This window comes from Anastrepha obliqua, chromosome 2 (genome assembly GCF_027943255.1).
Source record: "Anastrepha obliqua isolate idAnaObli1 chromosome 2, idAnaObli1_1.0, whole genome shotgun sequence".
Classification (NCBI taxonomy): domain Eukaryota; kingdom Metazoa; phylum Arthropoda; class Insecta; order Diptera; family Tephritidae; genus Anastrepha; species Anastrepha obliqua.
Genome location: NC_072893.1, coordinates 30486863 through 30631041, shown reverse-complemented (window position 1 = coordinate 30631041; position 144179 = coordinate 30486863). Strand labels below are relative to the sequence as shown.

Here is a 144179-nt window from a genome sequence, read left to right as displayed (position 1 = left end):
GTGGCACTATTGCCATTTTACCTACCTAACTACCTAAAGCATAAAAATAATTTACAAATTCGGAGATGTTATTTGTTGTGTCTACAAAAGTAAATTGCGGCTCTTAGAGATGGACTATGAATAAATATCTGATAAACATCTTAACATAAGTAAGTCCCGATTTACGCACAGATACATCTGTTGGGAAGACACTGAAAATTCACTTTTGATGTTTCATTCGCGCTCACACAGGCAAAATTGTTTTTGGCAAAATTTGTTGCTTTTGACGTTTACTTCTTTGAGTTTGACAATACGATTAAGAAGCCCAAAGCGTGTCGCAAAAACTCCTCTCTCTTCCTCAAGGGTCCTTCTCCCCCAAGCAAAATGTGTCCCTGTGTAAATCGGGACTAATTGAAAGTGATGACATTTGAAGTAAGTCGATCGAATTTCCAATGATTACGTGCGTTTATATCATTCAGAGTTGTTGTTGTTGTTGTTGTTGTAGCAGCATAAGCAATACCCATACATATACTGGGAATACTGCTGAAGTGACAGTTCTTGGCCCAATATAAATCCGGGTCGTTCCGGTTACCTAGAACCAACTGTCGTGGGAACGTATCATTCCGAGTATTATTTCACGCCCAATTAAAACCAACAAACCGTCGATCCTCGGCATTTTTGGCCGAAAACCGAAGCCGGAGATAAAAAAGTCAGGCGAATACCGAACATAAGCCGAACCTTCGAGCGAACACTACAACGAATGCTCGCCTACGCTCACTCATAAAAAGTAATTTTAAACGCGAGGATATAGGAAAACATAGGAAAATGAAGGAAATACAATATTTAGAAATTCGGCAGAAATACTTCCCTACCTGCAATTGCCTTGGTTTTGTGTTACGAGCAGGTAGCGAACCTAATGGTTTTTAAAGGGCTGTTGGAACATCCTGATCGCTTACGGGGTTGGCTTGATTTCAAAGGAAAATCACGTGACACACAGAAATATACAATTTTGTTTAATTTATGATACTTTAGGGAAATTTGACAATGGAGTGGCGTCAGTACAGAAAATAAACAGACATTCGTGTACGGATGAATGCATGGTTAAATTTTAAAGGCCGATGTTGAATATGAACCACACTTAAACGTCAAGCTTTTTCTCCATTTCATTTGACATTTTTCAATTTCAGACTAACTCAATTTGAACCATGGAAAGATACACAATCGAGCAACGCGTTAAAGGTATTCAGGCTTATTATGAAAACGGGCGTTCAAATCAAAATGCTTATCGCGCACTTAATCTTCATCTTCTTTTCTTTATTTGTCTATTTTTTGTAGGAGTAGGAGTTCTTGAAGTGTCTCACTGCTGGAGAAAGGAGAGATATCGGGCGATAAGTCTTCCCTTGTTGGCTGGTTTGCCAGACTTCGCTAGTGGGACCACTGTTTCTATTTTCCACTTTTCACCAAATTAAAAGTGCTTTGGGATACTGCTGTGGGAAGTGACAATTCCTGGCCGTATATGAATTCGGGTCGTTGCAGTAACGTAGAACCGACTGGAGGCGTCGTTGTTTACTGTGCTGAATGCCGAATCGTCTATCGGCTCTGCACCTACGATCATTTGGCAGGTTTGAATATTAAATATCGTGATGTGCATTGAATCCACCAACTATCAAACGTTTCTCACCTCTGATAAGCGCATCCATCTTAGGGTGATATTGAGTCGGTCAGCTAGACATTGGCATTCAAAAGTGTTGTCCCTGCGGTCGATGTTTTCTTCGATAAGACGATATTGCACAGTCTGGTGAACTATAACCGTTAGACTACTATCGCCGTCACTGGTAGTCAGTTTCGTCAATATTCCGTGCCGGTTAATAAAATTTTGCTCGAGAGTCCATTACAATTGAATTGTCGTAATTAAGATTATTTAAAAGGAATTTCATTCACTGCAATGCTGTTGTGTGCTTTATTTCAACCAAAAACGTTTCCGAGTGGCCGTAGAGGACCCGATTGTGGTGCTTAACGGAGACACTGCCACATTGTGGGAAGTAGGAGCCGCAGAGACTGGAGACGCCTGATGATGGCGTTCCCACGACAGTCGGTTCTACGTAACCAGAATGCCCAGGATTTATATCCTGCCAAGGACTGTCACTTCAGCAGCATTCCTCGTATATGCACATGGAATGTTTATGCTGCTAAAACGACAAAAACGCCTGATGGCGAGAGCATCATGTGGCCCACTTCTTGTGAGTGTTAATGTTTGAACTTGTTGTCTTAAGATGGAGCAGGTTTCGATACATAGAGCAGGTTTCGCAATTTTTTTGCAAATTCCTTAGCTTAAGGGGGGCAGCTCCTTCAGCACTTTGAAATTTTCCATATTTGTTTTGCTGTAAAAATCCATTTAGAATCTAAAGAATATCTTTTGAATGTTTTAAGCTTAATAGAAAGTCTAAAAAGCCCCTATAAAGTCGATGAAGGGATGAGCGTCGAACGAAAGATGAGTAAGACCGAAAACTTTAATCGCGTTTTTCTTGAAGTACGTTTTTTTCCGCGCTGTCAAATATAACTCCAAAAAAAATCAAGCTATCAACTTAAAATTTCACAGGGATATTCTTTAATATGTTGTACCTCTTTGGGAACTCACAAAAATCGGCTTTAATCTTCAGGCCGGTTTATAACCAAGCGGCGCGAACGAGTATTTTTGCACTTCGCACAACTTCAATAAAAAACCGTTTAGCAGAGGCTGGCCTACCAACAATTGAAGAAAGAATACATCAGATGAAAGCGAGCCTCATCCCTAAACTTCTCTTCCATCCAGCACAATCATCGACAAAGACATCTCAAATATAAACCGATCTAAAAGCCCACAAAAAGTTACTTCTGTTATGCATCAATGAAAGGATTTCTATATTCCAGGAGCGCTAGACATACTAAATTTTGTGTTCACCCCCATGGTACTAGATCATTGTACACCCACGCTAGGTCCGAGCGGACCTTTTCCCTTTCATATCCCCTCAAGGGATGAGTGGGCAGGGTGTAACATTTGGCGGCAAGGCATGGCAAACATATTCACGGATGGCTCGAAGTTGGACGGAAGGGTTTGTGGGGGAGTATTCTGTAAGGAGCACCCCATTAAGCTCACATTCAGGCTTCTGGACCATTGTAGTATTTTCCAAGCGGAGGTAGCCGCAATTAAGAAAACAGTGGATTGGTTGCTTACTTTGCATCCGAATACTTCGATATCAGGCTCATTCGGGTTCCCGGTCACAGCGGCATAGAGGGAAACCTGCTGGGCTGATGAGCTGGCTAGACAGGGAACTTTGGAGACGGTTTCGTCGTGAAATGAGAGTTTTGGGATTCCCTTAAGAAACTGTGGTGCGCTGGGCTAGTGCGGAAATGTCAAGGTCGCGATATCCTTTTGGTCACGTGTAGATCGGGGACGCTCGAGGAAACTTCCAAGGCTAACAAAGCCCCAGCTCTCGAATTTGGTGGTATCCTTACCGGACATTGTCCGTTAGGTGTGCATGCGGTGAGACTTGGGATTGGCGTAGTCGTAAGTGCATGGTCATCATCCTCCAACCCCGAGGCTCTTTCTTCCTTCCCTTCTCCTTTTGAATATTGGTCCAAGTGGGCCCCAAGCTAGGGCAGCCATTTAACCTAACCTAAGACATACTATGAAGCTGACAATTGGACTTTGTGGTTCACAGATGGTTAAAAATCTGATAACGTACCAGCCAGCTTTTGTAGTGGTTGACACAAACGGAGACACTCTACGGGTGCAAACTTTGCCGGACTGTGTGTTTTTACTGCAGAAGCAGTCGCCGTTTGACATGCTATAAGCATAGCCTTGGAAAATGACAGTAAAACTCTCATATACACCGACAGCAAATCTGTTCTAAAAGCAGTTCTTAACCCTCTATCCAATTCATCCCCCATTAGCAGAATAAGAGATACGCTCATTGGCAAGGAGGCTACCTTACGCTTACTTTGGATACCGAGTCATATAGGAATTCACGGGAACGGGATGGCAGACAGATGGCAGAATGTAATATGTTTTGAGTTTTTGTTTTTAATTTTCGCTCTATGAATTGACTTACTGTTACTTTTCTGTTTACAAGAACAAAGTATAAAATATTTCCTTTAATTTGATGTAGACATTTTTGATGTATTAATTTTTAAATTTTTCAGTTATGATTGAATGGTTTAAAAAGTATCACTGCGTGTCTGATGCGTACACATGCTCGCCTATGCTCCCTCACACACACATGGGGGAGAAAAATTGTATAAAATGAAATTTTCAAATATAGCAGAAATACTGCCCTACCTGCCACTATCTTGCTTTTGTTGGCTGAAGACGTTTCTTAGGTCGCGCAACTAGTAAACCTCATGGACTTTAAGGGGTTGTTTTTCGATTATTGCGAGTCGACTGACCTTTGCATTTTATTATCAATACAAATTCAAATAGTGGCTGCGCATGCGAGCTAAGGAAAATTCGTGTTCACTATTCACTAAAACACGGGATTTCATGTTCGCTTTGCAAAAGGAATATTTAAAAAAAACTCCGTAGAAGCCATTGACCTCATTTCCTTTTGTAACAACCAACAAGGATATGCTTCTTTGTGTCTTCTTAATTATTATACATATACATTCTGTCAAAAAAGTACCGGGAATTGTTCAATAAAACGCAAACAAATTGTTTAATCATCAAAATTTATTTTGTCACCATCAAAATAGGCTCCATGCGAAGCAATACAGATATGCCAATGATTAGTCTAGTCATCAAAGCACCTTTTAAATGCGTTTGAAGAGATCTTCTCCAGTTCCTTCAGCGAATTATCCTTAATGGCCTCTATTTACCGGTTCATAAAGTCCCAAAGATTACGGTGGTATGAACAAGTTTTAAGAATGAGCAGCGAAAGAGCATCCAACAAAGTCAAAGAAGCCAACCCTCAAGGAGCAAGAAGGAGAGGCCGCCCGATGAGGCGATGGTTGCCAGACGTAGAAGACGACATACGTTAGATGAGAACCTCACAACATAGAGAGACAGCGGGCTGTCAAGAAGAATGGCGGCGTATTGCAGAAGAGGCAATGGTCCATCCCGGACTGTAACGCCAAGATGATGATGATGGTCTCTATCGACTCAAAGGGGCATGCGCAGAGTGGCAATTGAAATTTTGGGAAAAGGAAAAAGTCAGTGGGAGCTAAATCTGGGGGATATGGTGGTTACTCGATAATATGTGTCGAGTTTTTGGTCAAAAAAGTGTTCTCAGTATGAATCTTGTGGGACGGGGCGTTTCATGGTGCTAGATCCATGAGTTTTCTTCCCACAAATTGGGCCGCTTCCTACGCACATTCTCTCTCAAACGTCGCATAACTTCCAAATAATATTCTTTATTCACCGTAGAATCTTTTGGAATGAATGCCGAGTGCATAACTCCATGGAAATCAAAGAAAACGAGTAGCAGGACTATTACTTTTGACCAACTTTGACGTTGTTCTTTGGATATCGGTTCATGTGGATAGCGCCATTCAGCCGCCTGGTTGCCTGTTGACTGGTTTGCCTGTCAAACTCATATACCCACGTTTCATCACCTGTGATGATACGCTGGACAAAAGTTGTGTCCGAATTCACTTGTTAATTGCTCAAGCATGTCTTCAGCCACCTTCTTCCGATGAATTTTTTTGAAAGAAATTCAACTCTCTTGAAACGAGTCGTGTAGCCACGCGTCTCATGCCCGGTTGATGGTGTAAAATGTTGCAAATTGATTAGTGAGACACGCTAAGGTCCCTCAAACGTAAATGATGGGTTTCCAGCACCATTTCCTTGACTTTGTCTACGTTTTCATCCGTTGAAGACGTGGATGGGCGATCAGATCCGGACAATTCTTCCACGGCTTCTCGGCCCTCTGCCAAATCCTTATACCACTCGTAGACCCGTGTTTTTGATAAAGCACAATCGTCATACTCGGCTTTCTGCAACATTTTCAATGAATCGGTACACGAAATCCCGTTCAAAACACAAAATTTAAGAGGAAATCGCAGAGGATACCTGCGGTTGACTGCTATAACCAAATGCCAAAAACAAGCTAATTGACAGGTGATCTGTCGCTCAAACTCTGCGATACTATGGAGGACATTCCAGCAAAAAAATTTAGACATATGCGTTACGCGCACTTTTTAAATGAACAATTCCCGAAATTTTTTTGACAGAATGTAAATAATATTTTGCAAAAATCCTGCTTTTTCTTTACAAAAATTGTTTGCGTAAACAAAAAATTATAAATTTTCATCCAAGATGGTAACCATTTGCTTTTACACAAGCCTCCAAACGATTAGGCCATTCAGCTACACTGACGTCGCTGCTCGAACCAAAGATTATTTGAGGCTCTCCAAATTTCTGTGAAGTCTTCGACAGGCCATATTCTGCATTCTGACTATAAACTGTGGTCCAATGGATACATATCTGGTCTTTCAGTTGGCCAATCGTCTGCGGCTTTGAACCTAGGAACATTTTTTTTAGCCACTGCTGAGTGGTTTTAGTCTTATGGGCTGAAGATGAATCTTGCTGGAAGATCCAAAGCTCTCCATTGAAGAGAGTACTGCTCAACTGCTTCACCACGCCTTCTAAGACATCCTCCTGGTACATTTTTCCCAGTCTTAACCCTTTTAGGCAAAAATGAAGAAATTACTTTACATCATTACGGAGGCTGGATGGTGGCCGCGCTGAACCCTTGGAGCAATTTTTTTTTGGGGTTTTAGAAGTTGTAGCTAAGATTTTGTCGTTTTGCTTATTAGAAACTTCTTCAAGAGTGAAAAGAATATTTTCAAGGTCGTTGACCGCGTGTCATGTTGTTGTTGCTGCGGAGGAACCTGAGAGCATGCCATACATACCACCGATACGACGGCACATAGACATTCGAAGACGAGCCTATAGCATGAAGTTGGCTACACATATGGCCAGACGTGGGTGAATAGTATTGGTCCACTTAATGGACACCGTTCTGGGCCTTCCCGAAGTAATGTAAAGTAGTTCTGGGAAGAGAGTCTCCCCAGAAGAGGAGGATGGATTGTTTTAGTGGCTACATCATTCGACGCAGTTGACGACGGTCGCTGTAAGTGCGAAGGCATTTTGAACCTTACCTCACCCACAAAAAAAAAATAATAATAATAATGTTTTTGTTGTAGCAGTATACTTTGCCCTGTCAGTACAATGCGAATCACCGGCCGTCCTCGTCTAGGTCATCTAACTGTAGGCCCAGGAAGCTCGCTGTTTCGACAGGTTGGGTCCAGAGGGAGAGGGGTGTTAGATGAGTGGATTTTATGGGGCATATGAAAAGATGGTTAGTGTCGTGTGGGGTGCCTTCACATGCCGGACATATGTTTAGTACATATGTCGGAGTCAATTCAGGATAAGTGTCAGTTTAACCTGCTGCAGTATCCAGAATGTAATTGTGCCAAGGTTACGCGGGAATCTCGGGGAAGCTGGAGCTCTTCATCTGCCGTAGGTGGTGATTGGACTCCGATAACGGCATTCGGTGGTCGGGAGCTTAAGAAGGTGGTAAGTGTCTCCCGCTGAATGTCGTTCATTGTCTGTCTTTACACTGTCTGGTCCAGTAATTGTCGGTCTGTTTTGTGCTGGCGGCCTGGGAGGCGGCTCAGGCTCAAGCAGGTGTCTGCATGGGTGGAACCTACGTTAGCACCCTAACAGAAATTGCTTGCTGAGCAGTGTGTTGTGCTACCTTACAGGGAGCATCTGAGCCTCGCCGTGTAGTTGATGAAGTGGGTACATCAGTAGACATCCCGTCAGTCCTAATGGTAGTATTTCGAGAAGTCTGAAGCTTCGTCCACGGCGAATCACTAGTTCCAGGCGAGCAGAGAGACGCAGCATAGTTTAGCACCGGCCGGCCAATCGCCTTAAATGTCCATAGCAACAATTCTTTGTCTTTGCTCCAAGTGCAGCCGGCAAGCTATTTGAGGACCTTGTTGCGATTTTGGACTTTAATGGCAATAGCGGTTGTATGCGCAGAGAAGGAGAGCAAACTGTCGAAGGTTACCCCGCGTGCCATGTTATTGTTGTTGTAACAGCATAAACGATCCCCATACTTACATACGGAGATTGCTGCCGAAGAAGCTGCTTGCAGTTGTCGAGTCTAATTTTTTTCAAGCGCATTACCAAAAGATGACCCGTTGAGCGACGGAAGGCTTTCATGTGGAGATCATCTCTAATTAGTTTTGATATGGATCTCGTCGACGCATTCATTTGCCTAGACATGATTTTCTGCATTCTAAGGGGATTTCTGCGAATTCCTTCTCGAACGGCTTTTGTGGCTGTACTGGTTCGAACCACGCGAGGATGACCACTTCTTTCACTTCACGATTGATCAGAGAAACTCGGCCAAATACAGGCGAAAATTTAAACTAAACTAATGGAAGAGGAAAAGAAACAACTGCAAACTACCAAACACAAGAAAGAGGAAAAGTAAGCGAAGGCAATGAAAACTGCTAAACACAAGCGATTACACACACACACACACACGGTTTGAGATTTCTCTATTTATCCCAGTGTAGTGAATCGCTGAGTATTCTCACGAATTCGATACCTGGAACAGAATCCGAGTTATTTACATTTTTAACATCGGACAATTTAAATACTCAAACAATTAAATCTTTTCGCGCGTCGCAATCCAAAAAAGTCCACAAAAATAGCTGATAATCTGTGGGCTGTAGTTTTCGTTAAGTAAATTTTATGGTGGGCGTCATTGCTCGATGGTAGGTGTCTAAGCTACAAGAATCCGTGTTTCAGCTTAAAGCGCGACGCAGCGATGTCTGGCGGAAACAAAGTAGCGGGTGTTTCATGTGACATAAAAATCGAGCATACACTTCAAAAACTTGGAAGTGACTTTTTGAATGTATTGGCGAATTATCGATATCTGTTTGCGCAGGGCAAACCTTATGTTGGACGGAACCCGTAGATATGTCGTGGTTGCATCGGCTTACTTTTGACAGCAAAACCGTTCCCCTAGAAGTGGTACAGAGTCTGGTGAGCTACTACAGCATTCCTTGACTGCCAATCAGCAAAGTATTCTTTAGTAAATTTTGATCCTCAAAAATTAAAAACAGGTCGCTCTAATTCGTCTGCTATTTGGCCTGCTTGATTTAGTTTCTGATCTATTTCGAGATATTTTATAATAGTATTCCCTATGCGGTTTGCCGCCGTAGCCGAATGGGTTGGTGCGTGATTACCATTCGGAATTCACAGAGAGGTCGTTGGTTCGAATCTCGGTGAAAGCAAAATTTATAAAAACATTTTTCTAATAGCGGTCGCCCCTCGACAGGCAATGGCAAACCTCCGAGTGTATTTCTGCCATGAAAAAGCTCCTCATAAAAATATCTGCCGTTCGGAGTCGGCTTGAAACTGTAGGCCCCTCCATTTGTGGATCAACATCAAGACGCACACCACAAATAGGAGGAGGAGCTCGGCCAAACACCTAACAGAAGTGTATGCGCCAATTATTTATTTATTTTTTTTTTATGCGGTTTGAACAAGGCATGAAACCGATTAAGTTTTGTGGGCTCAACAACCTTTGTTAGGTGCTTGATTAAGTCTCTTCCATTTCGTAGTGTGTGGTTTTTTGTTGTTCATAGTTGTATGCAGCTGAGATTTGTGAAGTTTTTTCATAGTAGAAATGCACTTAACGATTTGTCATTGTCTGCCTTAGATTAGATTTGTGGGGGGTTGAAAAAGTCCAAGGAGACCATTGGACTATACCCGGATAGATTTCAGTAGAAATAATAGAGAGATAGGAAGGATACAATGTGGGTGGTAAGCCGGAAAAATTTGAGGTCACTCTTCCACAAATCTCTTGGATTCATTGATTAATCTTAAGAGGTCCGGAAGAGGAAGAGTATGAGCTTTATCCATACTCAGTATATCGCAACCCTAAGACTAATTACGGAAAATGCCGGACAGCTACAGAGAAAATGCTCTCACCAATACTTTCAGGTCCTTTCTACAGAGTTTTAGGAGAAAGGTCGCTATTTTCCTCTGTGGTTCTTTCACAAAGCGCTTGGCTGCTCTGCACGAGTTCACACCTGACCAATGTCCCCTATGGGTAGATCTAATGTAGTCGTCAATCCATAATTGACTCGATGCAGAATTGACACCTAGAAAGGGTTCAAGGCTTAGTGGCATACTTGCAGAACCTTCATTAGCCAGTTTATCAGCCAACTCGTTCCCTGTACTACCACAATATCCAGACACCCAAACAAGATAAACTTGGTTGTGTTTTGCGACACTGTTGAGTTTCGTTTTACATTCACCGACTAATTTCGAAGAGCAGCGTAAGTTAGCGAGGGCTTTCATTGCAGCTTGACTGTCTCTACAAATTTCAATACTACTACTCCGCCACTTTTTCTCAATTAGCCAGTATGCGACATTCAAGATGACATAGACTTCAGTTAGAATTCCGTAGCCATCTGTCTTGTGGCATAGGAGTACTCAGTGTCTTCGCCTAAGTACCATCTAGATCCGCTACCATCACTGGTTTTGGATCCGTCGGTGTAGAAAGTGTGCTGATATCCCATTAATAGGTTCTCTGGACTTAACTTTTGATCTCTATCTGGGATGAAAACATCGTACTTCCTACCGAAAGGCACCCGATTGTCCACTGGCATCGAGAACAGTGTGCATCGATGCGACAACTGGTGGCATATCTGACAGTGGCCAGTGTTTTCTTCATTTCCCCAGACTCCGTTAAACTTGAGCCTCTACGCCGCTTTCATTGTCTGCCTTACTTACAGCCGTATTAGTTTTGCGGGGATATCAAACTCACTCAGACATAGTGGCATAGAGGGGATTTCTATCTGCGCTTTCAAAGGCGGCTTTGAAATCGACGAAGAGGTGGTGTGTGCCGATTTGTTTTTCGTGGGTCTCCTTCAGGATTTGGCGTATTGGGAAGACCTGGTCGATGGTGGACTTAGCAAGTGTGAAATCGCACTGATAAGGCCCAATCAGGGTGTTGGCGAGGTGCTTCATTCTCCCACACAATTCGTTCGAGGGGTCTTACATGTGTTGTTAAGCAAACTTATCCCGCTGTAGATTTGTGTAGATTGTAGGATCCCCTTTCTTATGGATTGGGCAAAGCACACTCTGATTCCAGTCGCTCGGCATGTTTTCATCTGGCCATATCCTGTGAAAGAACTGCTGCATGCGATTTGTCAGCTCTTCGCGTACAGTTTTGAATTTCTATACGGGAAGTCTGTCGGTTCTAGCGGAAATTTGTCGAATTTTACTGTTGTCCTTCAGTCGCCGAATGGATACCACACAATTACTATACATGGGCGTGGGTGTGTGAATCTCCGTCGCGATAAGGCAATGGTCGGAGCCGATGTTGGCTCTTCAATGCACTTCGTCTATCACAATGTATTCAAACTGCGATTGCCTCGATTGCTTTGAATATAGCCTGGTAGCTTTGTGGATGTCGCGATGTTGGGATTTGGTTCTATTTACTAATATGTTACGCATCTCAGCGAAGTCGAGTAGCCTTATACCGTTATCGGAAGTTTCGTCATATAGGTTGAATTTTTCAACTGTTGAGCCAAAGACATCTTCTTGTCCAGCCTGGCCTTAAAGTCGCCAGGCCCGATTTTTACATAATAGCGGGAGCATTGATCGTAGGCTTCTTCCAGACTTTCGTAGAAGCATCCCTTGGTCTCAACGTCCTTCTCGTTCGTCGTTGTGTGCAAGCAAATCAAGCTCAGGTTGTAGAATCTAACTTTGACTTGGAGTTAGGCAATCTTTTCGTTCATTGGCTTGAGTTGGTAGACGAGGTGGCGAAGTCTCCGACCTGCCACACAGTAAACTAGGCCTGTCTAGTATACCGTATTCCACGTGTCCCACCTGCCGCACAAAGCCTACTCCGAATTCGTGCGGCGTTTTATGGCAGCTGTACCAGATGTCAAACGATGGCTTTTTAAAACATCTCTGCCAAGTTCATCGCATTTCCTGGAATGTGACTATGTCAGCCTTTTGTTCATTCAGGGCATCAACTAGCTGAATAGTGGCATCCGGTCTGTAAAGGGTTCTGACGCTCCAGGTGCAAAGCCTTAAATCGTTGTCCTTATAGCGTAAGAGGAGGGGGCTTATTTGGATTTGCCATTGGAGTGATTTTTCACATGGACGTAAAATCTTCAGAGCTTCATTCCCATGGCAGCCGATTCTACTTTACGGGAATGACTCGGGTTTTTCCCGACCAAGGGCTGCCACCCCAGTAATCTAGCCCTGTCAGTTAATCGTTTATCGCCCTCAAAGCTTGTAGGCTCACTGCACACCTTAATTCACCATGTCCGGTTGTCCGTAGCTTATTCAGGGGCGCCACGCGGAGGCAGTGTGCCAATTTAAAACGAGAAAGGAACTAAAATTGCTTGTGGCATTTGTCATGTTAAAAATATTTCTGTCATTAAATTTTTCATGAATTTTTTAATTGGTTATCGAACGTATAAAATCCCTTTAATATGTCCACCGTCGCCGTTTGCTGAACAAAATTGTGTAAAATATGGGCTTATCGACAGGCACAAAAAAAAAATCACCCGTTACATGCATTAGTAACACATACTCACCTCACTTGCCTCAAATGAAACTCGTCAACAACTTTACATACTTTAAATATTAATCTTGTATATTTATGTGGTTATATTTGGTTTGTTTGTGTGTTAATGCATAGGTGTATGTGTATGGCTGTGTGTGTGTGGGTGTGTGCCCATGTATTTGTGTACATATTTCCTTCAGCTTTTCACAAATGTATATCAGTAGATGCACGTAAGTTTACTTTGCATGTGTATGTATTTGTGTGTGTGTGTGTGTGTACGTGTATAGGTGTGTATGTATAATAGTAGCTTCGGTTATGAGAAATCTGCCCATAATCAATTTGCAAATTCAATACAATTTTAATAGATTCTAAATAAACGTTTTAATGATTATTACAATAATACGAATATTCTCATATACATTTACATAAAGTTTTATATATTCATATATATGTATGTGTGTATGTAAGTATGCATGTATGTGTATGTTCATATATTTAATGCTTGTTTCTTGCACATACCTACATACATTTGCCGCATCAACAACTTCGGTACTTAACAAATTTTCATAGTTGCCTGATAGCTTTGTTTTTTCTTGCTTTTTTTGTTTTTGTTTCGGTAGGGAGGGCGATGTTTATGCGCAACATTTTGTTGTTGCAAGCTGTGTCGCATTTTAGGAGCTTATGAAATTTTTTCTGTTGTTTTTTTTTTTTTTTAATTTTCCACTTATTTGTTTGCATTTGAAAATTAATTGTTGTTTTTTATTCGCTTTTATTCTTTTTCTTTTAATGCCTCCGCTTTTATTTCTTGTGTTTTGTGTTTTTAATTTTCAACATATATTCCCCCAACTCCAACTCCAAAAGTACGCATTTGCAAAATATACATTTAGGCGCTTATACAATTTGTATAGGGTGTGTGTGTGTATGAGTGTGTGTATATATGTGTGTGTTTATAGGTACAATTACAAATACAGAATTATAATGATGACGAGTAGTGAAAATGCGCGTAACGGTAGTTGTTGGAAAAGAAAATATTGCATCTTAAATACATACAAGTTTCTATGTATACAAATAATTATTGCCTTAAATGTACCTATAGTATGTAAGTATGTATATACAATAACTCATAGCTAAAAAGCGAGTGACGTTACAGGCAATCCCTTTTTGTTATTGTAGTTTATAGCATTTTTTGAACCAATTGGAATTTTAAATTATTTCCAACACCCTGTGGTCAATTTAACCAGAGAAAGTAAATACATTTACGTTCTCTGAATTTAACCATCAGATTTATAAGCACATATATGTATGGGTATGTGTGCACGTGTGTGTGTGCGTGCAAGCACTGCTAATAAAATGGTCTCTGTACTATCATCTATCAACTTACGAGTCTCTCTAGTACCCGTTAGAGTAGTAAGAGAGAGTAACACAAGCACACAAATACATCTGTATTTCAACTACTCTAAGACACACCAACAGAAGGCAGATAGTCTATGCATGGATGTATGTATGTTTATTTGTTGTATATTTCTTTATTTTTTGATTAATATTCAAAGAAAATTGTACATAAAAAAAAATTATTTTTACTATTTTGCTAATTTATCGCCGTTTTATAGTATGTTAATATTCAGATAGGAGTAAGAAAAAGTATAGAAATTATTGAGTCTGGCCTCCAAAATTTCTTCACCACTTTATTCCCTGCATGCATTTTCACCATTTTTCGTAATTATTAGTGAATAAACAAAGTTCCGCTGAAATTTGTAAGTTTGTAAAAACTGAGGTTTACACAAGCTGGCGCAAATTTAATCACCTTATCGGCACTAGAGCGCCGCTGTACACAAATAGACAAGCAAAGGAGCGCGTAAAGGACAAAATAAAGATTTCCATCCGTCAAAATACATTTTTTTGTTTTTATTCTGTAAAGAAGTTATTCAAGAACATAATTGGATGTTCAATTTTGCGCCTTCTTGTACTTTGCTCAGTTGCCTTCAGGATCATTGGATGTTGTAATCCGAAATATGAATTTTTCAGTGAAGAGTTGTACGTAGTGTTCTTGCGTTATACCGAAAAATGACAAAAATTTTAAGATTTATTAAATTTGAAAACTTGACTGAAGCATCCAATAGTAAAAGCTTTATCGATCACATCCGCTTCTGCTGCTAATAAAATCATTTATATTTATATTTAATGTAAAAAATTAAAGAAAATTATTTTTGTGTTAAAAATTTAGTATTCCATTCGCTGATAGCCCGCTACAGTCTCGTATGTACTGCCTTAAAAAGCTGTAGCACAGATACTTATTGACAAGTTTTCACAACTGACATATTTATTTCTCATTTAATTTTAATACTTTTTTTAATAAGAACCTATTGCATGCTCTCGATGAAAGACATATGAATCCAGGTGGAAAACTTTACGCAAATTAAAAAAAAAAATAAAAAAAATTTTCTTACTAATCTCAAACTTTTTAATCATAATTTTATATAAAATTTCGTGTATGCAGTTTTATAATATAGTTAATTGAATTTTGGTACAATAAAATGCAAACTTGAAGTGGCTAAAAATTCACTTTGATTTGTGACAATTTTTTTTCCTGAAGGTACACCCAACACCTTCAATACAAAGAAATGTCGTCCATTCATTATATGGGAAAAAGCACAATACCGTCAGATCACAAAAAAAAAAAATGTCAAAAATCAACATTTAAAACTTGCACTTTATTGGACTAAAATTTAATGGGCTATACTCAAAATATTTTTAAAAATTCTGACAAAAAAAAGTTTGAAAGTTTTATGAAAATATGTGGAATTTTTTTGTAAATTTTTGACCGGCATTTACCACGCGAGAACGACCACTTCGCTTTCTGTCTGTCCCTTCAGACGTTTAGGAAAAACGAATGATAGTGCGTTAAACAAATATTCTCGAAATAAAGGGTTTTCCAATAACAGGTGTTAATGGTGAATGGATTGCGGTGTCGAGAGATGATTAACGATTTTTTATGGCCGGAATTGGATGGTATTGATCTGGATAACGTTTATTTTCAACACGACGGCGATAAATGCCACACAAGCAACGAAACAATTGATCTTTTACGGGAAAAGGTGTTATCTCTTAAAGAGGTTGTTTTGTTGTTGTAACAGCATAAATATTCCCCATACATATATGGAGAATGCTGCTGAAGTGACAGTTCTTGGCCGGATATAAATCCGGGTCGTTCCGGTAGCGCAGAACCGACTATCGTTAGAACGAAGAGGTGATCACAATTGGCCACCGAGATCTTGTGATTTATTTCTTTAGGGCCACGTGAAAGAGAAGGAAAGAAGAATGCCAACAGCCCAGGGTCGATTCATGACCTCAAAGATGGAATTCGTGAGGCTATCGAGGACATAGGGCAGCCACTTTGCAATTCGGTTATGGAAAATTTCATGAACAGGACATTGTCCAGTAAGCGTGGTCGTGGTGTTCATTTGCCTGATGTTATCTTCCACTATTAACGGCATAACTTCCTCTTTATAATGAAATAAACATCGGATCATTAATATTAAAAAAATAGCATTTTTCTTTGAATATCAAAATAACACCTCTTATTGGAAAACCATTTATAATAAAGTAAAATTTAATGTGCTTTAAAACTGCGTACTTCAAATATTTCTGAAAATTCTGAAAAATGATTTAGAAATTAGTATGAACATTTTTTAATTTTTTTCTTTAGAGTTGTAAAAAAAAATTTTAGCTTATATGCATCTGGTAATAATATTTGAATTTAATTAATAATTGAAATTAAAAAATAAATTAGCAAACAGTCAAAATTTCTCAATAGGTGGTGACCTTATAACTTTGCAACGGATTATATTAACTCTTTTCAGGATATACAAAATAAAGTGGTTCCATTATATCTCTAAATTTTTGTTTTCTATTAACATTTCACATAAATCACAAGTTCTTATATTCTTTCATATTTTTAATTTACCTCTCAATACGTCACTGTTGCTAATTGAACCATTTCCACACATTACGTATATTTGTAAATGGCGTACGTGTGTAAGCTTCATATGGGCAAATTAATTACAAAGACAAATCTACAATGATTTCCAGACTTACATATAAAATTCTAAATATTCTATAATCTGTTGCAGAGCTACATTTGCCATTGCTAATACACCAAATTTATCATATTTCTATCAAAACTATACTCTTTTTTGTTTTTGCTATCGTACATTTGTGTGGGTGTGGGTGCATGCGCACGCACCTATATGAATTTCCATTAATTTGTAAGGACGAGTAAAGGTTGAAAAGAAATTGAAAATCACATAAAGCACATAAAAAAATTTACTTAAAAATGGGAAAAATCAAAGTTTTTAAGCAAAATAGTAACACCTTTTACGCCAGCAAATTTGACTTAAATACTTAACAGCAGCTGGGTGCGTTTATGGCTGGATGCTGTTTCCGAGGCGTTTCAATGTGGGGATGGTCGGGCGTTGGCTTTCATATAGAACACGAAAATTGCGAAATTGCATCAACATAAATCCCAATTTATATACACTAATGGGCAAGTAGTATTCGATGCGGCTCTGAAAATATTCGATGCGGTACCAGCTGGTGGTAGCAGAGGAAGACGAAGACCTCCCCTGCGTTGAAAGATCAGGTGGAGAAGGACTTGGCTTCACTTGGCGTGTCTAACTGGCGCCGGTTAGCACGAGAAAGAAACGACTGGCGCGATTTGTTAAACTCGGCAAAAATCGTGTAAGCGGTTAACGCGCCAATTAAGAAGAAGAAGAGAATGGGCAATAAAAGAGGTGTGCGGCATTTTAACTAGTTTTGGCAATTTTACTTTTGTTTATATTGCGTTTATTAGTTTCTTATAAAAGTCTAACTCATTTCACAACAAAAACCAAATAAATCGTTTTTTCAAATTTTGCGCAAAAATTATGAAAATTCTGTAAATTTCCACTAAAATTTCAAGCTTTTCAATCACCATTTTTAGAATAATATTTGGTATGTAGCCCTTAAGGCTAATCCCCTACTCATCTTAAACTTATGAATTACTTAGACCCAAAAAAATGAAGGCATTAATTTTCATTATTTCATCATATTTTTCCACAAAGTTTGAAAAAACCATTTACATATACAGGTATGATTTTTTTGTTAAGCATTTATAAAAAATTAATAGACATTAAATAAACAAACGTAAAATAGCCAAAATTGTTCAAAATATCGCACACCTGCTTTAATCTCCATGAGTGAACATTTATTTTCCCCACATCCGTGTTCGCATAGCATTACGCGATACGTTAATTGTATTATCTGATTGGGATGGTGACATAAGAATGCAAACTTATCGCAATGTTTTTTCTGAATTCACAACAGTTTTTAAGTTCCACCGTTGCACCTTTCGGATTGCATATTCGATTCACAATAAATGTCGAATTATCCAAATAATTTATAAAATTACTTGAATTAAGCAAAACCTAACATTTATTTTTCTATTTAAACTCCAGTGATAGGGAAGGATATGAAATAATAACAACGGAGCAAATAAGCGATCTAGTACCCATTTATAATTTATTTTAGAAAGTTTATTTATAAACCATTCATTACATATTTTGAGAATTGTTAAAACGTTTTTCATTTGACAAAAAAGCCTAAAGAGAATATATTCTAGACGAATTAAATTTGAAGTATGGAAATGCGAAAGCGAAAGCGAAAGCGGTGCCTCCGGTACTAAAATGAGCAGCCACTCAGCAGGAAGTGACCATCTCCTTGGAATGCGCCCGTGCAAAGTCTGTGAAATGTATCGGCTGTTCTAGAAAAAATTAAATTCTCGAATGCATATCAGTCGCATAAAAAATGTGTGCGTAAATTTTTGCCCAAATACAATTGCCAGAAAAAGTATCCGTACGCAAAGAAATGACAGCAACATATTAAGAAATTTATTGTAAAACAAACGAAAACATTTTAAATTTTTTTGAGAAATGTGTAGTCAGTAATTTTTCTACAATTTCTATACAGTTTTTCCTAAGTACATTTTTAAAAATTAAATTTCACAAAACAAAAAAGAAAAAACTTCACTTCAACTAAGCAGAAAATGTATTCGTACTTTGCAATATACGGTTAAAATATTCCTATTTAACATAAAAAAAGGTGTTAGTAACCTGTGGGATAACCTTTCCGCTTGAGGACCTCCGCAAGTCGATGTGACATGGAATGGGCCAATTTAGAAGTATCCTCTTGGGCAAATTTAAAACATTAATTATTACGTTTTATGCCCGCTTGCACCCTTTGCTGGATAGTTCGCGGAGCTCTTACTCCAATTCTTGGTGAGCTTCTTGAAATTTTTCCACAAATGGAGGGACTTACAGTCTTATGTCGTCTCCGTCGCCTAGTTTTTTAATCCGGATGTTTTTCTTGGCAGAAATATTTTACATTAAAAAATTCGCTTTTAGCAAAGAATGTTTCTCAAAAAGCAAACAAACAAAAAAAAAAAACAGGAAACAAAAAAACACTTTATTTTAAAAAATTTGTCTTTTCTTTGGCAAAATGTTTTAATTAAAAAAAAATTGGGGCTAATAAATTTATTATGATAGTTATATTTTATTATTCTTCCAACAAAAAAAAAATATTTTGAAATTCGAAAAAAATAATGAAAAACCAAAAAATTACACCTTACTTTACAAAGTGGGTTGGTTTATTTTTGCAAATAAAAAAGGTCCAAGTTCCAAAAAAAAAAATGTTTTTGTTATGCAAAGTGTTCTTAGCAGCCAAGTTCCAACAAACAAAATATAAAAAAAACTATACACTTCTCTTTAAAAAATAAATGTTTAAGATACAAACAATAATTAAAAAGTAAATAAACGCACATTATTTTAAAAATAAGTTTTAGCTGCGCAGTGTTCTTAAGTAAGTAAATGTCTAGAAGTAAAAATATAACAAAAAATATAACAAGTTAAACAAAAATGAACAAAGTGTTCTGCAAAAAATTCCAACTAAAAGAAATTTAAAAAACAAAAAAAAAACAATTTTCTGTAAAACATAAGTTCTTTTCTTTTCCAAAAAAAGGTTTAAGTTAAAAAAAAAAATAAAAAGTAAATATAACTCACATAATTATAGAAATAAATTTTTCGAAATTTTCCAAAAAAACTAAAACCAAGATCATACGGGGTTCCAAGTTCAAAAGACAAAATGTGCCGGGACTAAAAACTAACATAAATTGAAAAGTAAAGAAAGTTCACATTGGTATAAAAATAAGTTTTAGTTGGGCAAAGTGGTTAAGAAGGGAAGTTCCCCTAAAAAAAATAATAAAAAAATAAATAAAAAAAATAAAAAAAAATGCAGTTCTCTTTAAAAATTAAGATCTTTCCTTAGGCATAAAAATCTTTTTAGATTCAAAAATTAAAAAAAAAGCATAACTCACATTATTATAAAAACGAGCTTTATTTATCAAAGTGTTTTAGGAAATTAAATAATGAAAAAGATACTTTACTTTAAAAAATTAGTTCATTTATTTAGAAAAAAAAAATTTTTACAAGCTTGAAAAAAAATGAAAAAAACACACAAATTACACAATAAAATTACTTTGAAAAATGGGTTATGTTTGTTTTTTGTTAAAAAAATATGTTTTCAGATTAAAAAACACTATAAAAAATTAAAAAGATAATTAAGCCACATTATCATGAAAACATGAAAATAATGTTTAGTTATGCCAATGCGTTTTTAGGAAGGAAATTCTTAGAAATTAAAAACAAGTTTAAAAGTAAGTAAAATTATAAATTTATTTAAAAAATGAAGCTAACTAAAAATACAAAAAAAAAAAACAAAATGGAACAAAATTAAAAATTATTTTAAAAACTAAGTTTTGGTTAAAAAGTTTTGAAAGAAATAATTATTTAAAAATATTAAGCAAAAATTGTATGCATTAATTAAAAAATAGGTTTTAATTTTAGTTTAAGTTAGAGTTTTTTGGATAATAAATTTTAAAAACTAGAAAGAATTAAAAAACTTCGTTATGCATACTTTTGTTTTGAGCAAAAAAGATGTTTTGAAATATTCCAAAAATAAATAAAAAAATTTAAAAAAATAAAAGCAACAGTAGGCACAATTTTTATAAATAAATTTTAATTAGAGTTTTAGGGATAAAAAAAATATGAAAAAAAAAAATTTACTTTGTTATGCAATTTTTTGTTTTGAGCAGAAAAGATGTTTTGCATTTTCTCAAAAAATTACAAAAAAAAACAATAAAAAATAAATAAATAATTAGGTGCTTGGCCGAGCTCCTCCTCCTATTTGTGGTGTGCCGTGTTGGTGTTGTTCCCCAAAAACAATAGTAGGCATTAATTTAAGTTTTTTGGATAGGAAAATTTTAAAATATAAAAAGCTACTACTTAGTAATGCACAGTTACGTTTTGAGCAGAAAAGATGTTTTGAAATTTGAATTAGAGTTTTTTGGATAAGAAAATCTTAATATATAAAAAAATAATACTTAGTTTTTTCTCGAAAAAGTGCAAAAAAACAATAGTAGGCGTAATTTTTAAAAATAAATTTTAGTACGAAGCATTTTAAGTTAAAAATAAGTTTTCGTTTTAGTTTTAGTTAGAGTTTTTTGGATATGAAAATCTTAAAATATTATATAAGAAAATATTAGATATTATTAAAAAAAACTTAGGTATTGAAAATAATAATTTATTTATTTATTTATTTAAAAGTAAGTATGCAGAATAAAAAAAATGTTTTCAGCAAAAACAATGTTGTGAAATTCCTTCAAAATTAAAAAAAAAACCATATTTTTTTGTAAATAAATTTTAATTAGAGTTTTTTGGATAAGAAAGTTTTAAAATATTTAAAAAATATTGGTTAGTTATGCGGGATGGTTTTTTTGCAGATATTTCCCAAAAAATTAAAAAAAGCAATTTTAATTTTTATAAATAAATTTTAATTGGAGTTTTTTGGATAAGAAAATTTTAAAAATAGAAAATTATAAAAAAAATAATACTTAGTTATGCACAGTTATGAACAGTTATGAGCAGAAAAGATGTTTTGAAATTTAAAAAAAAATTTAAAAAAATTAAAAAAACAAATAAAAAACAATAATAGGCATAGTTTTTATAAATAAAGTTTAGTTCGATTTTTTTTTGGGGATAAGACAATTTATAAATTTAAAAAACATTAAAAGAATGAAATTTAGTATGTAAATAATGTTTTAGCAGAAAAAATATTGAAATTTCTCAAGAAATTAATTGAAAAAAATAACAATAGTACGCAAAATTTTTATAAATTAATTTTAGTTAGCGGTGATAAGAAAATCTTAAAATATAAGAAAATATTAAAAAGACAATGTTTAGTAATGCACAGCTTTGATTTGAGACGAAAAGGTGTTTTGAAATTTTTCAAAAACTTAAAAAAAGTAATAATAATAAGAAAATAGTACGCATAATTTTTATAAATAAATTTCAGTACGAAGCATTTCAATGCGCCTTGAAAATAAGTCAGCTACTCTTTCTACATTTTCTTACACTTTTCATTTGTATTATTTTAAACTAGAAAATATATATGCTTGTTTGTATGTATGCATCGATTTTTATATATGAATTTATTTAGTTTTTCTTCTCTTTATTTAAGTATATAATAGCAACTAAGCTAATGCTAGCACTGTAAGGACGAATTCTGCAAAAGGTCAACGTGTTCTCGATTGATTTTTTGTGTTTGCAATTTGTGGTTTTCGGTTTGCGGTTGTAGCTTAACTTTATTTTTGTATTTCTTCTATGATTTTTGCTATATATAATTTTCATGTATGTTTGTATGTATGCAAGTATTTTTGTATATATATCTCAACACTATTTATGTAAGTACTCTAACAATTAGTATAACTAAAGTCATTATTACTTTCATTTTCTTAATGATCTGCATTAATTATTATTATTTTTTTTATTTAATTTTTTTGCTATATATATGTGTATGTGTATGTAAAACGTGAGTTTATGTTTTTAATGGCGGTGTTTCTTAATTTTTCGCATAGTTATATGCATATATTTTATTTGTGTGTGTGTGAGTGTATGTGTATGTATGGGTGTGTATGCGTAATATTAGAGCAGAGAACGCTAGTTAGTTAGGCAGCTAACAGAGTAAATACATACATAGAAATATTTTGCCTGCAAGGCAGTTTAATTTTTAGTTCATTTTGGTTTTTGCGAACGCTTATGGCTTATCGTTATTTTTTCTGTTTTCTGTCTTTCTTTTCTTTATATGCATATGCGTGTATTTTTAAGTGTTTTTGAAGTGCTTCGAGTATTTTTCAAACTTCATTTCGCTTTGCGTATTTGCTTTGCTTTATGCATTTCAATTATATTTATAAATATTTGTATGCGTTTATGTGTGTGTGTATGTTTTATGATGCTCTAATGAATATTTTCATTTTCCATTTGCCAAAGTTATTGTTGTTATTGTTGTTTTAGAATAGTTAACAAACTGTAATTTACAATTGATTAATTTAATATTTGAATGCCTCATTTATTTGTTTTTGTATTTTTATATTTATTTTTAAATTAATTTTCATTTTCATTTTTATTTTATTTTTATTTCATTTTTATTTTCCTTTTTATTTTTATATTAATTTTCATTTTTATTTTTATTTTTACTTTTACTTTTTTTGTTTTTTTTTATTGTTTTTGGAAATACAGGTGTGAAGTTTCGCTTAAATTGCTAAAGGTGACTCGCAACTATTCATTTATTTATATGTATTTGTTAAGGTAAGTATAAGTTTTTGGTTTATTCATCAGCATAGTAAACATGTGTTATAGCCAGTTTAAAGTTTTGTTTATTTTTTAAATAGCTACTTTTTATTTTTATTCAAATACGCTTGCCTTAAATATAGATTGGATTCTCCTGGCCGGTAAGTAATCGGAACATTGATGTCGGCATAGTTTTCATTAGAATCTGGAAGAAAGTAATTGCAGAACTTGAGTAAAAGTACGTTCACATAAGGCATTTAGCTCCAAAAATGATGAGCTGTCAAGACTGGTCAAGGTTTTTCTTCATAGAAATTGATTCGGTGGAGTATTTTAGTGTTTTTGGTCTGAATTATTATTTCTAACGAAGGGAAGAAGAGGCAAATAGAAGCAATAGTTAATTTATAGGTTTGAGGCCTTTGGCACTGATGTGTTAAGAAGCAACCACCTTGGCTCCTTGGCACAACAAGATCTACTCAGATTTCTCAGATTTAAAGAAAATTAAAAGGGAATCCAAGTGTAGTACAATGGACTTAATTGTGTCTGAGTGCTGGACTTGCTAGTTGTCCCTACAAACAAAACAAAAAAAAAATAATAATAATTTACAGGATCCGTCACTCGAAGTGTAACCAACTTCAGACCGCTCGCGGAGCTGATGCCCGTTTCTGTTAGTTGGCTAAATCACAGTCCAGAGTATTGTTTACAAGCGCGCAGAAGCATTTTGCCGTGACAAAGAAAATCAGTAATGGATTTCAATCGTAATAGTGCGATTGCATTATATTTGGCTAGAATATCACAACCAGCGATCGTTCGTGAGCTTGAGCACCTTAATGTAAATCAAGTTTTTGTTTATCGCACCATTGCTCGTTACAATGATACTGGTAGCATCACGAAACGTCATGGAGACGGTCATCAAAAGACTGCAACGTCACGTAAAATGGTTCAAAAAGTGAAAAAGCGACTTGAAAATCCCCGAAATCCCCGACGAGGGGCCAATCAAATGGCGAACGAACTGAAAATATCTGACCGCAGTATCCGCCGCATATTGAAAAATAGTCTCAAAGTCAAGCCTTACAAGATCCAAAGGCGCATGATCTCACACCAAAGCAGCAAGTCAGACTTGAGAGAGCGAAGGAGTTGCTTCTGTCTGTTATTTTCTGACGAGAAAATCTTTGAAATTGAGAAAGAGATATTATCGGAAAAGTATTCTGGAGGTTACTTGGAAGACGTAGGCAGACAAACATTTCGGTGGCAGACCATGGACGTGTCAACAGGACTCGGCACCGTGACACAAGTCTTGAGTGAACCAAGAATGGCTGGAAAAAAACGTGCCGAACTTCATAACGTCCACACAATGGCTCTCAAATTCACCAGACGCAAATCCGATGGATTATTCTCTTTGGGCCATTTTGGAGAGCAAGGTCCGAGTCCAAACTAAAAGATTCATCAAACTCGGGGCGTTAAAAAAAGCGAGTGGGCCAAAATACCTGCAAATCACATTCGGGCAGCTTGCGCTTCGTTTCTGGACCATCTCGAGGCCATAGTGAAGGCAAAAGGTGGTCATATCGAGCAAACGTAAATTGATTCTTAATTTTGTATTATTTTCACACATTTTTTACTTTGAATGGAATAAAAGTAATTTTCCAAACTAAATTTATGGCCTTTTTAATTGGTTGCACTACGAGTGCCGGTCTCTGTAGTTGTGCGATTTGCTGCTTCTGTGTGTTTGGTGGGATTGGCAGGGAATCATCCACTATAAGCTGCTCCCCTATGGCCAAACGCTCAATTCGGACCTGTACTGCCAACAACTGGACCGCTTGAATGCAGCACTCATGCAGAAGAGACCATCTTTCATCAACAGAGGCCGAATTGTCTTCCACCAGGACAACGCCAGGCCACACACATCTTTGGTGATGCGCCAGAAGCTCCGGGAGCTCGGATGGGAGGTTCTTTTGCATCCACCGTATAGTCCGGATCTCGCACCAAGTGATTACTACCTATTTCTGTCGATGGCAAACGAGCTTGGTAGTCGGAAGTTGTCCACAAGAGAGTCCTGTGAAAATTGGCTCTGCGAGTTTTTTGACAATAGGGAAGCGAGCTTCTATAAGAGGGGCATTATGAAGTTGGCATCTCGTTGGGAACTCGTCATCGAACAAAACGGCGCATATTTGACTTAAATCGCATTATTATAACCAATTTTATGAACAATTGAAAATTCAATAAAAATACCGCAAGACTTTTTTGACAACCTTATATAAGTTCGATATCACATTTCATAATAAGCAACAACAGGCCAGTTTTTGCATTGATGTTGCCCCTTACATTCGTGAGGGTGGGACCGCAGTTGTTTGATAGAAGAAATGCTAAGTTCATATGAAAGATGTATACGAGGCGTGGCTATTAAATAAATATACTGACGAAAAAATTGAGACGGGCATGTAAAATATTTAATCATTATACCTGCTCAGGACGATGCGTTCGCTGTTGCCGCGAGAAATGCAATTCAATCCAAAAGCAACGACTCTCCATTGCGACTCTACAATCATCATCAATTGCATCAAGCTGATAAAAGGTTTCCGCAAAGATCTAAGATGATTTACTCACCAGGCCGATTTGCGTAAGTGCCACTATCCAGTTTTGGCTCTAGAGCTCGAATTAGTTGTTTAGATTTTGAGATTTAGATTTATTAAAGGTTTGTACTTCAACCCCATGGCCTTTTGTAGCCCCTACTCATTACAGTACCTAATCTAGATCCAGTTCATTTATTAAACTTAAGATAGAGTTGAGTTGGACTAAGCGTATGTGCCTTTCTTCCGCGTTATAGCGCTGAATTCAAGCAAAAGGTGCATTGGAGTCTCCTGGGATTGGTCGCAGAATACGCCAAACGTCCATAGACCAAACCCCGATAATGTGCAGATGACTGCGCAGTCTGTTTTTTAAACCTTTTTCGGTTGTACTCAAGAGTGAGGATTTCGCCTGGCGTAAGTCCATAGTTTGGTGCCAGTTAACCCCCATTAGCCCTTGCTCTTCACTTCTAATCTTATCCATGATGGTGTGTTGTCCCATAGCAAGGAAGAGCTCTTGTATTATTAGTCACGAGGCCACAGCCTCTCTAGCCAATACATGCTCTTCGTTTCCAGTTATACTCATGTGTTCCGGGACCCAAATTAGCCGGATGCGATTGTGCGTTTCTTACAAATTCAGTTTCTCGACAATTGATACTACAGGCGTAGGTGAACTTAGTCATGAAGCGAGTCCCAGATGAACAAAGCGCAAAAGTGACCCAAACGTTTTATGGTTTCAACGGCACGGTGTCACCTGCCGTACAGCGCATGAAACAATGACCTTATTGCGAACGGAGTTCCCAGGACGCATTTTTTCACGAGACAATATGGCCAAATGAATGCCGAGATAATGCGATTTTAAACTATTGGAATTCTATCTCTTGGGCTACGTTAAAAGTATGATCTGTGCGCGAACCGCTTCCAGAGCTAAAAATATTCTTCGGCCTTTTTGTCACTTAAAAAAAAAAAAGAAATTCCTCACTTGAAGAGCGAGAAAACTGCACGTGAGAACTAAAAAATCGTTGAATGCTTTAGTCAAAAATGCTGCTGAGATTATTTCAGATCGGATCAGAGTTGCAGAGCCATTATACATGGACGAATCCATTTTGCATGAATAAATCGATGGCTGATTTACACAGCCTATCAAATAACTTTGTTTGTGTATTAAATTCGACTTTCTTCACATTAGCACTTTTTGTGATGTGTTTTAGGCTTTTAGATAAAATTTTATGTAAAAATAAAAAGCTGAATTAAAGAACTACTTTTTACAAGTTCAATGTGTTATTTTTTTATTGAAAATAAAATCGAAACACAAGCTCACCTCGCCCACAGAAGTCGCCAGCAGATTGACGATCTTCTCGTGTGGCACTGCCACCACACTTTGATTATTTATTTCAATTATACGGTGACCCACACGCACTCCGCCACGCTCAGCAATGCCGCCACGCAATAAACTGCAGATCTGTAAAAGTTTTGGGAGGGGAAAAAAGTGTATCAATATTTCAAAGTGCTATTTGAAGTTCAAGTATTTTCAAGTTTCATTCGTCAATTTACTCACCACACCATTTTGCACACTGAAACCCAGCTGGTATTTGGTATTGGGTCTTTTAATCTTAACCTCGACCACGGGAGCACACGGCACTACCGTAAACTTCACCACAGTCTGATTTTTAGTATTCTTTATGTAGGTTTGACACGTGGATAACGGCAGTCCGACCAAGCTTAAGCCATTGATGGCTATCAACTGATCGCCAATATTCAATTGACCACAACGCGCCGCAGCCCCGGACGACATGAGATTCGCAATGACCACAGTTGGCAACATTGAACCCCAACCGCTCTCCACAATCACCACACCTAATATCTCGCCCTTGGCCTTTGGTACGACCACTTCCTTTTGCAGCTCCTTCTTGGCGAATATCTCCAGCTCATCACCGAAGATCTCCTGACTGTTGAGTACCTCTTGATAGTCCATTTCTTTGACAAAACTATGATCCTCAATTCCATTTGCTTTAAGGAATTCCATGTAAGCCACCTGGAATGCCTGTCCAATTGACTGTGCAATAAATTGCGCTTCATCACTTTCAAAGACGTGACAGATCATCTTTGGTGTGCGATTCGGTTTGGGCGCATCATCAATATCCTGCGGCACGAAACGGCGCCGAGCCATCAACACAACCAGATCGCCAATATCCGCAATATAGGAGATGGTGCGCAGCGCATGGTCCATCATGATTTCCTTGAGGTCTGTGTTGAGAACCATTATCTTTTCCGTTGATATGAAGAGGTCCACCTCGGTGCTGGGCTGTACATCGCCATCTGGTGCCTGAAAGATAAGACAGAGGAGAATTTCGTAAATCGATTGAAATGCAAGTGAAGTTAAGGTTAACCACCTAAGTGAAATAAAGAAATGCGAGCAAATTTACTTTTACAATTTTTTTAGAAGCAAATGAAAGCATGATAAATGAGTCGAATACTCACCAGAGCCTTAGGGTTGGTCCAGCACAGTTAAGAATGTTCATGAAAATACAAAGCATATTCAATGTTAAGAATTACACATACATGTTTTTATTGAAATGTATTCGTACATGATTATTAACTACCGACTGCAAATTCTTGGAGGTAATAATTGAATTCCGCCATTTTGTTTATTTATAAAATGTTTGGCTTTATTTGGGAAAGGTGAACATAGGCACATGCAAAAATATAATTTAATGTAGAAAAAAAATGTTATCGTATATTATATTATTTACACTTATATATACCACGGACTTTTCGAAAATTCACAAAAGCTTTATTTCCGATTAGACTGACCGAGCGCACTTAGGTTGGGTACATACGGAACCTTATTAACCCACATTCTCTCAAATGAAAAATAGGTGTCTCATAACAAATCCCAGTGAATTTGTTATGTACGATTCGAAGATGGATGGAAAATTTGGGGATGGAGTTTTATGTCATGAACTTTCGACTCAGCGCATATTCGGGCTTTCGGATCTTTGCAAGACTTTCCAAACAGAATTAGAGTTGTTATACTGTTCACTAGAGAAATATCCTTTAGCTGCAATCAAGTGCTTGGACTTGCTGATGATACCATCTAAATGAAGCGAGAAATGTCTGACTTTCCATCAAATACATCTAAATATTTCGCGATAAACCTTATTGGTACCGGATCATCCCGTCGTCATTGCACAAAAATGTGAAACTGATGAGTTGGGTTCATCGAGCAAAACGAGAGTAGGTATTTCTCTGGCTATCAGCGGTCTGTTCTTTAAAGGATGGATCTCCAGTTTGCTTCAAAAGCGAAACGCTGGGCGACCATCCTGAATTGCAGACTTGTAAAGTGTTTTTGTTCACGGGTAGATCGGAGGTTGCCGAACCATATTTCGGCATTAACAAGCCACATATCTCAATAGTGGTGGTGGTTTGGACTGATTATTATTCGATGAGAACTCATGCGATCAGGCTCAACATAACTTCGAATCTAAATTTTTAATTTAAGCACCTCTGGGCGCTTACAGCTTCGGATATCAGCCGCATACGGAATTATAAAGTCGGTCGCTAAGAGCTTTTGTTTTACATGCGTTCTACCTATTGCTGGAATTTTCTTATAATGCTCGGTATTCTTTATTTGTAATGTACAGAGAGCAAGTCTTCGGTTGTTGTTGAAAGCTTCACTTTCACCCATGAAAGGAGACTCGACTCGCACCATCTTTTTGCTGATTCTAAAGCTGTATTCGACAGCACCAAAAGGGATTGCCTACAGGCCGCGATGTCTGAATTTGGTATCCCCGAAAAACTAATACGGCTATGCAAATTGGCGTTGTTCCTTCCATCAGAATTGGGAAGGTTCTTTCCGAGCTGTTTGATACCAAACATAGTTTCAGACATCACGAGGTATTCTATGCGGTTCCAGCTGGTGGTAGCAGAGGAAGAGGAAGGCCTCCTCTGAGTTGGAAAGCTCAGGTGGAGTGGGACTGGCTTTACTTGGTGTGTCCAACTGGTGCCGGTTAGCACAAGAACGAAACGACTAGCGCGCTTTGTGAAACTCGCCCAAAATCGTTTAAGCCATTATCATGCCAATCAAGCAGAAGAAGGAGATTCGCAATCAACAAGAATTCCACCTTAGATACTTTTCACTTATTGAAAAGGCTATAATGTAATTAGCCAGCGAGAGAATAACATTGTATTTACTTTGAATAGTGGAGGAGGGACGTCACCAAAGATGGTTCTGTATTGGAAATAGTAGTTTGGGGACCAGCTGTATAAGTATTTGTTTTACCAAATTATCCGTTGTTTTAATTTTTTTTCATTTACGACACATCGAATGTCGAATCAAATATTTCGAATATATGATTTTTATAGATTCCTCAAATTTCTACGGGAGTTCAACTTTCGATTAGATAAAAGATTTATAAAATACAATATTTTTTTTCGGTATGTCGCAATATCATTTGATTGAAATCTTTCGGTTCGAAAATTTATAAGTTCGATTTTAATATTTATGGTAAATAATTTCTCGGTCACTCTGAAAAAAAGGTTCTCTAAATGTGTACTTATACTCGTATGTGAAAAATGTCCAAAAGTGTAAAGAAGTCTAGATAATTTTTTCATGCAGGTAAAATTATGCAAATGAATTGCGGGGTCTTGACCAATGAGCACTACCAAAAAATTTAAATAAAGAAAAAAAAATATGGTGACTTACCTTAATGCGTGAGACCGCCTCTTCGGCTTGCATCATACGCGTCGATTTCGTAGGTTGACCCTCACAAACCAGCTGTGTGGAACCCAGATACTTGGCGCGAAAGAGTACACCCTCAATCAGCACTGCGCCACCTATTATGTGAGTTTGTGTGTGTAATTATTTGTAAACGGTGTTGGTTTACATTTTAGGATGGCGAGGGTAGAAATGTGTGGAAAAATTAAAAGTTAATCAGAAACTTAATTTAATTTTGTATAAATATATTTTAAATATGAGCATGAGAAAATTTCTATTATAAAGCATTTTCTAAGTGTCCGTGCCTGAGTGTGTGGATTCGAGTGGAAGTCACTACCGAAAATGTTAGGCCGAATTTTCACTTAACTGTTTAAAAAAGTTTTGAAAAAGCGAAGATAATAAAAATGTAGCAAAGATCTTCTTATTTTACTATGTTTATAGAGTAAATAAATAAATAAAATGACAATGAAATCAAACCTAAATCATGTTGGAGGCTAATTAAAAAATAATAACAATAAAATAATAAGTAATAAAAGATAAGATAAGATAAAAAAACATCAAATCAAATCAAAGAATTTAATTAAATAAAGCATAAAAAAAGACAAAAAAACTTAAATGCATAAAGTATGAGATTAAACATATTAAAAAAATTAAATATAGCAAAATAAGTCTAAAAATAAAATAAAACAAAAGAAAAGAAATCTAGTTGAAAAAATTTAATTAAATAGAGCAACAAATATAATAAAAAAATTATAAATAAAAACAAATATAATAAAAAAGTAGTTACTAATTGATAAATAAATAGAATAAAGTAAAATAAATAAATTAAAAAAAAATTAATTAATGTATGTAATAAAAAAATAGTAACTAAAGAAATAAAAAAATAAACGAAAACTTGAAATAAAAAAAAAAAAAATATTGAATCACATAAAGTATGCGATTAGACATTAAAAAATAATAAGTATAAATAATAATAACATTTGAAAAACAAAATATGAAAAAAAATAATAACTGAGCAAATAAAACAGTAAAATGAAAAATAAAGTAAAAAACACATTAAATAAATCAAGCAAAAAACTTAAAAAATAAAATAAAATCGAATAAGCTAAATTAAAATATTTGTTTTTTTTAAACAAATTAAATCAAATAAAACAGTAGATTACCGATAACTAAAAATAGAAACAATAATGTTAATTAACAAATAAAGTAATACAGCAGAGTAAAAAATAGAGCAAACTAAAAAAAAACTATATAAATTTCAATTAAATTAAATCAAATAAAGTAGAAGGTAAAATATAATAACAAATAGAGAATAAAAATTGAGAATTAAAAAAAATATAAATTATATTATATAAAAAAGAGGAGTAGATCCACATAATTAAAAAATAATAATAATAGAGGAAATAAGAAAAGGTAAAATAATAAATAAAGTGATACAAAAAATAAAGTAAACAAAAAAAAAAAACAGGAAAAACTTGAAAAAAATAAAATCGAATGAAAAATAATATAAACTTTAACTAAATAAAAAAAAAATAAAAAAATAAATAAAAAATAATAAAAAAAAAATATAAAATAAAATAAAATAAAATAAAAATATATATAAAATAAAATAAAAATAATAACTGAGGAAATAATTAAAAAAAAAACACATAAACTAAACTAAAAAAAAAACCAAAATAAAACAATCAAATGCAAAAACATATACTAAAATGAAGTGGAAGGTTAAACATAACAATAAAAAAATTAAAAAAGTCATGACTGAGGAAATAAAAAATAAAGTAAACTACTAAAAAAGAAATGAAATCAAATGCACGAAAATAGTATGAAATAAAATTAATTTAAGTCAAATAAAGTTGAAAACTAAATATAACAAAAAATAAAAATAATAACTGAGGAAATAAAAAATAAAGTAATACATAAAGTAAACAAAAAAAAGATCATATGCAAAAAAATATAATAAAATAAAATAAAAATAAAAAAAATAAAAAAATAAAGGAGAATAAAAAGTGAAATAACAAATAAAAATATTGCTAAAATATATTAAAATAAAATAGAAGATGTACATAATAAAAAAATAATAATTATAGAGATAAAAAAAAAAAATAAACGAAAAAGGAAAACAATTGACAAAACACTAAAGTCAAATGAAAAGGAAATAATAATAAAAATGAAGCAACCCATAAAAAAAACAAAAAAAGAATAAAATAAAATAAGAATAAAATCAAATACAAAAAATAGAAATAAAATAAAGAATGATTAAATAAAAAAAAAAAAAAATTCAATATATTAAATATTAAATAAAAAGAATTAAATAAAATTAAATAAATTACAATATTAAAAATAATCAAAAACAAAGATACAAAGCAATAACTGAGGAAATAAAAGAATAAAAGTAAAACAAAAATAAAAGAAAAGAATTCAATGAAATAAAGTGAACTAAAAAAAGAAGAAAAAGATCTTAAAAAACAAAAATATAATCCAATGCAAAAAATTGAAATACAATTTAATTAAATCAAATAAAGTAGAAGATTAAATATAATTAAAAATAAAAACAAAAAAATAATAACTGAGGAAATAAAAGAGTAAAATATCGAAAAACAGGAGAAATGTAAACTAAGGAAATTAAAACAGAATAACACATAAAATAAAGTAGACTAAAAAAAAAACAAATAAAAAAAAAAATTAAATAAAGCAAAAAAGAAAATTGAAATGAAATAAAATTATATGAAACAAAGTAGAATACTCGTACTAAATATAACAAAAAAAAAATTTAATATATTAACTGGGAAAATTAAAAATAATAAAATAAACTAAAAACACAAAACTTAAGAAAACAAAATAAAACAATATAAAAATAAATAAATTAAATCAAAACATTTAATTAAATCGAAGTGTTAAATTAAATATAATAAAAAATAAATAAAAGAAATAATAACTAAGGAAATAAACAAAGCAAATAAAAATAGAATAAAATAGAATTAAATTAAATTAAATTATTTAGAATGTTAAATATAATTAAAAGCAGTGATAAAATCAATAACTGAGGAGGAAATAAACAAGTAAAAGTAAAATAAAAATAAAAGAATTCAATGATATAAAGTAGACTAAATAAAAGAGAAATCAAATTAAATTAATAAAAATTAATATAATTAAAAATAAAAACAAAAAATAATAATAGGGACATAAAAATAAAATAACACATAAAATAAAGAAAACTCAAAAAAAAAAAAAAATTAAAAAAAGAAATTACATCAAGTGCAAAAACAAAAAGAAATAAAATTAAATCAAACCATTAACTAGGTAGAGAGTGGACTGCGCGCTCTTGTACCTCGAATTTTAAACTCGTTTTTCTCGAAATTACTTTTTCCGGTACAGTTTGCATGATAACTCATACAGTTTTTAACATTTGTTGATCCGGTTTTTTTTTAAATATTCGAAAGTGTTTTCTTTATAGATTTGATTTTTGATATTTTTATTAAAAAATGTTATAAACATAATTAAAATGTGACATTTATAATGTAAAACGCATATTTTTATTTTAAAGGGACAGATATCTGTAAAATTTCGAAAAAAAATTTTTTTTCATTAAAAGTTAATATAATCTTTTACCAATATGGCAAAATATTTTTAGAACGTAAATTTAAGGATTATATGTATTGTAGATCGTCAACCGTGAAGACTCTATTCTTTGCGTTCGAGTGCTGGGAGAGGTATAGTTACGTTGTATTCAAACTTTGGGCGCGTTTTTTTCAAAACTATATATTTCGAATTGGCGTACACGATAACTCGAAAAGTTATTGACCGATCTCCCTGAAATTTTGCACACATCTTTTTTATGATATTACTTTCTATTTGTTTCAAGTTTTCGAAAATTAAAAAAAAATAATTTTTTCGAAGCAAAAACAGTAGGAAAATTCGCCCCAAAATTCATTTTTTTTAAGCATTTAATTCCGCGAATCAGGTCACTGACGCCGATGCTACAATGCCCGCCGACTGAGAAGTCCCGCTGCGACCTTCCTGGAAGAATTGAAGTGTACAATCCGTCATTTTAAATGATTAAAATAAAAAAAAAATTATATTATTTTAGTGTATAAATAAACTGTATGCCAATTTTGAAAAAAATATATTGACTTCTTCATTTTAAATAATTTTAATGAAAATCAGGGAAAATATGGCCGCTTACAGGTCCCCTTAATCCCGTAAATTGCAAAATTTTTCGAAATTCAAAAATCCGGCTCGACAGACTATAACTACAACTTTATTTTACAAGATTTTTTTATTTTTTACAGATACATCAACATTTCAAGGAGAAATGATGCAATGCCCGTGGGGCAACTTTTTTTTCAGTTTACTTTGGGTCACGTGATTTTTTATCTTCTAAAGAAAAATTACAAATTGTTATGCCAGTTTTTCTTTTAGCGCATTTTTGTAGCTGCTGGACGTATGTAACTCCTTAATAAAGTACAAATAATTTTTGTAAACATCAAATTTTTGACGGCATACACTTCATTTGTTATGTTTCGCGATGTTCATTTGGAAATTGACGCTTAATTTATTCTACTAAACTAAATGAAACGGTAGATTATGAAGCTCAAAATGCATTTTTACTATCACTTGTAATATTATTAAATGCGCATGTGTTAGTAAACACAAGTCTCACACCCACACACTCACTCTCACTCTCTCGCCACGGACACTACACTAGAAATAATTGAAAAAACATTTAGAAATATTATCTTACAAAGTATGCGGCGGTTTGAAAGCAGTTTTACATAATTTTTTTCGTTACAAACGAAACGTAACGGAACGCATGCAAAAATAAGAGTTATCACAGATTAGCAGAATGTTGAAAATATCTCAGTTGTACTAGAAAATTGTAGTTAGAAGATTTTTGATCGATGTTGTACAAATTAAAAAATAACAACTGCAAATGGGCGCGTCACTTAGCGACCAAATTCATCGCATTCACGAATACTACAAACGAATTGCGAAACAACAAAAGTATATATGTATGTATATATATATAAATATATTTGAAAAACACAAGTTTGTACAACAAAATTTGGAAAAAGACACTACAACAATTTAATTGATGCAATTTTGAAAATGATTAGCAAACTCTACACGAATTCATTTGCAGTATTCCGCACGCCCATTCACAAAAATGCTATTCTAATAGGAACAACAACAACGTTGACTAAAATTGGTGAAACGACACTACTTGCGCGAAGATAAACCCAATACATTTACCTTCTTTGTTCTTACTCTTTTTCACTTTTTTTTCGCCGCTGGTGCTATTGGAACCAGCCGAGCTGCTGTGGCCACCACCAACACCACTGCCATTACCAGTGCCACTGCCGCCACCGCTGCCACTGCCGCTGCCGCTGCCACCAACGCTGCCATTCGCATTGCCAGTGCCAACGAGTCCAATACTGCCAACTCCACCTGCGCTACCACTACCGCTGCCACTGCCACTGCCACTATTGCTGCCACCGCTGTTTGGCAGCCCATTTGAGTTGATCGTCGACAAGTCGAGCTCCTTCTTTGAGTTGCTGCTAATGCAAGCGGAGCCATCCGAGCCGCCTGGACTGCCCATCGCCACAACACAGTCTTGTGTGTCGATCGATTTAATTGGCGATTTATCGCTATGCTCGGATGATGACATGGAGCCATCAATGTCGAGCAGTTTGCTAGTGGTGTTCTTCGGTGGTATCGGCGGTGGGATTTCGGGTGTGGTCGAGAGCAAAGCATTGTAGCCGTTGCGTGTTTTTGTGCTCGCCAATTGTTGCTTGGGCGAGATTTTCGAGAGTAGAGACGAGCGCAGCTTACGCGATTCCCATGACTTATTTTCGTCGTAATAACCTTGATCGTCCAGCCGTTGATGGCCTAGCAGACGATCTGTTTCGAGATCGGTATCAACATCGTCTTCATCGGCGCTCAGATTCTTCGAGTGATGTCCCGGCGAGGATGCGATCAGACTTTTGTTAGCGCTATTATCCAAATGGCGCGGTAGCCACACGGGTGAGTTCATCACAGGCGAAGGCGTACGCGGCATATTGCGTTCTGGGATTGGTGGCGGTGGCTGCGATTGTGATTGTGATTGGGTCTGCGATGATGGCAATGGCTGTGATGGCACAGGCGGTGGTTGTGATTGCGCGTGTGTTTGGTTGGAGCGTAGTGCGGTGCTGTGGCCTGACGGTGAGATGGCAGCATTGCTCTGCTGTGTGTGTATTTTGCCACGGTTAAGTGTGGAGCTTATAGCTGATGCCACAGATGTAACGCCGCTGCCCGCATTGGAGCCAGTGGCTGCGCCGAGTGCATTAATGGGTGAAGTTGCGCTGGGTGGTGCAGGTGCAGCGTGTAGGTTTTCTTTGTAGGGCGTGGGTTGTAGGATTTTCGGTTCTGGGCTGAGTATATTCGGTTTGCGATGTGGCGCTGGTGCGGGTGGTGGCGGCGTCATCTGCACCATGTCGGGCCGATGGAAAATACCTAGTGTAGCAAGGAGATACGAAACTATGTGAGCTCTTTGAAATTCGAAAAAACAAAACATATACATAAATGGGATCGTCACAATACTTACTAATCGAATAAAGAGAATCCAGCTCAGGATCAATATTCTTGAATACTTTATTGTTGCTGTTATTTGTAGGACTTTGTCCTAGCAGTTCGCGTTCACCTCCCCGTCCATCACGTTTCGAGCTCGAGCGTGCCGAATCGCGTCCGGAATCTTCCTGTAAGCCCACTATTGCAGTAGGGCTGTCATTTTTGCGCAAGTAGGGAGTATCGCGCAAAATATTCGACGATATTGAGTTGTTCCGCTGCTCAGCACCAACACTACCCCCACCGTCTGCTGTCGATATAGTGAGATTATTCATGCTATTTATGCTATTATTAGTGGATAAGCGCTTCATGTCCATCAGCATCGAAATACCTCCGCTACCGATGGGGTTGTGATGTATCACAGTGCTCGGCTGCTGCAAGTTGCTGTTGAGATTATTTTGGTTGTTATTCTCCGTGTCGGAGGTATGCCCCGACGAGAGACCGTCCTCCAGCACGGGCATGCTGGAGGCATAGTATTTTGTGTAATTCGAACAGGATGTTGAGACGCCATTTATTTCGCCCGAGAGACCTGTTAAAAGAAAGATTAAAGGTTTTTGTTTTTTCGCAATTCGAGGGAGTTGCTAAACTTTTCAAGTTTCTTTTAAGTTAGCACAAATCTAAATTTTTAGGGCTGTAATTTCCTAATCCGTTGGATTTACGATACTGAAATCAGTTGTAGTTATATCCGTCTTCGGTAGACATGGGTAAGAATTAGTGATTTCTATTCACTTCGAGAATATTGCATAACATTCTTTGGATGGATAAAAATCTCAATTGCACTAACGTAGACTCTAGAGTCCGGAGGAGGTGGTGGTTGTTGTTGTTATAGCAGCTTACTAAACCCTGTCAGCGTAATGTATCTACCGGCCATCTTCCTCTAGCTCATCCAACGGTCGGCTCAAGAAACTTCGATAAGTTGGGTCCAGAGTATTAGGTGAGTAGGTTTTATGGGGCATGTCAAATGGTGGTTAGTATCGTGCGGAGTGCTTTTGCATGCTGGACATAAGTTGGGTATGTCGGTTTCGATTCTGAATAGGTAGGAGTTTAACCTACTACAGTATCCAGAACGTAATTGGGCCAAAGTTACGCAGGTCTCGCGAGGCAGCTGAAACTCTTCGTCTACAATAGGTGGTGGTTGAAGTCCGATAACGACATTCGGGGTAGGGAGTTTAGGAAGGTTGTAAGTGTCTTCCTATGAATGTCATTTAGGGTCTGTCTGTATACTGTTCGGTCCAGTAGTTGTCGGTTCGTATTGTCCTGGATCTCGGATTTTTCCCAATCAAAGGTTGCCTACCCAGCAAACTAACCGTATCTAGTGCATCGTAGCTTGACCGGAGAAGGTGGTCTTTGCAGCTGACAGTTTGCTAGCCAGTTAATGTTTCAGATCAAATTAGTTTTGAGAATATTTTCAGATGCACTCTCATCGCAATTCGCCTTAATTTTACTATTTTTGTTCCTTGACCAAAACAAAAGCTATAAAAATCGCAGTGGCATGCCGCTATTGGAACTCTGGCTCTTACTTTCTTTGGAACTCTGTCCTCCAACGACAAAAAGAGAGATCAACGCATATCCTGCACACATTTCTAATACTCACTATCCAAATCTCCACAATTCGAGTCGTAGTCCGTTGTCTCAGGCGAATAACGGTAAGTGCTCGGTGTGTCCAACTGATTGTGATTGACACCATCTTGTTGATCCAATTGTTCGCCACTGCTGCGACTGGCCGAATCCAGGAAGAAATCAAAGTCACGCATTAATGGGCTAGCGGTAAAGCGCCGCCGATGTGCATGCCCCGAATTATTGTAGATGTTGCTATTGTTGGTGCTATTATTGCTGCTGCTGTTTTGTTGTTGATGACGTTGTGCACGATTGCGATGATTAGTTGATCTTTGTTGTTGTTCCTCCTGTTGCGATTGCAATTGTTGCAGTGGCTGCTGCTGGAGGTATTGTTGATGTTGTTTTTGATGTTGCTGTTGTGGTTGTTGTTGCTGATGGCGGTATTGCGTTGGTGATGCTTGCAAATGTAACTGTGATTCTCGATGACTGTTGCGCTGTTGCAATGTCGTTTGCAGCTGCCGCATTTGGTTGTTGTGCTGTTGCTGTAGCTGGTGGTGGTGGTGATGCTGGGGATGTATATCATCCATATCCACGCCCATTAGGCCATCATCATCATCATCTTCGTCTTCCTCCTCCTCATCGTCTTCGTCTTCGGCATCTACATTAACATTTGAGTGGGAGTCTAAATCATCATCGTCGCCACGATCCAAATTATTTTGGAACTCGTATTGAATGTCCTAAGAATAAAAAATTAAATATGAATGATTTGCAGTTGTTACCCATCTACCTTCGATTGGTATCTAATAGAAGAGTTACTATTAATTGGGAATAGGCTACTCTGCCACATCTAGACTCCCTATTGGACAAATTATGCTATTGACCTACTGCTCACGACAATGAGAGTCCCTCTACACCACAGTGCCAATAACGGTTCATTCTCGTTGCGTTTTCAGTCTGGTAAAATGTTACGATATTCACATTAAATAATCTGACTTAGTTTACATTTAATGGGGTTAGTAGTAAGTAGAATTCTCCCTAGAGGCCATGTCATTCCAAGTTTCATTTATCTAGAACAAAAATGTATTTGAGACTTATCATGACCGGAATGGGACCGCGCCGAATTTTTACTGTTACGGATAGTATGAATGAGTACATTGTTTCCTATCTCGTACAATTTTACTTAGTCAAGAACGAGTCGAGAACGAACCGTCATGGGCACTATGGCGTGGTTCGGCCCTAAAGATACCGTACCTGTGGCTTGAACTTGCTTGAAAAAAAGTTATTGTTACCTGTTGCTTTTAAATAAATAAAAGAAAGCCGAAGTGGCGCATACGTCCTTCGTATAAATTAGTAAATTAGCCGAGCTGATAATCCAATTTGTCTGTGTCTTGATTTTGCCATACAAATCGAGCCATTATATAACACATTTACTTCTCATGCAGCCTACAACTCATAACCTATGACCTATTACGTATACCCAATAATCTCTAATATATCACCTTGGTCAAAGAGTTCCCGGAACAACCACCAGGTGACGCTCTAAGACAACTGATTTAAAGAAAGCAGCCGTTTGCGAGTGTCATGAACGCTTCAGAAGAGATCGTAAGTCCATCGAAGATCACGATCGTAGTGGCAGGCCGTCGACATCGAAAATTGATGAGAACATCAATAAAGTGAAAGATAAGTTGATCAATTACCGCAAATTAACCATAAGAGAACTGGCAGAGGACTTTAACATTTGTTATGCGCCGAATTTCATACAAAAAAGGGATCGCGTTGATATCGCCAAAGACATGACTTGCAAGGCTGAATCCGACCGATCCGAGAACATCATTACTGGAGATGGGAAGTGGGTTTCTGAGTACGACACGAAATTCAGACATCAGACGAGTGAGTGGAGAGCTCCGAATTAACCAAGACCAAAAAAAAACCAAATCGTTTTCAGCCAAAAATGAAAGCAGTTCTAACGGTTCTTATGGATTACAATGACATTGTAGACCACGAATTTTGGCCTGAAGGTTTGACATTGACATAAGGACTATTATTTGGGCGTTGTGAGACGTTTAAGTCAATCAGTTCGCGAAAAGAGAAAGAACTTGTTGGAAAGTAACTCGTGAATTTTGCCCCACGATAATGCACCGTCGCACAGCACCATAATTGTCCGAGAATTTTTGTCCAAGAACGAAACGAATATTATCCAACACCCATCGAATTCAGCTGATATGGTTAGGTTAGGTTTTTGTGGCACTCGGCCAGAGTACCCAACTCACTTAGACCATATAGGTCCATTGTGGACCCATTGTGTAACACGGGAACTTTAGTGTTTATTTATCATGGCACCATTTAGACGCTCTTATGAAGCATAAGATAGGTTTTTTCCCAACACCGGAGTTCTGCAAGCGAGTCAAAATAGTATTTTCCTAACAACCTCGCTCTACTCCTAGCCAAAGCTGGACAATTACAGAGAAAGTGTTCTACGGTTTCTTCCTCTTCCTCGTCTCTGCAACTTCTGCAGTATTCATGCGAAATTATTGCTAGCCCAGAAGATTGCCTACCTAGCAGCCAAAGTCTGGTGATACGAGCCTCGACCTTCAAGATGTTTTTTCTTTAGAAGTTGAGTGATTCCAGCCTGACCATGTTTTAGCTATTTGCGGCCAAAGAAGCCTGGTTGCAACATAAGTATTCTCTTGTCTCCATGCCCTATTGACTTCATGGAGAAAATTATTTCTTATCCGTAATTTGATATGGCTCCCTTCGATTTTTTTCTACGGGGAGCGCGTTTTAACAACTGAAAGGAAGTAATGGAAAAATTGAAGACGGCTCTGATGGCTATACCGAAAATAGAGTTCCACAAATGTTTCGAGAGCTGGATCAAACACTGGCATAAGTACCTTGCAGTTGGTTGGGGGAGTACTTTGAAGGCGATAATATCATTTTTGAGGTATAAACTTGTACAGTCTGTGTCAGAAGATATATTTCGTTCTGATTTTTGTTGCATAATAGTCCCACTCAAGGGCTACGACACCAGTCCTAGCTCAGGTTAGTGTCGTTCGAAACTTTCCCGTAAACGCAACCAAACAAAAATGAGTAAGAAGTACGCGAAGCGTTTTGAGGCGGTATTTTTATGCACGCATTCGAAAGCGCTGAAATTATCTTACGCCTCCGCTGCAAAGGTGATTAAAACATCAAAAAAGTTTGTTGTGATGTGGAATCAGCGGTATAAGGTGTACAAATATGTTGATGACTTTTCCGAGCGCGGCTTGAAGCGAATGACGACAAAAAAGCAGGATAAAGTGATCGTCCAACTTTTTTTGCATGACCCTTCTTTGTGACTACGCCAAGCACAATCAGTTCTTGCTAAAAAAGGAAAAGATTAGAATGAGTATCGACACCATCGAACGTCGACTGAAGAAGGCGAACATATCCTACCGTCCCACATCATCAAAACCACTGCTCTTAGAAAAACACATTGAGAAACAACAAAAGAAGAAAATGGCGTCACAGTATTGGACTGGCCTTCCCAGTCCCCAGACGCCAACCACATTGAAAATGTATGGGGAACTATGAAAACGCATCTGGCCGGAAGGCCAGTCCATGATTTAAAGCAACTCGTGCGTCAAGTTCGCAAAATCGAGTCCTCTTTGTCGGCAGAAAAGCTGGGTCAAAGCATGAAGAAGATGCCAGGCTACACGGCTTATTGAGTAATTGCAACTCGTAGTTTTGTACATACTTTCAAGAAAAAAAAATTTTAAATATATATATTTTATACTTCATGAATAATCGCCGCTCCTTTTTTCTGACACAGACTGTATTTCGAATTTTATGAATATATTGCGGGAACTTTTTAATCAAGGTGGTATAACTTATAACCTATAATCCATAATCTCTAATATATATTATTTATAATCTACATGAAGAAATTGCTCGTGCATCCCTTATTATCATATAACCTGTAACCCTCTTACGCATAACCTAAAACTTTTAACCTGTAACCCATAAGCGATAATCTATGACTTATAACCAATAACCCACAACCCTTCTGTACTTACGATACTATCAACATCACTGCCATTTTCAATCGGCCGATCGTCCATCGAGGGGCACTTGAAGAACTCCTCGAGCACTTTGCGCGTCTCGGAGAATTCGTAGAGGTAGTCGAACGTCGAAGACTTGGTTGGTATGCTAAAGGCGCTGCTACTAAACGTCGCTACTGGTTTGCACGCCATGGCGCTCGTACTTGGTGGCATTGCTGTATTGTTGGTCGCATTAACCGCCGGTGAATCGGTGGTACGTGTGGGCGTTGTTGGCGCACCCGTTGCCGATATTGCCTCCGGTGTGGTCAAATCGGAAATTGTGCCAATCTCGGATACATCATTACTTGTATCCTCGGCGTTATTGTCCAAAGTGCAAGCCGTGGGCGGTGACGATTGCCGCTGCGGCAACGCTTGTGGTTGCAGTTGTTGCTGATATTCTAGCTGTTGCTGTTGTTGTTGCTGCTGTTTAGAATTATTATGGCTCAGCAGCATTATTGGCGGAGTGCTCTCACGCGGCGGTGAAATAATACGCTGCAATGAGAAATGTTGAGGTCAACGTTAGTGAAATCAAAAAACCAAAAAACAAAAAAAAAAAAAACACCAGCAAGTGATGGCTTCACCTGTGGGAAACCGGGACGCGCCGGATATTGTTGCTGTGGCGAATTGTGCGTAGTTGTTACTGTTGTATATTGACTGCCACCACCGCCATTATTAGAGGTTGTTGCTGTTGTAGCTACCTTTGTTGAGTGCTGTTGGCTATGCGTTTGCTGTACGTGCGACGAATTTGGTTGCATTGGCAGCCCCACATCTACATCCATTTCAACTTCCTCCTCTGCACCTGCCGCCGCCGCCGCCACCGCCTCCTCGGCTTCATCATCCGCGGGCATAATGCCAAGTGATTGCGCACCAATGCGACGTGGTGAGCCCTCGTATTCTGTGCACAAAATATAAAATAGTGTCATTGGTGGCTGTTGGCAATAAATCCACTGAAAAAAGTAAAAGGTGTAGTCCCCAAAGTCTAACGTACCTATGATGCCGTGTCGCGTTTCCACTGCGTGCATTGTGTAGCTACTTCGCTCCAAGTATCTCTTTGTATGATCCTTATATATTATTGACGTGTTATTGTTGCTAGTGTTGTGATTTCCTGCTACCTCCACATCGGCATGCTGGCTGATGACTTGTTCAACGTATTCGTCTTTGTCGTCAACCAGTGTCAAGGATGTGGGTTGTCTGTGGCTCTGCTGCTGCTGCTGCTGTTGCTGCTGTAAGTGTTGTCGAGTCGAAGCAGGTGGCATTGTTGGGACACTTGTGTCGGTTGTTACTCTCAAGTCTGTGAGCAAAAAATAGTTAAGAAAAATGTTGATGATTGTAGGTTAGATAAATGCGGAAGCCGTACTGTTACGGTGCTGCTATAAATGTAAAAAAAATTTTATGGAAAGCCGCAATTTGGCAGACTTCAATGATTGTACTTTGGATAAGCTCTGCCATCTCATGTGCTTAAATTTTACTATGGTCGCACTATACACAATGGATAACTATTAGGCAGCATAAGATAAACGTTTATTTGGCTACCACCAATCGACAGAGTCATCGACTGAGGTAGTCAATTATTCCACCGACCTACCAGATACAAAAATTTGAGAAGTAGTATTTTTGATTTATGGTTTAAAAATGTACAGCAAAGTTTTTACTATATAACGATTCCATCTTCTTAGTCATAATATAAAATAATTGCCTCAGTACTCCTTATCGTAATTAGTTCAGATGGAATGAGCTTTGCATCAAACGAGGGTAGCGTACTTTCTCAAGGTCTTCCATTCTTACAACATATCTCGGTGGCCTAAATCAAAAGCGTTCCTGTAACAAGCTGTCTCAGTAGCGTTACATTTATGAAAGTTTTCGATTCTACTAAGCCTAAAAACTATGGAAAAACTCCGCTAAAGAATATCGAGATCCCTTCTACATTATTGGCATTGAAATGGTAATCGACGAATTATCCACGTAATCGATAGTCTCAGTAATTTTTCGATAGCAAACATCTGAACAAAGAAGCATTAAACAGAGGCTCTCTCCCACAGGATAGTGTCTTCTCCTGAGTATTCTTTAACCTCTCGCTACCTGGACTATTAAAACTACGGCATCCCTAATCACCATATGGCAGACGAGTCATGTCGATGACACATCGAAGCTTACAGTGAAAATTAGTTAGTTTTCCTGCACGCGATTGTTCTCCTTGATTACGCAATAAGCTTCCGTAGCACTTAGGACAAGGACCAAGAAAAGTTGTTGGTGGCATTTAAGTCGATCAGCTGGCTAGGCCACATTTTTGTTTTCTTCTTGTTCACTCCTCTCGGGACAAGACTTGCCTTGCCTTAGATTCGTTAATCTATTTGATTTCTGACAGGGTAGGTCATTAGCCTGCCGTGATCAGTTCTAAGTAGTGGGAATGCCCACCTGTCGTTGCTTAGGAACAATGCCTTCTTACTGCTTGGAGCGCCATCTGTGTGTCACATTTTTCTACCAGAAGGATCTTACATATGGTTGATGACTTCGGTAAAGTGGTGTGTCTGCGCTATTACCGCGGCTGTCCGCTTCCTCTTGCTGGCGCCACTTGATGCAATGTATAACTGTGGCTTTTGCTTTGTTTTTGCTTGTTTTTAGCAGCCACAATGCAAATAATGCGCAGACTATTGTGCGGGAGTAAGGATGGAAAGGATAGGGTTTTTTTTTTGTTTTATAAACAGGGAAAGTAGGTAAATTGGGAAAAGTGCGAGGAACGTCCACTTACGCTAGACTACCGATGCCATATTACCACACGTAAAACAGTAACGACTGTAGCCTCCAGAATATAATCCATGTATTCCGTAAAGTGCAGATGCTTCCAGTTGAGGGGCATAACACTATACCCTGTTTTGATGCATTTTTCATTTGGTATGTTACGGAAGGAGGTACACAAGACATTCTCCGTCTCCTAAACATGTCGGAAACCAAAAGCTTCAGCGCTTTCGTGAGACCTACATATGTTACTTTCGGGAAAAAAGCAGAAGGCTCAACTATAACCAATCACGAACCAACCCCTTTCCCCCTTCTCTTGGGACCGAACCCTTTGGGCCTATTGCCTACGAACAAAACTTTTCATACTCACTTTGCCAACTCTCGGTGATATCATCAAAGACGACCACTTCACCATTGCTAACCGCAGAATGTCCATTTGTATCTCCGACATTGCTGTTTTTCCTGGAATTACGATGTTTTGCTGGTTGATACTGTTGTGATCCGCCCAAGTAGAGCTCACTGCAACGACCTTGCTCCCTTTCAAAATCGCGTTCGCGGTCTCGCCCTTTTTCTCTTTCTCTTTCCTTGTCTCTTTCCCTTTCTCGTTCGCGTTCTCGTTCACGTTCCAGTTCCCATTCTCGCTCTCGTTCACGTTCTCTTTCCCACTCGCCATATGCTGCCGCAGCTTTCCGCTGCTCACGTTGTTCTCTATCACGTTCTCTTATTTCACGCTCGACGAGTATACTGTTATCGCTGACATTAATGACATTTTGTTGGTGCTGCTGTTCCAGGGATGTTTTGCTGCCATACAAATAATGACTGGCGAGTGGAGTGAGACCTTCGGCACATGAATTTTGCACGGCTTGTAGACTACTTTGTTGCTGCTGTTGTTTCTGGTGGAATCCGTGTTTTGAAGCCGTTTCCGCAAAATGTTCTCCAGTGCCTGGTTCAATAGTAGTTCGACTAAGTCGGCTGATGTGCGATTGTGGCCGCTGCAGCTGTTGTGGATGGTGTTGCCGGGGTGGGACACTATTTGTATAAGGCTGTTGCTGGTGATAGGCGCGTCGAGCGGAGGTGCTGGACGCTGCGCTAGCAATTGGTGCTGTCGTGGTCGTAGAACCGAACGTTGACGATTGTGTGCTAACAGACGTTGGTATGTTGTGTGACTCCGCGTCGTCTATATCATTATAGTGGGGTGGTAAACGCGTACGTTCAGTATTGTCTGCGCTATGCGCTGATACTGGCGCTTCACGTCCTTCCCAATAGTTGCCATCTTTAATGAATGGATTCTGATTCAAGCTGCTCGCTGCTGCGTTCGAGTTATGGTTTGACTGCTTGTGCTGTGCCAACTGTACTTGTTGATGCTGCTGTGACGCCGAGGTTGCGAAATGTGTGTACGGCTGCTGGGCGTGGTGATGCGACCCATAACTGGCGCGTTTGCGCGGCATCTCGTAACTATTGCTGCTGTCGCCGGTTTGATGATGGCGTTGTCGCGTTTGTGGTTGTGAATGTTTGGTTTCGGTGTGATAGTAAAATGTTGGAGGATACGAGGGCACTGGCAGCTCTTCGTCTTCTACGATATTGTTATCGTTAATGTTTTCGTCCTCGTCGTCGTCGCAGATACCGTGATCGTTGTAGTGAACAGCGTCACGTTTGTCGTTGCGCGCGTGACGATTGCTTACGGTACTTCTCTCTTCGTCGCTGTATTTGTGTTGATGGCGTGATGCGCGTTCGAGTGGTTTTTTCTCCACGCTGTCTGTGTGACTGAGAAAGGGATTCGTAGAAATGCGCGGCGTCACCGACGACAGCGACTCGGATGATACCGAAGACGTTGAGGGCGGTGGTGGTGATTGGGTGATAATATTGACGCTTTTATAATAGTTTGTAGTGGTCGGCTGTGGTGGTGCGGCTGCTGCTCTCACGATCGTTCCGGATTCGTTGCCCACGTCGTGCTCAAGTGAAGAGTTCACGCGCTTATTGTGACTGTTGACGGTGTTTGAAATGTATGCTTCGCCTTGGAGCGCTCGCGTAGCGTTCAAGACTTCACTATCGCAGCTATTCTGACTTTTACTCTGCGTGTTGCTGCTGCGACTGGCTGGCGCGTTGTTATTGGGCGACAATTGACGTGGTCGACACTTGGGAAATAGTAGCGATATTTGATCGTTCAGTAGCGGCGGTGATGTGGAGAGCAGCGCTTGCGATAAATTCACAGTTTTTGTTGGTGACTTTGTGACTGCTGCCGGTTCATGACTTTGTGGCTGTTGGTCTACGCTTGCGGTTTCCTCTGCTGCTGCTGCTGTTATTGTTGTTGTGGATCTGCCGCTGTTACCTACAGTCTGGCCGTCGTCAGCAATATTACCACTGCCGTTATACAATGACGAAGGTCGCGCTGAGTAGTGAGATGAATTGTGGTCTACAACAACACCACAACTCTCTTGCTCCGCTGTGGTGACGAAACCACTTAGTGAAATGTTTTTTGCGGCAACTCTGTTTTTGACGTTGCTGCCGTTGTCGTTGTTGTTATTTATGGCACAGTTACTATTGCTGCTGATGTTGTTGTTGCCGCCAACGCCAGTACCAACACCATTTAATGTTAATGAGTTGTAATAGCTGTTATGTGTCGCTGACGATGACGATGTTGACGATGATGGATGGTGATACGACTGTGTATGTTGTTGTTGCTGTTGCTGCTGGGATGCTGATCTCTGGTAATTGGAATTGTTTGCGGTTGCAGTTGCGGTTATGGTTGAGCCTAGTGTCGTCGCTGGTTGCTGTTGCTGTTGATGCGGATGATGATTTAAGCTACTCGTTGGTTGTCCAGCAGCAATTGTTGTTATTGTAGTTGTGCTTACCATTATTATTGCCAGTGCACTGTTGTATTGGTGTTGACAATAACGGTAACGGTGTTTGATATTTTTCGTAGTTCAGTTGAAGGATGAGTAAATGGAAGCGGAAAAGAGAGTGAGAGCAGAAAAAAAATACTGACTTTAATATGTAACGGTAGTTGAGTAATTTTCATGAACATTTTGTTTTTGGTAAATGTGTATTTAGATATTTTGTATAGTAGAAAATCACTTAAGGGATTTTCGCCACTCTAGCGGTGGAGAAGAGTAGCATAGTTTGGGAATTTTTTCATAGGGACAATGAAATTAATAGAAAACTTTTCGTTGGGTCTTTTATTGTACTTATCGTAAATTATATAAATTATTGAGCAAAATTTACGGTGACACAAGACATCTATAAATAGCTATAAGCGTATGCGCGACATATGGGTATAAGAGGTGTGTTCGAAAAGTATCGCGAATTTTGAATTTTCGCAGGTTACGTATATTCGAATTTCAATTTTCTTGTGGCGATACGTTGGTACTCATGGCTCTAACTCATGCCGACGAGTTCGGCCATTTTGAATGTTCAGTTAATTGTGGAAAGCTGCTTTGCTTGCACGTGTTTCAGCTCGTCTTCGATTTTTACCTATTCAAAAAGATGGATCAAAGAACTTGTATCAAGTTTTGTGTGAAAAACGAAATTAAGTGCGCGGATGCTTTCCGAATGTTGACTGTGTCATACGGAGAAGCTACTTTGGGTCAAAGCAACATTTATCGGTGGTACAAAATGTTATGCATTTCAACAACAGACGAAAAAATTGATGAAGTGAAGAAAATGGTATTGGCCAATCGTCGAATCACCGTTAGAGAAGTTGCTGAGGACCTAGATATATCAGACATATCGATTGGCTTGTGCCATTCGATTTTTTTCAATGATTTGGGCATGAGACGGGTCGCCGCAAAATCGCAAGAACATTGCTAATGAGATGTTGGACTCTGTTCGCGACGACCCGAATTTGCTCCAGAGGGTCACAAATGGTGACGAATCGTTGGTTTATGGTTATGACGTGGAAACTAAAGCTCAATCATCCAATGGAAGCTGCCGCACGAACCAACACCAAAAAAGCGCGCCAATTCCGGTCGAATGTAAAAGTTTTGCTTACTGTTTTCTTCGATTGCAGGGGCGTTGTGCATCATGGGTTCTTGCCACAGGGTAAGACGGTCAATAAGGAATATTACCTGCAAGTTATGCACAATTTGCGCGAAGCAATCCGCCAGAAACTCCCGGATTTGTGGAAGAACAAAAATTGGCTCTTGCATCACGTTGCTTGTGCGCGACTTTTTGTCCAAAAACAACACACTAAAGATGCCACAGCCACCGTATTCCCCACATCTGGCCCCCTGTGACTTTTTCTTGTTCCCGAAACTGAAGAGGTCCATAAAAGGACGACGCTACGCTACGATTGACGAGATAAAGACGGCATCGAAGGAGGAGCTGAACAAGATAAAAAAAATTATTTTTTGAAGTGCTTCGAAGATTGGAAAAAACGCTGGCACAAGTGCTTAACGTCTCACGGGGATTACTTTGGAGGGGACAAAATAGATATCAATGAATAAATAAACAATTTTTGAAAAAACACAAAATCCGCGATACTTTTTGAACACATCGCGTAAACGCACGTTTAAAAAATTTCCAAATTAAAAAAAAACTATGCCGATTTTTTTGTTTAACATTTTTCACAAATAAATCTTTTGAAAAGTTAAAAAATTGTCTAAAAAGGAATCGTTCGAAAATTGGTTACAAAAATCTTTGTTATAAATCTACATCAAATATAACAACCAAATAATTGTAAATTTACAATAAAAAAGTAACCGATTTTTTCGCAACGAAAATCGGTGTTTTGGCTTCCAAGTGCCATGAAAAATTGGAAAAATACTCTTAGAAAATTTATCTCAAGAATCATCTCTTTTAAGGGGTTAGAGGTAGTCAGAATTTTCAAAAAATTCGATTTTTTTTTTATCCGATAAGTACTTTTCGAGTTATTCAACAATTAACAAAGGGCGCTTGACCGCTCCGGATATCGATAGCAAAACTTTGAATGCGTTTTTTTCAAAACTATGTTTTTTGAGCTGGTGGTCTCTGTAACTTCAAAACCGCTTAGTAGATTTCAATAAAATTTTTACTGCTTTTGAAAAACATAAAAGACTTGCGCCTGATCTAAGGATTTTTTTTCAAAAATTTTCTCGAAAATCTGAAAAATATTTCCTGAGGCCGCCATGTTTTTAATTTGGGAAAAAAGCTTCGATAAGGCACAAGATGATCTATTAATAAAATTAATTTTTCTTGTCCGATTGAGTTTAGATGAATCTTCAAGGACTTGTGTCGATCACCGCACGGGATTTTTAGAGAAACGGGCTCCACACAAACAGCGATAACTTTTACAATTCCCACGATAGTCGGTTCTACGTTACCGGAACCACCCGAATTTATATCTGGTAAAGGTTTGCCACTCCAGCAGTATTTCTCAAATATGTGTGGGAAATATTTATGCTGCTAAAATTACAACAACAGAGAACTAATCGTGTGTTTGTCGATACTGATGATATTGACAAATACCGTGCGGGCTTAAAATGTGATGACTGAGAATTTCACATCTTCAAATAATACGAGTAAATTAAAGCAAACCACTTTGCCTGAAATATTTTTTTCGCTGTTTAAACCACATTACGCCGTATCACTTACAAATGCTCTTGCATACATACATTCATATGGATACGTATTATTATTTAGACGCATGTGTGCATGTATATACTTATATTCTTGGGTATGTGCAGTACAAATACAAATATTGTAACGCTATAAGCGCTTGCATCATTATTCCATTGAATTCCATTTATGAAGATTTCTTGGATGTGTCATTGCGTTTTAAAATTCAGATTTTCTTAAGAAAGCCAAATCCTTCATTTTTTGCTTCTGAATACCAAGTGACAGCTTACACCAATTCCTATTATGTTTGACGTATTTCACTCCTGACACATTTATGTATGTATATAAGTTTACGAAATCAGTTGCATAACATCTACATAGTTACATACTTGCACAAGTTTTTTATGCACCGACTTATTTGTGTTGAAAAGATATCTCTGATTGCCATTGAAATGACATCTTGACGCTTTGCAAATATTCTGGGATTTCTTGACAAACTAAGTGCGATGATGTATTTGAGGATAACAACAAACCACATATACACATACGCATACTTAGCCATACATGTGTATGCATATGATTATATATATTTGAACCTATGAGCCTGTGGAGCTATCATAAATAAATTTAGAAAATATAAAATAAATCATTTAAATATCATATTTTAAATTTTTATTTATAAACCCACAATTTTTATTTATGAAAATTCTTCTATGCTCGCTGGGTCACCGAAACGTTCTACAATAATCTCGACATAAATATAAAAGCGTAGAAAATGTCTTCGAAAGAGCATCGCTCAAACGCTACAACTACTCCGACTTTAACATTTCTTACACAGTCGGAAAGCCTATGGGTCGTAAGAGGAGGCAAAGAATTCAGAGTGAAGGGGAAAAGAACATCAGAACGTTACGCGGCTCTCAGTGATTTTGAAGTAAGTGGCTGATTGAGAATTTTAGCCAACTGCTTCGGGTTGATAGTCTGTTGCGAGGCAAATGGACGAGGCGACTTGAATTACTTGGTTATTTTCTTTATATATATAAAATGTAGTACAAAACAATTTATTATTTCTGCAAGACTTTGAATTCTTTATTTCGCTTGAAACGATTTAATTAGAACGATCCGTTGCCATTATGATGGTAATTGTACTATGTCTCTTTCTCTGTTGACCCAACTAGCCCTGTCTAGTGAACCGTTTATCATCACCAAAAACCTGGGGCAGTCGACTTTCCTAAGCTTTTCTCTTTTTTTCTCCATGACAATCATTTGCCACGAACAGGGACATGTTGTAATCGTCTAGTTTGGTCTATAAGGTGACTGCGTAAGAACCTACCAAACAAGGTCATGGAGATTCTGGCGAATCGCCATCAATATGTGTACCCCGACGTAGTTCTCATGGAAGGCAACCTCTCTGCTATTGGCCACAACAGTCCGCTTCTTGGCAATGATTTCCTTCAGATGGTGAAATTCACGTTTCACAACTTAAATTTTCTTTGAAATGCGATGTAGCGAATACAAGCACATTTTTAGGCGCAATCAATGGACTCGCTGTACTCCTTCCAGGAGCTGCATTTCGCATATTTAATGGCTTTTTTGTATTCATTCAAAATTACACGGTAATTTTTAAAGTTTTTAGTTTGGTAGCATACGTTAAAAACCCTTCTAAACTTCTTTTTCAAGTCGGTCAGCGTCTTGCTCTACCATTGAGGGAAGTCTTTCTTGCCGTCTGATAGGATCGCTGCAAGTGTTCCACCTGCTTGTTGATCAGTGGATGAGTAGGAAAAAGTTCGCCTGTTCAATTTATTGTTAAAACCATATTGAACAGAGACTAGCCAGTTCTTTTAGGGTTCCATATCTCCCCGTTTCCCGTGCGAAATTGATTTCGAAAATGATCAACCTGTGATCCGAAAAGGAATTTCTCTGAGAAACCTTTCTTCCTTATATGTATATACAGAATAAATATTATACATACATACACACTTGTGCTGGTTTAAAAATATAAATTCTAGTTAATGTAGACTGATAAAACATTCCACATCATATAGACCCTTAAGCTTATTGCCCACAATGAGCAAAGTATTTGAAAAATTAATAATCTACAAACTAAGGCCAATTCTTGATAACAAAAAAGCTATTCCTGAGCATCAATTTGGATTTAAATGTAAACATTCAATTGCCCAGCAAATTCACCGTGTCACGCATTTGAGTTTATCTTGACATTGATCGTTGGTGAAAAGAGAGAGTGAAAAGTGTCTGTGAAAACGAAAATGAAAACTTTTTTTTTCACTTTCCGTTTATAAAGAGCAAGAGTCGAGCCCAAGCTTATGTACATAAATATTAATATTTTTCCGAAATATCTGGCTGAAAGTCTGAAAATGTTATAGATTTTTTAATTCGATTAAAAAACATTTTGGCAGAAGCGGGTCTACCAACACTACAGCAAAGAATACGCGAAATCTACGCTCGCTTGGTACCTAAAATACCATTTTCATCAGACTTACTTATTGACAACGATATCAAACACATACGGCTCACAAAAAACAGCCAAAGTATTCCCTCTACCTTGCACCTATGTAATTCTTAAGACCGCAAAGAACTTAAATCTACACTGGCCCGAGGGAAATCGCATTTCAACCCATCCACCATTGGATTATTAAAAAAACATGGAGTGACCTCAGTCTTTCAAGACTAAAAAAATCCAATGTTTCTGCTGGTGTCTTTCGTCAGTTATTCCTGGAACATAAAGCTCGCTATGAAGCGAAAAAATGGGCGTTATGGTACACAGATGACTCTAAATCTGAAGACTCATGCTCCAGTTAAGCAGTTGTCGACACAATTGTTCACATCCTAAAAGTGCAAATGCTACCAGACATCGCAACTGCGCTCACCGCAGAAGCGACCACCATCCGCAGCGCAAACATCGTGGCGTTAAAGACCGCTTCCAAAGTCCTCCTTTCGGTCCTGAAAGCAGTCAAAAATCCAACCCATGCCTCGATTACAGTCAATTCAATTAGAGATTATCGATCATCGAGAACGATCAAAAGATTAAATTGCTATAGATACCCGGACACATTGGTATCATGGGCAACGAAGCAGCAGATCGTGTCACCAAATCGACACTCTGCAACAACAAATATCACAGTCGAGAAAGTAGATGTCAGGCGATTTATACTACACCACTTCGAAAGAGTACAGAATTGGTTTAATTTCAACCACCATTACACAGCCATAAACCGAGAACTCACGACGCCTATTTAGCCAACAAATGCTGCAAAAAAATCACATTCAAACGTTCATAAATAAGACTCCGCCTAGGTCACACTCTTTGCACCCATTAACACCTTCTAACAGGCAATCCACCACCAACTTGCCCGCTCTGTCCACGTGTTTTGACTCTGAAACACATTTTTTCTCAATGCACTGCTTTCGAAGAAACCAAAACGGTCCTCTCAAACACAATTGGATTGAACTCCTCAAGACTCTTAAGTGAACATAATTTCAATCAACAACTTTATCGAGGCTGTGAACGCAACAATCTAAAATTAGTATAAAAAAATAATAACATTAATAGAAAACCCGCAACCTTTTTGGTGACGCACCCTAATGTACATATACACATGTGCAAGCCTTTCATTTGCGGGGAAACGCCAAGACGCACAACTTAAATTCGAGGAGGAGCTCAGCCAAGCGCTCAAATATTTTGTATGAAACACGGCTTCTTAAAAAATGTAAAAGTACGAAAAATGTGATTAATTGCAAAGTGAAGTAGCCAAACTTTAAGTAAAGATAATCAAATGTGTACTTTCCTTCCACTGGAGTGCACAAATAAAATTAAACTAAAAAAAACGAAGGGAAAAACCGAAGGCATAAAACAAAAAATTGCAATTTCATCTTCAGTTGGTATTTAATTTCAAGCTCACTGAATATTTTCACTTTCTTGCAAACCAAAAACGAAAACATACACCAAAAAGAAGCAAAAAAAAAACAACAACTCGGGAAGCACAACAACAACTCAGCATCGGTTGCCGCCTATGGTTGTCAGAAAAAGGAATTTGCAATTAATCAACCGGCGGCGTTACTTTTTTGTTGTGCTGCTGCGGAAAACTTTGTAACAAAGCTTTGTCGAAGGCGATGTGAAAGCGTAAGAAACCCCCTATAACAATAACAATAACAATAACAAAAAACAATGAATAAGAATAGCAACCAGCCTCGGTAAAACTTTAACAATAATAAGGCGATGAAAATAATTTTTCAAAAGTAAACCTGATGGCAACAACAACAATGTAAATTCCTTAGCTGAACGACAAACAGCAGCGGTAAGGGGTGTTGCTATTCTGTTGCACGTTTTTGTACGTTTGTGCGCTGAGGTGAATATCATTACAATACTTTTGGGTTAATAATGTCGGTGGAGGCCAAACCTTTGCTTGGCACACAATCAATAAGCTGAGAATTTGAAAGAGGCGAGCGGAGCGTTCGCTAAAGGATAAGCAGAAGATGTCGAAGAAGAAAAATAGGTAGAGAGATATTAGTACGTACTTCAAGCACACTCATACATATTTAAAAGGGCAAAAGTACAGTAGTGACTATTTGAGAAACATTTGCTTAGATTAAAATTATTATTCAGTCATAGAAGAATACCAAAAACTTCTCCGCATGCATGAACATTTGTGTGCCAAAATTCCAAAAAATAAATTCTTTCCCAAAAATTAAAAAAAAATTTGATTCTTTTCAAAAAATTTTTTCTTAATTTTTTCCAAAAAAAATTTTTTTAATTTTTTCAAAAAAAAAAAAATGGTTTTTAATTATTTCTTTTTGAATTTAAATTTTTTTTTCAGGACAAAATGTACTTTCTAAAAAAGTGTTTTTTGAAAAACAATTAAGTCATAGAAGAATACCAAAAACTTCTCCGCATGCATGAACATTTGTGTGCCAAAATTCCAAAAACTAAATTCTTTCCCAAAAATTAAAAAAAAATTTGATTCTTTTCAAAAATTTTTTTTTAATTTTTTCAAAAAAAAAAATGGTTTTTAATTATTTCCAAATCTTTTTGAATTTAAATTTTTTTTTCAGGACAAAATGTACTTTCTAAAAAAGTGTTTTTTGAAAAACAATTAAACATTTTTTTTTTGGTAAAATTAATAAAATAATTTTTGGAAAATATTAAATAAACATTTTTTTGGAAAAAATAAAAAGAAAATTGTTAATTTTTTTCAAATTTTTCTTGAAATTCCAAACATTATTTTATATAATTTTTTCCAAAAAAATGTTTATTTAATTTTTTCTAAAAAAAATTTTAATTGTTTTTCAAAAAAAAAAGTTTTTTAGAAAGTACATTTTGTCCTGTTAAGTCTAAAAACTATCGAAGGAATTTCAGATTTAAAAAAATTCTGCCAAAAATAGCAAAAACTACTACGCCTGTATAAACATTTGTTTAAAAAAAATTCCAAAAAATATTCTTTCCCAAAAATTAAACAACAAAAAAAAAAAATTAAATTAATATAAAAGTTTAATTAAAAAAAAAAGAAAGAAAATTATAAAAATGTTAAAAATTTTCGAAGGATTTCATTTTAAAAACTCTATTTAACACTAGTTAAAGCGTTTACGCCTGCATTTTTTGTTTTTCATAAATTCCAATAATTAAAAAAAAATTAATTTTCCAAAAATATCTGTTTTAAGAAGTAGATATATAAAAAAATATAAAAATTTATAAAAAACTCTGAGCCAAAATTTTCAACATTGCATAAATCTCAAAATTATGAAATGTTTTTACAAAATTTTCAAAATTTCTTTGCGACAACTTGCACTTGGATCATTTAAAATGGAATTGCTCAGGTGAACGGTTTTGCGCGATTTGTGGGTTGATGAAAAAAGGGATGCGCACTTCCTCAAAAATGGGAAAGCTTAAACTTCGTTCATGGAGAACGGCATAGAGTTATACATAACAAATTTTTCTTACAAAAATGCTAGACAATGGTCTGAAAGATATGTGCCTCTGCTCTCAAAGCCAATGATTTATTGAATGGAGTGTTCGTCGTTAAGATATCTCCAGAAATGTATATAATTTCAAGTTATTTAGTGTCTTTGGGGGTGGGAAAGGAAAAGAACCAAGCTGGTGGAACCAAAAGAAAGCGGAGGATCTTGGATTAGAGGATTAACAGCTTCAAGCTACCAATGAATTTCAGCAGGTATGTGATATTTAAACCCAAAATATCAACGGGTGTAGCAAAAAGATGTATTAATCTTTGCCCGACGAGAACTGGGCAGCTGAGATGATTTAACCTCATTCTCTAGGTACCCTCTGCATAAACAACTTGAATCAATCCCAAATCTCACCGCATGACAGCTAAAGGACAATGTGTGGTGGGGATGCCTACTAATTCGAGAGTTGCAGCTTTGTTAGCCTTAGAAGCTTCCTCAAGCGCCTGCGATCTACCCGTGATCAAAAGGATCTCGCGACTTTGCACGTTAGCATACTAACACAGCGCTCGCTGAGTTGACGCGAAGCCCATCTTTCCAGAGTACATATTCTCAAGAGACCCTAATCCTCTCGTCTTTTGATGAAAGCGCCTCCAGAATCTCATGTGTAGTCCGTTCATCCGCTCAGCTGTTTGTCTCTGGCAGCGAAGAGTTCCTTAATGTCTTTGGATGTTATCATGCGAGACTGCAGACCGCTGATAGTTAAATATGTTTCTATCATTTGATGTTTCTTATCGGCGTTGAACGCGAATGGTAGTCACACGGCGGCTTCCTATTGTGAGGTGTTAGAGAGATTATTTTTGAATAGAAACTCCATTCACGCTATATAGCTTTAGAGCATTTACTCAGAGTGGCCAGTGGTTGGTGTGCGGCTACCATTCTGTAGTGCCTAGACTCAAAACTCCGGATATGAAATACCAAATGAGAGAAAAAAGTTTTTTCTAATAGCAATTGCTTCTCGGTAGGCATTGGTAAACCTCTGAGTGTATTGCTGCCATGGAAAAACTCCTCATAAAAATCCAAATGTTGTTCCGAGGCGGCATAAAGCTCTAAGACCCTCTATTTGTGGAAAACCATCAATACACACACCCCAAAAATAGCAGGAGGAGCTCAGCCAAACACACAACAAAGTGTGTAAGCATTATTATTATTATTATTTAATCATATGGGTGGTATGTCCCATTCTTAACAGAATACTGAACAGGCCATATTTATCAATCACTCATCCTACCGGTCTTACTGTATGGCGATAAGTCCTAAACATTGATGAACACCGATGGGCAGTTATTAGGGGCTTTCGAGAGAAAGATTCTTCGTAAGATCTATGGTCCGATTTGCGTGAATGAAGCATATCGAACAAGCGCTTTAAAATTCAGCGGCTGCGATGGCTAGGTCACGTTGAGCGAATGGACAATAACGCTTTAACAAAGAAGGCGCTATTTTCGGAATGCACTGGTGGAACTCGCAAAAAACGACGTCCTCATCTACGTTGAAAAGACCAAGTCGACGATCTGTTTGCTCTTGGTGGTAGCGGCCAAGACCGACCATCGGTTGTAGTTGCCAGCTAAGTAAGTAAGAAAGTATTGAGTTTGGGAATAAGTTCATAGCGTTTTTATATTTTCTTTTATTTTACAACAATTTGTTTATCCTTTGGTCCTAAGTATTCATTCGATAGAACTTTTTCTCTACAAAGCTATGTTAATTATATTTTTGAGTTATTTCATTTTTTATTAGGTTCGAGGTTTAGAAATGGAATACCCAGGAGGCAAAAATCAACATTTTCAACACCTGCTCTTCTTTGTTGTTCATCAACAAAATGTAGGAGAGGTGGGAAGAGGTTGTAAACAGCAACGGCGAATATAAAATTGTGTAACTTATTGATATAATTATCGATTTTTGTTAAAATAAACGCCACGAAATTATTCTCCAACCAAATATAACAGGCCACTTAATTTTACCGAAAACACTAAAAATCTCTTTAAGTTAGAAAATGTTATCCTGTCGCTAAGAAAAACCAGGCATACATATATAATATGTATGTGCTATATTCATATTCGCACCACCGCCACAGCACCCTTTGTGCATATTTAAGCAGATGTGCATAGATATATGTATGTATGTATTTTCGCACATAAAAATACTGTTTAGCACTATGCATAGTCCCAGGGGAGAAAATTGCCCTAAGGCGTTACCAATTGCCAATCGCTACTGGCACCTGTCAGTTACGTTTAAAAACCATTAATAACACCAATTCAGTCATAGAGATAAACATGCTTTGGTACATACAAACATATATGCATACTAGGGTGGGTTAATTTGTATGGAAAGATTTTTCTTTGCATTATTTCTAGTGGATGCGAATTCTAAAAAAACATTATTAAATTTTAAAGCTTTAAAATTCGGGAAGTTCGAAATTGACTTTCGAGTTATGCTTATGTGGAATATATTTTTCACCTCTAATCAATCTAATGCAGACCGCTCTTAATAGGATGTGCCCATACTCTATAGCGGTTTAAGTGTGAATCCTCAGAAAATAGAATTAGTGCTATTTTCGAGGAAATACAAAATTCCACAATTTGTGCAGCCAACATTAAATGGCGTTGGTCTAGAAATAGGAGTTAGCGTGGAATATTTAGATGAAATTCTCGACAAGAAACCAAATTGGAACAAGAATGTAGAGGACAGATAAAAGAAAGCTACTGTGGCTCTATTCTTAAGAAAAAAGGCAATACGACGCAGGAAGGGTCTTTCTCTGAAGAGTGCACTGGTTGTATACCAGACCCTTCTTCATTTACGGGATTGTATTCTGGTTGACGGTTCGACAAGACAATGATTAGAAACAGGTTTTAGAGGATTCAACGTATGCCGCTTATATGTATCAGCGGCGTTCTTAGAACCACACCCTCTGATGCGCTGAATACTCTTTTCTTCTTAACTCTCTTGGATTTGGTTGGTAAACAGAATGCAGGTAACACTGCTGCTCGGCTTGCCGCAACTAATCAATAGCGCGATTTAGGGGTTGGACACTCTGCCACAACACTCGGGTGTCAAACTTTTCCTTTATTTTTTTAATGACGCATACTTTAATAGGTTATTTAGTACTAGAACTCCAGCTAGATGTGAGTGGGTTGGCCATATGCCCGGTTCTTTGCTGATGACTCAAAGCTTGAGAAGCCAAATATAAGCGTTTCGGCTCGTCTTTCTTATCACAGTAGCGTATTTCAGACTGAAATTCTAGCCATTAGTAAGGTAGCAGTTTGGTTAGGCAAAAATGCGACTACCTTTAGAGAAGTCCATATTTACTCTGATATCCAAGCAGCGAGTAAATCTCTTGGTGGAGTTGTCACTAATTCCATCGTTGCTCGCAAATGCTGGGCGTATCTTAACAAGACGGCGGAACATTTCCGTATCCATTTGACATGGGTGCCAGCGCATAGTGAGATATCAGGGAATTGTAAGGCAGACAAATTAGCCAGAGAGAGCACTCGTCGCCCTCTTGATATGGAGGGATTGTAGGTATACCGCCCTCAAACTACAAAACACGAGATGGGTTGATAGTCTGGCAGGTAATGCTACAAAAAGAATTTGGCGAAAATGGGACGCTAGACGCTTAAAGGGGTACTTAATCGGTCAAGGAAAAACGTCTCTATGTTAGTTGCTTTGATCACAGGCTACTGTCTCATAGGCCGACATGCTCAAAGATTGAATGTACCACATTTCGACTATAGCAGGCGCTGCAAGAAAGAGGAGGAAGAGTCTGTCAGACACCTTCTCTGTTACTGTCCCGGATGCCACTAGGTTTAGATACTTTGACTCATCGTTCTTAAATAATACTAAGTGTCAGCCAGATCAATGGGTTTACACTGTAAACAAAATGGTTCAACGAGGAGTAGGAGATAAACTGCTACTGTGGTGTCACAATGGATCAGCAACGGTTTAAGTGAATTGGTTTAAAGACCGACTGCCACTTCTACCTACCCACCTGCCTACCATGCCCTAGTTGCATTTTTCCGAATCCTCATCTGCTAGGAACGATGCCGACAAAAATTGATCCGCCCTAATACATACATACATACATGCAAACATATGCATATGAGCTTATGTAAATACATTAGATTAAGCAGCTGAGATGATTTTGCAGAGATGCGACAGGACAAACAAATAAGGAAAGTGAGAAAATTGTAAGCTTTTAAAGTGTAGCTATCAATTTGTATATACATGCATACATATACATACTTAGGTGTGAATGTATGATATGTCTGTTCAGGCTATGAGGTGTCAATGGAATGTGGGCAAGGAAGCGATAGCGCTCCGGACTCATATCTCCGTATGTACGTAAGCACTTGGAATTTAGAGCGTCTGAAGCGATGTTGAGAAGGTGGTTAGTTAGAGAGCGCTAAAGAAGTTTCGAGTACTTACAAGTGTATACACAGGCACATACATATAAAGATATATATATGTGTGCATATACAATTCAAAGAATGTAGGAACAAACGCGTTCAAATAAAATATTGATTTTATGCCGAAGTCGCTATTTCGAAGTCGCTTCTGCATAGTATCCTTAACATCCTTTAGTTTTCATATCTTTTATCCTAAAGCCACTTACAAGCGTCTGTAACGTAGTCATACAGACATACATATGTACATGTTTTCATACACACCTCCATCCTGCTGCCTTCAGCGCTCATAACTTCTGTAATCGATTTTAAAGTGAAAATACCAACTCAATCGCAAAGCTTGCTAACCACTTTAACCCTTCGTGGTGCCTTACCTTGAGGAGTTTGCTGTTGCCGCCTCTCCCGGTAGTCGAGCAATTGCCGCCACACTGGTTTGTCTATTGGCCGATTTGTGTTTGCTCTGTTGCCTGACTTTAAAAGCTATTTGGGGTATTTTGGTTGGCTCACTGTGTGTGTGTGTTGGCGTGTAATTTTATCTGCTTCTTCTTCTTACGCTTTTATAATAGCTTTGGGCATTTGCTGCACTGCACTGTGTTGTTATTGCTTGTGCAATTGTTTACCGACTTTCTTTAGAAACTCGATATAATTCGATTAGACTGAGCAAATTTCGTATGAGTACTCTTTTGGCAGAGCGTAGTGGAGTAGTAAAGTAATGGATATGCTCGTAAGCTTCTTTTCTTCTTATTTATGCAACAACAATTTTGGTATATTAGAATTTCCTAAAACAATATATGTGTGTATGTGTGTGTGTACCCTCTGATCAAAAAGTACCGGGAATGTTAAATTGTCTGTTTTCTTCGATTTCTAAGGCGTAGTGCACCATGAGTACCTTTCATCGGGCCAGACAGTCAATACAGAATATTATTTATACGTTTTGAAGCGTTTAGAAGATGCTGTACGTCGCAAACGGCCGGAAATGTGGCAAACAATTCCTGGATTTTGCATGATGATAACGCGCCATCGCACCGAGCCCAAATTGTGCTGGATTATTTGACCAAACACCAAGTAAATACCATCGTGCAAGCACCGTATTCACCTGATATGGTCCCATGCGACTTCTTTTCGTTTCCCAAGTTGAAGTTATCACTTCGTGGAAGGAGATTTCAGTCGATGGAGGAGATCAAGAGAATGCGATGAAGGATCTGAAGGCCATTCCTTCCTCGACCTACCAGGGGTGCATGGCGGACTGAGTTAAACGTTGGCACATGTGTGTTGCTTTAGACGGGTCATATTTTGAAGGAGATAAAATAAATTTGCCTGAAATTTAAATCTGTTTTGTTTTGTTTAAATATTCCCAGTACTTTCTGATCATAGGGTATTTAGTTGCATGAAATATTTACTTTTGGTTACAAGCATATGAGTTCGTGCCATAATAACTTTTTGTTGTTGTGTTTTCTGTTTACCACCTGGAACATGTGAAGTATAAATAAAGGATTTTACGAAAACAATTTATTTTAATACAGATTTCTTTAGTGAATTGGAAATTTGAGAAATATCAGATTACTCTCTACTTTGATAAATTATATTTGCAAATGCTGGGAGTGTATGATGTGTGTGGGCTTATGAAAATTATAAAAAAAAATATTTATATAATAAATAAACTTAGAATAGCACAGCACAAGCAACAATACCTTCGACAATACCGAAGGTGGGCACCCGGGTCTATTCTGTTTTCGACTTGTTCGAGGATCCTTTTTTAAAAGCATATATCCACAAATCGAAATTAAATTTTAAGAAGCCACCTGGAAGCTCAAGTCGTTAGCTAATAAAGAAATATGTTAAATTCACGTCCAAAGTCGAAAACTCTGGCCAGCCGCGGGTGCCCAACGTAGGTTTAAGTATCAACCTTTCTTCTGTATCATTATGTACGAGCAGACGCTGAATTAGACGGCTACGTCTTTAAAGTTTTATTTTATTGGGTATGGGAATAAGTTTCCACCCTCGTAAAAGAGGTGGAGCTGCTCGTACTATTTTTGTGTTCGCTCTAGTAATTTACTGGTGATTTCAAGGTGTATATGTGAACTCTCGATCGCAGTAGTTGACATGTGTTTGAAGCGTAAAGATACTTTTTATCTGACGTCAAAAATTTTGACCTCATATTACCTTGTAAAGAAAAGTGCAGCTGAAACGTGTCGCATATTGATTAATATTTACGATAATCACGCTCCATCAAATGCAACTTGTAAAGAGTGGTTTCGACGGTTTCAAAGTGGCAATTACGACGTGAGTGATAAAGATCGAACGAGCGAAGGGGCGCCGAATAAATTTGAAGATACTCAACTACAACAATTATTGGATGAGGACGCATGTCGAACCCCTAATGATATGCCTAAAGAGTTTGATGTTGACAGATCAACCGTCGGTAAACTTTTACATGCAATGAGAGTGGTCCAGAAAGCAGGTAACCCACTTCAATTGAAAGAGAGGGATGTCGCAAAACGTTTGGTGGCGTGTGAGATGCTCCTTAAACGGCAAAGAAGAAAGGTTTTCTGCATCGCATCATCATTGAGAATGAAAAATGGATCTATTATGATAACCCTAAGCGTTGAAAAAGTTGGAGCCTGCCAGGTGAACCAGGTCCATCGACATATTCATGCTTCAAAGGTTCTGTTGTGCATTTGGAGGTTGTGTGGGATTAGAAGGGTGCTATCTTTTATGAACTCCTTAAACCTTCTGAAACCATCACTGGCGATCTTTACCGACTGGAACTAATGCGTTTGAATAGAGCTCTCAAAGAAAAGCGACCGAATTTGGTCGGTAGGCATAACAAATCGGTGTAGAAATATTTAGAAGGACAGAATTGGGAAATCTTGCCCCACCCACCGTATTCCCCAGATATTGTACCTTTGGATTGCCATCCACTTCGTTTCTTACGAGAGCATTGCAAACTGGCTCATCGAATGGATCAAGTCAAAAGAATTCTCCTAGGGTGTTCAAGGAGACCACAGAAACGCAAACCGTTTTATATACCCGTCTCAATCGGTTGGGTAATGCTGACTGAAATTGGCTCACAGACCACAATTGACTGCGTTCGCATCTGAACGGGTTGGATCTGCCTGCAAAAACCGAATTTTAACTATGTCTGGAGAACGACGAGATGCATCAAAGCATTTTATTAGAACGTCCGGCTGGAATGTTGGTTGGTTGATGTAGGTGTTGTCTGAGCGACACAGCTCAGGCCCAATTAGCACAAATGATGCCATTTCCATACACCCCTTGTAGAACTACTACTTTTTATTAGTCGAACCATCTTGATTTGACTATGAATCTGCCTATGTCATCAATTTTCTTTTCTGCAATTTCTCTCAAGTTGACCATCGAGAATTCCCCCAGCATTCTGTGTTACCCAGGCTTGTGTACTCACACAGATAGTGGAAAACTGTTTCTTTAGCTTCTTCTTGATTGCAGCTTCTACATTTATTGTTGTACGGTCACCCCATCTTCCTGTCATGGGCTCCCAAAGGCTAGTGGTCGGTTATTGTTGTAATTATGAAAATGTCTGCTCGTGGCTTTCTTAATAACTCGTTAGTTCTGGATTTGTTGAAAAATTGGTTTAGTTTGTTATTTGTTTAGCTATTTTACAAGTCTGTGTTAGCGGCCTTCTTCTGAACTAGGGAGAGTTTCTCCCTTTTGCTGGAGGGTTCTAGATTCATATATTTGAAAAGGAAGGTATAACTGATTCTACGACTGTTAGAAATGTTTCTATAAAGGACCTCTTGGTCGTCATTAGTTTGCTTGAAGAAGTCTTGGACATTATTATTAGGGACGTGGTGTTGGGTTACAAAAAATCTACTAACATCTTATATTATCTTATCTACAAGGTAGCGCAAAATTAATCATCCCATCGGAGTATTTATAATTATTGTACGTGACGTCGTACGCCAATCATATTTGACAGCTCCTGTATACAGGCAAGGGTCATAGAGTTGCATGGAGGTCAAAATAAAGATTTTTATCACTCAAAATCATAATTTTACGCCACCTTGTTGGAGTATCGTTGGTTAAGACATTTGGGTTTACATAAGAAAGTCTAGTAGTCTAAGTATATACTTATACTTATACTTATACCTATACTTATACTTATATATTACTTATACTTATACTTATACTTATACTTATACTTATACTTATACTTATACTTATACTTATACTTATACTTATACTTATACTTATACTTATACTTATACTTATACTTATACTTATACTTATACTTATACTTATACTTATACTTATACTTATACTTATACTTATACTTATACTTATACTTATACTTATACTTATACTTATACTTATACTTATACTTATACTTATACTTATACTTATACTTATACTTATACTTATACTTATACTTATACTTATACTTATACTTATACTTATACTTATACTTATACTTATACTTATACTTATACTTATACTTATACTTATACTTATACTTATACTTATACTTATACTTATACTTATACTTATACTTATACTTATACTTATACTTATACTTATACTTATACTTATACTTATACTTATACTTATACTTATACTTATACTTATACTTATACTTATACTTATACTTATACTTATACTTATACTTATACTTATACTTATACTTATACTTATACTTATACTTATACTTATACTTATACTTATACTTATACTTATACTTATACTTATACTTATACTTATACTTATACTTATACTTATACTTATACTTATACTTATACTTATACTTATACTTATACTTATACTTATACTTATACTTATACTTATACTTATACTTATACTTATACTTATACTTATACTTATACTTATACTTATACTTATACTTATACTTATACTTATACTTATACTTATACTTATACTTATACTTATACTTATACTTATACTTATACTTATACTTATACTTATACTTATACTTATACTTATACTTATACTTATACTTATACTTATACTTATACTTATACTTATACTTATACTTATACTTATACTTATACTTATACTTATACTTATAATAAGTAAGTGCAAACAGTTTAGAGTAAAAGTGCTTCGAAAACTAGTCTTGTCGTACGTGAAAAATGTATGCTGGGTTTTTACGAACTCTACTGGCACACTACAAACAATGACAGCTGCGCATGTCATAGAGAATGTGAAGATCCCGATACCCCAATCGATGACGACGGAATTGTAGTTCCGTTACCCGATCATGACGAGGTGAGAATAGCGATAACGCGCCTAAAGAACAACAAAGCCGCGGGCGCCGACGGACTCCCGGCTGAGCTATTCAAACATGGCGGCGAGGAGCTGGTAAGGTGCATGCATCAGCTCCTATGCAAAATATGGTCGGATGAAAGCATGCCTGCCGATTGGAATTTAAGTGTGCTCTGCCCAATCCATAAGAAGGGCGATCCTGCAATTTGTGCTAATTACCGCGGGATTAGTCTTCTAAATATCGCCTATAAGGTTCTAGCGAGCGTATTGTGTGAAAGGCTGAAGCCCACCGTCAACCAACTGATTGGACCTTATCAGTGTGGCTTCAGACCTGGAAAGTCTACCATCGACCAAATATTCTCAATACGCCAAATCTTGGAAAAGACCCACGAAAGGAGAATCGACACACACCATCTTTTCGTCGACTTCAAAGCTGCATTCGACAGTACAGAAAGGAGTTACCTGTATGCCGCTATGTCTGAATTTGGTATCCCCGCAAAACTAATACGGCTATGTAAGATGACGTTGCTCAACACCAGCAGCGCCGTCAGAATTGGGAAGGACCTCTCCGAGCCGTTTGATACCAAACGAGGTTTCAGACAGGGTGACTCACTGTCGTGTGACTTCTTTAACCTGATGTTGGAGAGCATCGTACGAGCCGCAGAACTTAATCGCTCAGGCACAATATTTTATAAGAGCGTACAATTACTGGCGTATGCCGATGATATTGACATCATCGGCCTTAACAACCGCGCTGTTAGTTCTGCCTTCTCCAAACTGGATAAAGAGGCAAAGCGAATGGGTCTGGTGGTGAACGAGGACAAAACGAAGTACCTCCTGTCTTCAAACAAACAGTCGGCGCACTCGCGTATCGGCACCCACGTCACTATTGGCAGTTATGATTTCGAGGTTGTTAAAGACTTCGTGTATTTGGGAACCAGCATTAACACCTATAACAATGTCAGCCTTGAAATCCAACGTAGAATCTCTCTTGCCAACAAGTGCTACTTTGGACTAAGTAGGCAACTGAGCAGTAAAGTCCTCTCTCGACGAACAAAACTAACACTCTACAAGACTCTCATCATGCCCGTCCTGACGTATGGCGCAGAAGCTTGGACGATGACAACATCCGATGAAGCGACGCTTGGAGTGTTCGAGAGAAAGATTCTGCGTAAGATTTTTGGACCTTTGCACGTTGGCAACGGCGAATATCGCAGACGATGGAACGATGAGCTGTATGAGCTTTACGACGACATAGACATAGCGCAGCGAATAAAGATCCAGCGGCTTCGTTGGCTGGGTCATGTCGTCCGAATGGATACAAACGCTCCGGCTTTGAAAGTATTCGATGCGGTACCAGCTGGTGGTAGCAGAGGAAGAGGAAGGCCTCCTCTGCGTTGGAAAGATCAGGTGGAGAAGGACTTGGCTTCACTTGGTGTGTCCAATTGGCGCCGGTTAGCACGAGAAAGAAACGACTGGCGCGCTTTATTAAGCTCGGCCAAAATCGCGTAAGCGGTTATCGCGCCAATTAAGAAGAAGAAGACTGGCACACTACACAGGTCATTAACTTCAATATACCTATATATCAAATCAAATTGATAGTTAATGGTTTTCTGAAAATCAAAACTTCGAAGAGCTACGCAGAACAACTTTGCATTCTGGCAAACTATTTTTGTTAGCATTTTTTTGTCAACTCAACTAAATGCCACTTTATTTAATTTAATTATTTATATTTGAAATATCATTCATCATAGGCCAAGTTGTGCTTGAGTTCTTTGAATACGTTTTTGAGCACCACTTAAGTGCATATAATCTGGCAATTGAAATTCAATTACAACTACAAATGTGACTGCAACTAAAAGTGAATAATTTATAAAATTCATTTAAAAGCCCTTGTGGAAAATAAGCCGTATTACCGGAGGGGACAAAAGTCAAATTACACTATTTACCACGTATACGCATACAGATTTACGTACGCACATACATACAATTTTATACTACAGAGCACACATACATATTTATGCTTGTATCCACTACATATACGGGAATGTGGGCCCTTAAGCTTTGCCAAGGTAGCCGGTAGTACGCGAAAAGTGTGTTAAAATTAAAAATTTAATAATACTGTTGGCTGTAGCTTGGTGGTTGGCTGCATGTAGCGGCAATGAAGCGATAAAATGGCAAAGTTACTTAATGAAGCTACTTTACGTGTAATGGGCGGTGTGGGTGTTGAGGCCTCATGCAAGGGCGCACACACATACGTTTGCCAGTATTTAGTAAAAGTTAGCCCACCAGATATTTACACAGTCACTATCTGTGGCTTAAATGTTCTTTAAAATATTTAAGCTGTATATCATTTTTTACAAAATAGCACGCACGCTCTTCTCAGCGAACGAGTGAGACGCCAAAGAGCCTGTATGGTGTGCAAATTTGGACAGGAGGCCGCTATGATAATAGAAACAATAGATTTTTTTATAAATTTTCAAAAAGACAAATAGGAAATGCTTGACAGTTTTAGTGCAACGATTTCGAATGCGATATTCAAATTTATCATCAAAAGCTAAAAAGAGTTATTTCATATTAAAAAAAAAAAAATAAATTTCTATAGCTATTCAACTAGCAGTTTTTTGCCTATGATCTGAATGCCTTGGCAATTAATCAACAAAGAGAAAATTGAGTGCCGTACGAACGGAAGCCGGAATATACTTTTTCGCATTCGAATAGTTGCTCCGATGCCAATAAAGGACTGGGTTTTTGCGTATACTTTGTGGTTGACGATTAAAAGTAGATTTATATAGATAAATTAAGGCAATACAAATTTGTATGGATTACATAGGCATGCATGTTGTTATTGTTGTTGTTGTTGCAGTTTACTTAGGCATACGTCAACATCGACGGTGAAGCTAAACATGAATGACTCGGAGCCAGAGGCTCAATGTGGTGCAATACGAACAATACGTGAACAATTTTGTTACAAGAAAGTGCTTTTTTCTTAGCTCGATAAAAAACGACTGTTTTTGTAATCTAGAAAAATATTGATACGAACGTAAAACTGTAAATTGGTATAACCTTGCTGCAGACTCAGTTTTTCATTTCCTCGTTAGTTTCAATTTTTAAATGATTTTAAACTTTTAAAGGGGTAACGTAAGTTGAGGTATCCACGGCGTATACTTTATTTCAAAGCAGAGAAGTTCAATAATTTTTTATTTTAATCAAACTGATTTAAATATTAATATAATAAAGTGGCCACCGTAGCCGAATGGGTTGGTGTGTGATTACCATTCGGAATTCACAGAGAGGTCGTTGGTTCGAATCTCGGTGAAAGCAAAATTAATAAAATCATTTTTCTAATAGCGGTCGCCCCTCGGCAGGCAATGGCAAACCTCCGAGTGTATTTCTGCCATGAAAAAGCTCCTCATAAAAATATCTGCCGTTCGGAGTCGGCTTAAAACTGTCGGTCCCTCCATTTGTGGAACAACATCAAGACGCACACCACAAATAGGAGGAGGACCTCGGCCAAACACCTAACAGAAGTGTACGCGCCAATTATTTATTTTTTTTTATAATAAAGTGAGTGTAGGTAGCTAGGTATAGTTGTTGTCGGTTGACACACCTAGACCTGCTGTAGGCCCATTGTGATACCACCAGGGCTGTCCCCTCTCTTCACTCTATATTGTCCTCATTGAACCAATCTGTCGCTTTAATATATCTAACAAGGCTTATTTATTGGTTTTTTTATATTGGTTACTTCTGCCAAATTATTCAGGGAACTTTTTCCTAAAACATTGAACCTTCTTCTATCCAGAGCCATGCACCCACATAGAAAGTGTTCTATAGTCTCTTCTTCTTCAATGTCGTTAAAGCTTCTGCAATAGTCATTATAGGGTGCTCCCAGTCTACTGGCATGCCTGCCCATCAGAAAATGCCCTGTTAGGACCCCGAGAATATTTCTCATGTTTTTCCTGTTTAGTTTCAACAGTCGGTTTGTGCGGCCCATGTTGCATCCCGGCCACGTCATTCTACTTGTTGCACAGGTTAGGGACTGAGACCATAGCCTGTTGGAAGCACTGATAGTGTGTATATCTATAAGCATCTTACAAGTTGCTAAAGGTATCGGTGTGTTCGCTTTGTCTGGTTGGATCGGTAATGTGGTACCCAATCTCGCTAGTTCATCTGCTTTGCAGTTGTCTTCTATGCTTCTATGACCCGGCACCCAGAGAAGGTTTATTACAAAGTACTGTTGTAGTTCTGTCAAAACGTCGATATATTCTTTTACTTATTTCGAGTTAATATTAGGCGATGTTAAAGCTTTCAGGGCCGATTGGCTATCTGAATATATGTTTATATCTCTTGTGGTGAGGACACTTTTATTTAGGGCTAGCAGGCCTTCCCTGATAGCCAAAATTTCAGCTTGAAATACACTGCAGTGATCCGGTAACCGGAATAAGATGCTAGCATACATTCCTTCAGAATAAAGGCCTCCGCCTACTTGATTATTTAGCTTGGAACCATCAGTATAGATGCTAATTCCGCTTCTAAAGTGAGTATTATAATAATAATATTATTATATAAAAAATTAAATTGATGATAAAATAAAAAAAACTGAGTATGCAGCTATACAAGGATTTTATATATTACGCGCAATAAAGAAAATAGAGTAGAATAATATTGAAAATTGCTTTATTGTTTTTCAAAATATTCTCCTTGAAAGTCAATGCACTTCTGCATCAATTGAAAATTGAATAAATTTTCCAACAACTTAGATACTCAGAAGTATATACCTCCAAATCAAGCTGTTTAAAGGCTTCAACAGCTGCTTTATTGTGTGAGCCGATACGGGAGAGCTCGCATTGAATTCGTGAAAGCTGATTCTCCATATACGGTCGGATTTCGCCGGTTAATTCTACAAAAAACTTCTGGCAAACAACCACTTAAAATGAACTGTTTTAAATTTCTCTAATTGTACATTTGCGACATGGATCAGATTCGAAATTTGGGTGCTGAAATCCAATGAAACCGATCAATTACATTGTTTTGAGGGAAAGATTCTAAGAAAACTATATGGACTTGTACGATTTGAAGACGGTACTTACCGCATTTGCAATGCAATCAGGTACATCAAAGCGAAAAGGACTTAATGGAACGAGCAACGATAGAGCTATGAAAAACATCTTCGAAACAAATCTACAAGGCAACAGAAACAAAAGTCGGCCGATAAAACGATGGAGAGATGACATTGAGTGCGACTTTAGAGCTATGGGCAATCTGATGTCAAGCAAAAAGCTGATGACCGAATGGCGTGGAGGCGAATTGTAACGAAAGCAATGGTTCACTCCGAACTGTGATGCTATGAGGATGATGATGAAACATTCCTCAACATGTACGTCGAATGCTGCTGGGGTGATAGTCCTTAGACGGACATAAATATCGGTCGTTTTGTTTTCAGCTTAGGTTCATAGATCCAAGATTCAATACCAGTTGCGATGTCAAAGACGCGCTTTGAACCACCGCGGCTGAATTTATTCAACATTCTTTAAATCAATCGACACAACTCATTTTTTGGACAAGAGAATAAGTTTTTTTGCCAATATTTGCAATATTGAATATGTACTGCTTTCATGAGGCCCATAAAGATGCCTCTATCTCTCGATATGTCACTTGAGGTTTTTGCGATATGAGTTGATGCACAGCATCGATTGTTTCTGGCACAACAATCGTTTTCGAAGGGCCTTCACGAAGCTCAAAGTGGAAGGAATGACGGCCACGTTAAAACTCGTTGTAACAACGTTTCATAGTGGCTAAGTGGCATTGAGTGGAGTTCCCGCTAAGATAATCCGCCTCATCAGAGCTCTTTACGATAACTCCGAACTAGCAGTGCTCCACAACGGCAACATCAGCGACCAATGCACCGCCAACGCAGACGTAAGGCAAGGTTGTCCCTTATCAACCCTACTCTTCGCTATCGTCCTAAACGACGTAATGAGATAATTGGCCCTGCACAAATGAGGCATCGTATGGAGTTTTATCAGATATCTTGAGGACCTGGATTTCGCCGATGACATTTGCATCCTCTCTCACAAGAGGAGACTAGAGATTAACATCGCTAAGACAAATGCTATGAGATTCAACCACAGTAAAGCAAGATCCACAATGGTTGACGGGTGTTTGGTGGAATTTGTCGAAAGCTTCTGTTACCTGGGCTGCACTATAACGACAGAGGGCTGAGCAAATGAAGATGTAAACTGCAGGCTAAACAAGCCAAGGGCGGCGTTTGGCCGAATGCATACAGTATGGGCGAGTTCGAGAATCTCCAGGTGCACTAAACTGCGAATATTTAGCTTATGTGTGCGAATTGTGGTACGGAAGTGAAACATTGCTGGTCTCCAATACAATCAATAGAGGTTGCAATCGTTCGTCAACAAATGCTACCGCATCATCTGTAGAATATTTTGGCTGAACATCATCAGCAACGACACGCTGTGGAGATCAACGAATGAGGAGCCCATCAAACGCAGCAGGTGGCGATGGATACGCCACACGCTCAGAAAACCACCAGATAGCATCACGAGAATTACACTGGACTGGAACACCCAAGGGAACAGAGGTCGTGGTCGGCCAAAGAAAACTCCTAGAAGGCCGATGTTGCGTGAGCTAGCAGATGACGACATCACACGGGACGGCGCAAAAACAACAGCACAGAACCGTGTACGATGGAAGAGTCTTGTTAAGGCCCTATGATCCCGAGCGGAGTGAATAAGAATATAAAAAAAAGTGCAGTGCTTGTAATGCCAAAAATTGAAGTAATCTGATCAATGCACTCCTGTCTTGATAACTCACGTCGAAAGTTGTAATAAATCGGTGCACGAAAAGTTACACGATTTAATTCCATCTCTGGCCATAGCGATCCGGTTAAAAGGCAGCTATCATCATCAAATAAAATCTGCAGTTTCACGTGCTTAACAAATTTTTCTGGATGACAGAGAAATCTTATTTTTGTTGCACGGAATTGGAAATGCAAAAGCGCTTAATTAATTTTGGCTTAAAAAGAACCAGCTAAAGTGCCATTTTACTACTTCTCCTAGTAACATGGAATGAAAGCTTAAAATATTTTATTAATCGCTCTTAAATTATAATAAGTATGCTTTTAATTAATTCCAGCGAACGGTGACTCTATTCAACTGCACGACACTGCATTTGCAATGGACTCGTAAGAGCGAAGAATGCGCTCTGAGCCCTTACCAACAGCACTTCATTTTGTGAATTTCCATGAACTAAAATGGTAAGTTGATTATAGCAGATAATGAGTTGATGCAGCGCTGTGAAGTTTTAATGAAATTTCAGCAAGCAAACTTAACTAAAAAGATTTACTAAAATAAAATCACTTTTATCATAGAATGCGGAAAAAACAGCTCACATATTTACACATATTGCTGACCACGGCTACTAACTGCTTTAACGTAAATCGAAATTTCCTTTGAAAAGCAAAAACCAAAAAACGAAAAAAAACAAAAACTGAAAAAAAACTCTCACATACACACACATACGCAGCTTATGAATGCTTAAGCCGGAAATGTGTGAATGCGCCTCATGTGGAAGTAGCAGTTGAATGCCAGCACGAGACAATGGCATACGCAGACGTGCCCATGCTCGTGCACATGCCAGGATATATGCTCGTATTAACATGTGTATGTATGTAGACAAAAACAACAACAACAGAAAGAAAAATGAAATAAAAACCATTCACTCCACAAATGCGTGGAATTGTTGAAGCTTTTCTGGGCTTTTGCTGACCACATTGCCAAAATACTTTTTTATCGTTAGCTTCTTGTGCTCGCATTCTTGTTTGTCTCTTTAATACTTTTTCTAAAGGAAACAGATATTTGAGGCTTCCGCCTTGTACGCAATGGTACACATTTTCTGCAGAACACGTAAACTCACATAGAGTAAAAACAAAATTGGTTTAGGGTATAACAGCATAAGGCTAATGAGTAGAGCATGAAATGATTTCATATACATTAAGACAAAATATACTGTACGTAATGCATTAGACCTGCACAACAAGCTGTGTGGTTGCTATGTCTATATTTTGTGAAGAAATGTGGCTTGTAAAGAGCTTAAAATGTATTTGTTCCGGAAATAGGCTCATCATATTCCATATACTCGTAGACACAACTACACACAACACGCAGAAGGGATATGGTTTGTATGCGCAATGAACACATTTCTTAGATTAGCAGCCAAAACTTTCAGTTCGAATAGGTTGGGCGAAGAATAAAACATAAAATGAGAAAGACGACTTTTCCTTAAAAATAAAGCTCTTCATTTAATTCATTCAATAAAACGTATTTACAAGGGGAAGATCAAAATAAATAAGACTGAGCTAAAATAGAAACGACATTTAAAATAGTCCCCTCCTGTCTCGATACTCTCTTCTGCACTATCTAAAAGCTGTCATTGACCGGGGTGTCCTTAAGGATGCCAGTGCAAGCCTTTTGGATGGCCTCTATGCACTTTCCGAATAGGTGAAAGTCACAGGGAGCCATATCAAGCGAGTACGGAGAGTGATTGATGGTTAAAATGCGATTTCTAGTCAACGAATCAGTCACAAGAGTGGATCGATGAGATGGTGCATTGTCATGCAATGAACCTCAGCTTCCTCTTTCGCGGTGTTGAGGGCGAATTTGACGAATGCGATGCTACAAACGTTTCAAAACACCAAAATAGAAAATTGTATTAACGGTTTGGCTAGTTGGCACTAACTCCTTGTGGACAATTCCCTTGGAATCGTAAAAACAAATGAGCATCGACTTGAGTTTTGACTTCTTCAAGCGCGATTTCTTGGGTGGTGGCTTGTCTGGCGCCTTCCATTCGGCATTTTGACGCTTAGTTTCAGGTTCATGTTGGTAACACCACGTTTCATCACCAGTTACAATTTTGTAAAGAAAGTTCTCGTCCTTTCTCACCTCGTTAATTAGATCTTTCCAATATTGAATTCTGAGTAATTTTACGAACAATTTCGATGGAGTTTTGGTGATTACTAATTTAGGGTGGCCCGTATGTTCATTGTCATTTATGTCCTCACAACCATCTCTGAAACGTGTAAACCACTCATGAGCTCTAGCACGCCACAAACTTTTTTCATCAATTCAAATGTCTCGGTAAACGTTTTACCGATTTTAAAACAAAATTTGATATTAGCTCTTTGTTCGAAACTCCTTTTTGTACCGATGACACAAACCTACTGACACTTTAGATGCAATATCTTCGTTTCCACTGAACCGAATGTCACCAAGCTTTCACTGGAAATCCGATAGGGATGTAACTTCCAACGCACTAGCTCATTAAAAAGATGGCGCCATTAAATACATTTTTATGACCCCAGTCTTATTTATTTTGGACTTCACCTTGTATATAATTTTTTTTTCTGTCGCCAAAAAATCGTATGTTTAGGAGCTGCAGAGTACGCGGGATATCAATTCGCTTTATTTCCTCCACTTACGGTAGCTCTCAGACGCGTAACTTTGTGTTGGGAAACCGTACGGATCTATGAAATTTTCGAAGAAAGAGCAACTCGGATGTTGTTATTAAGAAGTAGCAATATATTTTACAGCAAGTGAGTGACAATTTTTCACTTTCAAATTTTCTACCTGCGTCCTTCGGATGATAGATTACCAGGTTTGACCATTCGCTCTGGCTGAAATCAAAATTATAAGAGTAACTTCGATTGCTACCTTACCGCATATATCATAAGCGTATATCATATTTTCATAAGCAAACCGATGTCATAACCCTGGTTAAGTCAGTGATTCAGCTGATTCCTTCCAATTCGCTGAGTGCCGGTTAACGGTCCAATGTTTGGCCCTTCCTAGAACGCACAGTGCATGTTTTTCCACTGTAAGGCCGTGGTTACTCTGGCGAACAATTTGTTCGGCTTGGTGTGGGGTGGTTAAAAGGATGATAGATTATCATGTTTGGCCATCCGATTGAGGCCGGTTAACGGTATGTTGTTGGCCACACCTCTGCATTCTCTACAATATGGTAAAACATACAAACTTTAATTCTTTTTCATAATTTTAGTATTGCGTATCTATTATTTGATCATCTATTATTTGAAACAACTAATGTGGACTTGAAGAAGTAAAGTCCTCTCTCGACGAACCAAACTAACACTCTATAAGGCTCTCATCATGCCTGTACTAACGTATGGCGCAGAAGTTTGGAGGATAACAAAATCCCATGAGGCGTCCCTTCTAGTGTTTGAGAGAAATATTCTGCTGGGGATTTTTGGACCTTTGCACGTTGGCAGTGGCGAATATCGCAGGCGATGAAACGATGAGCTGTATGAGCTTTACGACGCCATAGACATAGCGCTGCGAACAAAGATCCAGCGGCTCCGTTGGCTGGGTCATGTCGTCCGAATGAATGCAAACGCTCCGGTACTGAAAGTAATCGAATCTGTACCCACTGGTCGGAGCTGAGGCAGAGGAAGGCCTCCTCTGCGTTGGAAAGATCAGGTGGAGACTTGGCTTTACTTGATGTGTTCAACTGGCGCCGGTTAGCATAAGAAAGAAACGAATGGCGCGTTAAGAAACGAATGGCGCGTTTTGTTAAGCTCGGCGTTTTGTTAAGCTCGGCTAAAATCGCATAAGTGGTTATCGCACCAGCCAGGAAGAAGAAGAATGTGGACTTAGGACTTACTTTCTGGCAGACAGTTGATTTCTTTTTTCCAAATATTTAATCAATTATTCACTTATAGCTCTAAGTAACCGTCTTAATGGAAGTCCAATACAAAACTAGTTTTTTCTATGAAAAAAATCAGTATTTACTGACCGCCAAGCAAAACCTCCAAAGGCATATAAGTTGTTGTATCACAAGTCCACTTCATTAAGAATCAAAAAAAAAAAAATGCAAGAAAGTTTCATTGCTAGCGCGCATACTTATTGCTTAACCCTCGTATTTCACTCTGCTCATGCACAGTAATTTGCTTGTGCCCACATCCCGCTGCCAACTTTAAGATTTGTGCGTGGCATTCAAGTAGTCTGTCTGTTGCCTTTATTGTTATTCTCATTTGCTGGCTGAGTGAGTGTTCGTTCTCAACTAAATAAATCAATTAAATCTTTTGCCTTTTTGCCGCCAGACAAAAGCGAGCTGCGAGCGCTTTACTTCGCCGAGTTTTCCACTTTCTGTTTTGTGCAAATGCAGGACAAGCAGAGTGTGAAACTCTGGACGTGATTGTAGGAATGATGTGTGTGTGTGTGCGTGTGTGCGGAGATAGGTCTGGAATTAATTTTATTAAAAGAAAATTACCAGCAACATATGGTGAGAGTAGCGGGATTTGTTATCAGCCACCAGAATGAACCAAGCAACAGTTGGTGTTGGTTATAACAAGCAGAGATATCCTTATTTACAATAAAGGGTATAGAAAAAGGAAACGAATAAAATGCCAATCACAAATACATCAAGGATCCCTTTGAGGCATTCGGATGTGTGTTTGTTCATTGTCGCAACAATTAATTTTGGTACATAGCGCGCTTTGTTGTTGCTAGCTATTCTACATAAATTGTTGTGATGTGAATCTGACGAAAACTCAAGCAGCTACAAGCTTCACACAACACTGTGGTGCTCCTTTGGAAATTCCACATATTTGAAAAATATGAAAAAGACTCAATCCATCTGGGATTGCATAAACACAAACCAATTTGCGTTTGTGGTAGTCATCGTTTGTGGTGAGCAGAAAAGCGTGTAAAGTTTATTATTCTATAAAATACAAATGACTATAAAGCGAGAAAGTGGGGAAACTAGAACATACTCGTGCTGCGAAAACCAAATACAATGCAAATCCATTAAAAACTTGCCAAGTAGAATTTTTACAATGTCCCCCCGCTCCCCCTCCTTACCGACAACCGGAACAATCAATGTGGTTGAAGTGAGCAAGCAAAATATGGTTGATTGCTGGCGGTGCCAGGATGTGGTGTCGTCAATATGGGTTGAGTGTATGTGTATGTATGTATGTATGTAGATATGTATGTACGAAGCATGGCTTGTAGGTTGGAGTGCGCTGGTTGCTAATGGACACGCAAGGCTATATTGCGTCAAGTTCATTGAACGCTAAAGCGGCACAGTTGAGAAAGAATGCACGACGACAATGGGTATTAACAAAGTTTTTTCCGCTCTCTATCTTTCACACCACTGCGAGTGACTTGTTGTCTCATCACGATGTACTTACGTAATAGTAAGCAAGCAACGCTGTACATGTGTGTGTATGTGTAAATATCTAGACATGTATGTGTGCTTGCTTAGAAGCACGGCCAAGAAAGGCAGTTTATTGACAGCAATGAAAGGATGTATAGCAACGAGCAACGAGCAACACCAACGCCACGGACGTTGGCAACAACTAACTGAAGGCACAAATTCGCCGACTCCTTCTTTCTTACACTTCAAACGTGACTGCAGATATGCTTAGAATGGGAATACCCTTTTTAGAAAATTAAAAGAGGTCAGCTAAAAATAATTGGTTATCTAAATATTTCTATAAAGAAGACGCAGTTTAAGGAGAGACGAATTTTTGTATAGACAAGGCTTTTTTAGCTGAGTAAACGAAGCGTAAATTTATTTTATATTATTTAGAAGCATTACGGATTAGAAATATTGGGTTGTCCGGGAAGTAAGAGCATTTTCGTCATATTTTACTTTACTATTTGCTTTATTGGTGGCCGCCGTAGCCGGATGGGTTGGTGCGTGATCACCATTCGCAATTCACAGAGAGAACGTCGGTTCGAATCTCGGTGAAACACCAAAATTAAGAAAAACATTTTTCTAATAGTGGTCGCCCCTCGGCAGGCAATGGCAAACCTTCGAGTGTATTTCTGTCATGAAAAAGATCCCTCCATTTGTGGAACAACATCAAGATGCACAAGTGATGTCGATGAAGACATTCTCGAGGCTTTAATCAAATTGGCCCGTCATACAACTTTGCGTGAGATTGGAGAGAAGTTAAATATACCAAAATCAACCATTCATGAGCATACAAAGAGTCTTGGGCTGGTAAAACAACTTGCTATTTGGGTACCACATGAATTGAAAGAAATTCAATTAACACACCGAATCAACGCTTGTGATATGCATCTTAAATGCAATGTGGTTGATCTGTTTTCGAAGCGGATTATCAGTGGTGCTGGAAAATGGATTGTTTACAATAACGTCAATCGAAAACGCTCATGGTTCAAGCATGATGGAGCGCCACAAATGACTTCAAAGGCTGATACTCACCAAAAGAAGATTATGCTGTCAGTTTGATAGGACTGGAAGAGTGTGGTATATTTTGAGCTGCTTCAGAGGAACCAAACGATTAATTCGGATGTATACTGCCAATAATTGGACAAATTGAATACAGCCATCAACGAGAAGCAACCAAAATGGATCAATCGTTAAAGGTGTCATACATATTTCATCAGGACAACGCTAGACCGCATACATCTTTGGTCACTCGCCAAAAACTGAGAGAGCTTGACTGGGAACTTTTGATGCATCCATCATATAGCCCTGAACTTGCACCGTCAGAATACCGATTGTTTTGGGCTTTGCAGAGCTCCTTTAATGGTAAAACGAGGCTATAAAATTGCACTTGGTTCAGTTTATTGCAAATAAAATCCAGAAGTTCTATGAGCGCGAAATAATGAATTTGAACACTCTTTTTGGGTGTTTGGCCGAGCTGCTCCTCCTATTTGTGGTGTGTGTCTTGAGGTGTTCATTTTGGTGTTTCACCGATATTCAAACCTACGTTCTCTCTGAATTCCGAATGGTAGTCACGCACCAACTCATTCGGCTACCGCGGTCGCGAATTCATTTAGTTCTGCTTAAATTCATGGCCATCTTTTCTGAAATGTGTGCGGCACGCTTTTAGAACATATTTGTGACCATCTTCAATGGTCCCGTCTCATTAAAATAATATCTAATGCGACTAATGGTAAAAGGCGGAAGATTTGTTCGACAACGGAAGAGGTGTCAGAGTGAGTATTGTAAGGAGAATACTTAACCGTACTCAATTTTATAAAGAGATACAAGGTTATCTTCCTGTCTAGGGACGGTGGAGCACTAACCCAACATGGCTAAATGATGACTCACAAAAATGGTACAAAATGGTTCCAAAACGCTGCAAGGAGTAGGAGCAGGAATAGTGGGGCCTACAACACACAAATCCCTAACACTAAGTATAGATATCACAATTTTACATGCGAAGCTCTTCTCCATAATGGAAGCAGTGGAAATCATATCCAAAAGAGTGTTCGAGAAAGAAAAAATTAAAATATTTTCGGCCAACCAATCGGATCTCAAAGCTTTGAATAGCTTCACATTCAAGTCAAAAGACCTAATAGAGTATAACAATGAACTCAACAAACTGGCCACTCATAATCAGGTCTTACTGGGAACCCTGACATGAGGAACACGAAGGAAACGAGAAGGTAGACTTTTATGCCAAAAAAGGGGCTGAAGGGCTATTTATTGGACAGCCCCATTTTGCGGCTTTAACAAAAATAATATAAAACAGGAAGCTAAAAAATGGAAACAAATAAAAATCAGGGAACACAGAAACGGCACAAGCGGTCTTAATCGCTCCAAAAAGTTTTTGAACTTCAATGCCAACAGAGAAAATCTGATCTAACTCTAGATGAAAAGGGCCTCAGATTACTCTGTGGAGATCCATTTTGCCTGTAATAAACTCTTTAACACAATAGGGTTATCTAGTATAAGATCATGCGGGTTCTGCTGTGATGAAGACGGGTCTATGGATCACTTAATCACCAACTGTGAGGCATTAGGCCACAGGCGACACAGAATCCTGGGCTTGTACCTACTAGAGGAAGAAGATCTACAATTGCTTCTTCCTAAGGAGCTGGTCCAATTCCTCGGTTAAACTAAATAATTATAATTAAGTAATTAGGGGTGCACAATAGATCAACCTGGTTGCAATGCTTAAAGACCTTAGCCTAACCCGTACAACCATTACCATTACCATCATAGGGAGAACTCTCTCGACAACGCCCTTCTAAAAGTTCTTTGCACTCCAATACCTTTTCACACTATGGTAGCAATTAAAACAAAAAACAAAAATTGGTTCTTTAAAGTCCATTGTAATATCGACTGAACAGGTTCTGACTGGAAACAGGAAAAAATTAAGTGGAAGAACAAAGGTACTAAAGAGTAGTAAATAAGGTATTGTAGAGAGTAGGAAGACCTAAAAAGAGAGTAGACCCCTAAATTTATTCTATGGTTAAAAAAATTATGTTCCTAAATGTTTTCTATTTTTTTGATTATTTGCCCGGGCTTTCAACATTTTTAAAATTACCACTGAATTCCAATGGGAAAAATTAGCTTTTCTATAAATTTGCTATAAAATGTTTATAGATCGATTTAATTTTTTTTCTCTTTAGTAAACTACTACAACAACAACAAGGGATGACTATCGTGTGTTCTCAGAGAACGAAATATTTGAGGCTGAATATTTGCCTTCAAAGCACCGGAAAATTCAAAAACTTAAAAAAATTAAAATTTTCATTACTATATTATTTTTATTTTTGAACTAAGAACTTTTAATAATAAAAAAAGTATTATTATACTGTTTTTAAAAGCTTTTGTTTTTTTAACAGCTTACTGATATTTTATAACTTTTTCCTCGCACGTAGATAGTTTCAGTTTTTTCAGGGTCCCAATAAAAAGTAGTTAAAATAAGTTTTTTTTCCTTTTAAATAAAGCACAGGGCATCATTTTTGGACATTTGTGAAGAAAAGTTTTCTTTCTTTTTCTTTTATCAAATATCAATAAACTGTTTAAAAAATTAAAAAAAAAAAAAACATTTAAAAACAGTATAATAATATTTTTTATTGGGAGGTTGAATTAGTTTTAAAGGTTTTTTTCGAAGATTTGGCGCTTTATTGTGAAAAAACGGTACAAAATATTTTATTCGAAGTATTGGCCATCGCTAGCTACAACTTTCGCCCATCTTTCGGGCAATTTCCGGATGCCGTTTCTCCAAAATTCTGGCCGCTGCTTGGCTATCCATGACTCAACCCATATTTTGGTAGCCTCGTACGAGGAGAACCGCTGGTCCGCCAAATCGAGACTCATATGCCGGAACAAATGATAATCGGAGGGAGCTATGTCTGGACTATACGGCGGGTGGGGTAACACTTCCCAGCCAAGCGTTCCAAGGTATTTTTTGACAGGTTGAGCAACATGCGGCCGAGCGTTGTCATGTTGCAAAATAACCTTGTCGTGCCTTTTTACCGTTTCCGGCCGTTTTTCTTTCAATGCCCGGCTTAAACGCATCAATTGCAGTCGGTAACGATCCCCCGTGATTGTTTCGCCCGGTTGGAGCAGCTCAAAATATACGACGCCGACCTGATCCCACCAAATGCAGAGCATGATTTTCTTGCCGTGAATATTCTGCTTGGCCGTCGACGTTGATGCGTGGCCGGGCAAACCCCATGATTTTTTACGTTTGGGTTATCGTAGTGGATCCATTTTTCGTCGCCAGTCACCACCCGATGCAAAAAACCCTTCCGATTTTGTCGCTCGATCAGCAATTCGCACGTAAAAAATCGCCGTTCGACGTCGCGCAGCTTCAACTCGTACGGGACCCAATGTCCTTGCTTTTGGATCATTCCCATCGCTTTTAGACGCTTGCAAACGGTTGATTTATCAACGCCCAATGATTCAGCAAGCTCTTCTTGGGTTTGGCACGAGTCCTCGTTTACCAATTCCCCCAATTCCGCGTCCTCGAACTTTTTGGGCTGGCCAAGACGCTCCTTGTCTTCGGTGTGAAAATCACCCCTTTTGAATCGTCGAAACCAGTACTCACATGTTGAAATCGACGGAGTATGGTCTGGGTAGGCCTCCTGCAGCAATTCACGGGCTTGGGCTGTATTTTTTTTCAAATTGAAGCAGAAAAGCAAAGCTCCCTGCAAATTGCGTTTCGACGGCACGAAAGTTGACATACTCGGAGCACGAAAACACTGCGTTGTTTATACTTCAGCGAAATGACAGATACTGATAAACAAAGCCTAGGGATGAGGCTTTGTCATGAATATATATTCAGTATTGCCAACGCGATAAAGTGATAAATAGCGCCATCTGTTTGTCACCTTTAAAACTAATTCAACCTCCTAAAATTATTATTATAAATTTCTTAGTTCAAAAATAAAAAAAAGAGATGGATTTGAAAATTTTTTTTTAATTTTTAAATTTTCCGCGGCTTTCAAGGCAAATATTTAGCAACAAGCCGCACTGTGTGGTTTTTATTTCGTTCTCTTAGTACGCACGTTTCGTGACCCCTCCTTGGTGTTGTAGTAGTTTACTAAACCCTGTCAGTGCGGCGGAATCACCGATCGTCTTCGTCTAACTTATGTAAAGGCAGGCCCATAAAACGTGCTGTTTCGGCAGGTTGGTTCCAGCAAGATAGAGAGAGGGCCGTTGAGTAAATAGGCTTGCTGGGGCATGTGGGTAGGTGGTTAGTGTCATATGGTAAGTAATTAAGGGTCGATTCTGTATAAGTAGAAGTTTAATAAAAGTCTCCCAATGTATGTTGTTAATATCTGTCTGTATTTTGTCCGGTCCAATAATTGTGCTTTCTCTTGGACTTAAAAGTAAATACTTGATACTGGTTTTCCGAAGCATTTCAACATTTTTCAACCGCTGCTCTTTCCCACTTTGGTACTAGGTATCGATAGGTTTTTGCAGCATTTGCTATATGGCAACGCTAAAACTGTCATCCATCGTAAATTCATTCCCTCACGTCAAAGTAGGCCATGCAAATTTCGATTTGTCGTTATTTTTTCTTGTAATGAATTTTGAAAAGTTTAGATTTAGCAATGCCTCCATCATCTTGCGCTTAGGCAGCACCCGCCACAGGTAATGGTTTGGGCTGCTGTAACCGCAGATGGGCGCTCTCCAATCATATTTATTAAGCCTGGGGTCAAGGTAAATGCGAAATATTATCGGAAAAGTATTCTGGAGGTTGCTATGGAGCCGTGGGCAGACGAGAATTTCGGTGGCAGACCATGGACGTTTCAACAGGACTCGGCACCGTCTCACAAATCTCGAGTGAACCAAGAATGGCTGAAAAACAGCGTTGCGAACTTCATAACGTTCACACAATGGCTATGAAATTCACCAGACGCGAGTCTGATGGATTATTCTCTTTGGCCCATTTTGGAGAGCAAGGGCCGAACTAAAAGAGTCACCAGTATCGAGGTGCTGAAAAAAGTCGCTGTCCGTGAGTGGGTCAAACTACCTGCAAGTCAAAGTCATGCAACTTGCGATTCGTTTCTGGACCGCTTCAAGGCCATAGTCAGGGCAAAAGGTGGCATATCGAGCAAAAGTAAATTGATTCTTAATTTTATATTATTTTCACAAATTTATTACTTTGAATTGAATAAAAGTAGTTTTCCAAACTAAATTTAGGGCCCCTTTAATTGGTTACACTTCGAGTGCTGGACCCTGTACACACGTCTAATATACTATACAATTCTCTACAGGTAGTCACAAGCAGTTAGAAGTCGCCCTTATATAGAAATTAAGCTGAAATAAATAAATGAATAATTGTGCAAGCCACCTGTGCCAGCTTTCATTACCTTCCTTCCTTTAATATTTCCTCATGCGGTGGAGCTCACACTGTAATGAAATGTACGACTAAACTAATGGGGGAATGATCAAGAGAGATTGGTTATGTATTTAGGTATTCTGCCATTGATCAGTGGACAGATTTGATATGGCTACGGGGACCATCAATATGATTCACAAATGCAGGAAAATTCTTTGAATGATATTTATATTTATGTAATATACAAATAGTAAAAAATATGCCATGGAAATATCGACCATAAAACTCTCCGAGATGAATAGACTGGAACATTTGAAATATGGCTTCTCCGGAGATTGCTCAAGATATCATGGACCGAACACGTTTCTAATAAAAGAAGTGATGCGAAGAGTTCACGGCAAGAGACAACTAATCAAGTGCATCAAAGGATGAAAAACTTGCTATTTGGGGCATATTCTACGAAACCTGAAATATGAATTGTTGCAACTCATATTGCAGGGCAAGATTGAAGGAAGAAGAGGCAAGAGGGCGTAAGCCGTTTTCTTGGTTGAGGCAGATGCGGCGGTGGACAGGTTTACAACGTGTGGGTCCCCTCTTTGAAGCAGCTACAGACCGCGAATTATTTTCAAATATAGTTTAAAATTAAAAAAAAAACAAAAATTGGAAAAAGGAAAATTTCATTACTTTTAAATTGAATACGAATTACGAATAGCAAATAAAGAAGAAGAAGAAAAAATAAATATATTTCTTCATCCAATTTTAAACTTAAAACGTAATTAACACTTGTTCCTTGGTATTTTTAACAAAAATGCAACATTTTCAACAGTTTTGACAATTTTTCGTTTTGTTTGTGTAATACACAAACATTCATAACATTTTTTCTAAAAGTATAGCTGGTGCTATCTTCTCAGACAGTCAAGCAGCTATAAACGCCTTGGACTCCAACTTCATTTCATCCAAACTAGCCTTACAGTGTAGAGAGGATCTGGAAATGCTTATTCATTGACTTGAAATCACTCTGATATGGGTTCCCGGTCACAGGAATATACGGGGAAATGAGATAGCGGATGAGCTAGCAAGAAAAGGCTCGACACCAGAAATAGCAGAGGCGGTGGCCACCCCACTCAACACATTAAAAGCATCCATTGCTTCACAATATCATGACTTAGCCGAAAGAAGATGGAAGCAACTAACTACATGTATTGCAACAAAAAACACGTGGCCGTCATACAAAATCCAGAGGACGAATGATCTGTTAGGATGCTTTCGGCCAAACATCTCACGCATCACTGCAACCCTTACAGGCCATTGGAAAGTAGGGGATCATGCAGCTAGACTCAATCTACCCTTCAATCCTATCTGCAGGAGCTGTCAAGCGGAAGGAGCGAGGGAAAGTCTTTTCCACTACTTATATGAATGTCCAGGGCTAGCTAGGGCACGACTCCGCTGCTTTGGTAAGCCTTTCCTGCAGCAAATTAATGAGATCTCAGACATCGAGATAAAGAATTTGCTGCTATACTTGGACCTCACTAAATGGATTTGACTTAGAACAACAAAAAAAAAAGGAAAAAAACACATAATTGTACGAGGATGGTGGTAGTAAAGCGGTGCTGGTCACTAATTAGGGTTATTTCAGTGCATATACTCAACCAGTTCAACAACAATAACAATATAGCTAATACATAACAAAAACTCATACATCGGAGCTTCAAACTTTGTACAAAACTTAAAAAAAATGGATAAAGTTTTATAAAATTTTTGAAAAAAAAAATCAAGGATCCAAGCGAGAAAATAGAACCACATAAAGTTTACTTTCCGCAAATCATCATTGATAATTGAAGTGCTCAAGCAAATAACTACACAAGCGCATGAAAATTTCTTGTACCACTTTCAATAGGAATGCCAGCTACATATTACCGATAACTGTTTATATTTTGATTAGGAAAAGGGTAAATTAAAATTTTAATATCGAATAAAATGCGGTGCAAAGGCAGAACACTAGGAAAAAAATAGTGTATTTTCAGGGGTTTTCTGTTCTGAAAAAGTAACCCAAAAGCAGGCGTTTGAAAAGGAGTACGACCTGCGAAAAACGATATGGATGGTCACCGTAGACATAGATTAGATTAGATTAGATTTGTGGGGGGTTGGACACGTCCAAACACTCAGTCAGTAGACCATTGTACTACACCCGGATAGATATCAGTAGAAAGAATAGAGATAGGAAAGATAAAAAAGTGGATGGCAAGACAGATAAATTAGTTTGAGGTCACTCTTCCACAAATTTTTTGGATTCATTGACGAATTTTAAGAGATCCGGAAGAGGAAGAGTATGAACTTCATCCATACTCCGTATATCGCAACTCAATATCCTAAGTCTGATTCTGGAAAATGCAGCACAGCTACAAAGAAAATGCTCTGCAGTGTCTTCATTCTCAAGACAGGAGAATGGGCTGTCTACGACCCCCATGGTAGCCATATGCTGACCACAGACGTTGTGCCCTGTGATTACACCCACCAGTACTCTCAGGTCCTTTCTGCTGAGTGACCGTAGACATATCTAAATATAAAGATCTGGTTGAAAATATTCAGAATTTTTTTTGCAGCTTTGACGATGGCAATATTCGATGAGGCAACTATTGGAGCGTTTGAGAAAAAGATTCTGCGAACGATTTTTGAACTTTTGCACGTTAGCGACAGCGAGTATCGCAGGCATTGCGACCAATAAAGATCCAACAGCTCTGCTGGCTGGGGCATGTCGTCCGAATTGATACGGCTCTGAAAGTATTCGATGTTATGGCTCTGAAAGTATTTATCCGTGCCGCTAATGCTTTGCAAATTACCACTGAATTCCAAGTGAAAAATGTAATTTACTGCAAATTTTATTCGAAAGATACCTTCTTTTAAAGCTATTTACCTTCTGCTGGTGGTAGCAGAGGAATACCTTCTTTACGTTCGAAAGATTAGGTGGAGAAGAATTTAGCTTCACTTGGTGTGTCCAACTGACGCCGATCAGCATGAGAATGAAACGACTGGCGCGCTTTGCTAGACTCGGCCAAAATCACGTAAGCGATTATTGTGGCAATTAAGAAGAAGTTTATATAAAAAACATTTGTCATTACACTACAAAAAAATCCATATAAAGTTGATGCCTTAAAGTTTGAATTTTTGCGAATTTTTCAACAGCAATAAATGAAATGTACAAATTTTCAGTCAACACATCGACTACATCCTACATCCTGGCAAGATCTTATAAAAATGTGTGCCTAGAAAATATTCGAGCACAATGTTGTTGTTTCTGTCGTATTGTAGTTTCATCACAATCATTGACATTCTCATTTTAAGCAGTTTTGTTTTTTAAACCCTGGCTAGAAAATGCATTAAAAGCATATTCTTTTTCAAATGAACCCTCCTTCATTATAATTCGCGAGCAAGCGCTGTTATTACTAGCCTAAACACTATTATTTAAAATTTCTAATTATATGTTGATGTTTCGTTACATTGTGAATAAGCAAGAAAACGCTTTAGACAAAATGATAACCTCCTCCGTTTTGGCAGTATTCGCCCAATGAAGAGGGTGTTAAGAAGAGAAATTGTGCCGAGCTGGTAAGAACGAATTTTGCCGGTTGAATTGCGATGGATTAGTGGTTCAATTACTTGGATCAATAAATTGTCTCTAGACAGGCGAGCAGGCTACTGCTACTTCCTTTCACTCACTTGCTATCTCTCTCTGCTGCTAATCATTTTCCTTTTTTCATTCAACCTACTCCATTTTGCTATTTTCTTTTAAACTCTTTGCTTTCAGTTCGAGTCCATTAATGCCAAAACAGACACACAGAAACACACACACACTCACGAAGGACTATGAATCATGGAATGTGCAATAGAAAGCCAGCAAAATAAATAAGTAGAAACGATAAATTCACTTTGTCGCCTAAAAGCACTCTTCGTTTTTGTTTTAAGACGTAAAGTAAATGAGACAAGAAAAAATGTAAAGGGAAATGAGTTGATGAGGAGAGAAAAACAAAGCGGATTTCAACAATTTCATAGCTTCGAATTACAGACGAAATATTGAGTGGGAGTTCAGCATATGAATTCTAGCCATGATTGTGCTAATTTACCCTATAAATTTGCGTCAGTTGATTATCATTTGAGTCACGTGCGTGCCAAATTGCCAAGTCCTTTAGGTGAATACGTATGAGTTGCAGAGTTGCACATGAGTTAGTACAAACATACATGCGTAGATGTGTAGGTGTAATGCGGATGCTGATGGTATCAACTGATATCTGCATTTCTGCGTGAATTATAATTTTCGAAATTTTTGCCTAATGCAGCAATGATTGCATAATGAACACAAACCCTCCCACTGATATCCATTTATTGGCATGCCAAATGTATCACGCACAAGTGGATTTAGTATAGTAGACACACACATACATATAAATACGGGCAGACTGGCAACGCTTTCCGCGGCTGTAACAAATCCTTTATGCTTTCCACACTTGCAGCAGCAGCGTGGCCGAATATTTTTTATTGTCGCTGCTTTTGTTCAGCCGTATTAAGCAGTCACTTATGCGTTGCGACCTCGCACCCCCCCATGTGTATGGCCGGTTTAATTTACTGGAACTAATGCCATGTATTTAGCAGCAGTCAGTTCGTGTTAGTCTGTAATTTTAATTGAAACTATCAGATTTGAAAGTTAATTTGTTGGCTAACAGTTGAAAATATGGAGTTGTAGCTGGGCACGCTGAGCGACATTAAAATGGTGCAATCGGTAGAAAATACAGTCTGTGGATAGATGCAGATGTTGAATAGATGTGGCATAGTTCGTACATAAAGGGTGATCAATTTAAAGGTATCGGATTTTAAATTGAAATAATACAATGAAAACTCAAATTGATTGGGCAATCTTAATTATTTTTTTTATTTTTTTTTATTTATTATTTATTTGATTTCTGACAGGATAGGTGATTAGCCTGCCGCTACCAGTCCTAAGTGGTGGAAATGCCCACCTGTCGTTGCTTAGGAATACCGCCTTCTTACTGCTTGGAGCGCCATCTGTGTTTCACATTTTCCTGCTAGAAGGATCGCACAGATGGTTGAGGACTTCGTTAAATTTAGTGTGTCTGCGCTATTACCGCGGTTGCCCGCTTCCTCTTGCTGGCGCCACTGATGCAATGTGTAACTGTTTGTTTTTACTTGCTTTAGCAGCCACAATGCAGATAATGCGCTGACTATTGTGCGGGAGTAAGGATAGAATGGATAAGCTTTTGAAATGAGGTTTGAGGAAGGAGATTTCTTTTTTTTAGAAATAGGGAAAGTAGGCAAACTTGGAAAAGTGCGAGGACCGTGCTTTACGTGGGATTCGAACCCACAACCTCTGGGATGGCCGGCTTGTGCACTTAAGATAGACTATCGAGGCCACCTTTTTTAAATGTTGGCCGCAACTGCGCCATAATTCGGTCATCTGCAAACACTAATTTTGAATAACTCGATGGAGGACTTCGGTCGGTATCTCGTGAATTACTTCCGTAATGTTGGCTACCAATGCTTGTGGTTTATCCACAAAGAATTTAACCTCCACAAATAAAAGTCCAAAGGTGAGATATCGCCGGATCTTAGTGGTCAATCCACTGGTCTGAGACGAGAGATAAATTGCATTCCGAAACGACAACGCAGTAAATCCATTGTTTCATGGGCTTTATGGCAAATAGCGCCGTTTTGTTGAAACTAAATGTTATGGAGATCACATAACTCAATTTCCGGCATCAAAACGTCGTTTATCATGGCACGATAGCGTTCGCCACTCAGTGTTACATTGGCGCCAGCCTCGTCTTTGAAGAAATATAGGACGATGATTCCTTCAGCTCACAGGCCGCACGAAACAGTTGTTTTCAATGGATGTAATGGCTGCTCTTGAATGGCTTTGGGTAGCCTTCAGCTCAAATACGGCAATTTTGCTTATTAGCGTAGCCATTAAGCCAAAAAGGAGCCTCATCGCTGAACCAAATTCGGGTCCCAAATGCGGATCTTCATCTTTTCACAGAGCGTCGATTTTCGTAGTACAATCGCACGATTTGTAAATGTTGTTGAGGCGCAAGTCTTTCCGTGATGAAATGTCAATGAATACTAGAAAAAAATTATGTATTTAGTTTGACAAAAGTCACGCGCGACCTGTCAAAAAAAAAAACCCCAACTGGAAAAAGTACCTCCAATCGGATCAGTCTTTAATATATAACCAATAATTGGAGATTACACCCTTTATGGGTACTTGGATGAGCTCCTCCTACTATTTCTAGTGCGCGTCTTGATGTTGGTCCATAAATGGAGGCATCTACAGTTTTAAGCCGACTTCGAAAGGCAAGTGATTTTTTATGCGGTGCTTTTTCATGTCAGAGTTAAGAGCTTTTACTACATTACCTTCAAAAATTCTAAAAAAATAGAAAGAAATGTGGTGAGAGGCGACGTATGATGCCTATGGTTATTCGAAAAAATTTTAAGGTCAATCCGTTCATATGAAGCTATAGGAAGATCATCATCACCTTTCATAACAATCTTGCCAACGCGTCGTCTCCCATTTTCTTTACATGCTGGTTAAATTATTTCCCTCTTTACTACGTCAGTGATTCCGCACATCTGTCGTGCCTCCTCTTTTCTTTCAAGATCGGGTCTTGCGTAGCCAACTATTGGTCGCAGCGTTTGCATTTGTGACGGTGGATATTATTCGCTCTGTTGAAGTTGTATCCGCTCGAGTTTCAATTTCGTAGGCCATAAGTTCATCTAATATACTATCGTTAAAAATCTGCTTTCAAGGCTCGACCTTTAAAAGAGCTCACAAAGGCCTTGGATCAACTTAAGGTTTCACAAATTAATGGAATAACGGTTGATCTGAATGCTAGCAATTTGATTTGGAGTCTGCCACCGGACATTCTGTACTTCATTATGGGGGTCAGCACTGCTCACCAAAGCTGCAACAATGAAATTGAAAACTTCGAGGATTTTCTCAAAAGAACAAAATGTGGAATCGACTCAACAAATCCGATGCCTATATACATCAACGGGTAACTTTGCCAAGTGAGTATATTGGGTTGGTAACGAGTTCGATGCTCCCTCTTGAAACATCAAATGCTAGAAACAACTTTTTCTAATAGCGATCAGATCTGGGTTCTAATGGTTAACAGTTTCATGAGCGAAAGTTGAAATCGACCATCTATTGCTTGTCTAGACCTTACAATTTAGGAAGAGTTTCGCTGGCGAAACCGTCTGTTGTATGTTTTTTAGGATGATATTGGATTGCGTGGAACAACATCAAGACGCAGCACACAAAGTAGAGGAGCAGCTTTGCGAAGACTCAACAAAGGATATAAGTACCTAGAACTGTGTGAGATTGTGAGCTTGTAAATAAATTCTTAGATTAGTTTAGGTTACATAGGCTGCTCTCAAAATGTTTCCACTTGGTGACCACAGAAGCCCTTTAAAATGGGCGGAAAATATTTCTTTATTCCCATCCTAAGACACTCTTAAATCATCCTGACTTTTTGGCGCCTCCAGCGAGTTTGTGCTAAAGAACCCAGATAATTGCCGATGAATTGGCTAACTGCGGATCAGCGGCTATTCCACAGGGACCAAAGCCAATAATTGGAATAAGTACTACAGGAATCAGCTAAGCGATTATGTATGCAATTTACATAAAGAGCGATGGTCCACTCTAGAACGCTGCAGAATTGCAAAGTGTTTTGTGACAACCCCAAATAGAAAACTGTCGAATTTTCCTCTAAAACTTGGGTAAAAAACACGTTCGTTTGATGGTCGGTATTATTACAGGCCACAATCCATGGGGTCAGCATATGACCATCATTGGAATCATTGAGGACTCGATTTTTCTCTGCGAGTGTCCTGCCTTTGATAGAGCTAGGCTACGAATTTTGGCTTCCGACGTCATAAGAATGAGTAAAATTCGTTCTATCAAACTGGAGGAGATTTGCCAAAGAATCTGGAAAACTCTCACAGGACTAGCTCTCTCTGTCTCTGTCTCTATTCTGTTCTATCTTTTTCTTTCTGTCACTTCTCCCATTTCCTCTTTGACCATGTTGTTGTTGTTGTTGTAGCAGCTTACATCAACCTTCCTTGACTAGCAACCCTTTTATATTCCAGAGCTTTGAATACAATGGAACTTTTAGTCTGTGTGTTTTAGGAGTTGCCATTCCTTCGGTGCTTCTTGGCACGCCTTTTCAAATTTCAATTCCACCCACATACTCAAAAAACGTGACGCTCTTAGAAAACTGAAGCGCATTCTTCAAGGAGCGGAGCATTCGTACAAAAAGTCTTGAGAGGATTCCAACTCTTCGCCCCAACTGCAGCTTCTACAAAAAAGTATTATGAGGAGTCTTGCAGTTGATGGGTATATGAGAAATATTTAGTTGAGTGTTACTTTAGTGCTCCCGTGAAATGTTGTATATTTGTTTTTGAGAGCCCAAGAGAGTTTCGTCTTCTTCATTCAGGAATTGTCTGCCAAAATGTACGTGATACTATACAGGTCTCCCGATAAGTTGGTCTACAATTAGCAGCTCCTATGATCTTTTTGCCATCTTCCGAAAACAGGAAACCCAACGATGTATAAGCGGATTTCCTACCTAGCAGTCTAGACTTACAACTCTAAAAATTGACAGAACTGTTGTTGTTGTTGTTGTATCAGCATAAACATCCCCTATACGTGTACCAGGAATGCTGCTAGAGTGACAGTCCTTGGCCGGTTGTAAGTCCGGTTCGTTCCGGTAATGTAGAACCGACTGTCGTGGGAACGACTGAAGCACTGCTGCATTGGCAGCCTCCTGGGTTTCGAACAAGTTACATCAAAATAAGCAGAGCCGTTTAGCCATATACTGCTGAGTTAATATGTATGTTGCAAAGATTCAGCGCAAGGAAAGAAATTTACCTAACCATTAAGATGCTAAGATTTACTGTTTTGTGTAAAGAGCAACCCTCAAAAATGTATATATAGGAAGCCGCACAATTTACTACAGCCGAACTGTAAGCATTATTTTCTACAGTAGCCCACTCTACCCAAATTAAACACCTGTAAATGCTAATTTTTTTTCTCCACAAAAGTTTATGAGCTCATCGCCAACAATACAAACATTGGTGAACTGTATTGCTTCGTTTGCGGCCAAATTTGTATAAGTATATCTTATATGCGCATATATAAAGGGTCTTACAAAAGTGACGCCAAGATGTCACTAGTGAATAGTTCCTAGACCGTAGTTTTTTATATCATCTGTGACATTCAAAATATCGCAAAACTTGTGATTTTTTAGGTGGAAATAATCGTCCGAACGCAACGACAATTGAAAGGTTGGTGAAAAAATTTCAAGAAGCTGGTTCTGTCAAAGATAGAAAAAGGATTGACAGACCAAAAACTGGACTTTATATTGAGAATATTGGTGCTGTGGTACAAAGTGTCGCTGAACAATGTACACCCAACAACATCGATATCTCGACGTTCTCAAGAATTAGGCATTTATGAATTGACTGTTTGGCGGATTTTACCTATAGACGTGGACATTATTATTATTACGGGGTCCAGCACTTGAAGTATAACCAACTTCAGACCGCTCGTACAGTTGGCTAAATCACAGTCCAGAGTATTGTTTACAAGCGAAAAAGAAAATCAGTAATGGATTTCAAATGTAATAATGTGATTGCATTATATTTGGCTGGAAAATCACAACCAGCGATCGTTCGTGAGCTTGAGCACGTTAATGTAAATCAAGTTTTTGTTTATCGCACCATTACTCGTTATAATAATACTGGTAGCATCGCGAAACGTCAAGGAGGTGGTCATAAAAAGACTGCAATGTTACGTAAAATGGTTCAAAAAGTGAAGAAGCGACTTGAGCGAAATCCCCGACGAAGTGGCAATCAACTGGCGGAACAGCTGAAAATATCTGATCTTAGCATCCGCCGCATGCTGAAAAATGATCCCAAAGTCAATCCTTACAAGCTCCAAACGGCGCATGATCTCATACCAAAGCAGCAACAAGTCCGAATTGAGAGAGCGAACAAGTCGCTTCGCTTGGCCGAAAGCGATCAATTTCCGGACATTGTGTTTTCTGACGCGAAAATTTTTCAAATCTGAGCAATTCGTAAACTCCAAAAAAGGATAGGGTTTATTTGACCGACCATTCCTACGAGAATTTGAGTCATCAATTAGTCACCACAAGGCCAGGTAACGGTTTGGGCTACTGTAACTGCAGATGAGCGCTCTCCAATCGTTTTCATTGAGCCTGGGGTCAAAGTAAATGCGAAATATTATCGGGAAAGTATTCTGGAGGTTACTTTGAATCTATGGGCAGACAAAAATTTCTGTGGCAGACCATGGACTTTTCAACAGGACTCGGCACCGTCTCACAAAGCTCGAGTGCACCAAGAATGGAGCGAGTGAACGAACTTCATAACGTTCACACAATGGCTCTCAAAATCACCAGACGCGAATCCCATGGATTATTTTCTTTAGGCCATTTTGAGGACCAAACTCCGAGCTGAAAGTTTTACCAGTTTCTCAAGGCCATAGTACAGGCAAAAGGTGGTCATATCGAGCAAAAGTAAATGGATTCTTAATTTTGTATTGAGTAAAAGTAGGTTTCCAAACTAAATTTATGGCCTTTTTAATTGGTTACACTTCGAGTGACGGACCCTGTACTTGCTATCGCACCGTCTTTGAGTGCATAGTGCCGAAACAAATGCTTTTCAATGTTCTCTACTTCTCGCTTTCGTCTTAATTTGGGTCCATGAAGGAGATTCGATAATTTCTAAGAATTCTTCATTAATGCCAAGTCGCCAAGTTTTTTTAGGGCGTCCCTTACGGCGCGATCCCAGCGGTTTGCAGTCCGGTGTCATTCTACTTATGTCAGTCCCTGGCTTGCGCAACGTATGGCCAATTTAATTCCATTTGTGCTCTCGTATTTCAATTGTCAATTATCAATTGGTTTATGTCTGCTTCGTTCGTCGTTCCTTTGAAATCCAATCGTTGGGCCTTCAGATACGGATAATTGTTTTTAGACTTCGGTTCACAAAAGTCTGCAACTTCGGCGTTGCAGATGCAGCCACTAACCACGTTTCACAAAATTCGTAGTTTGGTACGCGTTGTCAGCTGTTTGGAAAACCAGATCTTTTGGAGGCTTGCATAAACTGCTTTGGGTTTTTTGGTTCTCCCATCGATATCGTCTTTTGCTCCACCGTCCAGGGTAATTTTGGCTTCCTAGATAGGTGAAGCCGTTTACATTATCAATGGGATCCCCATAAATAGTGAATCTGTTTTGTAGCAAGACGTTGATTTCCATGGACTTAGTTTTCCCGATATTGATTCGCAGCCAACGTTTTTAGCTTGGGAGATTAGGTCAGATATGGGAAGATATTGGGAAGATATTGGGAATGTCAGACGTGGACACTGTGAAATGATGCTAATTTTCACATATAATTGTTAAGAGCTATATTTTGAATAAAAATAGTGCGACTTGACTAAAAATAGTGAGTCTTTTCATTTTACTTTACTTTTTGAAAGACCCTTTATGTAGCCACTTTTTAGCCTGCAGGATTTTCGCTTCACTCACTCACCATCCCGCGTTAATGCTTGTAAATCTTTTCATTTCACGATTTGTTAATAGCAAGCAAAGTGAAAAACTTCTTACTTATGTAATTAATAAGGAGAGCCGAATTATCGCATGCGAGAGCAACTCCACTCCACATCAGCTCTACTACGCAGCGTTCCCTTCAAATTACAAGTAAGGGTATTAATTTATAAATACTTGTATAATTAAGCGCAGGCTGTTTTCAAGGTAAGAACAACTTTGCTTGCGTTCATCTCTTATGATCTCATTTGTGTATGTGCAAGTGTGCGTGTGTGTGCGTCGCGTTGTTTTTTGTAGTTGCACTTGTCCTCTGCCAAGACTTTGGCTTAATGAGAACTTTTATCTTCTTTGCTGCTACCTTCACTTGTCAGCCGCATAAACGCACGCAATTCGCTCATTGGCAAGCAAAGGCGCAAGCAAAGGCGCAAGCAGCGCTGAGCTGGGAATTAAGAAAGTAAATGCTTTCAACAACTGTTGCAAACTGTTAGCTACGCGGCTGGCTGGCTGACTGGATGACTGCTCGTTCGTTAGTTGCCTATGTTTAATGTTTTTAATTAATTAAAATGTTGTAATCTGCTGGAATTATTTTGAAGATTAAGTCACACACCCACAAACACACATGCATACATGTAAAGGCACAGATATACTATTACAGCATATATATAGCGCCGCAAAGTAGGCAACACGTGCATATGTGTGTGTGTGTGTGCACACACACAGATTGTCGCTGTTGAATATGCCAATTTTTAGGGAAAATATTCAAAGTTGTATAATTTGCGCTCTAATGCAAAGCAGAAGAAGAAGAAGCAGAGGAATATCCTTCGCCACTTTTTTATCACTACAAATACAGTCGTTAAACTTTCACCAACACTCGCGGCAGCACATCCAGGCAGCTGCTACTCGCCGCTCTCTCCTCTGCCTTGCCTGCTCCATTTGAAAGTTTGCCAAATAATCTGTTGCCAAATTAATAGTGAATCATCATCGTTCAAGTTTTGCAACGATGGCCAAATTTGGTAAATGTGCCTGCCGTCTGTCGTCCGACGCCTGCGGATGATTCATTGTTGACAAATTGGCTGTCGATGAGTCATAAAGGAATGAAGAAGTATTGACGCCTGGCTTGACTCGTAGCCATGAAGAACTGTAGTATTAAGATTTATGTGGGCTGTTAGTTAAAGGCGAGTAGAAAAGATAATTGCTGTAAAAATTTGTCAGCAGAGTTCGATGAAAATTACTTTTCAATTTACGCGCCGAAAAAGGCAATTTCAGCTGCATTAGCCCAACTTTTAATTAACTGGACTGAACTGATTGCAATGACCAGCGTAAATGTGAAACTCTCATTGTATTCATGAGACAGTCTATTTACTGGTAGTAGCAATCAGAATGAATGACAAATTATAATTTCACATTTAAATACAAATTCGCATTAGTTAAATTACACCCTGAACTGTATTTTCATACTAAACCGTACGCTTTGCAAGTCCTTTCACTAGGACTTTGCATGAATGTGCATGATAATTCGCGCCAAGTGATAATTCTGTTTTTACATATTTAATCCATACGGAATGAGAGAGGTTGAGCGGGAGTAGCAGTAAATGGGGAAATCTACTCTTTGAAAATGCAAATGCACACGCAAACCTATATATTCCGTTACCTTTTCCCCAATTAAACTGCATGCATGTTTTCATGCATCTGTTGCACTCACACACACACAACTGGCTTAAGATCGCCACAGCTGTGGAGAGAGCAATGCTGGTGTGAGCTCAATTTGGCGAAGCATTTTCAGATACCACCGAAATGAATCTGCGTTCGGTCCAATATTCGGTTAGAGTTTGCATGCAACAATAAACTCGAATTAAAGTTTACAAGAAGTTAGAGCGCCCACTGGCAAATTATCATGCAAATTCATACATTACAGACGAGCAAAATTTGGAAATCGTAATCAATGCTAAGTAAAAATATTCTCAGCGCATTTTATTAAATGTTCATTTGGAAGCCCGTATTTAGAAAGCAGACACTAATCACTATAATATTATATATAGCCTAAGCAGAAGGTGGCGTTAATCCGACTTAATTCGGAATTATCTCAGGAATTACGTGCAACTAATGCGGATTGACAACTACAGGGTCCGGCACTCGAAGTGTAACCAACTTTAGACCGCTCGCATGGGTTGAAAGCATTTTGCGAGAGTAAACGCGAAAAAAGAAAATCAGTAATGGATTTCAAACGTAATGGTGTGATTGCATTATATTTGGCTGGAAAATTACAACCAGCGATTGTTCGTGAGCTCGAGTACCTTAAAATAAATAAAGTTTTTGTTTATCGCACCATTACTAGTTACAATGATACTGGTAGCATCGCGAAACGTCAAGGAGGTGGTCATCAAAAGACTGCAATGTTACGTAAAATGGTTCAAAAAGTGAAGAAGCGACTTGAGCGAAATCCCAGATGAAGAGCCAATCAAATGACGAAAGAACTGAAAATATCTGACCGTAGCATCCACTACAAACTGAAAAATGATCTCAAAGTCAAGCCCCACAAGATCCAAAAGTCGCATGATCTCACACCAAAGCCTCAACAAGTCCGGCTTGAGAGAGCGAAGGAGTTGCCTCGCTTGGCCGAAAGCGATCAATTTCCGGACATTGTGTTTTCTGACGAGAAAAATTTTTCAAATTGAGCAATTAAGAAGATATTTTGTACACCTAGGAGGAGTTCGGTGGAACTCACTAGAGAGGACGAGTTTGGTGAAGAAACTGGAGAGAGTTCAAAAGTCGGCACTCATTGGAATCTTTGGAGCGCTTCTAACGACTCCTACTCTTGCGCTCAACGCAATGTTAAATGTGGTACCCATAGACATCGTTGGAGAATTGCAGCTGCACGTACCGCAATCAGACTGAGGGGTTCGGCTATAGGCTCAACCTCACTTATGGGCACTCAAGCATCCTTAGAAACTTTCGAGTTCATCCCCCTGTCAACGGATCAATGTATACGCTCGCTTAGTCCAACCGGAAATTTTGCCACCCATATTCCGTCTAGGAAGAGTAGACGGGGGACTACACTTGGGAACAGGACCTGGTGAGCTTGTTCGCGGATGGATCGAAGCTGTAAAGAAAGAGGAGTTTTTTGCGAGGAGCTCTCCATCAGCCTCAAATTCAAGTTATCGGACCATTGCAGTGTGTTCCTGGCAGAGGAAGCCGCAATCAAGGAAGCAGCTGATTGCCTGCTCACATGCGTACTAACAGTCAAGAAAGTAAATATTTACGCCGACAGCCAAGCGGCAATTATGGCCTTCAGGTCAGTGACGGTGCATTCGAAACTGGTCAGGGACTGCCTGGCCTCCCTTTCGACTGCGTCCGAAGTCTTTGACATAAGACTCATCTGGGTTCCTGGTCACAGCGACATTGCGGGAAACTGTGAGGCAGATGGGCTGGCTAGACAAGGGACCTGTGAGGTGATTTCCCCGCGAAGGGAGAGAATTTGGATCCCCCTGACTATCTGCGGCCTGCTTCTGGAAAAATGGGTTTCACGGCAAATCAGCGAGCGCTGGGCAAGTACACTAACTTGTAAGGTCGCGAAATCCTTCTCGCCATGCGTGGATCGAAGAGCTTCTGAGGCTAACAAAATCTTAGCTTTCGAAAATCGTGAGTTTTCTCACAGGACACTATGCGCGAGGAGTGCATGCTGTGAGACTTGGTATTGCCTCGAGCCGTTTTTGCGTTGGATGTATGGAGGATGAGGTAGAATCATTTCAGCGCCTTCTTTCTAGCTGTCCTGCTCTGGCGGGGTTGAGATCTAGGCATCTTGGCTCTTATTTCTTTGCTACGCCTGATATAGCTGGCGTTGACATTAAAAATCTGATGAATTTCTTCAGCAGCACAAAGCGGTTGACGCAAACGCAACACAGTCATTGTTCATAATCCAAACACTCTAAGTCCATCCTCCTAACCATCCCACCACCACCTCTCTCCGCCCTCTCCTTTCACCCCATCGGTTTTCTCCTTCACCTGTGGTTGGTTGGTTAAAGTTGTGATTCTTTCAGAATCCATCTACCGCTTCCGCACCAATTTATTGCCACATCCTCATTACCACCTTACTTCCTTCACAATAGTATTACCAAGGACGAATCCCTTTATCTTCGTCCAAGTGTGCCCACTCCTTGGATAACCATTCGAACCTAACCTAATCTATGAGGAGTTCACGGTTTTTGTTTGATGTGTTATGAAAAGAAATCTTAATGTCTTTTGATAAGTCTACTCAATAGAGGTTTTCGTGTCACTTTTATGGAAAATAACTGTCCGCGTCCGGCCAAGAGAGTATCCGCTTGAGAGAAACTAATTTGTTCTGAAATTTATACTTCAAACTTGGCATAGAAACAAGTGTCCGCCCAAAGGAGTTGTCCATCTAATAAAGGTGTCCATTAGTAGAGGTTTCACTGTACTACATTAAATAAGACATATTTAATTCTGTATGGCTGCTTGTATGAAAACTTTAGAAAAAGTTCTAATAAACTACGCCTCAAGAATTACAGCAAACACACTCGCGCATCTTCTTCTTCTTGCATAATAAAAGTATGTTTGTATGTCTCTGTCATATGTAAATACAGATGTACACATAGACAAATTTATACCTTCAGGCTGCATAATAAACATAACACCGCATAGCACTAAATTTTCACCTCGCTTGGTAAGTTGTCAGCAACATCCAGTCAGGCAACGTTCATACTCGCTTAAAACACATATGCATGTATGTATGCATGTATGAGTGAGCACTCGCCTATGTATGGGCATAAGGCACGTACTTTACTCTGTATGCAGCGGCAAAGCTCATGCAAAGCTTCAACCGTTTTTCAAAAAGTCTTTCAACTTTTTCGCTCCACTCATATTCTTAGTCATTTTCTTACACAAACACATGCACATACGAGTATGTAAATATGTAGTTGTAAATATATGGCATAATATGGTATTTTTGTGTTTGGAAATTTTCAGTGCGAAGCCTTCGGGCTAATAAAATTCTAAAGCACAATTTTGAAGGCGCTTGTTTATAAATGACTTGGTGGCCTGACCTCGTCCACCAAATAAACCAAACATGCATATGTACGTATGTATGAATGAGTGTGTAGGTAGAAGAATGGCTATGGAAGTGAAAATTTTGTTGCAAAGCTGAATTGTAATATCTTACGTGCATTGAATTTGCAAACATCCACCCATACACACATACCAGCAGCTGTAAAATATATCCTTGCTTCTTGCCTTGGGCATAGCCACCTTCGAGTTTTCGCAACTCTGGCAACTTGCCGTTACTTTGTAAATCAGTTAGAATACACTGGGAATGTCAGTAAACAATGTTGTTGTTGTTTCTTTTTTGTTTCAAGAGTTTAAGAAAGTTGCTTGAAATTGAGCAAATTTAAAAGAATCTATCAACTCTAAGGCTGCAGGCGCTTTTCACAAGCTTCAAAAAGTACTTTCGAGGTTATTGGGTAGTATTTCTCAATACTGATTTCTGTAGTATAAAATGTCTGAATTAGAGGAAAGTCAACTGGTAGCTGCAGTTAAGCAGGCAATGTCGGACCTCTGTAAGAATTTCAGCTTTAAAAAAGTAATTCTAAAAAACATCTGTAGGTTCGGCGTTTAAGTTGAGCTTAGAGTTTAGTGTATTAGGAGACGTATGATAGAGTTTTCTGCAAAATATTTATGTATTACAGTGTACTTTCTCTTGACAGGCACCTCTATTAAGCGGACACCTCCCATAAGCGGACATACGACAAATTCTTAAGAATTTTCTTCAATTTTTTACTCTTGAGCGAACAATCCTCTCATGACACCTTAGGTGTCCCGTAACATATTATTAACTTTTTTTTACACTTTTCTCATAAGTGGACACCTCCCATAACATGACAAATTTTGCAGTCCCTTAAGTGAGGGTATATGTACTGTCTTATTCAATCCGCTATATACTTCAATTATGTACATTATTGCCCTTTCCCCCAAAAGAGTTAAAAAATACCCCTCTACTGAGGAGTTAGAGACTTTACATGCTCCCTGTTGGTTTTTTCTTAGAACTGCTGAATGCATCATCATCATTAACATCAAGTAGCGATTACAGTTCAGGGTGAACTTTAACTTCGTCCATAATCCTCTTTCAATCAGCGCGGTTCATAGCAATGGACTTTCAGCTCTTAATTAGTAGCTTCTTCAAGCCGGCTATGACTCGGCCAAGTCAGACTTGAACGTACTCGGGTTGTTAGAGAGTTGTTGTAAAAGGATTTTTTGAAGGCGGTTGTTCTCCATGCGCACAGTGTGTCCTAACCACCAAATCCTTTAGGATTTAATGTAATTAACGACATCTTCTACCTGGCATAAGTTAAGCAACTCATCGTTGTAGCGTATTCGGTACGTTCCTTGATTGCAGCGGAGCACTTTTCGCGCTCGAAAACTCTTAAAATTCGTTCGTCTCTGCTTGTCATTGTCTCGCAGCCTTACGACAGCACCGGCAGCATTATTGACTAGTAGAGGCTGAGTTTACATTCATATATCTAAAATGCAATCATCAAGGAATGTGCAAAAGGCTGACAACTTTGACCACACTAAAATTAAATTAGGTCTTAAACTGTCAAACCGCCGATAAACGTATGCTTTTGTTTGTCCTTTCTACCAGAACCTGTTGTTCGATCAAGTGATTTCCTCGGCCGATTTACCATAAGAATATGCAAAGCAGGAAAACAAAGTTCATCTCAAGCTAGGGCAGGCAGGTTACCTGCTGATGTCTGCTTGACAACATTTCCACAGCGATGTTACTATGCTTCCAGTTAAGAAGCGTAGTAAGATGATCAGCGAGCAATTTCTGCTGAATTGCTACCACAGAAACCACCCCTGCAGGCAGTTGCTGAAGGCTGTGCCACCACCGAGGCTTGTCAGAAGGCATATCTTTAACTGCGATGAGGAGATCTAGTACCAAACACATTTACCGGACTAGAAAGTATGGTATATAAACAGGCATTAACCTTCCGTTGGACACCTTTTTTGACACCATCCGTTGGGCACCCCGGCCTGGTCTTTTTTCGTCCTATTCGAAGATCTGTTTTAACAGGTTATATCCATAAACCTATAGAAAATTAAATTTTAGGAAACTACCTGGAAGCTCAAGCACTTAGCTACAATAGAAATATATGTTAAACTCACGTCCAAAGCCGATAAAGTCTGGGCAAACCTGGGTACCCAACAGATGGTCAGAGTTCAACCGCCACCCATCGCTGACGAATAGCTTCAGCTGTTTCGGAAAATCTGGGACATCAACATATGTATGGTATGTACCGCACTACACTAACTACCTATTTAGATGCTCCCTTAAACCCACTCCCCCCTCTTCCTTTGAACCCAACCTGTCGAAACAGCCTGTTTCCTGAGCCTACTCTTAAATGAGATATACGATGGCGACCGCTGACTACATCGTACCGGCAGTCCTTTATGAAATAGCACAACAACATTAACAACAGCAACATCTCAAGCTAAGGCACGCACTCCTAATACGAGTGCTTACCAAATCTCAATAAATTGCGGAAGAAGAACGGAATAACTAATGTAAGTCGCAGTCGATATCGACGATTAGATAAAAGAGACTATTGAAATTCAAATGTTTATCATCGCTTGCCATTCAACGAATCGAAGGACATGTGTTAGCACTAAATGACTTGCAAATCACAATGACTTGCACTCACAAAAAAAAAAAGAGGAGCACAAAGAAAGGAAAAAAAGCGAATGACAATTTAAGTGAAATTTCTTCTGTTATAAATCATTTTTATTGCTTTACATATACGACTGTTTCATTTTTTCCGATTTTTTCAATTTCCTATTTGTATTCCTGTTTTTCATTTTAGGAAGAGTCTTACTTCCAGTTGTTAAATGGCCGCAGCAAGCAAAGAGAAACATTTTCGAACATCGGTAAGAAGGTCAGCAGTGTCGTTTGTGGGGTTTACGTTCGTTAAATGGATTCAATTCGAGACAAAATTGGCAATTTCGATTTCATTTGGCAGCAGGTCAGACGGAATCGCATTTCCTGTATTGCTGCTGACATCCGGCATGGACAGAGGTGTGACGAGTATGAGGACGTGGGCGGGTGTGACTTGACGCCAGGACGCCACTTGTCAGTAAGTGACACAAGCCAATGGCAACGAAAGTGTCGACTATATAATTCCCGCTTGAAATTGTAGTGAGTCATATTAGGAAAATGTTAGGAAAAAAGTGGAAATATGTCACAAGGACACATGTCGCTCAGCTTTGTGGATGAATGTAGTGGATGGAATGTAATATTATATGCATGTGTGTGTAAGAATGTTTAAATATTTGTTCTAAAACATAAATGGCACAGTATTGTGGGTTCTTTTTTTTACTGGCAGCTTTGAGTTTCTACCGCGGGCAATCCTACCCCAATATTGAAGCACAATAAAGGTTTGATAACAAATATCGGTTGGGTATTTGTGGGCGGCCGCCGTAGCCGAATGGGTTGATGCGTGACAACCAGTCGGAATCCGTAGTACGTAAGTTCGAATCCCTGTGAAACACCAAAATAAAGAAAAAGGGTTCTCCAATAACGGTCGCCCACGACAGGGAATGGCAAACCTCCGAGTATATTTCTGCCATGAAAAAGCTCCTCATAAAAAAGATCTGCCGTTCGGAGTCTGCTTGAAACTGTAGGTCCCTCCATTTGTGGCACAGCATCAAGATGCACACCACAAATAGAAGAAGGAGCTCGGCGGAGGACGGTGCAACTAAAGAGAAGATGCCGAGATGATTCCCCTGCATCCTCCATTCAGCTGACGCAAAGCGGCTGAGTCTCACTGCGTTCATTTCTCGCGGATAGTGTCCTGTGAGGGCATCCACAAAATTCGGGAGCGGAGATTTTGTTAACCTCAGAAGATCATTCGATCCCCTCCGATCCACACGTGATCAGAAAGATGTTGCGACCTTAAAAGTTTGCGCATTTGCCCGGCGCTCGCTGAGTTGACACGAAGCCCACATTTCCAAGAGCTGACCACTGGAAGTCAAGGGGATGCTACGCTTTTCCTTTCGCGGGAAAACTATCTTACAGGTTACTTGTCTGCCCCCTCGCTGTTTCCTGCAGTTTCACTGTGACCAGGTATCCAGATGATCCTTATATAAAAGAATTTGGATGCGATCGAAAATTTCATTTCCTGACCAATTTCGAGTACATCATCATCGAGCTCAGAGCACTAATTGCTGCTTGGCTATCGGAGCAAGTATTTACCTTCATGACAGTTGTTAATCAAGTGAGTAGCGAATTAGCTCCTTCTTTGATTGTGGTGATCCGGTAACTTGAACTTGAGTCTGAGGGAGAGCTCCTCGTAGAGCACGTGAACAGGTTTACCAGGCTCTGTCTCCAAAAGCTGCATCCCGTCCACTCCTCGCTTGAAGGAATGAAAGTGGAGAACGATCCTCTTGGACTAAGCGAGGGTGTACATTGATCCGTCGTCAAGCGGATGAACTTAAAGTTTCTAAGGATACTTGAGTGTCCGTAAGTGAATCAACCTCAGCCTGTAGCCGAAGCCTCTCAGTCAGATTGCGACACCTGTAATGGCAGATTTGCCTACAGGTACCAAATGAGTCGCGAATGCTTGATGTACAGAATACTGAGGTGTGACCAATATCAGACCGTTAACCGGCTCTGACTGAACTTAAAGAAATCAGCTGTTCAGCTGACGTAACAGGAGTTATGAGCGCGGGTTTTTTTTACGAAAAAAATGCGATTGTGTTGGTGATATACGAATAATATCAATCCAGTTTCCGCTGATGTTACTTCATTCCCATCTGAACCACGATTGATTAGACTAGTGAGTGAAATGAGCGAACAGAATTCTGCTACCGAGTACCCGGCCGAAGTTATTCTCACAATTTTGCTTCGGATGGCCAAACTTGGAAATCTATCGCGCAAAAGCACGCTAAAGAGCAAAACGAGAAGTTGCGTACCTTGAAGTTTGCCAATTCAAAAGAAGAATTAAGCCAAAAGTGATATAACCGCCCCCATGCATAATTTTTAGATTTATAGTATAACTAAAATATTTTCTTCAATGAATTTGCCTAGCCTATAGATGTCATGCGTGATCCCCAGCCATGCACGCATATGTAACACGCTTAGAAAACCACCAGATAGCATCACGAGAATGACACTGGACTGAAACCCGCAAGGGAGCTGAGATCGCGGTCGGCCAAATAATACTTGGAGAAGGTCGGTGCCGCGCGAGTTAGCAGATACCGACATCACACTGGATGGCGCAAGAACAACAGTCCAGAACCGTGTACGATGGAAGAGTTTTGTCGAGGTCTTATGCTTTCGAGCGGGAGTGAATAAGGAAAAAAATAGACTCATACTTATAATAGAAAATAATTTAGAATTTCTCAGTGTATGAAATAAAAAGTACTCAGTGTATTAGAAATAAATATTTTCAGAAAATTAATTACATGCGAGTACACGTTTCATACATTACAACGGGTGTTTTTTAAAGAGCTTGAGAGCTTAAAATGATAATACAAAACGGAAATATTATTGGTTACCAGTTTATATGGTCCATTGGATCAGTGAAATTTTTGACTAATTTTTCCAATAAATCTGGTGGTATGACGTCAATGGTGGCTTGAATATTGCAATAAATCGATTATTTAGCGCGCTGTATGGCAAGTTGCGTCGTCCTGTTCTAGCCAAATGTTGTCGATGTTCAGCTGACTAATTTTTGGAAACAAAAATTCAGTCAGCATGGCTCAACAGCACTCGCCATTTACCGTAACGGTAGCTTCTTCCTCATTTCGCAAGAAATAAGGACCGAGGATAAGCCACGGGCTTAACCAAAACTGCCCCTGCCAGCGGACTGCCCTAGTAGCGCTACACCTGAAGAAGGCTTTCACAGTCAGTCACTCCCCGCTGCTAGATGACATTTTACAGTCGACCTTCCTGCCAGGACTGAAAAGGTGGTCCTCGAACTATTGGAGTGATCCGTGTACGCTAGTCACCTTTCGATATCAAAACTCAAAGTAGAGGAGGATAAAGCATGGTGTTACGCGGGGTAGTGTCCCTTCACCCTTACTTTTCAATGACATCGATGGCTTCCTCCCTTCTTCCACGGTGACCCTGTTTACCAGCCTGTCGAAACAGCACGTTTTCTGGGCCTACCGTTAGATGGGTTAGACGAAGACGACCGGTACCTACACCGCACTGGCTTAATAAGCTGCTACAAAAACAACTCAATGATGCCTCCAGCACTCTATGAACTTCGGGAACAGATTTTGTTTTGTCTACGTAAATTTCCATAATTTGGAAGCGTTGCTCTGGCATTAAACGATTGACGACGACTTACCAAACTTTAAGGGGTCCCAGTCGATTTTGTTTTTTAAATATTTCGAAAGTATAATATCTTAAGAATATACTGTGACATTTTCATCCGGAAATTCCCAATATTACAGCTTCTACAGCCCATTACCTAAGTAGAGAGCGGTACGTGCGCTCCTGTACCTCAAACTTTAAACTCATTTATCTCGAAACTACTTTTTTCGCCCAGGTGTTGTTAAAAAAAAACGCTATTTGACCAAATCGTTATTCATAACATCAACGGCGCGTACTCGAATGATATTTTTATTTCAATTATTTCATATTTTTTTGAAAAATTATTAGGTGCGCAACTAAGTTCTCCCTGTTTTTTTGATGAAAATACAACTTTATTCTGAAAAAATGGTTACAAGTGAATTATTGAAAGTATTGTCCAACGCTGGCTACTACTTTTTCCCAACTTTCTGGTAGATCTCGTATACCGGCGCGGTAGAACTGTTCATCTTTTGAGGCTATACACGGGTCAAGACATTTTTTTAATGTCTTCATATGAATGAAACTGCTGCTCAGCTAGACCAGGTGCCATCGATCGGAACAGGTGATAATCGGACGGCGCAAAATCTGGAGAATATGGCGGGTGGGGTAGGATTTCCCATTTCAGTGTGTCCAGGTTTTAACGGGTTTGCCAACGTGAGGCCGAGCGTCGTCATGCTGTAGAATCACTTCTTCCTGCCTCTCCGCGTATTTCGGCCGCTCTTCGTGCAGCGCTCGGCTCAATCGCATCAATTGAAGTCGATACCGATGCCCAGTTATGGTTTCGCTTGGTTTTAACAGTTCATAATAAATAACACCGACTTGGTCCCACCAAATATATAGCATAACTTTCGCAGCGTGAATATCCGGCTGAGGCGACGACCGGGTGACCGGGCAGTACCCATGACTTTCTTTTCTTTGGATTGCTGTAATGAATCCACTTTTCATCAGCCGTCACGATGTGATGAAGAAACCCCTTTCGTTTTTGCCGCTGGAGCAATTGTTCACAGGCGAACAAACGACGTTCAACATCCCTTGGTTTTAACTCATAAGGAACCCAAGCCCCCTGTTTCTGAATCATTCCCAAAGCATGCAATCGCTTGGAAATGGATTGGCGGGTAACTCTTAATACTGAAGCAAGCTCTTTTTGCCTTTCACACGGATCCTCCTTCAGCAATGCCTCCAATTCAGCGTCTTCGAAGGTTTTTGGCCTTCCTTCACGCGGACGGTCGTTAACATTAAAATCACAGTCTTTGAAGCGACGGAACCAATCTCGGCACTTTGTTTCACTTAAAGCAGCATCTCCATAAACTTTTTGTAGCTCTCGAGGAAAATCAACACTTCCCGCAAATGACGATTATTCGGCACAAAATCAGATATTTTCACAAAACCAAAACAAAATCACTAATGTGTCGAAGCAGTTTGTTTCCATATGTCTAAGCTTGGTTTATGAGGTTTAGGTTATGTTAGAATCGTCTAGCACACAGTGTGGCGGTATCTATTGACAAACAGCGGGAACTTAGTTGCATACCTAATAAAAAACTGAAAAAAACCTGATTTGTAGAGTGTCAAATGTTGGGCATAGCTACAGTCATACTGATTAATAAGTTTTTTGGTTTTTGTGTTTCGCATTAATAGAGGGACCAAAATGGGCAACACCGTCCAAGCTCAATTTTTTGGGAGGGTCAACTTCAGCGTCATTTTTTGAAATTATTAAGTTTTTTTTTTAATTTTTGTATGTAAAAGAAGTTAGATGAAAAGCCTAAAAAATTTAAATATCGTTTTTCATATTTTTATTGAAAAAAAAAATCCTGAAAATACCTTAAATTTTCGAGCTCTAGACCACTAAGACCCCTTAATGAACAGAAATATCAACAGAGTTTGCCATTCTCGGCTCTCCAATTATAGTTATAGATAGTTTTCATGCAGCTGAAAAAACACACCCGATACGCTGCGAATATTGTTCTGTATTCATATGCCTGGCAAGAAGTTTCACGCGCTCGAGTTGTTCAAACGACAAATCGAGTGCTGGAGAAAAAACGCTTCGGTAAATTTTCACACAACTTAAGTAAATATTTTGTAGCGAAACCAATAAAATTTCACACGTATGTGCACATATACACACATACGTTCAACAAATCCTCAAACCCTTCTACCAATGATTCGCAAAATTTCGCAAGAATTTTTCTTTTCGCCAATCCACAACTAAACCCACACACGCGCACATACATGTTTTTAGACTTTGCTGTTATTGCTATTCTGGTTGCCGCTGTTTCGTTTAAAAACATTCGTATGCAGCAAATGTGGTACAACAACCATAAGGAAAGTCATTCAAATAAATGAAATAGGAAGAAATAGCCGAAAAGCGCAAAGGCGATGGACGCGGCAAGATATGGAACAAGCTGTGAAATATTGCAGAGTTCAAGGCGCATAAGCTACATTAAGCGTTATAAGCACACACACACACATATGTGTAGGTCTAAGCATGTACACACATATGAGTGTGTGTATACATATACAAACGACTATGTGCATTATCCACAAACACAAGCGCACACACAACCTATACCTGGCGTAGTTTGCCGCTGGCACTTGGCTGCCGCCACAGCTCCTGCGGTCACACAAACAGCCAACAAATTGCACACAAATGCAGTTTGCATTCCGGAGAGTTACACATTTTGTACACGACTCAACTGCTTTTGGAAAAATGGTAAAAAATATTTTTACAATAACTTTTGCATGGCTGTGTGTTTAGTTGGCTGTATGTGCATGTGTGTGTTTGTATTTGTGTATATATTTTCAATGTGGCATAGAAAGGCAAACGCTTGCTGACATAGTGGAATGCTACGAATTCCTTTAACGAAATTTCGTTGTAACTTTAGCTGCTTTGCGCACAAATACATATGCGCTTGTCCAGATATGCTTTTAGGCATGGATGCCCGTGTATGTGTGTGTGTGAATAAATATCTAGAAGCAATTCGAACAATGTATTTGCGGTCGAAGTAGTTTCGTGAAATGCAACACACAAATATTTATGTACGCATTCCACAAAATATTACATTTGCTATTTGCGTTTGCTCAAAGAGTCCTCAGCTTGCGCAAAACATATGGACCCACTAGTGCCTTCCTTTCACTCCTCCTTAAGTTTAAGAACTTGCGAAAGATTACTGAATCCTCAGTTTGGGTGCAAAATAAGTTCCTACATTTACTTGCACCATCAGTCATCAATTTTTTCTGGGCAACGGCAAATCAATGGATTCTGGTAAGTAGAATCGAAAGCTCTGCTTTGACATTGAGAGGAACTTTAATAATATTGGGTTGAGGAACAAGTTTGCTATCTGGCAGAGGGTAAGAATTCATTCGACAGAACTCTTTCTGATCTACATATAAAACTATGTTAATTGTATTTTTAAGTTATTTCATTTTTTATTCGTTTTGAGGCTTAGAAATGGAATATCCACGAAGCAAAAATCAACATTTTCGACACCTGCTCTTCTTCGCTTTTCATCGAGGTCAAAACGCTGCCGAAGCAGCCCGGGACGTGCATGGAGATGGGGGCATAGGCGCGTCCACGGCACGAAAATGGTTTGCAAAGTTCGAAAATGGCGACTTTGACGTCGATAACACGTCCCGCAGCGGAAGACCGATGAATAACGTCTCAAATCATTTTCGAAGGAGAGCGGTCCCCAAACCAATTGTGAATTGGCGGAAAATATGAACTGCGATCATTAAACGATTCTCTGTCACCTCTATTCAATGGGATATACCGAAAAATTGGGAGTCTGTGTGCCTCACGAGCTCAATGAAAGAAAGCAAAGAAAGTCGCCTTCAGATTGCTTCTCAGCATCTTGCCCGCCACCGAGCAACTCGCGGTCATAAACCACGCTTTTCGTACCGAATCGTCACGAGAGATTAGAAATGGTGTCTATACATCAATATGAAGCAAAGAAAGGAGTTGATGGCTTCAGGAGATACGCCAAACCCGGGAATAAAGCCGGATCGCCATCCAAAGAAGATCATGATATGTGTTTGGTGGGAATGGGAAAGCATGGCGCACTGGGAAATGCTCGAAAGAATGTCAAGGTTAACAAGGAGCTCCACATTGCACAGCTACACCGCGTGAAGGAGGCTATTCGACTGATAAGACCAGATCGACATGGTCAAATCATACTCCTTCACGACAATGCTTCATGTTGCATAAGTCGTCAAAGCCGCACTCCAAGAGCTCGAATGTGAGGTCCTTCAGCATCCACCGTATTCTCTTTACCTTACACCGACCGATTACCATCTTTTACCCACTGTCATCTTTACCCACTGTCAAACCATATGAAGGGCGTTGGCTTCGATAACAAAAGGGGTTCCTGTTTTTGTTTGTTTTTTAAATAAATATTTTTTTTTAGTGCTGAGTTTGTTTAGACTTACTTTTGATGGGGGTACCAGAAAAAAGTCCATAGGGTCAAGATCGGGCTACCGAAACGGGTAATCAGTTTGTTAGCGAGCAAATCACGAAGTATCGCCATGGTCTCTCTGGCGATGTGTGGTTTGGCGTCACCTTGCTGAAACCATGAACGTGCACTGAAGGATGTTCTCTCATTTTTGGCAGAAGGTAATCGTTCATCATGTGATAATAAGAGAAGCTGTCCACAGAACTTGCTTGCACTCGTCGAGTGTAAAAAAAAGTTCCAATTCCAATTCTTTTTACGCAAATTGTAATCGTTAGGCTTCATTGAGCGCTTGCACAATTTGAACATTGAAAAGGTGAAAATCTAAAATTATTCCAGAATTTTCCATGCACAATAATTTTTGGAGGTCCAAGGGCTGCCGTCCTCGTGCGCACGGAGTGATGCAGATTATGGGGCAAACGAGTTTATTTGTTGTGGTCCTTTATGACTATAATACTTATCAGATAAGCTTCCGATCACCATATTCGGGTACAACCTACACTATGTTGAACCGTGACAGTCATAAATAGTTATAAGAAAACTAGAAAATAACTTATAAAAATGTTAAAACCAAAAAGGCGCCAGGTTACGATTTAATAATTAATAAGGCTTTAAAATGACTGCCCATATTTGGATACAAAATCCTCACTATTATATTTAACGCGATGATTAGACAAGAGTATTTCCCAACTCAGTGGAAAGTTGCTGAGATCATCCTTATACAAAAGCCAGGGAAGACTCCGAGCGCGGTCTCCAATTACAGACCAACTAGTCTATTGCCTGTTACATCTAAACTCTTCGAAAAGCTGATTTTTAAAAGGATAAATCCAATAATTGCGCAAAGGAATCTCCAGCCCACCAATTTGGTTTTCATAAGTATCACTCCACCATAGAGCAAGTTAATTGTGTGTATGATTTCGCTAGACAAGCACTTGAGAGGAGGCCATACTGTACAGCGGCATTTTTAGATATAACGCAAGCCTTCGATAAAGTCTGGCATGAAGGCCTACTATACAAGCTTAAACAGGGTTTACCGCAAAATGTTATATGCTCATAAAATCATACTTGCAAAATAGACATTTTCTTGTTAAAGTAAACACCGAAAGCACTAACCTTCACGTAATTAGAGCAGGTGTACCACAAGGAAGTGTTCTAGGCTTCGTTTTGAACACTTTGTTCACGGCAGACCTGCCACTATCAAAGAACACATATACAGCCACGTATGCAGATGATACCGTCGTCATGGCAAGAAAACCTTAACAGTGTTGGCGACTGGATGAAAAAATGGCGCATAAAAGCTAACGAAAGCAAATCGGCGCAGATAATATTCACACTTCGAAATGGCTCATGTACTGCATTCCAATACCTCAAACAGATAATGCCAAATAACCTTTCCAAGATAAGCTACTCTTCAAGATTAAAAAAATGTCAGCCTAACGATTTAATGCAAAGATTTAAAACGTAATATACGTAAATGCAAAAGTTATAAAATTGTAGAATATATATGTTATATGATGTTTATTATAAAGTAACGAATTCCACTGGGAGTAAGTACTTATTGGGAGAAAAGAGTACTTATTGTTATTGTTATAATAGATTGTATGAAATAAATGAAAAATTGGCCCAGCCATCGTTGGGTGTTTGACCGAGCTGCTCCTCCTATTTGTTGTATGGGTCTTGATGTTTTTCTAAATGAAACTGTAGCCCTGTATCCTTAATTCTAAATATTTTCTGGAATAATTCTTTAAACTTACCATAAAAAGTAATGGTTTCACATAAATGACATTGGTTGGGTTTACACCTGAAAGTATACAATGAGGAAAATACTTAGTTGCTGTTGTACAGTACAACATATTTACTATATATCTTATTTAACTATATTAAAATATATTTACATTATTCTGTATCTGTATATAACAAAAAAAATTGTTGGAGAGTGGGTGACTTCGTGCAAGTAAATTTTGTCGACGGCTTTTAAAATTCCTGTAATGTTGGCAAAGGCTCTTAAGGAAATGTAGAAAAATTGTGTTCACTCGGTACCGAAAAATGTGTATGCACACATCTACATAAATATACTCTTCCTACAGTATCACAACAACAACATATTGCTGGCACTTCAGGTACATAAATTCTTCCTGAAATAAAAACCATAAATTTTGAATGTCATTTCATCAATAACTCGACAATACTTCAGCACACGCACTCGTACACTCACACGTCTGCACTTCCATGTTGCGCTGCAATGAGGCAATCACTGCAATAAGTCTGCCAACAAAGAAAAATAACAACTGGCAGAAAGTGTGTTAAGCAGAAACATGAAAAAACACTTTCAATTCCGCTTTTTTCTTTTCATCTCCAAAAATACTTGCACTACTAAAACAACTGGAATTAAATTCATTGCCATTTGCCATTAATGGGAATTCAATAACAACAGCAACAGCAACAGTGGCAGTGGGGCAAAAATTGGTGGAAACTCAACATTGGCAGCCATCGACGTTTGCTACAATTGTTGCATACAACAACAAGAAGTGTAAAGAGAAAATCAAATAAAAACAGAAAAACAAAGTAAAAATATGCGAGTACTCCACCTGAAACATGGAATTATTAAGTGCTGTTCGGAATTTCAAGCGCGACCACGAGTGCAGTGCACCCATTTCAATTGAACTTTAAATTCGATAGCATTGAGGTGTGCAGCGTGGAGCGCAGAGCGGCGAGGTCTGGCAGAAGGATGTGGGAATTTATGATGCTGAATATAATGAATTTCCAACGCTTGCAATGCGTGCACGTGCACGTACAGGTACACCAAGCCGTAAAAGTGGGCACAACAAACGTTAGCGTAGCTGCAGTAAGGCAATGTATAAGAGAGAAAAGTAGAGAGGGAAGTGTGGCATAAATTTATAAATTGTTTGCAAGCAGAGTACCTGCGAATACGTAGTTTTTATTACACCGACTTAGAGGCGAGATTGCGTTGGATCAATAGCGAAAGCGTTCAGTTATGTTTGAAGCTCACTGAGCAAAATTCTGCGACGTAGCGAGGTCTGCACTTGCATTGCAGTCTACACACAAACGAAGAGGCGCTGTTGAGCGGAGAAATGTTTTGAAGAGAAATATGCATTTCCAAGTATGTAAGTAAAATGCATTCTGAATTGTAACCAAAATGGAAAGTGGATTGTAAAAATAGTCTTGGGTAATTTCTGCACCACAGCGCAATATATTTTTAGAGTGCCATTTAGCGGTACACCATTTAGCGGAAAAACCAACCTAGTACGTTTTGAATACAAACTAGGACTTATTACAAAAAAAAATATTATGTACAGGGTGTCCGGAATTTTCCCCTAACCGCTCCTGGGACACTACTTTCCAGTATTCTTGCAACTTTTTATGACTGCCAGATCTCAAAATAGCCTAGGACGTCACAGTTGCACCCGCTTATTGTAATCAGAAACTCATCTGTTTTTTACAACAAAAGAGAGATAAGATACCAACTTGTTGCGTTATTTTACGGCTATAATACAGAGTATCCGGTGGCAGAATTACAAGGTGAAGTCCAAAATAAACAAGACTGAGCTAAAATAGAAACGACAGGATCTTTGGTCTGATAACTTCGAGTTTATTTATTCAAAATAGTCCCCTTTGGTCTCGATACACTGTGTTGAGCGATCTAAACGCTTTTCGAAAGAGTGTTTCAGGTCATTGATCGGATAGTCCTTCAGGATACTGGTAGAAGCCTTTTAGATGGACTCTACGGACGCAAAACGTTTACCTTTCATAGCCAAATGCAATTTTCCGAATAGGTAGAAGTCACAGGGAGCGTTTGCTAGTCAAAAAATTAGTCACAAGAGTGGATCAATGAGATGGGGCCAGCTTCCTCCTTCATGGCGAACTCGACGAACGCGTTTGTTGTATCGCAACGCTTCAAAACGCCAAGATAGAAATTCGCATTGACGGTCTGGCTCATGGCATGAACTCCTTGAGGACAATTCCTTGGAATCGTAAAAACAAATGAGCATGAATTTGATTTTTGACTTCTTCAATTGAGTGGTGGGTCGTCTGGGGCCTTCGTCTGGACATTTTGACGCTTAGTTTCAGGTTCATGTAGGAAACACTACCTTTCACCACCGGTTACAATGTTGTAAAGGAAGTTCCCGTCTTTTCTCGCTTCTTTAATGAGGGCTTTCGAATGTTGAATTCTGAGCAATTTTTGGTCCTCAGTTAACTTGTGCGGAATGCAACGCGCACAGACCTTTCGTAAGCCCAAATCATCAGTTAAAATGCGATAAATCGATGTTTTTGAGATATTCAACTCCGATTGCATGAACTTCAACGATGATTTCGGTTCATTTGTGATAAATTTAAAAACAATTTCGATAGAGTTTTTCGTGATTATTGCTTTTGGGTGGCCCGTATGTTCATTGTCATTTATGTCCTCACAACCATCTCTAAAACATGTAAATCACTCATGAACTCTGGCACGAGATAGACAATCGAAAACCTTTTACCGACTTTAAAATAAAATTTGATATTACCTCTTTGTTCGAAAGTCATGTTTGTATCGATGTCACAAACATACTGACCCTTTAGAGGCAATAACTTCGCCTCATTAAAAAGATGGCGCATCAAAAACATTTTTATGACGCTTTACCGCTCATGAGCATATAAACTGGGAGGGGACTGTGCCAGCTTCGTTTTTCGTGCGGGTTATTTAGTCACAATGTGGCAGTGGACGGGTTAACAATGTGCGTTCGCAATCGAAGCGTATTTCAAGACCGACGATTCATGTGCAACTGCTCGTCGTAGATTTTTTTCACGGTACAATTTTCGAAGTATGCGTGATGCCCCAAGCAAAGTTTTCAATCGATCATGGGCGTGAAGTTCCGGGCAACAAATTCTGTGGAAAGCAGCTGGCAGTCGGCGCCCAGCTGGACACTGAGAACAGAGGACAATATTGAATTCGACAAGTTTGCGCAAGGTAGCGGCTGACCTGGGACTTCCAAAAATATTCTAATACTGCGCATAAAATATTGTGGAAGGATCTTAGACTTCACCTCTACAAAATTCAAATCAAGGAAGCACTTAAGCCTAACGATTACAATGTGTTTAAACATTTCTGCGGGACTATGTTGAAGCGATTTCGTATGGTAAACACTACCTTTTGAAGTGATGAAGCCCAATATCATTTAAATGGAAGCGTAAATAAATCGCTTTAGCTGAATGGATTGGAGCGTGACTACCATTCGGGAGTGCATAGGTTTGAATCTCCGTGCATAAACATCAATCAATAGTTGTTTCAAATAGCGGAAATCTAAAGAATAGAAACTACTTTAAAACATTAATAGTCACTTCACAGTCTCACCGTGACGATTTGGTGTGCATTGTCAAGCAGTGAAAGAATTTACCCATATTTTTTTTGAAAATCTTTGATTGTAAACAACAGGGGGATCAGAGACCTCCTACCTGGTCATCGTCCCTTCTCTCCTTCTGGGGTGACACCCTTCCCGGAACTGCTTTCTATGTTACTTCGGGAGGGCTCAGAAGAACGGCATCCATAAAAAACAAATTCTATTCACCTACGTATGGGTCCACCATATTTGTAGCCAGCTTTCATGCTATAGGCTCGTCTTCTTGTGTCTCTAGCTGTGTGGCTTCGTTTGGTTGCACTGTGTCTAGGTCAATCTTTTTTTTCCGTAGTATGTTCTCGATGTATTTCGTTACCGTGTTCCAGCTGTCCTCGCGTTCCAGCATTTTGCTGATTATGTTGCTCTGTACAATGTCGCCAATCTGTCGCATTTCTTTCCGCGAACCATCTGTTACAACTAAAAAACGTGTGTTCAACGTCATCGTCCAGCGCTTCGCAGTATAAGCACTTGGAATCGGTTACCTTGCCCATACGGTATAGGTATCTCCGGAGGTATCCGTGGACTGAGAGGAACTGAGCTAAGAAGTAGTTCACTTCTTCGAAGTTCCTTTGTACCCATTTGTCAATTGATGGAATAAGTTTCGCCGTCCATCTGCCACTCGGTTCAGTGTCTCATCGGTGCTGGATTGATTGCGTTGTTCTTGATGTAATAAATTTAATTTTGAACAAAACACAAAACGTATTAGGGCCGGGACTTTTCAGTCCACGTATTAAATACGATTAGTCGTAACATATCGACATCAGCGCCATCTAGCGAGTATACTAAGCAAAAGATAGCCTACAGCTCGCTCTAAAATGCGCTCGACCATCTCAGGTAATGGCCAGTCAAAATTTATTTATCTAAAAAATCACAAAAATTGAGAAAAAAAAACGCCTGTATGTCACCTGTGGGCGCTTGTGAATAAATATTTGGTATTAAAATGGTATCTATTTCAAAATAAGATGCATCAATTCAAATTATGTGTATAGACTAAAGACAAAGGCATCCTTTAAGTTATGACCTGTATTAATTAAATACACAAAACTATCTAATATCCACAGGAGCCATTACAAAAATAGCCTCAATTGTCTTTAAAATTACATACAAATACTGAAATAAATTGTCTGCTCCTTGCATTATTCCATGAGCAATTAGATACTCGGCCATATATCACTAGCTAATGCGCATTGAGTGAGAATTCTGTTTGTCATGCATTCAAACTTATTTAGGGAGAGACTTTACTCGGTAATTCCGCAAGAATTCAAGGCAGTTACATAAAACACATAGAAATTTCGACTTAAATATATGGAAGATGTAACCATTTCGAGCAGTTGACAACAATTAGACCACAACAAATGTTCTGTTATAGTTTAAAACGCTTTGAAATGTATTCTCCGTTAAGCGAGCGCTGTGTGTGGGCCAGCACGATGTGTGTGTGTGTGCATGTGTGGGTGATTGTGGGTGTCAGAAAAAGTTGACAAGAGTAGCGACCCAGCAAAACCTGCGTGACCGAAACACTAACACAATTACACTTTTTTGTATGTTACTAACACATATGCACTCGTATTTCTTTGGAAATCGACTTTTTTTTTGATGCTCCGTCCCCTTTGGAAAAGGTGTAAGCAGTAAGCAAACTTCATTCCAATATTTTTTCTCATTTTTGCATCAATAGAAAAAAAAACAAAAAAACGGCAAGTGGCTGTCAAAGCAATAAGTCAAAAAGATATCTTTTCTCTCTTTTTGATATCAAAGTAGGCCGAGAATCAAATTGTCAACCTTTGGCAAATATGTAAGCAGTAAGCAAATTTCATTCATATATTTTTCCTCATTTTTAAATCAGTCAAAGTAAACAAACACCGTAGCCGAGTGGGTTGGTGCGTGACTGCTATTCAGAATTCACAGAGAAAACGTCAGTTCGAATCTCGGTGAAAGCAAAATTAATAAAAACATTTTTTAATAGCGGTCGCCCATCAGCAGGCAATGGCAAAACACCGAGTGTATTTCTACCATGAAAAAAATCTGCTCATAAACATATCATAAAACAAAATGAAATAAATGTATAAAAAAAAAAAATTTTTTTGTGATTCGAACCAAGGATTTCGGATCGGAAGCCCACATTGCTAGCCGCTGGGCTATCGCGCTGTGCTGTCGCCGCTGGCCTAAAAGTTATTTTGTTCGTCGTTACGTTTATATGAAACTGGCACTGGCAAACGAATCCATATGTATGAAAGGGATAAAAAATCACACGTACACAAAAAATTTGGCACAATTTTCCCAACGGCCTTAACAAAGTGATTGTAAAGGGGCGGGGCTAGTGACAGTTTAACGACCACGCGTGCAGGTCATGTGCAGGGTAACATGACCACCACTCTTCTTGCTGGGGAGTCTGTGCGTGTGCGTGTGTGCCGAGGTTAAGTGGCATGAGTTGACGACTTAAAACAGAAATACATGAAGAAAATGTTTAAATTTACGAACAACTGACGCTGGCACGTGTATGTGTATGTGTGTACATATTTTTGAGCAGCACAGTTCCACAAACACGAGCTTACAATACAAAGGCAATGAAATCTTTGTCGCAACATGTTTTTCAACCAGTTAACTGGAATATCCTTTCGTTAGTTTATGACAAATTTGGCAACAGTAATAAAAATAACAATAGAAATAAAACAGCAATACACACACGCAGCTATCACAAAAAGGTTGTCAATGCATAACGGTAACAATAACTAGACAAATTATGCATGGTTGCAAAAGTTCTTGATATGGCAATAAAATAACCAAAAGTCAATGGTTTTGCCTTTCAAGCCGAAAACTTTTTGGCATAAAAGCGAAGAACGTGGCGTAGAGATAAGACTGCAACAAATTTCACTTGGTTGGCTGTGCTCGAGCGGGTTTAATTAAATTTTCTCTCGTGTGACTGGTAGTTGTGTGTATGAGTTGTTATTTATGAGTATACATGTAGTTACTATGTCCGTGTGTATGTATGTGTAGTGGTGGATTGAAATTTAAGTGCGGCGCACTATTTTTACTATTAAAATTTGCGCAAGAATTCAATGAGATGGAAGCGGCGTACCAGTGTAGGGAATGATGTCTAGGGGAGTCCATTGGGGCTGTGATGACTCGTTAATCTAAAGGGTGGTTAAGTTTCAAGGGCCGGTGTTGATTTTAAATCAAATAGAATTTTTTTAGGAAATTGTTGCCTCTTGTCTTTAATATGATAATATTGGTATGACTCAATTACCTATGAAGCAAAATATTGACCAAATGGTCGCCACGGCTTCGGCGGCACACCTCCATCCGATGGTCCAAGTTTTCGATGACGCTGAGGCATAATTGAGGTTCTATGCCGTTAATGTGCCGAATTATCTCATTATTTAGCTCTTGAAATGTTGCTGGCTTATCGACGTACACCTTTTCTTTCAAATAACTCCAAAGAAAGAAGTCCAACGGTGTCGTTGACGTATAGGTGTGGTTCACATTCAACATCGGCCCTTGAAATTTAACCACCCTTTGTTACGTAATCAAAGAGTTATTTTGAAGTGGGGCTGCCTATTGCATCTATGAAGGCTTCTAACTGAACGCCGTGGGACTGCTTTATACTCAAGCGAAGGTTGACGTCAAGATCTGGGCCAGTTCCACATTCCCGGCTTATAGACGCACTTCATCTTTATAACTTCAACCCCAATATCATACATTTTCCGGAGTATTAGAGGACAAGAATAAAAATGCACGACTCTGAAAATTTTCAATACACAAGCGAAATCCGTATACGAAATGTCAGCTTCCAAGGTGACTCGTTGAGTTCACTCTGGTTTGTGCTCTGCATGAATCCCAGAAGCACCACCTTGAATGAGACGAAATGTGGTTTTTTGCTAAAATATGGACACCCTGGATGATTCTTTTCTAATTAAATGATTTCAAGAGATACGTCAGCAAACCCAAACATCTAGAAAACCTCTTGAAATGTGTCAAAATCTTCTCCCAAGATATTAAAATTCCCAACGGACTTGACAAGTGCCGAAAGATCACATTACTAAAGTGTTCCCAATCCAAACTGCACATGGCTGTTATAGCTGCGGATGATAATTACAGCCCGCTTCCAATGAGTCAATTCTATGGAAACAAGAGTGCCACAACAACAGATGAAAAGATTCAAAGATGGTCAGAAATAGCTGTTTACGGTGTTAATCGAAAATAATTGTTGAGCTCAAAGGCTGATCAAAATTTGTCGCACTTAGCGCTTGCCCAGATAGGCCGATTTTCGCCGAAACGGAGGGTGTCATTTTTGCCATAAAAAATGGAGAAACTACATTAAATATGTAATGTAGGATCCAAAATCCTTTGCGTATTGCTTGTATAATTTTTTTGGGGATTTCTAGAAAAGAAAAAAAATGGATTCCGCTTGTGTGAGATAACTACACATGCTTGGCTTAGATGGCATTAGCACAGAACTAGGTCCTTCATCTATCTAGATCGGTCTTTCTATAGTGCGGTAGTCGGTCTCATCACCAGACACTCCTAATGGGAACCCATAGGTAACGTTTGCGCCTTGACGCTCAAATGATTTCGGTCGCGGCTGTAGAAACGAGGAGGATGTGGAGAGCGTTGAACACTTCATCTACCAATGCCTCGCCCTTTGCCAGAATGTGATATCGCTGTCTAAGCTCTTACTTCTTTGGATGTCTAACCAACTGGCAATTGTCAACAGTACTTTATCGTTTACATTAGAAACGCTCTCAACAATTTAAAATGGGGCGACGTAATTGAAGCCTTAAAGGCACAATTCAAGATCCCGAATAATCTATTGAAAATTATTTGCAGCTATCTAAGCAATCGCGTACTATTATACGAAATGCGAGAAGGGTGTAAGAATAAACAAATAACAGCAGGTGCAGCCCAAATATCAATACTCGGACTTGATATGCAGACAATATTGGATACGCAGACAGCATTCCAGCTGAAATAACTGCTCGGATTATTGATGAAGCCAAAAGCAAGTTAAATCAAGTGATGATCCGAGTACAGACGTGGCTAGAGGGCCAGGGATTAAAACTGGCCACAGACAACACAGAGCTTAACATTCTAACTAACAGATGTATCACATTAGAAGTAGATATAAAAGTACTCGCGGCCACTTGATCGACTAAAAGAGTGGTCAAATACATGGGAGTGCAACTGAACTCAAGATCACCTTATTGGGCGCACATAAATCATGTTGTGGGGTTCCAACTCAGAGTAAGCGAAGACTTTTAATGGACACGACGAACTCGATTTTTCTATACGGATGCGAAATATGGGCAGATTCGCTAAGGGTTAAATGCTGGCGAAACACATTGCAATCGGTGTAACGCACCTCCGCTCTTAGAGTGCCTTCTTCATGCAGAACTGTATCAGAAGCAGCGATTTTATTCATCAGCGGAACTATCTATATTGATCTTCTAGCACAAGAGCGCAAATGGAAATGGTAGGCAAAAATCTCAAGAATTCTCCGGCATTGGAATTGAAATGCTCACACTTTGGCACACAAGATGAAATTCTAAAGAGCGAGACTAATACCCGAGGCCAACTATTACCTCACACAGTTTTTGTCCGAACATGGGTCCTTTCGTAAGTATTCGTGGCGAATAGAAAAGGTGAACCTACCAAACTGCATTTATGGATATACTGAATATGATGATGCGAAGCACACCTTCTTCAAATGGGAGAGATGGAATACAGAGAGAACAGCTGTGCAACGAGCTATTGGTGTATTTACACCTGAAAAAGTGATGGAGAAAATGATGATAAGCGAAGAAAAATGGAATGTCGTCGCAAATTGCGTGGAGGATATTATACGAAAAGAGAGGCGGAAATGTAAATTTATGCTGAAGAACATTGAGAATAGGTTTCTCGAAACAGGCGACCCTGGACGCAGGGTGAGTAAGTAAGTGCCCTTTTTAGGACGCTGCATTGGACTCTTACCTTGAAGCAATGAAGCCCCGGGGTTGAGGAAAAAATCCGAAAGAAGAGAAGGGATGTTTTTAGTGGAATCACCATACACGTAGTAACGACGCTTACCATATGGTGCAGGGGCATTTTTAACCCAACCTCATCGCAAAAAAAACAAAAAAATTGTGCATTCGAGAGATAAAGTGGGTTCACTTCATTGGGAATTAGATTTAATTGGGAACTTCAGAGTAAATTAGCGGTATCGCAATGGCTATCCAGTCATAAGTGGGTCTCCTCTACAACCTTATGGACAATGGCAACCCCCGTAACCTAGCCAAACCTTGTAAAAAATTTAATTTGATTTATAAGTACGATACTTTTAATTTAAAAATTTCAGTGTAAAATATTTACTGCTTCCAGTACGGAAATTCACAGATTACACAACTTCACAGTCACACACACATACACAGGCACTACGCTACAGGTCACAGCAGACTCCAAGAGCGCACTAATGAGACAGGCGAAGGGACAAAGTCACTCAACCGATATTAAATTACCAACAACAACAACAAATATGATGAGAAAAAGCCACAGCCCACACGAAATGCCGCAGATTACCACCGCACCGGTGAAATGAAGCGGAAGAGCAGCGACATTAAGGAAGTTATAAACATTTTGTGGCGATCACAGGGAATACCAACAGAATATGCGCGGTAGCCATTGGTTGAAGTGCAGCTGATGAGACGCGTGTATGTATGTAAAGAAAGGAAAACATATAGGAGGTCTTTTGCTAAAAAAAAAAAAATTGGTTGATGAAATTTTAAAATATATTTTTAAGGAAATCCGTTGCTTGCCTTATGATTTCCTTTGGCCATTTGCAGGGAGACACAAAAAGATAACTAACTAAAATAGCAAATATTATGATGCCTTCATTTCCAGTTATTTACATATTTATGAGCATATAAAATTCCAAAATTTTATGTTTTCAAACAAGAAAAACAAAATAAAAATAAAATAAAAATGTGAGACTCTAGTGCTGCACTTCAATTAAATTACGACAACGTGACTTCATCTTTTGTATTTAAATTGCAACGTCGGGCAATGAAAGTTTGGCCTGCTTATTGCGAAACCCCAGCAATGTCTGCATATTTTATGCATTTTATGCCGCGTGCACACCGGGGGAATTGCGGCAAGGCAGGCGAGCAGGCGAGCAGTTGTGCAATATGTATAGATACATAAGTATGCATACATACATACATTCATACACACATATATTTATGTATATGTATGCACTTAGAAATGAAGCAACACTGCTAATTCTACACCAACAACAAAAGCAACTAACAGCCAGCCTAAAGCTGACAGTTACAACTCACAAATGCTTACTTACTTACATACACACACACATATCTTCATACGCTATACATCCAAATATAATATATTTTCAAGTGAATGCTTGTGTGTGTGTGCGCATGCTGGCACGTCGAAGTTTTGCTTCTTTATGCCCGGAATTGTTGCAGCTGTTGTGGCATCTCAACGACTAACTTTTCTCGAAACTTGAATACATCTCCAACCCCCCGTAGCCCTGATCTCTCTACCCTTATCAGCCCTGAAGTTTTGCAATTGCAGCTATGCGCTGCTGGGTATTGCATTAGCATACCCACACACCCACACGCCTACCGATAAATGCATTTCTACAGTGTCAGTTGTGCATTGTGCTGGCATTAGGGTGTTGTTGTTGGATAGGTGGACTATTACTGGTGACACCTTTGCGAGATTTAAATAAACTGCTGGAACCACAGAGGATGCCGGGAGTTAGTCTTAACCCTTAGATGAGGTAGGGTTAACTTATAGCGCAAGGTGGCGCAAAAGTAATCACTCTATCGAAAGGCTTATTGTTTTTGTAAATCGCGTCGTACGTCAATTACTGATATATTTGACACGTGTGAGCTAGAAACTTATAGGCTGAGAAATCAATGCAGCCAAAACTAAACGGTTTAACTCATAAGGAACCCAAGTCCCCTGTTTCTGAATCATTCCCAAAACATGCAATCGCTTGGAAATGGATTGGCGGGTAACTCCTAATACTAAAGCAAGCTCTTCTTGCGTTTGATACAGATCCATTATTATTTCAACTTTGCTACTACTGACACCTTAGTCACTCAGAGATGCTGATAAAAAGAATCTGCTTTGAGAAGATAGTTCTGCGAAACCTTTAGCCAGCTTTGGGATAAAGACGAATGGCGAAATCGCTACTATAACGAACTCGCAAAACTCTACATGCACCGGTTTGAAATAACCACAATAATAATCAATAGAACTGAGACGGGCTAATACCGATTACCCACCCTAGAAAATACTCTTTGCAAAGTGCCACAGACATAGAAGAAGGTATCGGCCACCCTTCGGATGGATTGACGGTGTAGCTGAAGAAGCAGCTTTTTTTGAGATTTCGGGCATGGAAGATGCTGATACGAAACCAATGCAATTTGAGGTATAGGCTGTAGCAGGCGAAAATCCGACTAAGGTTTTCCAGTCAAGAATGAGGATGATAAATAAGATAGCTGATGTATACGCTCCGACAAGTAATGGAGCGCGTAAAGATCAAAATAAAGATTTCCATCGCTCAAAATCATTTTTTTTTATTTATTAAAAAAGTTATTCAAACCCCAATTTGGTTGATTAATTTTGCGCCAGCTTGTACAGTTATTTAAAGTAGTCTGCAGCCAATCTTGTCAGCAAGGAAATGTACGCATGAATTTAGTAATACCAAGAATATTTTGTGCATTATTATCGATCTATTACATAGAGTGAATAAATATTAAAAAATAGTCCCCGCGAAATTCTGCTATATTCACTTAATTTAGGTGCTTCAGTCAGATATTTATTTGGAGTATTCATATAAAATCTTCTGTGTTCATCCTATCGAGGTGTTTTATATATCAAGACACTACCGTACTCAAAACAAGGTCAAAGTAACCCCTCTGTACTGCTGTTAGTGGGTTAAAATATTGGTTTGGGGAATAAATTCATAGCGTTTTTATATTTTCTTTTATTTTACAACGATTTGTTTGTTCTTTGGCAAAGGGTAAGTATTCATTCGATAGAACTATTTCTGCTACACAAAACTATGTTAATTGTATTTTTGAGTTACTTATTTTTTTATTCATTTTGAGGCTTAGAAATGGAATACCCAGGAGGCAAAAATTAACATTTTCGACGCCTGCTCTTCTTTGCTTTTCTTTGAGGTCAAAACGCTGCCGAAGCAGCCCGGAACTTTTGCGACGTGTATGGAAAAGGTGTCATAGGCGAGTCCATAGCACGGAAATGGTTTGCAAAGTTGAAAAATGGCGTCTTTGGCTTCAGTGACACGTCCCGCAGCGGAAGGCCTTCTGTATTCGTTGAAGAATGTCTCAAGTCACTTTTGAAGGAAAACGGACCCAATACCAGTTGTGAATTGGCGAAAAAAATGAACTGCGATCATAAAAATATTCTCAATCACCTTGATTCAATGAAATTTCTGAAATATTGGGAACCTCGGTGTCTCACGAGCTCAAGGAAAAAAACAAAGAAAGTCGTCTTCAAATTGCTCCTCAGCTTCTCAGCATTTCGCCCGCCATATAGCGGTGCCTATGTACCGAATCGTCACGGGAGATGAGAAATGGTGTCTATACAAGAATATGAAGCAAATAAAGGAGTGGGTGGCTCCAGGAGATACGCCAAAACCGGGAGTAAAGTCGGATCTTCATCCAAAGAAGATCATGAAATGAGATTGGTGGGGCTGGGAAGACATGGCACACTGGTAAATGCTCGAAAAGAAAGCCACGGTCAACAAGGAGCTCCACATTGCCCAGCAACACCGCGTGAATTGGGCTATTCGACTGAGAAGACCACATCGACATGGTCCAACTTTACTCCTTCACGACAACGCCAGACCCCATGTTGCACAAGTCGTCAAAGTGCACTTCAAGAGCTCGAATGGGAGGTTTTTCAGCAACCACCGTATTAATCGGACCTTGAACCAACCGATTACCGTCTTTTCCGCTCCCTGTCAAACCATATGAAGGGCGTTACCTTCGATAACAAAGAGGTCTTTAAATACTGGCATCCCATCATAACTATGGATGAGACTTGGGTCTGATCTGGTTCTTCGGCTCCGAGACGAATTCGTGTCCAAAAATCGACCAAGAAGGTGTTAGAATCATTTTTTTGAGATGCGAAAACAGTTTTGTTTGTGTAAACTGGTGAGACAATAAATTCTGAATATTACTGTAACTTTTTCGATCAGCTGAAAGAATAGAGTCGTGAAAAAAACCCCGTTTGCTAGGGAAAAAATTCTTTTTTATCAGTACAATACGCCGTGTCACAAGATCAATTTGACATTGGCTAATATCGATGAATTAAGGGGACAGATACCTGTAAAATTTCGAAAAAAATTTTTTTTTTTCATAAAATGTTAATATAATTCTTTAAGAATATGTCAAAAAACTTTTAGAACGTAAATTTAAGTATTTTTTATAGTATTATAGATCGTCAACCGCGACGACTCTATTCTTTGCGTTCGAGCGCTGGGAGAGGTTGAATTTTCATGTATTCAAACTTTAGACACGTTTTTCTCAAAACTATTGTATATTTTTCGAATTGGCGTCCACGATAACTCGAAAGGTTATTGACCGATCTCCCTGAAGTTTTGCACACATCTTCTTTATGATATTAATTTCTATGTGTTTGAAGTTTTCGAAAATTTTTCGAAAAAAATATTCTTTCGAAGCAAAAATAGGAGGAAAATTCGCCCTAAAATTCATTGTTTTTTTTTTGAAACATTTTATTTCGCGAATTTTTGTTTTTTCCGTTTATTTTTAATGCATATAGAAATTATGAAAAAAAAATTGGTTTTTTGTATTCAGGTCACTGACGCCGATACTACAATGCCCGCCGATTGAGAAGCCCCGCTGCGAACTTCCAGGAAGAATTGAGTGTACATCCGCCATTTTAAATGCTTAAAATAAAAAAAAAAAAAAATTTATATTATTTTAATGCATAAATAAACTGTATGCCAATTTTGAAAAAAATATACTGACTTCTTCATTTTAAATAATTTTAATGAAAATCAGGGAACATCTGGCCGTTTACAAGTATCTGTCCCCTTAAAGTTTGAATTATTGGACCATCCACCGCATTCACCAAATTCGACCTCCAGTGACTTCCATTTGTTGCCACTTCTAAAAAAATACATGCATGGAAAGTATTTTTCAGCAAATGATGAGGTCATAACAGCTATGGAAGCGTATTTTGCAGCCCTTTCAGTGACGTAATGCATAAATTGGAATCTCTTTGGAACAAGTGAATTGATGTTCAGAGAGACTAAACTGAACAGTGAAGCGTAATTCATATCATAAAATTGCGTTTTTCTCATCGAACTGCAAAACTTATTGAACAACCTAGTATTCTGCAGAAATATTTTTTCTGAACTTTTGCTATATTCACTCAATTTAGGTGTTTCGCTCAGAAATGCAGTTAGAATATTTTTGTTTTATTTTTGTTTTACATTTGTTTTTAGTTTTGTTTTTTAAATCACGCACTGCACAGTTAATTAATGTAAAACTGAATTAAGTTATAAAAAACTTTGAATTGATAATCCAGAAAGCTCTGGAGGCCTTGTCCATTTGACTTTAGTACTGAAGTGGAATTATCCCACCGCCAGACTTTGATGCTGCAAATATTGCAAATCAGAGAGAAGCTGAAGGAAATTAGTTTTAAAGCGTTTTAATTTTTAATGAATTTTTATATATTTGCTTTCAATGGCAATTCAAATAATACTCTGGAAGAGAAATATAATAAAGTCGCTACTAAATCACGAGCTTTGATTAAAAAAAGTCAGGCATTGAAATCAATCAATCAGAAAGTAGAAAAGAAAACAACAACGAAACACGAACTCGACTGCAATTCAAGCAATAATACAAAATGCAATCAAACTCAATATAAAGTAGCAACACAAATACGAGCGCACCAATAAAAAGGAGTGAAATAAAAGCATACACAATATAATGCAATCAAATGTGAATATATGTGCTGTACACACACACACATATAAGTATGCACACACATTCAAACTCACCTAGAATCGAATGAACGCTTATAATGCCATGAAAGCAACGAACGAATGCAATTCACGTAAAAATGTCAGAAATTACGAATTTAAACTGGGACATGTGCGAACACGAGCGGCTGAGTACGTGAATGAGGGAAGATGTATTTGAACGCCAGCGCAGCAGGAGCGGCAGAGAATGCATTTGAATGAATAGCCAGCTACACTAAGTATGTGTGAGTGCGCTTGCATAGTTGATGGCTGTGGTAGGCAACAAATGATCAAATGGATTTGCCATTATTGGCATAAGATTGTCAGCTGCGCTAGCCACACACATACACACAGACACACAAGCAAAAGCTAGCAAATTGCAGTTCAAGGGCGTTGCTACATTCGAGCATTGTCAGTTATATATTCGAAGTAAGTAACAAAAACAACACCCCGTGCACACAACGACTGCATTGTAACTAAAAGCGCAACGTTTGCTAAGCGAAAGCGCAGAGTTTATCCATAGAAAATATACTAAGTAGGCAATTTAATGGAGGAAGATGGATTAAAGTGCGGTGTGTCAGCTGTTGTCTATCAAAGAATGCGCAGAATTTGTATGCAGATGCAGACGTATGCAACTTACTTCAAGGTAAGTTTGCAAACTGCATCAAAATTTATGGAATTCTGGAAAGTATAGTAATGCTACAAACTCACTGCAGTTGGCGGTGGCGGCGTATGAGCAATAATTTTCTCGCAACAGACAGCCACCCAAGGAATGCTGCGCTGCTGCCATTAGCATTTTTTTGGATTTGCCAAAATGACACAGAAATGTCATTCTCCATTAGCACCGATGACGAATGTTGATGGTAATGTGACGTTTGGTAGGCGGCAAGCCAACGTGTGACAAGCAAACGAGGCTGACAGCAGTTGTTTGCAAATTAAATGCATAGGTAGGTACATTTTTTCACATATACAAGTATAGGTAGCAGAGCGAAATAAGCATCAAATCCATTAAAAGGAGGCTGACTTAGTGAACTCGTGGCTTCAGATATCTCTTTAAATTAAAAAAAAAAACAAAAATGTTTTCTAAGCACTTACTCTAAATGTCGTGAGATACTACACACGTCGTATCATACCTGCTACGATGCCCTCCAATCTGTTGATGAGATCAAAGGCCTTGCAGTACTTTTTGACTCTAATTTTTCATGCTGAAGTTATATCAATACAGACTCCATGGCTCCGAAATACAATTGGGTGATGGCATTTCGAACAACAATAGAAGAAGAGTGGTGGAAAGCGGTATGAAACCTAGCTCCAATACGCTGAATATATTTACTAACGGCTCGTAAATGATGGACGGAGTGGGTGCAGAGATTTATTTCGCAGAGTTGGACATCAGTCAGTCAATTAAGCTCCCTGACCATTGCAGTATTCTTCAAGCAGAAGTCTTTGCGGTAGGAAAGGCTGCAGAAATTGTACAAGCAAGGACATCGAGCAACTTCAACATAAATGTATACGTTGACAGTCAAGCGGCAATAAACTCGTATGAAATTTCATCAAAAAATTATCTAAAAAGCAGGGAATCCATAGAGAGACTAGCTGCAGACAGACGGTTGCATATCTATTGGGTACCCGGACATAAGGGCGTTGCAGGAAACGAAATTGTAGATGAGATTGCCAAAAGCTCTGTTTACATTCCATTTGAACAAGAAAACGACATACCGCAGCCTTTAAATACGATATAAAGGGTGGTTAAGCTTCAAGGGTCGGTGTTGATTTTAAATAAAGTACAATTTTTTTAAGAAATTATTGTTATTTCTCTTCATTATGATAATATTGGTATAATTCAATTACATACAGAACAAAATATTGCCCAAATGGCTGCAAGGCTTTATGCATAATGCTCATCAACGACGAGAGTGAGAGGTGCAATTGTTGGGCACGACGAGGAGTTGAGGTGGACGGCTCTTCAACCACACTATCGCGAACAACAGCAATATTTTCTGCAGGACGAGCTGTACGAGCATGCACTGGTGCTTTCACATCTCCTACAGACCCGGTTTGCTCAAACTTTTGCACAATTTTTCCGATTGTACGCACATTTGGACGATTAAATTGACCGAAAAAATCACGAAGTGCGCGATATGCATTTTGATTTGAATGCCCGTTTTCATAATAAGCCTGAATAACTTAAACGCGTTGCTCGATTGTATATCTTTCCATGGTTCAAATTGAGATTGTCTGAAATTGAATAGTCGAAAATATTGCTGTTGTAGCCAAAAGTTGAGGAAGTTGAGGAAAACCCAAGTTTGTCCATTCCTCGTCGTTCTTTGGAATTAGGCATTCCTCGAACATCATTACACCGTATTTTGTATAAAGATTTGGGTCTTAAGGCTTATAAACTCCAGTTAACACAAGAAACTCAAGCCGGCCGATCATCAACAACGTCGTGTCCTTGCTGATTGGGTCGTTGAAATGCATGAAAATTATCCGGAATTCCATCGAAAAATCATCTTGAATGATGAGACCCATTTCCACCTCGGTGGCTTCGTCAACAAGCAAAATTGTCGGATCTGGGGCTCAGAGAATCAAAGAGTTATTGTTGAAAAGCTTCTCTATCCTTCAAATTTCCTAATAGATTATTTTTCAAAAATATAGGTTAAAAGTATAGTACATACACATACATATACAGAGGCATATGTGTATCTATGCATTGGTTTGGCAACTAAGTAATTGCGGTTTGTTTTTAGAAAATCAAAGATAATTTTTTATAGAATTAAATAACTTTATTCTGTAATGCATTGCCCATTCTGATCAATGACCGTTTGCCATCATCATAATCCCGCGTTCATAAAACTTCTGGTTTTTATTAGCATAAAACTGAATCAAGTACGATTTGACATTATCATCATTATTGAAATTTTTACCACTCAAAGAGTTTTGTTAAGACCGAAACAAAAAGTAATCAGATGGTGCAAGGTCAGGACTATATGGTGGATGTGGCAGAGCATCCCAACCAAGCTCCAATAATTTTTTACGCGAAAAATATGTGTGTGGATTTGTCATGATGGAATACAATAAAGGGTTTTCCAATAAGAGGTGTTATTTCGATATTCAAAGAAAATTTTTTTAACATAAATGAACGAATGTTTATTTCATTATAAAGAGGAAGGTATGCCGTTAATAGTGGAAAATAACTTCAGGCAAATGACCATCACGACCCGCTTACAGGACAATATCCTTTTCATGAAATTTCCCATAACGAATTGCAAAGTGGCTGTCCTATGTCCTCGATACCCTCACGAATTCCATCTTTGAGTTTGCTTTTCTTCATCTGCATTGTTTAGTTTCGTTAAGTAGACATCAGAATCGATCTCCGGTTGGGTGGTAAGAGTTCAAAGAAGACAATTCCTTTGCAATCCCACCAAACTGATAACAAAACCTTCTTTTGATGAATATCAGCTTTCGATTTTGTTTGAGTTGGTTCACCTGGCCTGCTCCACGATCTTTTCCGCTTGATATTGTTGTAAACAACCCATTTTTCAGCGCCAGTTATCAGTCGTTTTAAAAATGGATCATATTCATTACGTTTCTTCAGCAAATCGCAGCTTAGTTCGTGAGGATTCCATGTTTCGAGTTTTTGAACATAGCCAAGTTGTTGTTTCAAGCGATTTGCAATGCATGTATGTGATACATGAAGCTTCTGTGCAGTCTCACGTGCTGTACTGTGACGATCCGAATCCATTATTGCTTTGATTAGGGCGTCATGAACTTCAACTGGACGACCAGTGGATTTTTGGCAAACCTATTTTGACACTGCCGTTATTTTAAGGCTTCGTCAACATAAACAGCACATAACTTTTTATGAGCTTGCGATGCGGTTTTCCCTTTGTGGAAATAAAAAAGCAAAATATGACGAAAATGTTCTTTTTCATTTTCCATTTTCAATGAACGCCAAACGAAAACTACGCCACCGATCTAAAAACTTTTTTACTGATTGACAGCTGAATTGCCAACTATCAAATAACAAAATGTGTTTTACATTTGTACTTCGTCTGCAAACCTAAAAATTCAACTGGAGACATCTGTGAGTGAAATTCGCAGCTACTTAGTTGCCAACCCAGTAGTAATACATATTATAACGGGTGATCAATTAAGAGGAGTTTTTTTCATTTGCGTTTTTTTTACAGATCGCGCGCGAGTTGTGGCAAACTGTCATCGTGGATTTGTTGAACAGCGTTTGGCATTTCATCATGGAAAGACTCACACCGCAACAACGTTCAACTGTATTATGAAAATCAGCGTTCTGTGACAAATGTTTTTCGTGCGCTTAGACCGCATTATGGTCAACATAATCGGCCTGCCTTAAACACTATTCGACATACCATCAACAAATTTGAATCCGAATATTCATTGGTGGATAATTCTCGACCGAATAGACCACGTCCAGCAAGAAGCATTGAGAATATAGCGGCAGTAGCAGAGAGTGTACGTGAAAACCGCGATGAATCGATTCGGCACCGTTCTCAGCAACTTGGACTGTCGTATGGAACAACTTGGTCAATTTTCGGAAGGATCTTCATTTAAAAGCATACAAAATACAGCTCGTACAAGAACTAAGGCCAAATGACCTTCCTGCACGTCACCGTTTTGCTGATTGGGCTCTTGAAAAGATTGAAGAAGATCCGCTGTTTTCGAGCAAAATTTTGTTCAGCGATGAGGCGCATTTCTGGCTCAATGGTTACGTCAATAAGCAAAATTGCCGTATTTGGGATGAAGAGCAACCAGAACAGGTTCAAGAGCTACCTTTACACCCAGAGAAAACAACGGTCTGGTGTGGTTTATGGGCTGGTGGAATCATCGGTCCATATTTTTTCAAAAATGATGATGGCCGCAACGTAACTGTGAATGGTGCTCGCTACCGTACCATGATATCGGACTTTTTGCTACCTGAAATTGAATCTAATGATCTCTACGACATTTGGTTTCAACAAGATGGAGCCACTTGCCATACAGCTCGTGAAACAATGACTTTATTGAGAAGTCATTTCGGAGAGCAGCTGATTTCACGTTTAGGACCTGTGAGTTGGCCACCAAGATCTTGTGATATCACACCTTTGGACTTTTTTCTTTGGGGGTTCGTGAAGTCCAAGGTCTATGCTGATAAACCAGCTACGATTGAAGCTCTGGAAGCCAACATTACGCGTGTTATTCACGACATACCAGTCGAAATGCTCGAACGAGTGATTGAAAATTGGACCTTCAGAATGGACCACCTTAAGCGTAGTTGCGGCCAACATTTGAATGAAGTCATATTCAAAAAGTAAATGTCAAAGAATGTCCTTTCAAATGATAAATAAAGGTTTTGAACATAATTTACATTTTTGTTTTTTTTTAACTATTGAAAAAAGCACCGCATGATTGATCACCCGTTACATACCTCAACTTCATTGCCATGAAATAAAGTATACGCCATGGATACCTTCGTTTACATTTTCTCTTTAAAAAATGAAATTGATGAGGAAATGAAAAACTGAGTATGCAGCATTACTATATAGAATTTATAGTTTTAGCTGCATTTTTTGTGGTTGAAGAAAATAATAATAATTTTTGTCGCACAGTGTAATAGTCGCAATGTGTTAAATCAAGCTATTGTGGTGAATGGTGCAATGAAATAATTTGCGGTTTTATCAGAAATTCTTTATCAGCAATAAATCTTCAATTGATCTTACGAAGGCCCATAAATTCGATCACAATGAGATACGCAGTTGGCTGAACAATTCTATGTTTTCATTGCCGGTTCAATGAATTTCATTGCCGATGTCTTATTATTTTTAAAGAAATATATCGAATTCAAAAAAGCCCAAAAGACGGCACCATAGCGGCACCTTCTATTAATGAAAAGTTCGCTATTTTGGAGTCGAGAATATATATTTGGGATTTACTGTTTTTATTTTATTTTATTAACACTTGCATGTGTTTCTTGTGTTTTCATTGGTCTCTAAGCTTAACAGCATTGTGTCTTATTCACTGTTCACTCACCATTTTCCGCTCTCCCACACGTAACTCTCACACGATTTTTGTTTGTGCTTGCTTTAACGCAATTAAGTTGATTGCATTTTCGATTTAAATTCAAGTAGTTGTATTTTATGGTTCCTCGAATTCACTTGTACACATACACAAACATACAAAAAGACATATAAATACATATACACACGCATATTGTCTTCATTCACGCACACCAACATTCAAACCACAAACAAGCCATTAGGTTCGCGTGAATATGCAGCTCTTTGTGGTAGCTTCTTCTTATCGCTCATTTTTTACTATTTATTGAGACTAACAGATTGGTATATGAATGTATGCGACAGGTATATGAATGTATATGTAGAGTGATTCGAAAATAAGTCACATTTTAAACTCTGTTAAAGTTGGAGCTGACATTTGCTGACGTTGATTAGTAAGAACTAAGCCGTTAATGAAAATGGATTGACGCACAATTAGTCAACACACTGAAATTTTGAAAGTTTCCCACGACCTATATTACGAGGTAGTATAGCGTGGTATATGTATAAAGATGTTCCGATGTAAATGGCCATGGTTTCACTAAGGCCTTTATGCGCTGCGACCAGAATCATCTATTGAGCGCCCTTAAGTACTTAAACGCCCTCAACGTCATTTTGACCTTACTTCCCGTGGATCTTCAAGTTAAATCCATTGCTGCTCAGAGCGCTATTAGGTTGAAGGAGATTGGCCTTTGGAGGCAACTTTCTGTAGGGCATGGTAGCATTTTGAGACCAATCTTCTCCTACTTCTCTGTATTTCGTACAGATCTCTCCATCCGGTTTTGAGAGTTGTGCTAGCTTCCTTCCGAACAGTCACGATTGGAAGAAGGGGAGAGTCGACAAGGCTATAGGTACCTCAGTTTTAACTGACGGATCCAAGATGGAATTTGGAGTGGGAGCAGGGTTTTTCTCTAAATTTGCCAACATTTAAACTGTCGGAAACGAGCAGAGTTTTTAAAGGTCTTTGCTATCTTGCAATCATGCAAAATGCTTGGGAATCGCTGTTGGGAGGGAGACATTAATATTTTTTCCGATATTCAAGCTGTGATCAAGGCCCTGTCGTCACCATATTGCAGTTCTCTACTGGTTAGCTCCTGTAAGGAGGAACTCAAACGTCTCGAACGTGCAGGAAACATTTTCCTTATCTGGGTTCTTGGGCACAGAAATTTAGAGGAAAATAAAATTGCCGATAAGCTTGCCAGGAAGGGTTCAACAGAATCGGTTTCAGTTGCCCCACCTCAAACATCGGTGTCCCCTTGACCATTGTTAAGGGGAAACTGCACAATTTCTTTCTCAGAAAAGCCCAAGGCAGATGAAAATCTGTCTCATCGTGTGCTATCTCAAAAACACTATGGCCTCAATACGATATAAACAGAACGCTTAAGGTAATGGGAATCCGCCGCCATTCAATTTCCAAGCTCATTGCGGTGTTCACTGGTCACTGGTCACTGGGTGACCGGAACTCATGCGGAGAAGCTTGGAATTCCGTACAAACCCTATTGCAGAAGTTGTGTGGATCCTGCAGAGAAAGAGACTGTTGAACACTTTCTCTGCAAATGTCCGGCTCTGGCGGCTAGGCGCTTGACATTCCTTAGCGTGCCCTTTGGGGATGGCTTGTGAAGATTCTCCAGTCTAAATCACTTCTCTCTACTCCATTACATCAACTCTCTAGATGGCTCTAGATGGTTTTCTCTTCCCTAAATTTTACGCAGGTAATGGCCCCCATTATGGTATTAAAATGGCACGTAAGTGCTGCTTGAAGTGTACCTGTGGTAGTCTTGCCATCTAACCTTCCTACCTACGTGACAGCCTGTATATTTTCAGCGCCAAACTTCCAACTGTATGAAGCGGGAGTTCTTGTGCCCTTCCTAAACACCATACATTTAGACTTAGACTTTAATGCGCCACTGAAAGTCGTACTGCATCGACCATATCCTGTAGATCAGCCGGAGACTGGGGAAGAACCACTAAGTCGTCAGCGGACATTAGAGGCTTAAAGAAACGGTTAGCAACATTTATTCCACCCGGTAGAAGTTCGTTTAAGTCATTTAAGTGCAACAAAAGTAAGATCGGACTTAACAGACAACCTTGATTTACAAAATATGAGGGGGATAGTTCTTCTTGTAGCCAAATCAGGTTTGTTGTATCTTTGTACAAATGTTTTAAAATTTGGAATTTTCGAATTTTTAGAATTTCGGCTCAAAAGGCAAAATGATGCATGTTACAAAACATCCAAAGTGTTTTTTTTTAACCCTAAAGTTTAGATGCAGGCAGGCTGAAGACAGGTTAAAAATATTAACTATTCACTCAAAAATCCCCTCCAAAAACCTGCTTCAAATTCAGTAGTTATTTTGTGTCATTCCCAATGTGAGTTTTTGAGAGCTGGTAATTTAAGTCAAAGTGACCTGTCAGAAAGCCTACAGTTTTCCTGATGTCTACTTTACGCAAGTTATGCAATTCCCTACTGCAGCTACAAAGTCTTATAAGCCTTATGCTCAAATAATGGTATACTTTAATTTTGAGTTCTCGCTGATTTTCTACTCCTTTCGACCTTGTTTTTCTTTCGCGCAATAACCTTGAACTGATCTGAAATTTTTTGATTCTTCAAAAAATGTCTTCATGGTAGTCCACAAAAAACAGATTTCACGTGGGTGTGGGAGATGTGCGCCATTGTATGACATTCTGCTGAAACCAAAGGCTGTCCAAGTTCATATCTTCATTCTTTCTTACTTGTGACTATGTAACAAAAAAAAATCGGGTAAAAGTGCCGCTACTCTAAAATCAACGTCAAACTGTCACTTTGCGGTAGCATTTGTTTCTCGTCGTGTGAAATTTTTTCCATTGCCTGATGGAAAATTTTCATTGTTAACTCATTGTGAAATCGTGGAAATTTGCTTAGAGCAAGGAGTTTAAGAGTATTCCAAATTTCTCTTTTTAATTTTAAATCAACTTTTACTAGTCCCCTAGTATCTGCTTAACCCAAATGTGATACGAAACCACAAAAATAACTGAAACAAGAAAATAATTAGGTGAAAATGCTTACAGCGCGAAACTTTCTCGAACCATTTTGAACAACAACCGTACAAAACATTTACTTGCTAAGGACCAACGACAAACCATGCTGACGCCTAAACATATGCTACACTAAACTGGATAAACAAAAAACATTTGTGATTAAGAGCAGCGACAACAAGCGCACTAACAACAAACAACAACAAGCACTAGAATAAAAGTAATTACTTACAAGCATGCACACACACATACACACATACATATGCACACTCAATGGCTACAGAAACCGCAACCAACAGTTACAATTACTTTGTACGTAGTTTTATGTGGTCGCGAGCAAGGCAAGCAGAACAAAACGCCAAAAAGAAAAAAAAAACAAAAATACAGCGAAAACAAAAACAAAATCAGTGCTGCGACCAACAAACAACAATGAAACACTTTATTACGTCAAAATGCACTCAATGTACACGCAACAGAAAATCAACACACATACACACATTCACGAAAAAAACAAAAATAAAATTGCAAATAAGAGTGCGAATGCGATTGCGAATAAGAAAAAAGCAAAAGAACCAACTAAAGCTAACAACAAAACGGTCGAACGAATAACATCTACGACAACAATAACAACAATCCAGCCATTGAGAAACAATTGGCAATGTGAAAGTGCAAAATGCGCACGATTTTCCGCGAAAATTTGCTCTTACGCCTGCCCTCGAAACCCTTCGACTGTTTACTGCTTCGTTTATTCTGTTGTACGCCAAGGACACGCTGAAGTTTCGAACTGATTGCAAACGACCGGCATTGCAACTTATACGCCATGTGAGCGGCATGTATGTATGTGTGCGTGTGCACATACGAGGCGCAGCTGATAAGTGTGCGATCTAAGGTACTGAGCGATGACTTTTTAGCGCATTACTGATGAGACGACTTACCTCACTTGTTGGAGGGTTAGTGGATAGGTGACTATGGCTGCAACATGCTACGTGCACCCTGTACACGGAAACTGCCAATTCACGTAATTTGGAGCACAGCATAGTAATTAAATTCCTGGTTAAAAAAGGAGTTGCGCTGAAATAAGTTTCTGAAGAAATATCAACGGCTCTTGATATATGTGAGACTATTTACCCTATGATCAAAAAGTACCGGGAATGTTTAATTTAAACGAACCACACACGTAGCGCACCATGAGCCCCTTCCATCGGTCCAGACAGTGAATAAAGAATATTATTTATCCGTTTTGAAGCGTTTAAGAGATGCTGTATGTCTCAAACGGCCCGAAATGTGGGCAAACCATTCTTAGATTTTGCATGATGATAACGCGCCATCGCACCGAGCCCAAATTGTGCTGGATTATTTGGCCAAATACCAAGTAAATACCATCGTGCCAGCTCTGTATTCACCTGATATGGCCCCGTGCGACTTCGTTTTGTTTCCCCAAGTTGAAGTTACCACTTCGTGGAAGGAGATTTCAGTCGATAGAGGAGATCAAAGAGAATGCGACGAAAGAACTGAAGGTCATCCCATTGTTGGCCTCCCAGGGGTGCCTGGAGGTCTGGGCTAAACGTTGGCACATGTGTGTTGTTTCAGACGGGTCATATTTTGAAGGAGATAAAATAAATTTGCCTGAAATTTAAATCTGTATAGTATTTATTTAAATATTCCCGGTTATTTCGGATCATAGGGTATATTTCTGGCCTTGAGCACTTCTAGTGCTATCAGACGCCACCTGACGTTTTCAGTGCACAGTTTGACATATTTTACCATAAAAAGTACAGGAGGTCGCTCTCGCTTATCCAACAACACAACACCACACTTTGTTGGAACATGAAAGAGCAGAGCGGGCGGAAAGAAATACAAGCGTAGACAATTCTTTAATGAACAGGAACATCTTAGTTCTGTGGAAATCAGGGATATTCCAAAATTTATTGAAAATCACATGTTGGTTTTAAGAGAGACAGGGACAAGCTCCCGACGTAGCATCACAATTAGCTATGAGCCTGAGTGTGTCCCACAGTGGACAACCGCTTCAAAGTAACCTTTTTTTTCCTTGTTCACTCCTCTTGGGAGCATAGTGCCTCGACAAGGCTTGTCTTGCATTGCTTTCGTTAATCTAATTGATTTCTGACAGGGCGGGTGATTAGCCTGCCGCTATCAGTCCTAAGAAGCCTCAATGCCCACCTGTCGTTGCTTAGGAACAACGCCTTCTTACTGCTTGTAGCGCCATCTGTGTGCCACATTTTTCTATCAGAAGGATCACACAGACGGTTGAGGACTTCGCTAAAGTGGTGTGTCTCCGCTATTACCGCGCCTGCTCGCTTCCTCTTGCTGCCGCCACTGATGCATTGTGTAACTGTGGCTTTTGCTTTGTTTTTAGCAGCCACAATGCAAATAGTGCGCTGACTATTGTGCGGGAATATGGATGTAAAGAATGAAAAGGATAAGTCTTTGGGTTTGAGGCATGAGTTTTTTGTTTTGTTTTTTAGAAACAGGGAAAGTAGGTAAATTTGGAGGACCAACGTGGGATTCGAACCTCTGCGATGGCAGGCTAATGCACTAACGCTAGACCACCAAAGCCGTGCCAACGTAAGCTTACCTATACCCAATATTATCAGAACTCCGGGCTGCAAATTTTCTATTAAACCATTTTGGCACAATATAATGCAGTGAATTTGTATTCTATTCTATTCTATTCTATTCTATTCCATTCTATTCGATTCTATTCTATTCTATTCTATTCTATTCTATTCTATTCTATTCTATTCTATTCTATTCTATTCTATTCTATTCTATTCTATTCTATTCTATTCTATTCTATTCTATTCTATTCTATTCTATTCTATTCTATTCTATTCTATTCTATTCTATTCTATTCTATTCTATTCTATTCTATTCTATTCTATTCTATTCTATTCTATTCTATTCTATTCTATTCTATTCTATTCTATTCTATTCTATTCTATTCTATTCTATTCTATTCTATTCTATTCTATTCTATTCTATTCTATTCTATTCTATTCTATTCTATTCTATTCTATTCTATTCTATTCTATTCTATTCTATTCTATTCTATTCTATTCTATTCTATTCTATTCTATTCTATTCTATTCTATTCTATTCTATTCTATTCTATTCTATTCTATTCTATTCTATTCTATTCTATTCTATTCTATTCTATTCTATTCTATTCTATTCTATTCTATTCTATTCTATTCTATTCTATTCTATTCTATTCTATTCTATTCTATTCTATTCTATTCTATTCTATTCTATTCTATTCTATTCTATTCTATTCTATTCTATTCTATTCTATTCTATTCTATTCTATTCTATTCTATTCTATTCTATTCTATTCTATTCTATTCTATTCTATTCTATTCTATTCTATTCTATTCTATTCTATTCTATTCTATTCTATTCTATTCTATTCTATTCTATTCTATTCTATTCTATTCTATTCTATTCTATTCTATTCTATTCTATTCTATTCTATTCTATTCTATTCTATTCTATTCTATTCTATTCTATTCTATTCTATTCTATTCTATTCTATTCTATTCTATTCTATTCTATTCTATTCTATTCTATTCTATTCTATTCTATTCTATTCTATTCTATTCTATTCTATTCTATTCTATTCTATTCTATTCTATTCTATTCTATTCTATTCTATTCTATTCTATTCTATTCTATTCTATTCTATTCTATTCTATTCTATTCTATTCTATTCTATTCTATTCTATTCTATTCTATTCTATTCTATTCTATTCTATTCTATTCTATTCTATTCTATTCTATTCTATTCTATTCTATTCTATTCTATTCTATTCTATTCTATTCTATTCTATTCTATTCTATTCTATTCTATTCTATTCTATTCTATTCTATTCTATTCTATTCTATTCTATTCTATTCTATTCTATTCTATTCTATTCTATTCTATTCTATTCTATTCTATTCTATTCTATTCTATTCTATTCTATTCTATTCTATTCTATTCTATTCTATTCTATTCTATTCTATTCTATTCTATTCTATTCTATTCTATTCTATTCTATTCTATTCTATTCTATTCTATTCTATTCTATTCTATTCTATTCTGGCAAGTGATGGTGTCCAAGCAAGTTCCATATTTTTCAGTTATTCTGTCACTTAGCCAGTGAGTTTATCAGCCGTCTCTCGTACATGCGAGTATGTGTGAATGTATGTTTGAATGTGTTTATTTGCATGCGAATGTGTTGAAGTGGTTAAAATCTACTTGAAAAGTGCAAGAAAGCAACAAAATTCGCCCGAAAACAAAGAAAAAAGCAAAAAACAAACGAAAAATAAAAAACAAAAAACGCAAACAAATGAAAATGAATAAATGCAGCGAAAATCAGCGAAATGCAAGAACAACTTTCAAAGTGGTTGGGAGGCGGAAAAAAAATTGAAAGCAGTAACAGGCGACAATCGGCAGGCACACAGGTTTGTAGCACTGTGAGCGAAGGAAGGGGGAATAAGGCGCGCATATGAGCTGTTGTGCGTGAATTAAGTGGGCGTAATTACATTTTGATTCGGCGGCATTCGACACATGCCAGCCTCCAATGCCGCCGCTAACCTTTGTGTGGCGCAACGCACTTAACTTTTCACCTCTCACACATACATACACACGCCGTCATACAAGCTCGTGCGCAATTTCGCTTGTTATGCAGTTTTTTCCCCGCTTCCAAGTACAACCAGCTTCGCCCCGCTCACATCGTCATATTCGCAATATTTGTCAGTCCGCATATAACTCAGCAATGCAGTAGCAAAGCAGCAAAAAACAGTCAACCATATTCAAGGATGTTAGGCAAGGATAATGCATTTGCATTACGCTGTTTGACTGAAATGCGCGCTCTCAATTGCTCTGACTACCCGTCAGGACGGAGAGAGGGACGAAGGCAGGCAGGGAGTTTCAGAGTATTCTACAGCCAAATTAGCATGTGATTTCACGCTCCCGTGGCAGCGAAAATTACAGCGA

At 38.5% G+C, this 144179-nt stretch overlaps 1 protein-coding gene across 1 annotated transcript; it reads right to left on the bottom strand.

The window, feature by feature from the left end:
- Positions 1-23382: 23382 nt before the first annotated feature.
- Positions 23383-114506, bottom strand: LOC129239361 (uncharacterized). Its single transcript, XM_054874815.1, has 13 exons — positions 114458-114506; positions 47548-48390; positions 45890-47502; positions 43772-44074; positions 43365-43678; positions 42760-43275; positions 38748-39447; positions 37134-37682; positions 35819-37042; positions 30542-30672; positions 27395-28162; positions 27158-27298; positions 23383-23480 (listed from the first exon to the last, which is right to left on the bottom strand). The coding sequence occupies exons 2-13, from the start codon at positions 48372-48374 to the stop codon at positions 23409-23411; spliced, it is 7158 nt and encodes a 2385-aa protein (XP_054730790.1). The 5' UTR covers positions 48375-48390; positions 114458-114506; the 3' UTR covers positions 23383-23408.
- Between the last annotated feature and the right edge of the window lie 29673 nt (positions 114507-144179).

Excerpts from the sequence above, each read along its gene's own strand:
- LOC129239361 (XM_054874815.1), bottom strand. The coding sequence starts at position 48,374 with ATGGTAAGCACAACTACAATAACAACAATTGCTGCTGGACAACCAACG. Across the intron at positions 44,075-45,889 it reads TATCACCGAGAGTTGGCAAA|ACTTGAGAGTAACAACCGAC; the intron begins GTGAGTATGAAA and ends TTTTGCTCACAG. Across the intron at positions 23,481-27,157 it reads TGGCGACTTCTGTGGGCGAG|ATTCTAATGAAAACTATGCC; the intron begins GTGAGCTTGTGT and ends ACTTTCTTCCAG.